The 144,179-nt window shown below is 40.8% G+C and overlaps 1 protein-coding gene across 1 annotated transcript; it reads right to left on the bottom strand.

Annotated features, from left to right (window-relative positions):
* Window positions 1-46,807: 46,807 nt before the first annotated feature.
* Window positions 46,808-137,539, bottom strand: ANTXRL (ANTXR like). Its single transcript, XM_072627754.1, has 18 exons — window positions 137,024-137,539; window positions 115,161-115,232; window positions 114,362-114,433; window positions 111,195-111,276; window positions 111,050-111,083; window positions 109,541-109,620; window positions 109,357-109,425; window positions 106,985-107,065; window positions 106,460-106,520; window positions 90,687-90,785; window positions 84,310-84,379; window positions 82,838-82,916; window positions 79,958-80,053; window positions 77,718-77,756; window positions 76,676-76,774; window positions 75,799-75,966; window positions 73,311-73,391; window positions 46,808-47,371 (listed from the first exon to the last, which is right to left on the bottom strand). The coding sequence occupies exons 1-18, from the start codon at window positions 137,176-137,178 to the stop codon at window positions 47,135-47,137; spliced, it is 1,674 nt and encodes a 557-aa protein (XP_072483855.1). The 5' UTR covers window positions 137,179-137,539; the 3' UTR covers window positions 46,808-47,134.
* Window positions 137,540-144,179: the final 6,640 nt, after the last annotated feature.

The raw sequence follows: 144,179 nt of genomic DNA, 5'->3' as shown, positions 1-144,179 counted from the left end.
ATAAAAACAAAATATAAAGAACCAAAATACAATTCATCTTACTAGATATGTCCCCTTCCCCACCAATTTCCCTTTTATAGTCCTCCCACCCACACAGAAATAATGGAGGAACCACAGAAAAGAATTATTGAATCACTGAGCTTTCTTTGTCAGCCGTTCAATTATTGGGAAGAGGGTGAGCTCTGATATGCAAAAGAAGTCAAATAAGTCAGTTGGCAAGCATGGATGCTGATCAAGTAGCATCTTTTAGAGTGGGCATCACTATTGCTAGACCTTAGACCAAAACATAAGGAGAATCCTAGGGATGAGAGGGGTTCAGGGGCTCTGGTTATGAAGCTAACATGTTCGGGGGTTGGGAATTGTAAAATTGGGGCAGCTAAGGGGCACAGTGGATAGAGTTCCCAGCCTGGAGTCAGGAAGACTCATCTTCCTGAGTTCAAATCTGACCTTAGACACCTATTAGCTCTGTGATCCTGGGTGAGTCACGTAACCCTATTTGTCTTAGTTTCTTCATCTGTATAACGAGAAGGAAATGGCAAACCACTCCAATATCTGCCAAGAAAACCCCAAATGGGGTCATGGAGAGTCAGACAGGACTGAAACAACTGAACAAGAAGTTTTGACATGCAATTTGGGTCTAATCCAGGATCCAGCCAGAGAAGACCTAACGTCTTTAGGATTAGGACATAAAGCTCTTGGAAATCTAAGGAAGGAACTAGTAAGAAATTCAATTGATGTAACTGTGAGTGTAGAGAAGGGAAACCCTGCACCAGATATTGTGAAGGTAGAGGGACTTGATAAGTAGCAGTGCTTAGCACACACAGTAGGGACTTAATCAATGTTTTTGATTGACTAACTGATTAATGGAAGGGGATAGAAAGCAGTGCTGGACTTGGTATCAGAAGGACCAACTTGGAATCCTGGCTCTGCTCCTTACCCTTTGTAAGACACCTGGCTAATCAGTTTTCATCTCCAGGCTTCAGTTTTCTCATTTGCCAAAGGAGGCAGTTGGAGTTGGTAACCTCTCAGGTCCCTGGCAGCCTATGATGCTATTTTTAGAAGATATGTATCTCAGGTCTCTATTCATTCTTCATGGTTTTCTGACAGAACCCAGAGTAATGACTGACCTAGTTTCTTGCCTTCACATTCTGGCTTCCTGCCTCCTCTACCTCCTCTTTCCAGCTGAGCCTATTTCAGTGCTGCTTCTTTTCCTCCTCCTCTTTCTTTTTCTCCATCATCTTCTTCTCCTTCTTCCTCCTCCTTCTCCTTCTTCTTTCTTCTTCTCTACTACCACCTCCTCTCTTTTCCCTCCTTCTTCTCCTACCAATAACCAGTTTTCCAGTCTGTTAATGACTTCATTCTTTGTGCCTTCTTATCAAACCTCTGCTGAAATCAAACGGTGTTTAGACAGCAATATAGGGATTGCTGGTAGCAACCAGCCTCTGGGCAAAATGTAGGTACACAAATTTTTAAATTTAATCTGCATTTAATCTGCACTTTCTTAAGCCTAGACAACTAACAAAGTAATAAATGAAGCCCTGATTTGTAGCAATTGCTAATTTCTGAGGGATAAATAAATGCTTACACTGAAAATTTAATAATGTACTCACACAAGCCCTGGTTCTAGTACATCCCTAGTTATATTCCACCTTTTCCATGATAGCTAGTTGTGTGGTTTATCTCCACACATAACCTTCACCCATAATGGCCCAACACACCCTGACTCCACCCCGTCCACTTTTGATTAAGCTCCCAACCAAAGATATGCTGGTAAAAATTTAACAACCAGCTTTCTGGATTTGGGGGTGGGGGAAATGTACCTGTGAGACACTTTTACATTTAATCTCTACTGTTTATTTATTTATTTTAAGTTTTCAACATTCATTTCCACAAAATTTTGAGTTCCAAAATTTCTCCCCATCTCTCCCCTCCCCTCACAAGCCCAAACACCTTGTATTTTGATTGCCCCTTCTACCAATGTGCCCTTCCTACTAGCACCCCTCCCTTCCCTTATCCCCATCTTCTCTCTTGTCCTGTAGGGTAAGATAAATTTCTATGCCCCATTGCCTGTATTTCTTATTTCCCAGTTGTACACAAAAACAATTCTCAACATTTGTTCCTAAAACTTTGAGTTCCAACTTCTCTTCCTTCCTCCCTCTCCACCCATCCCCACTGAGAAGGCAAACAATTCAATATAGGTTATATATTTGTAGTTTTGCAAATGACTTCCATAATAATCATGTTGTGTAGGACTAACTACATTTCCCTCCATCCTATCCTGCCCCCCATTTCTTCTATTTTCTCTTTTGACCTTGTCCCTTCCCAAGAGTGTTTACTTCTAATTGCTCCCTCCTCTCATTTGCCCTCCCTTCCATCATTCCCCCACCCTGCTTATCCCCTTCTCCCCTACTTTCTTGTAGTGTAAGATAGGTTGTCATACCAAATTGAATGTGCAAATTCCAAATTGAATTCCTTCCTTGAGCCAAATGTGATGAGAGTAAGCTTCACTTTTTCCCTCTCACCTCCTCCTTTTCCCCTCCACTGGAAAAGCTTTTTTCTTGCCTCTTCTATGAGAGATGATTTGCCCCATTCCATTTCTCCCTTCCTCCTCCCAATATATTCCTCTCTCACCCCTTAATTTTATTTTTTTAGATATGATCCCTTCTTATTCAACTTACACTGTGCGCTCTCTCTCTCTCTCTCTCTCTCTCTGTAATCTCTCCAACTACCCAGATCCTAAGAAAGTTGTTAAGAGTTACAAATATTATATTTCCCTGTAGGAATGTAAGTAGTTCAACTTTAGTAAGTCCCTTAAGATTTCTCTTTCCTGTTTATCTTTTCATGCTTCTCTTGATTCTTATGTTTGAAAGTCAAATTTTCTTTTCAGCTCTTGTCTTTTCATAAAGAATGCTTGAAAGTCCTCTATTTCATAAAAAGACCATTTTCCCCCTGAAGTATTATACTCACTTTTTCTGAGTAGGTGATTCTTAGTTTTAATCCTAGTTCCTTTGACTTCTGGAATATTATATTCCAAGTGCTTAGATCCCCTAACATAGAAGATGCTAGATCTTGTGTTATCCTGATTGTACTTCCACAGTACTCGAGTTGTTTCTTTTTATCTGCTTGCAATATTTTCTCCTTGACCTGGAAATTCTGGAATTTGGCTACAATATTCCTAGGAGTTTCTCTTTTTGGATCTCTTTCAAGAGGTGATTGGTGGATTCTTTCAATATTTATTTTGCCCTCTGGTTCTAGAATATCAGGCAATTTTCCTTGATAATTATCATGAAAGATGATGTCTAGGCTCTTTTTTTGATCATGCTTTCAGGTAGTCCCATAATTTTTAAATTGTCTCTCCTGGATCTATTTTCCAGGTCAGTTGTGTTTCCAATGAGATATTTCACATTATCTTCCATTTTTTCATTCCTTTATTTTTGTTTTGTAATTTCTTGGTTTCTCATAAAGTCATTAACTTCCATCTGCTCAATTCTAATTTTTAAAGAACTATTTTCTTCCAGTGAGCTTTTGAACCTCCTTTTCCATTTGGCCCATTCTGCTTTTTAAAGCATTCTTCTTCTCATTGGCTTTTTTGGACCTCTTTTGCCAATTGAGTTAGCCAATTTGTTTTTAATTGAGCTGACACTTTTATGAAATGTTTATTTAACAGGTCAACCTTCCCCCCACCCCAAACTGGAGTTTCTTCTTGTTTTCATACTGTGTGTGGGTAATGACAAGAACAGCTGCTAAGAAAGCTGAACAGAACAAACTATTCCAAGGGAGTATAGCCAACAGCGGCCTTAGCTTTGATTTTTCTTTGTAAAGGCAATATATATATATACTCTACAGATCACAGCAATGGTTTAGATGTACTATGGAAGTTCAAGTGAGATCTGACAACAAGCACACCCAGGAACCAACAAGGTGAGTCTAGCTGCTTCTGGGGCTCTTATTGCCCCATCTTATTGAATCTTGAGGGAGAAACTTGTCTAATGCCAAGGAAAGGGACTGGAAGCACCACAGGGTCATGTTGGAAGGGCTGTGCCCAGGAACCAGCAGGTAGGAAAGTGGTATCCATTACACGTTGCTCAAGGCAGCCATCCTAGGAAGGACTTTGCCCTCCAGTAGCTTCATACTGGCATTATCCTGGTGCTCACATGGCTGACTTTGTCCTCAGTGTTCCATTTGGCACAGCAAGTGGCAGTATCCCCACCACCTATGATAGTGATGCAGTCCCTCTTGAGTTAGCCTATTTTTAAAGGTGCTATTTTCTTCAGCATTCTTTTGGGTCTTAATCTCTATTGTTAACAGTTTCTTAAATCTAGATAGTGAACAAAGCAATAAATCAAGCCCTGATTTGCAGTTTGCCCATTTCTAAGGTGTAAATGGTCATCCAGAAAATTTAAGACTAGCTCCAGTGTATCCTGGCTGGGTATAGGTGCTTCAGGGAAGTTATAATTTAATTCCCTCTAGGGAACCTGCAGTTATGTCAGCACAGATGCCCATTTGGAAAATTCCCAATGCAATACCTCTAAACATATTTATAGAACTTTTGGATTTGCAAAATGATTTATGTTCTGTTATTTGATACTTGTGATGACCCTGAGAAGTAGATTTGTATCAGAGAAACATAAGAAATCTTGTAAGAAATAATACAGCATGGTACAATGGAAAGACCACTTGCTCAAGAATTAGGAGATCTGTGTTGAGATTTCCTTGATGCTTTCTACCTGTTGGACTTTGAGCAAGTCACCTACCAACACTGCCTCCATGTCTTCATCTAGAAAATGGAAGAAAAAAATCACAAGATGTCCTTTCTAACTCTGACTTTGTGATTCCTTATGATAATAGTCTTGATTTCTCATCCCAAATGCAATACTCTCCAATGGCTCCCTATTATCTCTGGGATTAAATATAAATGCTTCCATTTGGCTTTCAAAACCCTTTATCAGTTGGTCTCCACTTACCTGTGTAGCTTTATTGGACATTATTCCTTTTCCCCTACTCTGCAATCTAAATAGACTGGTCTAATTTCTGATTCTCAGACACATACATAAACACAGCTAAACAATTCAAACAGGAATCACAAATTAAGATATTAGATCATCCATTAAACAAAATAAGCTAAAAATAAAAAAAAAGAATGGACGTAGGCTGAAAACTTTCAGTTAAGTTAAAAACAAGAATAACCCACTTCCTTTTCTTCTTTCTTTTTAAGGTAACTAAGTGGCTCAGTGGATAAACACTGGAAACTGAATTTAGGAAGATCAGAGTTAAGCTGTAGCCTCAGACATTTTACAGCTATATGATCTTGGACTTGTGTGACCTCTAAACCCTTGTTTGCCTCTCAGTTTCCTCATCTGGAAAAGAAAAAGCATTTGCCTCCCAGTGTTGTTTTGAGGACCAAATAAGGTATTCATAAAGTACTTTAGAAATTTTTAAGTGCTCTACAAATAAACACTAACTATAATTATTGTCCTGACTACAGTATAGTGGAGATCTATACACAGAGAAACATGACTCCTGTCAAAAAGCCATTAGGGTCACTGACTATAACAACATTTTAGATGATCATTATATATCTTGTGTGTTCAATAAAAATAAATTTGTCAAAATAAAATTCACGTTGTGGCTAGCTACATTGATCAAAGTAAATGAATAATAAATCATCATTTACAAGCTTGCCTTATGCTCCAGGATATGCACAGGAATTTTTAAAATAATGAAAATATAGTCAATCACATTGCTCTTTAGAGAAAAAAGTTTTTTCCATTTTACCACAGATAAAAAATCAATATCATGTTTACTTCATTTTTATCCTATTCTTTTATAATTTATATTTTTATGTTCCATAATTTGTGTAACACATTAGTAAAAGAGTAGATGTATATAATTTATAATTAAATAAATAACTTTACATGTATTGTGGGTACATTCTCCAAAATACTTTATAGATGGAGTGAGATCAAAAAATTTTGAGACTATTGCTACAAGAGCTAGATCTGGAAAGAATCTCAGAATCATGTAGTTGTTTTTGTTCATTTCGTTCATTTTTTGATGTTCATTTTGTTCATATTTTAGACGGGGAAATGGAGGCACTTTGCAACATAGCCTTGATTTCCTGGTTGTCACCTGGGAAAGACAAAGGAAGAGTTAATATTCTCCTAGGAGAATGCCTGTCTGCCACACATGCATTCTGTAGGGATGAAAGCCAAGTCTATGGAAGAATGAGAAGCATGATCTGAACCTGCCCTTGCTGGTTAGGGCAGTAAAAACTTGGAGCTTTTTACTCATTTCTGTTGCATTCAGGTCACATTGTAATGCAGTGCTTATATTTCCATGCCTTTGTTTTTCTTAAAGAAAGAAGAGGAGAAGGAAGAGATGAGGTGGTTGTGTCTTTCTGACCCTTCCTGACTGTCAAAAAAGAAAAGTCATTAAAGAGAGAAGGAGCTGAAACCAGCAAAATCCCCACCCTCAGAGCCATACAGTTTTGATCCTGGAGTGATGGCTCATCATAGTTACCCAGCCTCTTATGCAGCCCTGGGCTTAAGGGTTTGGCAGCATTAAAGATATGACTATGATGCTGCAATAGCTTTCTCAACTTCAACTTCCTCTTCCAAACTCTTGGTCATTGTAACACTATCTCCTATCATTGCCTTACCCTCCAACCCAATTGGACTACTTGAGGTCAGACTCTGGAGGCAGAGGTAGTAGAGTCAAATAACATTTCTTACTCTTGCTACCTGTGTGATCCTGAACAAATCGCTTAGCTTCCTTGGGTCTCAGTTTTCTTTTCTGTAAATTGGGGTGGTTGAGCTAGATGATCTCTAAAGTCCCTCCCAACTCTAGGTCAGTGATCCTTTGATCCTCAGTGGAGGCGGGCAGTTGATAGTCAATAACTGATAAACATTTATTTAGTTCCTACTTTGTGTCAGGCACTGGGTTAAGTGCTTCCAGTTAGGAGGCTGCTACAGTAATCTAGGACCATGCAGTCTGAATTACTGTGGTGACAATGAGAATAGGAAGCAAGAGAGAGAATCAAAGGAGGTCAGGAAGGAAGAATCCATAGGACTTGCTGAAATTTTATATGGTGTGGTTGTATCAGGGGAAGGAGGACTTAAAAAAAGCTCTGTGTTTGAGTTCAAGTGATTGGCCAAATGATTATGTTCCCCGGAGATTCCCTAAAAATTCCTGCCATGGCTTAATACTGTTCCTTCCCCTGACATCTCTATTTGCTTAAATCTGGTCCTCTTTCAAAGCTCAGTTCAAAATTATCTAGGTCCTAATCAGTATGAATAATGAGTCCCATGAAGTAGTTGTATGTAATCAGATTCACATGATTTGAAGTTACAATTATAGATTTGGTTACTGAATGCAGCAAAAGATATGGAATAGATGTAGTGAAAATTTGAATAATACAGCTGCATCATGGGATTCATCACTCGTACTAATCAGGACCTAGCTGTACTATGGGCAAATATAGAAGGACAAAGCCCAACACAATTCTTCCTCTCAAGGAGCTTACTTTTTTCTGGGGGGGGGGGTAGAGGGGGAATATAATATATCATAGATGTAGATCCAGAAAATCCAGCACTGAAATATAATAACTGTTAATTTTTAAAAAATGTTTTATTCTGAACTTAAGAAATAAAACAAGCATTTTTACAACACTGTAGAATAGAAAAAAGGATGATTGTACATGAAACAGCAAATTTATTTTATACAACTTTCTATTCCTTTAAAATATTAAAGTTATCGTGTAACTTTCTTTCCTCTTTTTTTACCTCTCCCCCTGACCTAGCAATGGCTGCCGTTAGACACAAATATAAATATTGTGTGTATGCATACATATATATGCATGAATATATATTTATATGTGTGTGTATATAAAATAATTCTATACATATATTTATTGATCAGTTTTTTCTCTGGATGCAGATAGCATCTTTCTTCATAGGTCCTTTATACTTAATTTGGAAATTAGTCTATTTCCAAAGGTGATTGGGGAAAAAGGAAAAGAACCTCTATGTTCTAAAACATTTATAGCAACTGTCTTTATGGTGACAAAGAACTGGAAATTGAAAGGATACCCATCAATTGGGGAATGGTTAAACAAGTTGTGGTATATTATTGTGATAGAATAGTACTGTATGATGAGTTCAATGATCTTAAAAAAGCTTAGATGAACTTGCATGAGATAATGAAAAGTGAAATGACCACAACCAAGAGAACACTGTATACAGTAACAGCAATATTGTTTTAAGCAAAACTTTGAGCATTATTCAGTATTGTACTGCAAATCCTAGCAATATCAATGAGAGAAGAAAAAGAAATAGAAGGAATCAGAATAGGAATGAGGTAACGAAATTATCTCTTTTTGCAAATGATATTATGATATGTTTGGTGGTGGATAATAGATACTAGAGTAGAGGTGGCAGTGACAGGAGCCTGAATGCTACAATCCTTTGGAATTCTTTCTTCATCATGCCCTTGTGCTGGGCACTTCCTCCTCTCCATCTCTTCCAGCTTCCTTTTGTGTGTTTTCTTTTAGATTATAAACTCCTTGAGGAACTGTCTCTTTCTCATATTCATATCCCCAATGCTTAGAACAGTGTCTGTCACATAGCTGGCATTTAATAAATGTTTGTTGACTGCAGGTAACGTAACTGATTGCAGACAAGAAAAGCAGACATGAGCAGGAGAATCCAAGTGATCCTAGAAATGCATTTATCCCTACACTGAAATCTTCACCCACACAGATTGACATTTAAGAGCACATCAGAGAAAGTCTGAACCCAGGCTTTCATTTTCAGAGTTACAGGTCCTGAAAAAATTGTTCACTATGGAGGGAAACAAGGATGAAGATGCGTTCATTCAAGAATAAGAGTCAGGACAAGTTTTGAAAATTTACTTGGCTCTATAATTATGTGCCAGTGAAATATTTCATTATTTCAAGACATGTTTCTTCTCTGATCCATTATCATGGCAGCAAATTGGAAATCTAAAAGGTCTGGTACCCAAGATAGTTATGGTATGGATTCAGATATATAGAACTATATATAGAACTATATAAGAACTATTCCTCAATAGATAAATAGCTAAAGGATATGAGCAGGAAGTTCTCAAAGAATTTCAAGCTATCAACAGCCATATTAAAGCACCAGAAATTAGAGGAATGCAAATTAAAACAACTTTGAACTTCTCCCTTACACACATTGGATTGACAAAAATAGGGAAAAGAAAGGAAAATGACAATTGTTGGAAGGGTTGCAGGAAACCAGACACACTGATGTACTGTTGTTGGAGCTACAGATTAATTAGTGCAGCTGTTCTGGAATGGCATGTTCTGGAAACCCTAGTGTAACAACTAGGATTATTTACTAAAGATTAAAAAAAGAGGAAAAATACCCATAGAAATGATGATATTAATAGTAGTTCTTACTACAGCAAAGAACTGGAAATGAATGGGGTGACCATCAATTGGAGAATGACCAAACACATTATGGCAAATGAACATAATAGAATATCATTGCACCATAAGATATAGTGAAAGGGATGATTTCAGAGAAACCTAGGAACACATATTAATTGAGTGAGAATCTGGAGAACAATTTATACAATAATATCAACACTATAAGTAAAAATAACTTTAAAAGATCAGTGCAATAACCAATGATGAAGCATGTTACCCACATCCTGGAAAAGAAGTGATGAATTCAAGGTGCAGAATGTGATAAATATTTCTGGATGTGGACAATGTGGTGATTAATTTTGTTTAATTATGTATATTTATTATAAGAATTTTAAAAAATTGTTTCAAGCACAGAAGATCTGGAAAGATAGGGGAATTACTGATTGTGATTAAAAAAGGAAAGAAAAGAGGGTCATTGAGGCATTTAGAAATGGCACAGAAAAGAACAGAAGGAAGGCTAGAAGGAAGCCCAGATACGGGATATAGTTTTAATAGTTGCATGTCTAACTGTGTGTATATCAGGGAAAGGAATATTATATTCTTAAGAGAAAAAATAAGTTGTTCATAATAGAGATTTGAGGTTTCATTTATAATCCTTTTTTCTTCTATTTTGTATACAGCAATACATATTTCTGTGTGTGTTAAGTTCAGAATTTTTTAAAAGGGGAAAAAACTCTGCATATATAGACCTGTTTGACCATAGATTTTCTCAGGTGCAGTAGGGTGGTGAAGTGAATAGAATGCTTGGCCTGGAGTCTGGAAGACTTATCATCCTGAGTTCTAATATGTTCTCGGTGACCCTGGGCAAATCACTTTACCCTGCTTGCCTGAGTTCTTCTGTAAAATGAGCTAGAGAAGAAAATGGTAAACTACTCCAGTATCTTTGTCCAGAAAACCCCATAAATGGGGTCATAAAGAGTCAGATATGACTGAAAATGACTTAACAACAAGTTCCTAATCTCAAGTTGGGATGGGGGTTTGAGCCAGATGACATTATTATCATTATCCAGAAAAGCACTTTCCTAAAGACAGGTGCTTATTATGAAATCCATAGATAAGTGTTACGTGGGCTGCTTTTATACAGAGCTGGCATCATAACAACACTAGGAAGTAAATAGAGCAGGTGTTATAATCCCTGTTTTGTAGATAAGAAAACTGAGTCTCAGAGACTTGGTCACACAAGTATTAAGTTTCAGGCCTAAGATTTGAACCCAGATTTCCTGACTCCAAATCCGGTACTGGGCCACTTAGGTAATTTGACAATAAAAAGATTTGCACTAGCTATGGCCCAGGGTTGTTGTGAAGAATTGTTTTTGTAAAACTTAAAGATATATGAGTTGTTATTCTTTTTTTCCTCTATTTCCCTTATTTATTTGTACAAATGTCATCCATTCATTCAGAATTCTGTGAGACACAGAGCCCCTCTGAGTGGCGTTGGAACAAAATTAAATGACTTCTCTTAATTTAACTGGGTTATTTCCTATGATTGGAGCCCTTTCTAGCCATATCCTTACTCAAAAGTTCAAAAAAGGAAGCTTGCCTTCAGTCCAGAAGATGAATTAGGAGGCATGGTATACCTGGCCTATGACTGCACTGATGAGGCAGGACAGGGGAATCCACACAACAGCCACTGAAATTTGAGGAGACATCGGATTAGACAAATTGTCATTTTTCCCAATAATTCTGGCAGCCTGCCCCCTGATTCTGTGCAAACTGGCCTTGCCTGAATTCACTCTGGGATCTAACTTCTATGTCTGTCTCTGTCCCTTGGACTTTAGAACTCCCCCAAAACCTTATTTCCCAACCTGGTCTGGCCTTTGGTTTACATTTGCTTGCCACCTTGATTCAGACCCTCCTCCTGTTGCTCCTGGCAGGGATTTTCTCTTACTTCAGTCATTATTCTAATCATTAAGTTTTGTTGACTCCTCCATTCTGTGCAAACTTTACATACTTCAGTGACTGGATCTCCTATTACCTCTCTTGACTCAACCACACCAGCAAAGAGAAAAGAGAAAAATAAGATATAGTTCATCCCTTATAAGGAGTTTATAGTCTAGTTGCAGAGACAACATGTATACAACAACAAAAAAAGGTGGTTCAGTGGACAGAGCACTAGACTTGGAACTGACTTCAAATACTTACTAGCTGTGTGACCCTGGGCAAGTCACTTAGCTACTATCTGCCTCAGTTTCCTTATCTGCAAAATGGGGATAATAATAGCACCTACCTCCCAGGTTGTTGTGAGGATCAAACTAGATAACATTCGTGAACCTTAAAATGCAGAACTCAATGTTAGAATAAGAGAAGCCAAGTCAGATACCATTATCCACATTCTCCCCTTCTGAACCTTTGCCAGGAGCAGACCAGAGAAAGAACCTGGAATAAATCATTGATGTCAGGGCTGTCCTGGGTCCTCTTATTACAGACCTTCTGATGCACATTACAGTCCAGTATTCTGGGAATACAGTTTAGCTAAACATATGTGGAATGTGGGACAATATCAAATGAGCAGACTAAATACAGAACGTAGAAATATGAGATCTCTATGTCCTTACTGAAAGCTTAAGTGAGGTTACTAGAGAGGGAGAGAGATGGATTGTGGATAAGGGCTAGATGGGTCAATCAGTGGGGCGATGATCAATTCAATTCAATTCAACAAACATTAATTAAATGCCTATAGATGTTTTAGGCTGTATGAATACAAAACCAAAGCAGCCCCTGGCATACACAGAGTAGGTGCTTTATGAATACTTCCCTCTAATATAATTTTTTTTGTGGTGTATATTATGGCTAGTGGACTTGTACAAAGGGACATGGTATCAATTTACTAAGCTACTGAATATAGAGATTTTCTTCAGATTTCTGTGTGAAGATGAGCTAAAGGCAGTGTGAAAGTTTCCCAAAATGTGATCTGGGACCTCCATTCCAAGGCTTTTCTAACACAAATATAACCAATAGTCCTACCAGTTATGGACCTTCTCAGACTTAAGAACAGATCATGGAAACTTTTGAAGATATCTACCTGTCTAGCTTGATTTTGCCCCTACCCAGTTACAAAACTGTGACCTTTTAAAGGTAACTCAGGTCTAGGTATTAAGTAGCTCAACAGGCTAACAGATACTGGCAAAAAGTAGTATTGAAACAATAAATATTTAATCAAGGCAGAAATGAATAGTCAACAACTGAAATTAATATCGGTGCATATCCCTCCAGTTTAGGATCGCGTTCTCCATCTCCACCCCCACCCCCATCCCCACTGACCACCCCTCTTTCAGAGTAGTTTGGGCTTTGATCATCTCCTTATCAGAGTTGTGAGTTTGGAAGCACTTGAGGACCAGGTATTCACACCAGATAGGCAGATGTGGCTGGAAGAAAGTACAATTAGGTGGATTCTGAAACATCTAAATGAACAGACTCAAAGACTGGTGATTAATAGGATGATGTGTCTATCTTTGGCCCTGTTCTATTCAATACTTGTATTAGGGGATGTAACCAAGGTGGTGGAGTAGAAAGACAAATATACCCTAGCTCTTCCTCCACAGTCCATAAAATACCTGTAAAGAATGACTCTCAACAAATTCTAGAGCAGCAGAAGCCACAAAACGACAGAGTGGAGGAGACTTCCAGTGCAGGGTGACCTGGAAGGCCAGTGGGAAAGGTCTGTCCCACCAGATGCAGAGCAGAGCCCAGTCCAGCCTTGACCACATGGTACAGGGAGGAGGACTGAAGCAAACCTCAGGGCAGAATCCCCAGCGGCAAGAGTGGCAGTTCACAGATCCCTCAACCCACAGGCTCCAAAGTTCAGTGAGAGGGATTTTTCAGCTGTCCAAGAAGAGAGCAGGGACCCCCCTCATAGCTCTGGCCCCAGGCAGTGGCAGCAGAGGCCTCAGCAGGCAGCAGGAGGCTCCCATGGCAGGCAGCAGCCAACATGCATTGTTGGAGGCCTCATGGTAAAGCCCCTCAGGGAACTGAGCAGCTGATCTGAACCTCAGCCCTGAGTATCGTCCTGTTCCTGCCTAAAGCCCCTGGGGGAGTTGAGCAGCTGATCTAAACCTCAGCCTTGAGTGTTGGCATGGGGGAACTGGAGGTGAGACTGTTGTGGAGAAAAAATTCTACTACTTGCAGATTCTGGGCACAAAAGTTTCTGGTTGCTCCCAGATCAGTGTACAGGCTTGATTGTGCCACCTTGGAGGAACTGAGATCTTACAGGTCCCCAGACTACACCCTACTCTTGACAAAGAACCCAAAAGTCAAGTAACTGGCTGCAAAAATGTCCAAAAAAGGGAAAAAAATAAGAATATAGAAGGTTACTTTCTTTTTTTAAAAAATTTATTTTTAACATAGTTTATAACAGATAAAGCAATGCAAACTTTTGGTCAGGTGATACATCTTTTTAAAGCATTTACAATATGAACCACAAAAGAATTTTTTTTTAAACATAAACCAACCAAGACACAGATAATATTCATGTTGCTAACTTCACAAGCTCTTGACCTAATTGTCTCCACAGTATTACTAAGAATTAAAGGACCCTAACTTAATGTTGTTAGTCTAAATTTCTATGCCTAACAGTTTAATTTTAGACAACTTCGGATGTTCCCCTACCGATAATCTATAATTGAATAGATCTGTTATTAAGCTTACAAACGTTTTGACTATAGGAAATTGCCACCAATAGTAAGGACATTGCAGGGATACAATATCTCCCCAACTGCATGTCAACCCCAGGCAGGATTAGACTATCCACTTGCATTCATTCAGGCTTAAAGTCTGCCAGGTGTCAGTGAGGAAATTGAGTCAGGAGAATCCCACCTCAGCCCATGCTGAACAGCCACTCTCCCACCCTTCCCTTGAGATCACTTGTGCAATTCATACCAGCATCTCATTAGCTTACTGGCATCATGTATTGGAGGCTCAGATTGCCTTTCTTGCTTTCCATACCTGGAGTTAGACTCAGAAGAACAGTCACTTAATAGTCCCATAGCATCTAAAAATGGCAAGTTCCAATAATCAGGTTTCAAATCTGATTATAATTTCACTTTGTCTAAGGAACATCTTTTGAGGCAAGTCTTAAGTGGCTTACATGTCTTTCTATACATGTTCTAGTTCCTGATTAAATTGCAATCATAAAACCTAATTTACCATTAAAACCTTGACTTTTCCATCAATGCCAAATTTTACCCGAGGTTACCTTCCTCTTGGAAAGTTAGACTGAAATTCTTTTCTCCAAACTAAAGATGTCATTGATTTATTCTCAGTAATTAATTCAGTCTATTGTTTTAACACTAATTGCTTTTACCTCACTTTGTAACATGTCCAGTTTTTCTCCCCGTCACTCCCTTCCCCCACTTCCTAATACCTTGCATTCTGATTACTCCTTCCCTCAATGTACCCTCCCCTCCATCACACTCCACCCCTCTCCTATCCCATCTTCTCTCTTTTTTTGCAGGGCAAGATGAGTTTCCATACCCCTATCCCTGTAGTTCTTATTTCCCGATTATATGCAATAAAAATTCTCAACATTCGTTTCTAATGCTTTGAATTCCAACTTCTTTCCCTCCCCTCTCCCTCCCCAGCCCCACTGAGAAGGGAAGCAATTCAATACAGACTAAATATGTGTTGTTTTGCAAAAGACTTCCATAGTAATCATGTTGTGTAATACAAATTATATTGCTCTCTGACCTACCCTATCCCCCTTATTTTTCCCCCTACAATTGACCTTGTCCCTTCTTGAAAGTGTTTATTTCTAGTGACTCCCTTCTGCCATTTGCCCTCCCTTCTAACATTCCCCTTGCTCCACTTGTCACCTCCTCTCCTGCTTTCCTGTGGTGTATATAAATTTTCATATCAAATTTTGTGAGCATGTTATTCCCTCCTTCAGCCACATATGGGGAGAGTAGCTTTATTTTTCCCCCTCTTCTCCCTTATCTCCTCCATTGAATAAGCTTTTTATCTCTTTTATGAGTTATAGCCTGCCCCATTCCATTATTCCCTTTCTCTTCCCAGAATTTTCCTCCTTAACCCCTTAATTTTTATTTTATTTTTTGTGTGTGTACGTATGTGGATATCATCTCTTCTGATATAACACACCCTATATTCTCTATCTGTTTGTTTGTGTGTGTGTGTATGTACAATCTCTCCAACTACCCAAATACTGAGAAAAGATTCAAGAGTTAAAAACATTTTCTTTCCATGTAGTAACGTAAACAGTTCAGCTTTAGAGAGTCTTTTATGATTTTTCTTTTCTGTTTACCTTTTCATACTTCTCTTGATTCTTGTCTTGGGAAGTCATATTTTTAAATACAGATCTGGTCTTTTCCTCAACATGAAATCTTGAAAGTCATCTATATCACTGAATGACCATTTTTTCCCTTGAAGTATTATATTCAGATTTCCTGGGTAGGTGATTCTTGGTTGCAATCCCAGTTCCTTTAACTTCTGAAATATCCTACTCCAAGCCCTTTGATTGCTTAATGTTGAAGCTGCCATATCCTGTGTTATCCTGGTTGTATTTCCACAGTACTTAAATTGTCTCTTTCTAGCTGCTTGCAGTATTTTCTCCTTGATCTGGGAACTCTGAAATTTGGCCACAATATTTCTGGGAGTTTCTCTGTTGTTTCTTTCAGGAGGTGAATGATGAATTCTTTCAATATCCATTTTGCCCTCTGATTCTATAACATCAGGGCAGTTTTCCTTGATAATTTCATGGAAGATAATGTCTAGGCTCCTTTTTTGATCATGGCTTTCAGGTAGTTCAATAATTTTTAAATTATTTCTCCTGGATCTATTTTCCATGTCAGTTGTTTTTCCAATGAGTTGTTTCACCTTATCTTCTATTTTTTCAAATTTTTGGTTTTGTTTACTAACTTCTTGGTTTAACTCATAGTCATTCATTTCCCTGGACTCAATTCTCTCTTTCAGTGAATTATTTTGTTCAGTGAGCTTTTGAACCTTCTCCTCCATTTGGGTAATTCTGCTTTTTGAAACCTCCTTCTCCTCGTTGGCTTTTTGGACCTCTTTTTCCAATTGAATTAACCTCTTTTTAAAGCTGTTCTTTTCCTCAGCATTTTTTTGGTTCTCCTTTAGTAAGCTGTTGACTTGTTTTTTAAGGTCTTCTACTGCCTGAACCAAGTTTAAATCCCCTTTGGAGGCAGAGGCCTTGACTTTCTCTGACAGCATGCCTTGTTCTTCCTCATCTGAAAGGATGGGGGGAGACACCTATTCCCCCAGAAAGAAACCTTCTATGGTCTTATTTTTTTTCCCTTTTCTGGGCATTTTCCCACCCAGTTACTTTACTTCTGAGTTTCCTCTCCCCACCCACCTTGCCTCCATTTCCACCCAGCTAGCGCTTGGGGGCTGAGATTCAAATGCTGCTCCCAAACCTCTGGGGCTTTTGGCAGGGGCAGGGCTGCTATTCAGTGTGAGATAAAGTTCCACTGCTCAGGTGGGGGCAGGGCAGCCACATGGGGCTTAGTTCCCTCAGGGGGTTTACGCGGAAACCTTCAATAATGCATCTGGGCTCTTACCTGCTTTGGGAGCCCTTGTCCTCTGCTGCCTCTGCTGCTGCCTCCCGAGGGAGCCTGAGTCATGGGGACACCCCGCTTCCCTCTCAGCCAGCCAAAAAGACTCTCACTGGCTTTTGGCACCTGTGGGTGGAGGGATCTGTGCTGTTGCTGGAGATTCTGTCCCTGAAGCCTGCTCGGATCTGCTCCCCTCAGTGCTGCATGGCCAAGGCAGGGCTGGGCTCTGCTCTGGGTTTGGTGAGTGACAGACTTTTCATGTCAGTTTTTCAGGTCTCTCTGGAACATAAATCTCCTCCACTCTGTTGTTCTATGGCTTCTGCTGCTCTGGAATTTGTTGAGAGTTCTTCTTTACAGGTATTTTACGGGCTGTGGAGTCAAGAGGTAAGCATCTGTGTATCTTTCTACTCCACTATCCAGAAGGTTACTTTCTTGGTGAACAGGTATCTTCTTTCATCCTTTTAGATGAGGAAGAACAATGCTTACCACCAGGAAAAGACAACAAGTCAAGGTTTCTGTATCCCGAATATCCAAAATAAATATTTAATGGTCTCAGGCCATGGAAGAGCTCAAAAAGGATTTTGAAAATCAAGTAAGAGAGGTGGAGGAAACATTGGGAAGAAAAATGACAGAGATGCAAGAAAATCATGAAAAGCAGGTCAACAGCTTGCTAAAGAAGACCCAAAAAATGCTGAAGAAAATAACACCTTTAAAAATAGGCTAACTCAACTGGCAAAAGAGGTTCAAAAAGCCAATGAGGGGAAGAATGCTTTAAAAAGCAGATTGGGCCAAATGGAAAAGGAGGTTAAAAAGCTCACTGAAGAAAACAGTTCTTTGAAAATTAGAATGGAACAAATAGAAGCAAATGACTTTATGAGAAACCAAGAAATCACAAAACAAAACCAAAAGATGAAAAAATGGAAGATAATGTGAAATATCTCGCTGGAAAAATAATTGACTTGGAAAATAGATCCAGAAGAGATAATTTAAAAATTATGGGACTACCTGAAAGCCTTGATCAAAAAAAGAACCTAGACATCACCTTTCATGAAATTATCAAGGAAAACTGCCCTGATATTCTAGAACCAGAGGGCAAAATATATATTGAAAAAATTCACTGATCACCTCCTGAAAGATATCCAAAAAGAGAAACTCCTAGGACCATTGTAGCCAAATTCCAGAGTTCCCAGGTCAAGGAGAAAATATTGCAAGCAGTGAGAAAGAAACAATTCAAGTATTGTGGAAATACAATCAGGATAACACAAAATCTAGCATCTTCTACATTAAGGGATCTAAGGACTTGGAATATAATATTCCAGAAGTCAAAGGAACTAGGATTAAAACCAAGAATCACCTACTCAGCAAAACTGAGTATAATTCTTCAGGGGAAAAATGATCTTTCAATGAAATAGAGGACTTCCAAGCATTCTTGATGAAAAGACCAGAGCTGAAAAGAAAATTTGACTTTCAAACACAAAAATCAAGAGAAGCTTGAAAACGTAAACAGGAAAGATATATCTTAAGGGACTTACTAAAGTTGAACTGTTTACATTCCTACAGGGAAATATAATATTTGTAACTCTTGAAACTTTTCTCAGTATCTGGGTAGTTGGTGGGATTTTACACACACACACACACACACACACACACACACACACACACACACACACACATACACACACACAGCACAGTGTGAGTTGAATAGGAAGGGATCATATCTAAAAAACAAAATTAAGGGGTGAGAAAGGAATATATTGGGAGGAGAAAGGGAGAAATGGAATGGAGCAAATAATCTCTCATAAAAGAGGCAAGAAAAAGCCTTTTCAACGGAGGGGAAAAAGGGGGGAGGTGAGAGGGAAAAGGTGAAGCTTATTCTCGTCACATTTGGCTCAAGGAAGGAATAACATGCACACTCAATTTGGTATGAAAACCTATCTTACAATACAGGAAAGTAGGGGAGAACGGGATAAGCATGTTGGGAGGAATGATGGAAGGGGAGGGCAATGGGAGGAGGGAGCAATTAGAAGTAAACACTTTTGGGGAAGACAAGGTCAAGAGAGAATAGAAGAAATGGGGGGCAGGATAGGATGGAGATAAATACAGTTAGTCTTACACAACATGACTATTATGGAAGTCATTTGCAAAACTACACATATATAGCCTATATTGAATTGCTTACCTTCTCAGTGGGGATGGGTGGGGAGGGAGGAAGGAAGAGAAGTTGGAACTCAAAGTTTTAGGAACAAACGTTTGGAATTGTTTTTGTGTACAACCGAGAAATAAGAAATATAGGTAATGGGGTATAGAAATTTATCTTGCCCTACAGGACAAAAGAGAAGATAGGGTGATAAGAGGAGGGAGGGATGTTAGAAGGGAGAACAGATTGGTGGAAGGTGTAATTATAATGCTCTGCTTCTTGGGGTGGTGGGAGGGGAGAGATGGGGAGAAAATTTGGAATTCAGAATTTTGTGGAAATGAATGTTGAAAACTTAAAATAAATAAATATATTTTAAAAAACTTTTATTACTGACATAGGTCAAGGCATAGAAGGACCACTTATCAGATTGATGGAGGATGCAGAGCTGGGAAGGAGCGGATGTGTTGATCAGAATTAGGACACAAAAAGATCTCATTAAGTGAGAATTCTAGGCCATGTTGAATATGATGAAACTAAATTGATAAAGTCTTACACTTGGACTTAAAACTCTATTGCACAAAATAGACTAGGAGAGGATGCTTATACAGTGGTTCACTTGTAAAAGGACCCATAAAAATCAGCAATTTCACATGACAGTCAACATTTTTTCATATAGCAAGAAAGGGTCTCAGAGATCTTTAATTCTGACCCTTCATTTTGTAAGTCAGGAAATTGAGGGCAAGGGTGGGGAACGATTTGAACTCAAAGTCCTTTGACTATTCTTTTGCACAATGTTATCCACTTGAATTTCTCAGGCACTTTTCATACAGAGCAGCAAACATTAATAATGCAATCATATGTTTCTTTTTGACTTGTTTTTAAGTTATGTTCAACTCTTTGTGACCCCACTTGGGATTTTATTGGTAAAGATATTGGAGTGGTGTGCCATTTCCTTCTCCAGTTCATTTTCCAGATGATGAACTGAGGCAAATGGTGAAGTGACTTGCCCAGGGTCACACAACTAGTAAGTGTCTGAGGCTTGATTTGAACCCATGAAAATGAGATTTCCTGACTCCAGACCCAGCATTCTATCCACTGTGCCACCAGCTGTCCCATATGGTTCTTACTTCCACAGAATTAAAAGTCATTAATTTGTATCTTGTAGTTACTTGTAGCATCAAGAGACTAAGAATATTTGTTGGAGAAGATAGTCTCGCAGTTTCATTATTGGCTTATTAGTGCAGCATTCATTTTAGTTTACTGTAATTATTAAGTTTTACTGCTCACAGTTATTGCTCGTAGGATTAAGTTTGAATTCCTTAGCTTGGCATTCAATATACACCCATAAAACACTATGTGTCAGGCATAGTGCTAAGGACTGGGCATAGAAGTACAAGCAAACAAGACAGTGCCTCGCTCTCAAAGAGCTTATATTCTAATAGAGAAAAGATGATTATTAAAGGGGATCCAGAAAGAGGGAAGGTACTTATATCTGAGAAATGGTGGCCACTTAGCTCACACTTAAGGAAACCTCTTACTGCCAAAGGCTCCAGACAAACTAGTTCACTTCTCAGAAATATTTGCTCAGCCCTTTCTTCCCACTCCATATCCTCCCACTGAAATCCTAACCATCCTTCACGGTCCAGTTCAAATGTTACCATCTCCATGGAAACACCCAGATCATTCCAACAGGAAATATTCTCTCCCTCCCTCGAAATTCCTATAGTCCTTCTTAGATGTACCACTCATATTTGCTATTCAGGCATTGTGGCCTAGATTCCAGCTGGACATTGGTAAGAGGAAACACTTGGCTGAGGATTTTCCTAAGGCCTTTAGCTTCTTCTCAGTCAGTTTAGGACTATTTATTTCGGAAAACAAAAAATAAAACAACAACCAAATCTTTTTGTTTTTCTTCCTCTTTTGACTCAGATGAGAAATCTTGGATTATTTCATGGTACAAATATCCCGGTAACAATAATAGTTAACATTTGTGTAGTTCTTCAAGGTTTACAAAAGACTTTATGAATATCTTGTAATATCAATTTTGTATATACATATTTCATTTAATACTCATAACAACCCTGTGAGAGAGTGCTTTTGTTATACTCAAAAATTATTATTCCCATTTTATAGATGAAGGAACTTTGACTGAGAGATCTTAAGTGATTTGCCTAAGACCACACACAGTATGAACTCAAGTCATGTCTCTAAATCCAGCAATCTACCACATGACCCAGCTTTTCCCAGCCAGTCCTTAGGGGAAGAGATTCTTTTTTCATTAAAAGGATATTAATGAATATATAGCTAGTAACACCATACAGCAAGGACCTGGGTCTCTACAGTTGGAGCTGAAGGGCACCTCAGGGACTGTCTATTCAAATTGTGTTTGAAGAAGAATCTGGAGAGTCCCCATGTCAAGAGCGCTCCTGGTCCAACCTCTGATTGGAAACCTCTAAGGAGGGAGACTCCCTCTCCTCTTCCTGCCTCCCAGAAATTGTTAGGAAGGCCCTCCTGATATCAAACCCAAATTTGCTTCTCTGACTTGCTGGCAGAGAGGCCATGGATAGGACACTGGGCCTGGAAGGAAGAGGACTTGGGTTTAAATCTTGCCTCCCATATTTAAGTGTTGTTGGAGAAAGAGTTAGGGTGGATAGATTTCCACTTTGACAAGACTGTCATCAGGCAGTAGGAAGGGGATCTTCTTTATCACACCAGAACAAGTCTCTGAATCTTATCACTTCCTGGAACTCTAGGTTGAAATGCCCAAGTTAGATCTGATGAGATCTTCCTTCTATGGAAGTGGCATATAGCTGGTGAGTGGGAGAACATGCCTAGGGCAATAAACAGCTGAGAATACCTTACATCTACATCACAATTTCCTCACATAATCCTGTGAAATACAAGGGTTAGGATCTTCTCCATCTTATGCATGAGGGCAACAGGGTTAGAGATTGGCCTATGTAGATGGGCTCTAGGATCCCTAGAAGGGACTCTGTCTTTTGCCCAGAACTGTAAGTTCATCTTGTAGAACACTCCATATATAGAGTATGCAATTTACTGATCTGGAGAGATGCCTGGGGTCACAGAAAGATAATGTGACTTGTGTTGGGTTACATAGTTAGTAGACCTTGAACCCATATCTTCCTGACTCTAAAGATGGAGCTATTTACTACACCACACAATCTCTCTTTTGGACCTTAGCCACAATATAATGAAATGTTCTTTCATTTCCAGATCAGGAAATTAAACGCTGGAGAAGTTAGGTGATTTGTCCAAGATCACAAGGGTAGCAAAGCCCAGATTCATACTCATGTCCACTGACTCATTCCCTTAAAACAGAATGTCTCTCTAATTGTTATGGAGAGACTTGTGTATCTATTTTCCCTGTATCTTTCAGACTTCTCTGGACTCTGGCACTGATTGCAGGGCAAGCTTGGTACATCTAGGTAGCAGTTGGTCAATCAGTTTACAAGCATTTGGTCAACATTATGTGTTGGGCACTGTCCTAGGTGCTGGTGATACAAAGACAAAAAACATCAAACCAACTTCCTTGCTCCCCCAAACCAGTTCCTGCTCTGAAGGCATCTACAATCTAAAACAGGGGAAACCAGTGTTGTCTTCTGCCTAGGGATTTAAGTAGGATTTTTGTACATAGGACAAGTACTATCCCAAACTATCACGAAAAACACCCTGAGATTGGGGATAGAGGGAGGGCACTGTCCAGTGTGGGGACTTACAGAAGTCTGAGCCCTGGCCCTGGAGACCCCGGAGATGGTGCAAGGCTTTACTTCTAGAAGTCTGGTAACTTCATAATTTTATCTAATCTTAGGATATTAACTCCTAGATTTAGAGCATCTAATCTCTCATTTTGTAATGAAGATGAGGAAAAGAAGACCAAGAAAAATTAAATGACTATCCAGAATCCCACAGGTAGCTATTAGCAGGAGTGAGCCTGGAAATCAGCTTCTCTTTCCACAACATCACTGATAACAGGGAACCAGGAGCAGTAGTTTCTTTATGCTCTAAGAAGTCTAATTACTAGAGGCTGGGGGTAATGTGGAAACATTTATAGTGCTTTTGGGGAGGGGGTGGAAAGAGGTCTTGAAGCCACTCTCCTCTCTCCAAAGAGGATCATGTCAGAGCTAAAGGGTACCTTAGGGACCCTCTAACCCCTCTCCTTCATTTTACAGAGGAGGAGAATAAGCAAATATTTGCATAACACCTGCTATGTTCTAGGCACTGTATTAAGAACCTGACAGATAGTATCTCACTTGATCCTCACAGAAACTCTGTGAGATAGATGCCATCATTATCCCCATTTTGCAGTTGAGAAAACTGAGGTAGACCTGCCCTGGCTCTCAGAACTAGTACATGTGTGAGATGGAGCTTGACTTCAGGTTTCCCTGACTCCAGGTCTAGCACCTTATCCACTGTACCACCTAGCTGCCTCAAGCCCCACAGGAAATGATTCAGCCAAAATCACAAAGAACCAATTGCATAGACTCAGACTATTCAATTAGGAAGGGACCTTAGAGACCACTTTGCCCCATGCCTTGTGACTGAGGAGCAAACAGAGGCCTAGAGTTAATATCACAACAGAGACTAGAACTATATTTCCTGACTGCCAGTCCAAAGCCCTTTAAACCAAATTATTGAAATCTGGTGTCACTTGGGGCAGTCCCTGATCTCATAACTTAGGACAAATAATTAGGTAAGGAAGGAGGGCCCTGTTGATACATCCTGGGCCCAAATTCCTTCCCTCCCACCCTAGGCTCCTCTTAAAAGTCAAGTTTCAGAAGCCTGGAAGAGCAAACCTTTGAGGGAGAAAAAGGCCCCCAGTTTGGGGAAGACAGAGGCTTCTGCAGGAAGGCATGGCCTCTCAGCAGAGCTGAAAACATAATCTCTCTTTCCTGACCTTGCCTTACCTGAAGAACCCCTTCTTAATGGCCTGATTATGGGCAAGAGGATGCTTTTCAGTCTATGGCAGGTTCCCGGGCATCCTGGAATTTTCATTTTCCTTTGTCCCCACAGTGAATGTGATGTGAATAAGATTGGTTAAGTCCACTGCTATCGATCCTGAAGGACCTAACTCACTAGCCAAGACCAGGCCTAGGATTGGGCTTCCTTCTTTCTCCCTAGGCTGGACCAGAGCTCAGTCCTTTGACTCTACCTCTCCCCTTTTTTCTGAGGAAACATTGCCAGGTCAAGATGGCTAAATCAAATCCATTTCTATCTTTGCTCTAGTGCCTTCCCTCAGACATAATTTTCCATTTGCCATGTCCATGTTGATCTTATATCTAGATAGTGATTTATATGCTGTTTCCCTCATCAGAATGGCACATCCCGCATGGCAAGGACTGTCTCCCCTCCCAGACCCACCCTACCACCAGGCTCCATCTTACCTTTCTTCCTTAAAGGAATACGAGTGTTATCAGTGGCACTTTGTTTTCTGCCCTGGAGCAAGCCCCATTGGCCATACCCCGGCTAAGGCCTAGTTTTTGTTCACCTCATATCACATCTTGGCTCTTTTTGGTATTTATTCTGGGAAAAAGGTGGAGAGTAGAGAGAGAAGGGTTATTTGTATGTCTCTTTTCAAGACATGATGTCTTGCTGCCTTTCATAAAGAGAAGTAATTTGAACTCATCAATAATGTGTAGTCCACAACATGGTAGTGATCATTTGTCATGTAAGCCATCCTTTAGTAACCTAACCGGATGCACAAAGAAGGTTCCAAAGCAACCAGGCAACAACTGATCGGTGGCCAACCCTCTGCAGCCCAATGACAGATGAGTTACAGAGAAGAGTTTGTGCCCGGCTGGTCAGAGTGACTGAGATATTCTTAGTCACTGAGCACTGCCCTTCCAAACCAAGTGGAAAACAAACAGATTGGCTGGACAACGTGAGAATTTGTTGGGTCTGGCAACCCTCTAGTGGCCAGTGTGGATAATGACAGGAGGTGAAACCGGCTGGAGAAATTCTCTTTGAAGTAAGGCTTGGTTTCAGATCCAAGGTGAGGAGCTTGTCCCTAGAATGATGCTGTAGAATGCTTTCCAAGTCACCTGGACACAGTATCCCCAGACAGACCCCATTGATGATGACTATCTCTTTGCCTTTGAACCCTGAAAGATGCTGGTGATATTATAGACCAACAATCGCCAGCTTTTGTATTAATATAGATGATCAGTACAATGAACTCATGCGGTTGAGGAGAGGTCATCTTGTCTATTATTCGTAGGATCAAATAATGTTGGATCTGAAAGGTTCCTTCTAGATCATCCTGTCCTAATTCCCCATTTTACAGATAGGGAAACTGAGGTCCCCCATTAAAGAGCATGACCAAGCTTACATAAAAACTTAGTGGAAGAGATCAAATCTGAACTTAGTTCTTATTTCTAATCCACAGTGTTTTGAACCAGGACTACCTTAGGCAAGTTCAGCGATTCTAGTTCGAGATTAGAATGCAATGAAATAGTTGTAGACCATCAAAATTTAAGAAAAAGATAAATCATTACTTCCCTCTGCCTCCTTATTCACCATCGCAATAGTCAGCTAGGTTAGAAAGGTGATCTTGAGGGACAGTGGAAATTCTGCTAAAACCTCTGTCACCAACTGTCCATAGGCTGGGCCTTTAATGCTGCAAGTAGCAAGGAAGCCAAGCCAATGATGAAACCAAGAACAGTCTCCCTCATCCCTTAAAGGGAAACTGGCCCAGCCTCCACAAAATAGATACGCTTTTTCCTACTAAACATCAAATCACAGAACTTCAGAGGTTATCTAATTCAATTCATAGCTAAACAACATTCCCCTCTGTAATGATATTTCTGGCAAGTGGTCTTCTAATCCCTGAAAACTTCCAGAGAAGAGAAGCCTACTTCCTCCCAAACAAACATGGGACAAAAATATCTCAAGTCATCAGCTTCTTATAAACTTTTAAGTGCTAAGCATGCTGGGTTTGGGGTTGATTTTTTGTTTTGGTCTATCAAATTCACTTGACCTCAAGTGTAGTATGATTGAGGTTGAGTGCTACATTTTTTTTCTTCTGGGAGAGAAGATCAAGTGATTTCTGAATGAACATGTCAGGAACTCTTTTCCGCCTTGTTATGTTGACTGGTTTGTATCTTTTAAACTTTTCCAAGAACCTGGTTTAGAATGAATGTCTTTATTTTTGTCCTCCTATTTCTACGCAGTTGCCAGCTTGTTAATTTTTTTTGAGGGGGCCTGGATTTGCTCTGATTACATCCAGTGTCTTGCTTTCAGCTTTCTCCTTTCACCTAATTTGTTATTAATCTCTACCACTGTTCTAACTAACTAATGATCTGATTATGAAAAGACTGATTCTAAAATTACTCCTTTATTGGTAACTCGTCTTTTTCTGTCTGTTACCTTATAGTCAAATTTTCATTTTGTGGGACATTGTTCAGAACTGATCACACCTAAGACTCTCTGCGTCTTTTATTTTTTAAAGAAAACATTATAATATACCTGTAGGACTTTGGAATAGTCTATGCACCTTGGGTGGTTTTTCATTTCTTGATTCCCAAGCCATATTTTCCAAAGATTTAAAAAAACTATTCTGTTTTTCTCACCTTTCCGTTAAAATCACTGATTATCAAGATTTATATTGATTTAGTTTAGAGGGTTTTGTAAAAGTCCTTACATTCAACCTACTCAAATGGATTTGGGATCTGACTAATTAAGCAAGAAGTGCCTGATAATATTACAGACTGCAACCTGCCCACCTGATTTGCTGGAGGACTTCCTCATGTTCTCTTAACAGCACTAGGGGCCAAAGGGAGCATTCAGGAGGTGCACCTCTCCTCACTCTCACTGTCTTTTCTTATCTCACAATTCCACGATGGCATCTTTTCTTGATGTTCATCTTCAGCTCCATTTTGCTTACCATATTGTAGCCTATTTCTATCAGCTGGTGCCTCTGCATGACTCTCTGTGTGACATCCATTTTTAATTTTTTTGTTAATAGCTCACTGCCATGTAGCAATTCTACTTGGTATGAGAAGATGGGGCTTTGTTTTCATGGGATACTTGGGGATCATTAAAGGAGTTTTACAGTTTCCCAAAGGCAATCCAGTCTGTTGTTTTCTTCCTGTTAAACTCCAGGCTCAACTCTTTGTCCAACTGTCAATCCTAAGTCTGCATTCTCATGGGTAAACTCTTCAGGTGGTCTATCCAAATGGATGATGTAATCTGGGAAATAGACACTCTTTCCCTTTCCCCAACTCCTTTTATAGTGTCTTTTCTCTCTTATTTATACTCTATTTATCCTGTATATAACTTGTTTGCGCATTTTTGTTTGCTTCTTGTCTTCCCCATTAGATTATAAGCTCCTTGAAGGCAGGGAATATCTTTTCACTCTTTTTTTTCTTTTGTATCCTTAGCATAGTGCCTGGTATACAGTTGGGTTTAACATACATTTACTGAGTGTTTAACTCTTTTTCTACTTGATCTTTTCTGTGTGGATGACTAGACCAAAGTACTTTGAGCAATTACTGATCTTTTCCAGGAGACCCTGCAAAGTTCCAGGGCAATCAATATAACCAGGTTCACACACATAACATCTCCACAAAGGAGCACCTGGAGAACCTCACCATGCACAGGGAATTCCTCTTCACCTTGGATTCTTGATTGGATAGTGGTGGACATCTTTGGTGAGCAATCTGTTCTATCCCTTGTCTGATGTTTATCAGGAAAGGGTTGTTGAATTCATTTCTTGATTCCCAAGCCATATTTTCCAAAGATTTTTAAAAAAACTATTCTGCTTTTCTCACCTTTCTACTAAAATCACTGATTATCAAGATTTATATTGATTTAGTTTAGAGGATTTTGTAAAAGTCCTTACATTCAACCTACTCAAATGGATTTGGGATCTGACTAATTCTATTAGGACTATTTCTATTATGATGTATCTCTTGATGAATCTTGAATAACATTCATGTATGGATGAAGACATCTTGTAAAGGACCTGGTAAGGCAGCATTTGCTTTATGGATTCAAATAAAAATCATGATAAACAGTATGTACAGTGCAACTTCATATTCTTTTCATCTTTCTGGTAATTGTAGAATTGTAAAAATGCAACCCATTGTTGAATGTTGTTGGTAAAAACCTGCTTTTCCCTTTAAATAGCTTTGGCAAGGATGCCTTCTATTAGAACTTTCCAAAAGTAGACCACCTTATGGCTACGAAAGCATGGAAAACCTAGCGACGAAACAGATCCTATGTTTTTATAGAAGCTACACATCTTCCCCCACTCCCATTCACAAAATCACAAAATCCCAGAGTAGATCTGGACACCCAGAGGTTGCCAAGTCTAACCTGGACCTGAAGAGGAATATTCTCTACAGTATTTCTGACAATCCCGGTTCCATTTGAAGACTTCCACTGATGGGGAACTCACTCCTCCAAGACAGCTTATTGCACTTTTGAAAAACCCTAATTGTTAGGAATTTTTCTCTTAGATGGAGGTGAAATCTGCTGGTCTTCAACTTCTACCAATTAGTACTAATTCTACCTAAGGAGAACAAATCTAACTCCTTTTCCACATGCCAACTCACATGGCATCTACCAGGGCACAGCTCTCATGTCTTCTCTATGTCTTTGCTTCTCTAGGCTTCATGTCCCATGTTCTTTCGATTGATCTTCGTGTGATAGAATCTAGCTGTCTTGTCACCCCAGCTGTCTTCTTTTGGGTGTGCTCAGGTCCATCAATGTCCTTCCTAAACGATGGCATCTAGAATTGAATGTAATACTCCATTTGTAGTTTCATTGTGGGACATTTACCTTCTTTGTTCTGGACTTTGTCTCCCAATGCATTTGAAATCTAATGTTTTTTTTTCTTCTTAGTTACCATGTTTCTATGTTGAACTTTGTTGAACTCATCATGATTTCATTCTAACTAAATGAATATTGCAAAATATAATTTAGGGAGTAGTTTAAATAACCTCCAGGTACATAATTACTCTTTTGTTGAACAAGTCTTGGAATATTCACTTATGAATTGCTGGGAGATGATACACTTATTGTGCAGCTCAAAGGTAGGTACATACCAGGTACTCAAATTACTTGTAATAGGCTTGAAATACATTTAAACAATTTTTCCTGGGGAAATATTTATCAAATTATATTCCTTCCCTTCAGTTTTACAGATGAGGAAACTAAGTAAGTGGTAGTCAGGCAGGCAGAACCAGGATACGAGCTCAGTTTGTATCTGGGTCTCAAGTGATCTCTGTGTCATTTAGGGCCAGACACTGGCACTCCCCAGCTGTGTGACCTTGGGCAAGTCACTTAATCCCAGTTGCCTCATCCTGGGTCATCTCCAGTCATCCTGATGAATATCTGGTCACTGGATTCAGATGGCTCTGGAGGAAAAGTGAGGCAGGTGACCTGCACAGCCCTCCCCCATTCAAAACAGTCAAGTGCAAGTCATGTCATTATTTCTCTGATGGCCTGGTCTCCTTCGGCAATGAAGGACAAACACACACACACACACACACACACACACACACACACACACACACACACACACTCCAGTGCTGCTGGAAACTAAGGGGCGCTAGGGAGTGCCAGGCTCATAGCAGGTGATTTTCTTATTGGTGACTGGGTGAAGAAGTAACTTTGTGAGGAGGCGCCCAGTTGCCTAACAAATCATCTAATAAGCCTCTGCTATATGCTAGACACTGTGCCTGGTCCTGGGAACAAAGACAAAAATGAAATAGTCCCTGCCCTCAAGGAGCTTCAATAGCAGGTACACAGATCAGTGAATGTACAAAGTACATTTGGAAGTTGTGTGTATGGGAGAATGGTATCAGGAAAGGCCTCATGTAGGAGACAGAACCTGAGCTAAGCTTTGAAGTGAAACAGGGATTCTAAGAGGAGAAGGAGAGCGAAGAGAACAATTCGGACAAGGGGGAGCAAGGGGAAGGTCCCTCAGTTGAAACTATGAGTGGTTGGGAGGTTATCTGGGAGAACTCTCCTGTTGGGTCAACCAGTTCCCTCCTGAAGATCTGGCCATCAAGAAACTCAAGTAATGAGAGAGAAGTGATTTCCCCCCTCTGTGTGATCTCTCCTGCCCCTGAAGGGGGCAGTTTGATGGGAACCTAGAGTCTCCTTTTCCCCCTACCTTGGCCATTTTAAAGATGGGGCCTACCTTAATGTGGAGAATTTGATATTTTAGGGAGGAGAGAGCCAAGGGGTCGTCTTGAATGAAGACCAAGAGTCCCTTGAGAATGGATCAATTCAATCCTACAAACAATTCAGCAATTCTGCTGAGGAAAAATACTGCCTCCACTCTGGTCTCTACTACAGATCCAGAATCATGTGAATTCAGCTCCTAGAATCCCTAGGATTCTGATAGGTAAGATTTTGCCTTATCTTGCTCTGAGTCAGGTTTCCACCTTACCTCCCATCCATTTCTAAGCCATGTCACCCATGCATCCTACCTTAGCCTCAGCTTGCACAGTTCCCTTTTAGGCATCATCTTCCTCCATAAGGAAGTTCTTTGAAGGCAGGACTAGGCTTGTTTGTTTGTCTGTATTTCCATGCCCAACACTTCATACATTGCCTGGCACAGAGTAAGCACTGGATAAATGCTTTATCATCCTTGCACAATGTGTAGATGTTACATATGTATATGAATTATATTTAAATTAATTAAATTTTAATAAATTAAAGTCATATTAAATGAAAGTAATTAAGTTATACTTTAAATAAATACAAATTCATTTCAGGGCTGAGAAGTGCTAATGAGTGGGGGAAATGAGAAAAGCCTCTGATGGAAACTACAGATTTCAAAAGATGAGGTGAAGGAGAGGGTCCTAGGCACCGAGGGGCAGCCTGTACAAAGGCCCTGAGGCAGGAGATGGAATGTTATATACAAGAATGTCATCAAGGCAGGTCCTGCATTGTGTTCTGAAAAGTTCTAGTCACAGGGCTCCTCTTGGAGGGTCTGATGGTTTTGCCCCCACTTTGCATCCACTCCAAGGTGCACTGCTTGACTTTTCACAGCAGGGGGCGGGCCACTGCCATAAATGACTGCCTGCCTTGCTAGATGCAGGAAATGAATGAAATTAGGAAGTTGGATGATTTGGACTCTATAAATCTGGTCAAGTCTCATTGGGTCAGAAAATTCCTCTGGTGGGTCTCTCAAGCTAGTAGAGTGCCAAGAAGTGTGATCCAGCTGTTGGCAAAGCTAGTGAATTTTGCTTAGGTATTTTCCAAATGTGGAGATGCCCCATTTGGGTCTGGAGCCCAGTGCCTACTTTGCTGCTGTGGGGCAGCCCACCCTCCTTTGGTATAGATCAGGAAAGGTGCTGGGGAGAATGGCAGTCTTCAGACTGAACATCAAGTTGTTGTATGCTAGTTGGGACTGGGCGCAGGGTTTTGGGTGGAGGATGAGGTTATCCACTAGCTCAATTTCAAAGCCAGTCTATTACCAGGAAGAATCATTTAGGATGGGGCAGAGGAGAGGAGCTGATCCATAACTTTTGAAAATGGAAATCCAGAAATGGTCATCTGGGGACTGTAAGGAGAGTCCTAGAGCAGGGAGTCTTAACCCTTTTTGTATCATGGACCCCTTTTGCGCATAGTGAAGCCCATGAAACCTTGCTCAGAATCATATTTTTATAAAATGTATTATTTTAACATTGATTTAAAAATTCTGAATTTTGAATTCTCTCCTTCCTTCCCACCCCCTTCTCCACTCATTGTGAAGGCAAGAAATGGGATATCAATTATACATGTGAAATCATACAAAACATACTTTCTTATTAGCCATGTGGCAAAAAAACCAAACCAAAACGAAAACAACAAGAAAAGTATAGTGAAAAATTATGCTTTAATCTGCATTCAGATTCCATCAGTTCTCTCTCTGGAGGTGGATATCATTTTTTATCTTATGTCCTTTGGAATTGTCTTGGATCATTGTATTGATCAGAATAGCTAAGTCTTTCACAGTTGATCATTCTATAATATTGCTATTACTGTGTACAGAATAATGTTTTAAAATATTTGGAAATACAAAATTTCAGCCACAGGTTGGTGAAAATATAAATGTAATTGTTTTTCCCATCTAAGTTCACAAACTCTTTGAGCTCCATCTGTCGACCTTTTGAGAATTTGGGACCATAGTTCTAGAAATGTAGAGGAATCAGTGAAAAGGGAGAGAACAGGATGTGGGAACTTCTCAGGAGGTCTTCAATAACTATTCCCTCATGAATGATATGTGGGTTGTTATTACAGGTTTATGTCAAACATGCTTACCCAGACTTCTGGGAATGTTCTGTTGGTCTTATAGCCACAGGGTCTGGAGAAATGGGGTCTTTTAACAAAGAAGGAGCTTTTCCCTCCCTGCCTTTTTTTAATTACCCAATTGATCTGTTTCCTAGAATGACAAGAACACCAGCTTAGGAGTAGGAGGTTCTGGGTCCAAACTGTACCTTTGGGACCTTGTGCTTTGTGTCATTCCTAGACTTCTGTTTCCTCACATGTAAATTAAAGAGTTTGAACTAGGTGGCTTGTGAAGTCTCTTCCTGCAAGGTGCGCTAGAAAGAGGACTGTATTTGAACTCTGAAGGACTCTGCGATTTCATAATCAGTGTGACTTTGGGTAATTTGCTTAACCTTTCTGGGCCTCTTTAAAGTGAGGGGATTAGACTAGCTGACCTTGAAGGCCCCTTTCAGCTCTAAATCCATGAGCCTTAATGATAAAGCATCAAAGACCCAATAAAAATATCAGACAACCTGCAGAAGAACTCCATTTGTCCACTCCAAAATGTGCTCTGTTCCATCTTCCAACATTCTCAGTTGGCCCTGGTACTGAAAAAGGCTTCTCTTGACCTCTTTGAACCATCTACATTTTGTTCCATCTCTCTCTTCACCTTCTCTGCTAAACATCCTGAAAAATTTATCTGTGCTGTCTGACTTCATTTCTTTACTACTCCATCTCCCATTAACTAATGGCAGCTGGGCTTCTACTTCCATGATCTGGCTGAGACCACTCCCTCTATGAGCTCACCAGTGTTCTTTGGGGCAACTCCCCTTTTTGTTCTTCATCAGATTGGTTAGCGTTGGTGTGTTCAGAATTTCATTTCTGAGAATTTCTCATCCCTCCTGACTGCCCTCATCCTGTAGAATTTTACACCATGGGATTCTACCTATCTGATGACTTCCCAGCCATTACCAAGTCTCTCTCTCACACTCACACACTCACACGTGGGTATACATATATTTATCAATCCATTGCTCTCCAGTCCCCCTTTGTAACTATCCTGCGTCTTGTTCATGAATCGGGCCCTTCAAGAGTCATGTTTCAGTCATGAGTCCTACTCCACCAAGTCTCAGTGATACTTAGGATGTCAAATTTCCTTCCTTATGTTAAAATTCCCCATTTGCCTTGCTTGTCACCTATACCTTGGGAATTTCTATATTGACATGTGGCCACATGTATATGTATACATGCATATGTAACTAACCTATGTATATATAGATACACGTAGCCCATATACATGTGCCTATGTGTATTTCTATATGTATATAAATATATGTATGCATGTGTGTGTGTTTACATACATTTCTTTCTATATACATGCTCACACATATCTATATCTACAGCTATATCTAAAATCTTTAGGATGTGAGGAAATGAGTATAAGAAGTACCAAGAGTGAGAATGAAGGGTATGCTTTGGGTGGATATGCATTTGAAGAGTAAAATTTTGTTAAAACAAAATTCACTGGTGGGTAACAGTGAGAATCAACCACCTATATATAGTGGGAGAAGCACTATTTGAGGTAATGTCCTAGTTTCCATTTTGTTCATTCAAAATGTTCATTCAATTGGAAGTGATGTGTGGTAGGTATATCTTGACTGGTACAATGGTTCAATGAAGAGTCTAAAAGTTAGAAATGAGCTGGGATGCAATGTCCTAAATGCTGGAAGCTGGGAAGACACTGAAATACAATATTTCTTAAAGTAATAGGTGGATGGTCCCTCCTCTAGTAGGGGCAGGGATCAAGGGTGAAAGTAGACCATTCTAAGGAGGATGTTCATCACCATCATAAGTCAAGCCTAGCCTTGAGATGGGACCAATTAGGAGTGAAATCCAGAGTATGGTTGTCCTGGGTGGTGGATGCTTGGGAAATGTTTCTAGAAATATTGAAGTTTTCTGACCAGCTCCTTTGTTGGGATGCAGAGAGATTGAAGAGTGTAAACAGCGATGGGAAAAGTACTTCCACCCACCCTTTTACTTCCATCTTGTTGGGGCTGTTACAGGTTTCATAAGAATAACAACTTACATTTATACGTAATACTTTAAGGCAAGGTATAATAAAAGACATGTATGCAGCTCTTTAACATTTACAAAGTATCATATGTACATTATTTCATTTGTGAGGTATACGTTCTTTCTCCTTCTCCTTCTCCTCCCCTCCCCCATCTGTCCACCTGGGGAGTGATACCCTCACTTGTGGGTGCTCTGTCCAAAGGAATATAAATTTTGATCACTTGAGGCTTGGAGGCTAAATTTTTTCTTCCCTATTTACTTATTCCATCATTGTTTTTTTTTTAAACTGGGACAATTAACTGTTTTGTCTCATACAGTTTTTATTTTATGATTTCTTGAAATATAGCTCTGAAAAACCAGGCTTTGCTAAAACCCATCAGGATTCAAATGGAGCTACTTGACTATGCCTTTAAACTGAAATCACTGTGGCTCTCACCACTTGGCCAATAATAGGTGTAACCCAAGCTTCCCTTGTTCATTACTTGGGTTCTGATGGCTCAGAGTATGTGTAAATAGCAACTCTTTCTGTTCTGGCCAGCAACTCTGAGGGTCTTCTTTTCTTTTGTGAAGGTAAACTAGGCCATCTTATGCCTCGTTCTTTCCTATCCTTTAACTACTGAATGGCTGTTGCCTCAGACAAACTGAGACCTGGGAAAGACCTTAACTTAAAAAAGGCCAAGGTCTCCCACTACATGTGGGGCCATCACTGGTCATCCTGACCTATGTCTTGTCCCTAGACCCCGATGGCTCTAGAGAAGAGAGTGAGACTTTGCACAACCCTGCCTCACTAAAATCCAATTCAGTTGCAAGTTAATCATTCTCCTGATGTCAGTGGTCCTCTTCAAGAATGAAGGATGAGCAACAACAAAAAGTTATTACTATCCATTCCCCTTTTACATCTGGGGAAACTGATGCTCCGGGAGCTTGTGACTCATTATCACACAGCCTATGTCAAAGGCAGCAGGTTTTGACTCCCCGTCCAGCCTCCTTATCTACCATGCCATTCTGCCTCTGGTGGAAAGAGCACTGGGTTTGGAGCTAGGTTAGACCTGGGTTCAAATGGAGGATCCGATAGGTACTAGTTGTGGGACCCAGGGAAAATTACTTGATTTCTGTGAACCTTAGGACTGCCTCTCTATAATGGAAATGATAATAATGTTTGTACTACTTACCTCACAAGATTATTGTGAGGAAAGTGCTATGAAAACCTTAAAGCCTCCCTCATCTCCCTCCTCTCATGGAAATTTGGACTCTGCCCCTTGCACCACGGGCTCTGATAGGTTTATCTTGCACAGAACCAGGTCCCTCCAGACTTCCCAGGCATTTCTAATCCATGCTGTTCCATGTGGGCACGCCACCTCTTCTAGCTTCCATTGATAAGCTATCTCTTCTGCATTAATATGAAAGATCCTTGAGGGCAAAGGATTGTCTTGCTTGCTTATATTTGTACCCCTAATACTTGGCACAATGTCTGGCATAAAGAAAGTACTTAATAAACACTTTTTCATTCCATCCATCCATTGAATAAATAGGAATTGCTATTTTATTATTCTTATTGTTTGGATACACTGGGTTTTGGGGTGTGTGTGCGTGAGTGTGTGTGTGCGTGCGTGTGTGTCTGTTTTAGAACTAGCTCCATCTGGCAATCCCCTTCCCCAGAGGCTGGCTTTGTGAGTCATGGCCTAGCCTCAAAGCTCAGCCTTCTGGAGTCTCCCAGGGACTGTAGTGACTGAGCCTGAGAATGCAGACTGTAGGCACTTCATTGGCCTCCTAGAATGATAGAAGCCATTTCTTTCTTCCCCTTCCCACTCCCTAGTTCCAGTCAACTCTCCTGTAGGATATTTATCTTAGGGGTGAAGGTAGAGTGAAGGGAAGGAAATGCCTGAATGTTTAGAAGCACGGAGAGGCTGTTCCATCTCTACATACCTTTGGTGTCTGAATTTTCTGGAAAGCAGAACCCAAGCCTGATACTAAAAAGGGAGAGCCAGGTTAAGCTTCAATTCCTACAGGCCCATGGAAAAGCGGTTCCTCTCTCTAGGCATCCACTGGTGTTTCTGTTCTCTGGGTCATCTGCCCTGGAGACTTTTTGTTTAATGTCATAATGTGAACAGTTTCCCTTGTCCTCTTCCCTCCCTTTGCCTGCCCCTGCTCCCCCCTCCCCCAGCCTCCCAACCCAGGCCCTAACACTAGCCAAGGAAAACAAGACTGGTCAGGAAGCGGGGAGTGATGAGTCAGGGAGAGGACCAGAGCCAGAGTGATGCCATTGCTGACAAAGTCATCTCGGGAGGAAGACAGGGGGCTGTCCCAGAGGGTTCTAGAAGAAGGCCCTAGGAGATTGGTTGGGGCTGGATAAATGTATTGGGATTGAAAGGTGGGCAGATGAGAGTAGGATTCCATGAAAGTGGAAAGATCCAATAAGAGAAGAAGTCAGTGTGGTATGGTGGAAAGGGCCTGTCTTCAAATCCAGTTTGTAATACTTACTACCTCTGTGACCTTGTGGCAGGACACGTAAACTCTTTGGGTCTTAGTTTCCTCATCTGTAAAATGACAAGATTGGACTAGGTGGCCTCTGAGGTCCTTTCCATTCTAGATTGATGCTACTTCAATCTTCCCTCGAGGATCCATTGGACTTGATGGTCATCCTTAAGGACTTTCCTAGTTCCTTTTCCCTTTCTGGGTGAAGGTTTGAGCCACTCAGGTGGATGGCTACCTTGGGCATTAGTATATCACCAATACTTATGGTGAGAAGAATGAGAGCACATATTTATTGAAGTGCAGCTGGGTGGCACAGTGGATAGAGCACAGGGCTGAGAATCAGGAAAATGAGGCTTTCTGAGTTCAAATCTGGCCTCAGTTTACTAGCTATGTTCCCCTAGGCAAGTCATTTCACCTTGTTTGTCTCTATTTTCTCATCTGTGAAACGAGCGAGTGAAGGAAATGGGCAAACCACTTCAGTATCTTTGCCAGGAAAACCTCAAATGGAGTCACAAAGAATCAGAAATGACTGAATAAGAGCAGAAAGGTCTGCAAAATGATTTATCATCATGTCATGTGACCGCTGCAATGAGATTGTGTGATGGCAACAGGGTCTGGTGGGAAGAGAGTTGGTCTTGGAGTCCAGAAGAATCTGGGTTCAAATCTTGCCTCCAACTCAGCCAGTAGGTTGTGTGACCCCAGGAAAGACACTTGACTCACTCCAGTGCTCATCAGGTAACTCTTTAAGATTACATGTCGCAGAGCAGATGACAATCTGCAAGGGTAGAGGGAATTTCACCAACAAGAATTCCTTTTAGCAAGGAAAATACAGATTTGGTTTTAAAAAAAGAAGCAGCAGCCAAATTTGACTGTAAAAACTCATCATAATGGCTAATACTTAAGGACTGTTAGATGGCAGCAACTTCCAAGAAAATATGTGGGTTGGCTAAGAAAAGACTAAGACATAGATTGTCTTTGGCATCATAGCAGACAAACAAAGGCATAACCTGAAAGAGTTTACCTACAATTCCAATCTATGCCTGCTGGCAATAAGGTGGCAAAATGAATAGGGGGTTGGACTTGGAGTCAGCAAAACGTGGGTTTGAATCCTGCCTTAGACGTTTACTAGCTGTGTGATCCTGGGCAAGTTGCTAATCTCTCTCAGCCTCAGTTTCTCCATCTGTAAAATGGGGATGATAATAGCACCTACCTCCCAGGGTTATTTGAAGGATCAAATAGGACAACCTGTAAATTGCTTCAAAAACTTTGCAGCACTGTAAAGATGCTTGCTGTAATTATTGCTATGCAGCCCTGGGATAATAAAAGTGTTCTCTTACTGAAATAAATATACATAATTTGGGTTAGACTACAACTATGCCCAGAGGTGTCTACTTATGGAATAAATCACTGATCCAAAAATGGATTGAGATAATCTTGTATGTCACTTCTACACCAATACTCCTAATCTGTAGTTCAGTCTCTATCAGTAAATCTCAAATAGTTATCTGGTAGATTCTCAAATCAAAAATTGACCCGTGTTGATCCTCCCTAACTCCCCACTACTTCAACTGCTGTGACTGGGGAAGATTTTCCAGTCAGGGGACTTTACCATAAGTAGTACTCTCTGCCCTCCAGAGATTTTAGGGTCAATATTGCCCTCCTTCCCTCCCTGAATTTCAGGTAATCTGATAGATAGGAAAAATTAAAAGTAACTCCAGAAAAAAAGATTGAGTGGGCCTCTTCTACATGAATGGAAGAAGGCCTAGAGTGGATCCGGTCACAGAATGGAAAGGACAATTTTAGGCCTAGAAAATAGCACAAGCAGAGAGGGTGAGGTGGGGCAGGATGAGAGAAGTAACACTTATGACAACATTAATCAGAGTGGACAAACTGAATTTCCTATTAGTTAAAATTGCAAAAAGAAGAGAAAAAAGAAAAGGCAGGATGGTATTATGGAAAGGGCTTTGGTTTGGAATGGGAGGAACTGAGTTCAAACTCTCTCTGCTAGGAACTACCTGCATGACAGGTGGATTGTTTCTATTCTCTAGGTCTCAGTTTCCTCATTTTTAGGGTTAATGAGAATAGTGATTAAATGAAATTAAAGGTCCTGTCCTGTTCTGTGATCCTATGCCTAGAATCACTTGCTGGAGCCAAGGCTTCTGGTAGTCTAGCAGGCCGTGAAATCAAAAAATGACAGTGACAGAAACCTGGTCTCCTCTCTTGAAGCTCCCCCTCCCTCTACCTGGGGAGACAGGAAATGCCTTACCAAGGATAGTGTGGGCATGTGGTTGATTGCAAAGCCTGAGGAGCGATTGGTTGTGCTGCTCTGGTCCATAGACTGAGGCAGTGAGGCCAGCAAAATCCCAGGGGCCTACTCTTCCAAGGATACACAAACACAAGATCCATATCTTTGGGTGGCCAACTGAAATGAACCCTGGAAGCCAAAGGAATTCACTCAGTGAGACTATAAATTGGAAATTCCCAATGTTGTTTGTGTTTGCACTTCCAGCCTTGCCCACTTTTCCCCTTTTGCTCAAAAGACCACATCCAACAGCCTCTCTCTGTCTCTCTGTCTCTGTCTCTCTTGGTCTCTCTGTCTGTCTGTCTTTCTGTCTCTCTGTCTGTCTGTCTCTCTCTGCCTCTCTCTCTATCTCTCTCTGTCTCTGTCTGTCTGTCTCTGTCTCTCTCTTTCTGTGTTTCTGTCTCTATCTCTGTTTCTATCTATCTCTGTCTCTCTGTCTCTGTTTCTGTCTCTGTCTCTCTTTCTCTTGATCTGGAGTCATGAAGATCTGAGTTTAAATTTTGCCTCAGACACTTACCAGCCGAGTGACCTTGGATGAGTAATCCAACCTCTGGCTCACATTCCTCATGTGTAAAATTGGGATAGCAATAGCATCCACTTCCCAGAGTAGTTGTGAGGACTAAATAAGATAAATGCGAAAAGAACTTTGCAAACCGTAAAGTGCTAAGTATTAGCCATTATGATGAGTTTTTACAGCCAAATTTGGCTGCTGCTTCTTTTTTTTTTTTTAAACCAAACCTGTATTTTCCTTGCTAAAAGGAATTCCTGTTGATGAAACTCCTTCTGCCCTTACAGATTGTCATCTGCTCTATGACATATAATCTTAAAGAGTCACCTGAGGGGCACTGGAGTGAGCCAAGTGTCTTGCCTGGGGTCACACAATTGGCTGTGTTAGAGGCAGGATTTGAACCCAGATTCTTCCTGACCCCTCCTACAAGTACTATTCCCACTTGGCCACTAATCGGTAGGTACAATTCTATATGTGGATCAACCCTGAGCCTAGTGGGGCACATGAAAGCTACAGACTTGATTGAGGCTTGGGGGAATGCAGGAATTCGAAGATGGCTGTCAGCATGTTGGGCATAACTCAGTGGAGGCTTTTTGGAAAGGTGTAGGTGAGAACTGTGCAGGATGAGAAAGCAAGGCAGGGCTGGCGTCCAGATGGGGGCAGAAAGTCCCAAGCAACACATCAAACATCAAACACGAAGCACGTTGTGTGTGCCAGATACTGTGCCAAGTTCTGAGGATGTACAGAAAGAGCTAAGGCTGCGCTGCCCTCAGTGTCCAGAAGCCACAAGGCTTGGTCTATATTTGGTTATTGTTAAAGCTGATTATGAAATCCTCTATCTTCTATGTTATTCTATAATACATATGGAGGGACACTATGGAGTAGTGCATAGACAGCTATCCTAGGAAGCCAGGAAGATCTGGGTTCAAGGTGCTGCTTCTGGTATAGGCTAGCTATAGGGATGCTGGGTAAGTCACAGCCTCTCTGCTCTAGGCAAAGCTCTAAGCTTTCAAATATCAATATCCATAGCAAAACTGTCAAGGAGAAAAGATCCAGGGGCCACATGGGATTCCTAAAGGGAATTTCCTCACCTGGAAGTTCTCTGTACTTGTCCCTTCTGCGTACACCCTGACTATAAAAATGCATATACATATATATGTATACATATATATACAACACACATTCACAAATATATATGTATATCCATCCATCCATCCATCCATCCATCCATCCATCCATCCATCTATCTATCTATCTATCTATCTGTCTGTCTGTCTGTCTGTCTATCTAATCTATGTAAACATTTATCTAATCTATCTTTGTATCTATCTAATCTGTCTGACATCTAACCTCTCTATTCTATCTTATTTGTCTATCCATCTAATCTATCTAATTTACGTATTTATGTGTATCTGTCTATCTATCTAGCATCTATTGGATCTGTTTATCTATCCATCCCTCCATCCATCCATCCACAAGTATTTATTTAGTGATTACTTTGTGTTAAGCATTGTGATAAGCACTGGAAATGCAAAAAAAGGTAAAAAGCTTCCCCAAAAGCTTGCATTCTAAGGTGAGAGTGGGGAAACATGCAAAGCAAATCACTTCCTGTCTCTCTGATTTACATCCTTCTCAAAGGACTTGAGATAATTTAGATGTTTTTACAAAATGGAATGTCATATCCAAGAGTACATTTGTGCCTTGGAATTGCCAAATAGGTGATTGTGATGATGATTTGCAAAACAAATACACACGTAATCTCATAGGCTTTTGTAGTGGAAGGAACTCTAGAGAGCATTTAGATCCAACCTTTTCATTTTCTGAATGAGAAATCTCAGATTTCTCATGAGAGTTCATGGCATACTTAAACCATAGGCTCATTGGTTTAGATTTGGAAGGGACCTTGAGAGATCATCTTGTCTAAAATTTCACTTTTCGTACAAGACTACTTGATGAGGGGGCAGGGGTGCAGAGAGGGGTGATGTCTTCCTCAAGGTCACAGAGACAACAGATAGCAGATAAAGGGCTGGAATCTAGCCCCCTTCCTTCTTTCTACTATATCTCTGCTTTGTTCTATACCAGTATGTATATGGGGGTGTAAATTATTTTGGAGAAAGCTAGAGAAATGACTTAGTACATCTCACGTTAACCAGACTCTCTGCATTCGATCATATTTCAGGTCCTTGACAAGGCGGACATCTCTTCCTTTGATATTTTCCCACTCAGAAACACGTTTAGCTGACCAGCCTAGCAGACCATGATGCAACTGAATGTTTTTGGAGGTTTCCATAGTGATTGTTAATACTGTGGTTGCTGTGGTCGCAGCACCAGATGTCCCAGATCCCCAAAATGATTACGCAGTTGAACGTTTGTAACATTCCCAGGCTAAGTCTGGGTCTATGATTGAGGACTATGTCTATCCAAAATCCTGCTGAACTGGAAGAAGAGAGAATGAAAATCTCAAGAAGACAGATGCTGGGGGTGGATGGGTATCACATATATTCATTTAATGAATGTTTAGTGAATGTTTACTATGCACAAAACCCTATGGGAAGTGTGCTGGGGGATATGAAGAAGTATAAGAAATGGCCCTTGATTTTAGGGAATTTGTAACCTAGATGAGTGAAAAAAACACACGCAAAAAGTTAAATAGAAATGTTGTGAGTAGCTCAGGCATTGTCTTGGGTCTTATTATCTGTATTGGTGAGGACTTAGTTTAGGCATCTCTTGGATAAGGTAGGAATTCCTTGCCTTGTTTATGGTACCCCATTGACACTACATTGAGGATAATTGATTCCAAGCCAATTCATGCATCTGGTCTATATCCTTTGCACTTATCCTAAAGCAGAAACAAAGGGTCACAGAGAGACAGGGAATCAGAACTAAAAGGTTCAACAGAAGCATGTTGGCTATATTCACTTCTTTGGAGAAAATCTTGTACAGTCATACAGTCAGTCCAGAGAACCACGTACTCCAGAGAACCATTCTACCCCAAGGATGGTAGCTATTGGAGATCCACAGTTGGGACTAATAGCCCAAGGATACTGACCCACCCAGAGAGATGATCAGTGGGTCACCGAAGAAATAACCAGACTATCTGGTCAGTGATGAATGACATATGACACCAAGGGTGAGGGAAAAGGAAATCACTCAAGTAACTAGATGATGACCCTTGGTGGAGGTCATATGATGCATACTTGTAATGAAACCCAAAAGTTGTAGTCTTTTACAAAGAGGTATCTCCCATCTGTACATTAAGATTTTTTTAGGATTTCTAAGAAGATACAACACGTATAGACCTGTTCAATGATCCTCTTATAATAAGAATTTGGCTTTCATCAAACCTGAGTGTAAGTCATTATTTTAGGGATTTGTTTTGCTCTTTTTTTTTTTAACAAGGATGCACTTCCCAAACCAAGTAGAAAAATGGGAGTTTGGTGAAATCTATGAATTTCTTCTTATAAGAAATTTAAAAAAAAACATTATTGAGGGAAATATTTAATTTCAGTTAGAGGTTAGTGAAAATTAAAAATGTGATTTTTTTTCCCTTCCACGTTCCAAGATCCCTTGAAATCTATCCACAGATAGACTCCTGGTTAAGAATCCTGGTTCAGGGAGAGAAAATGGAGGTGAAGTGAGAAATAACCCTGAATCACATCAATAATATTGGTCTACAGTTTCCCTCTACTACTTAACAGTAATATGAGCAGTAAGGACAAGTAAAGATTTGTCACTTTGTTGTCATTTGTAGTCTGGCTTCTTTTGAACTTCTCTGTTAAGGTTTATTTCCTATCTTTATGAGGCCCAGAATGATGAATGTTATATTTTACTCCCACTCCAATGTGATTTAAAATAAAATCCTTATTAAAAAAAAAACAACCTTCCAGGAGTTAATTCTTAAACAGGTTTATTGCTGGCTTTTAATCAGTAAGAATATGTTACGTTGCAATATTGGATTTCAGATACACTTTCCCACATTTTATTGTGGTCCTGTTGCCGCAGAGTTTCACAGAAATGAATGGCAGACACACGTCACATTCAATGGTTATACAATTCTAATGTGGAAACAGTTAACTTCAGAAAGCAGTACATGTAACTTTCTTTTCAGACCAATGACATTACGTAAATCACTTTCTATTCCCTCTCAAAGTCCCAAACTTTAAAACAACAGCTCTTTCTTCTAAGTTCAGCCTGACATCCCACTCTCATTCCTTTTTTATCTTGAGAATTCATACTTCTTTCAACAAACTTTTCACTTTATCCCTAAAAGACCAAGCTTTCCAGCTATCTTTTTCAAGCATTAAATGAATGGATCTTCTGGATTTTCTATTTCTACTGTGCTAGGCATTACTTATAAGCATAGACTGATATAAACTAAAAATACTAGAACATACCATGGTCTTCCCCATCCCCCATGCCTTTCCCATAACTGTGGAGGACCTGGAGCATGCCCGCTTTAGACTATACTGGATTTTTCCTGCATGCATGGTATGCTGAGCCACCTGTAAGCCATCCACCATAAGCCCCTTGTAATAAATTACTCTAACTGTCCAGCAGTAAAGCAAAAATGCTCTGTTCCTCCATGTAAAAAAATTATCAATATTTACAGAAAGGGGGAGGGGCTGCTTTTTATAAAAACCAAAACCAACCCCACCCCAAATTCCAAAGTTAGGGATCACATTCTATGAAGAATAACAGGAAATAAGGCAAAGGGATAATTTTTCTTTTTGAAAGACAGCGTAACTGCCAAGGGAATGGGTTATGTAGATTCCCAACCATTCAGGTGGGGAGATCCCCTCATGAAAAGTACATTCATGCCTCAATACCCACTAACAAATCTCTGCTACAGGGCAAGGGATGCTTTGGAATGTTAAAGCCCACACTGGTCTACCAACTGAATCTTCAAGTGGCAGCTATGGCTCCCTTCCATTTTGAGAAGAAGAAACTGAAGCCCAGAAAAATGCCATGTCAGGATCACAAGGCAAGGTGGGAGGAACCCAGGCCTCCAGGTTCAGAGGCTGGTGCTTTATCTGTTAACTCAGTCCATCTGCCTCTGCGATTGTCATTGGGTGTGGGGTCTGAGGAGAGCATTTGTTTTGATATGTACCTGAAAAATCCAGTCCACTAGATTCTAGAAGAGCTTCAGGGCACATTCAACTTCAGATGTACTTTAAAATAAACAGCTAATTTGTCCAGACAACCTTGAGTGTGGACTAAAAGTCCTGAGCTGGCATTAATTCCATGACTGGTCCCTTGAAGAAACCAAAGGAGATTCTGGCTGCAAAAGTAATGCAAGGTCATAGTTTTAAGAAGCTGGAGTGAAATACCTGTAATTAGGCAAATTCAAAGGCAAAACAGGTGTACAGGGGTGGATAGTTTATAGGAAAACAGATTTAGACTTGGAGGGGATTTCAGAAACCATCTTATTCAACTCACTTATTTTACAGATAAAGGAACTGAGATCCAGAGAGGCTTACTTTCCCAAGGTCACATAGGTAGTAAGTACTGGAGGGGGACTCCCAGAATCAATGTTCATTTTATCTTACCATGAATCATGAAGCCACTACCAAAGTTGTTTTCCATGTAATAACCAAGTTGCTTTGACATTCTGGGGTTCTGAAGGGTGTCTCTCCCCTCTCTTACTTCAGGAATCCAGCAACGTGGAAGGCAATTATGTTTCTGAATCTCACCCCCTCAGTCCCTCAACCCTGTAAAATGATCTATTATTTTGCATTTAGACAGCATCCTTTCTCTAAGGGATCCCATATCCTATACAAGCAGGCTCTCCTCTAAAGGAGAATAATTCTCACGGGACTGGGAGGCAGGTTGGTAGGTAGATTAGACTTACATAACTATGCAGGGGGAGGTGAGGGCAGGGAAGAAGGGAGGCACTAGGAACCCAATCAGTGCAGCTTTAGGTTGAGTATTGAAGCAGGTAGATGGAAAGGGAAAAGGCATTAATTAAGTGCCAACTGTGTGCCAGACACCACACTAAGTGCTTACAAATATTATCTCATTTGAACATAATGGACAAGGAGTCAATCCCACGTAGCCAAGTCTTGCCCTTTGGACGTAGAAGGATGTGGTAGTGGTGACAAGGAGAGAAGAAAGAAAACAAAGAGGAGATAATCTTGAGGCCCATTGAAAGCATGGATTATTGCACTGTAAGTGGGGATTTCCATTGGAAATAATGACTCACAGACATGGTTTCTTGAAGGCATGAAGTCAATTTGTCCTAGATGCCCTTGCCAATAGCACGTGCATGTACATTATATACATACCATACCAGCAAAACATAAAAAAAGAAAAAAATGGGGATATCATTATCATTTCTACAACTACACATCTAATACAAACAATACTGCCTAAAAAGACACACAAAAAAACAAAACCAAACACATTCAGATTTGTACTTTGCCCTGCAGAGAAACTCCTTCTGATATGGTATAAATATAATATACAAGACTAGGAAGTTTAATTTACCAAGATTCATTCGGGATGACAGGATGCAGCTCATCTGTGGTTTTCCCTTCCTGGACCACTCCTGAATTACTGCACGTAACCCCACGTCAGAAAATTTTGGTATATTTGTATGCATGAGGAAACACCAGGCACACTCCCCCTTACACACATGCACACTTATGAGGGTAATATGCTCTGAGATAGAACTATCCTTTCCCAGAAAGCCTGCTTTCTTTGGAGACGGCAAATGACAAAAATCAAGGAAAAGGTTTGCTTCTTTCTTTTTCATTAATCACCACCAATGGATCTGAAAATGATTGAGGATTGAGGCCAGATTGGATCAAAGTAGAAACCTCAGATGTGGTTTAGATCATCTGAATGAATATCTCTGTAAACGGAGAGGGCAGAAGCAATGCCATCCAATTCACCCTACGGGGGGCATACTGTCCTGTATCATATGAAGAATTCTTGATCATGTCAATAGAAACTGGGCATGTGGAATAATGGAGAAGGGTGGGTCAATGGGACTGACTTGAAAAGATTTGGGGAGAGAAGAATTCTCTTTGGGTGAAGGAGAAAATGTTTGTTTTAATAATAGCTCAAGGAACTTTTCTGACCTTTCCAAGGAAAGCAGACCCTGTAATTTCTGAATGCTTTATTCTGGAATTGTGAATAATGAGGAAACAGGAGTGGATGAGGCATCCAGGTATATAAATGACTTACTTGGGTATATATAGGGACGTAGGTACCCACATATACATCAGGGTAGATACCTGGATTTATCTACTCATAAATCCACTCACTGTGTGTGATATATAAAAATATTTCATATAGTAAATTGACACGTGGTAATTTTTTTGCTGACCAGCAACAAATTCCAATATTTTTCAACTGTAAACCAAGACTCAATAAATATGCTGAATTCAGTAAAGAACTTGGTTTTGTCAATCTTGGTTCCTCTGGAGCTTTAAAAGTCAGGCTGAGGGGGTGGGCGAGATGGTGGGGGTCCTGGAGGCAGCCGTGCTGGTGGGGGAACGGGTGGCAGCTGCCTGGAAGGAGGCTGAAGAGATGTTGGAGGAGGAGGAGGGCCCCGGGGGGCATTGTTGAGGGGGACGTTCTCGTGGCTGGGGGGTGGTCTCGGTGGCTGTTTGAAGGAAGTTGGTTTGCCATCAGATTTTACTCGGGTGAAGTTGATGCACCTTCCCTGTTGAGGAGAGAATAAAACCAAAAGTTAATGAAAACTAATCAGAAATTAGTCATTGTTACCATGGGAAGGTGAGTGTTCCCCACTGGAGTGGTTCCCAACCTATGGGTCTTGTTTTCCTGGAGCAAGAGCAGGGAGATTTCAGTTCAAATTCTGTTTCAGACACATGTGACTATGGGCAAATTATTTAACCTAAAAACTATAACTTAGAATTGAGGGGTTGTTCTATACTGGCAGAGGGTTTTCTACATTGAGAAATGAAGAATGGAAATTTCTTGAGGATAGAGATTATTTCATTTTTCTCTTTCTCTGTCATCTAGTTCAGGGTCTGGCATATAATGGGTAATTAATAAATACTTTTTGAAATGAATTGAATTGGGAATTCCCTATATTGATAAAATCAAAATACATCAAACAGATCATCAAGATGTTTTTGAAAAAAATCCTCAGCTTTGGCCATTCCCTCTAGTGCATTTTCAAGAGCTTTGAATCTAGTCCTTTGGCAGATTTCTTATCTATACCAGACCTTGGATCATGACTCCCTGATCCTCCTATTTGGTGTCTAGGAAAAAGGCCTTTCCCTTGTTAGGCCTTCCCTCTCTTTGGGTCCAGAGTTACCTCAGTGGCCTAACTGCCTGACTCTTGGTGACCACTGCTCCTCCTCTCTGTATCAGCCAGGCCTCCATTTTCAGATGAAAGCTCTGAGACTACTGTTGGAAGTCTCAAGAATGACCTGCCTCTGGTCACTAGGGCTAGCTACAGTCTCCTTCAACTTTCCAAAGCCTGCTTCTCTGCTGGCCTCCTCCCATCCCTAACTCCCTTCCTACTGCCTCCATGGCCAGGCCTTGGCAGCTTTGTCCTGTGGCAGGTCCAGACTCTAAACTGAAGATGTGGCATATACCTTGTTGATTCCTCCCGAGGTTTCACAGTAAGTAGCTGTGGTCTAGAGAGTCTGGGTTTCTTCAGCTACAAACTTTCCTCCACAAGCAACTTCTCTTTTTTCTTTTTTTCCTGTTACATCTCTGAAAACTATTCATTATACTAATAAAAAGGGCAGCTAGAGTCCAGTCCAGGGACCCAGCAAAATTAGGCCTTGCCCCAAGCTCAGCCCGACCAGGGACCATTCCCATTTGTACTTTCCACATAGAGAAGAAACCACAATTTTTCTTCTTCCACTTCAGCTCTGGGAAATGGGCCCCATACCTGCTGGGGAGAGAGGCGTACCCTAGCTCCCCAGTCCTTCTATAAATAAAACTTAGGACCCCTGTGCTATGAATGGGGGGGAACCCATCTACTATCAGCAATCAGGAGTGGGAGAAGGGGCCAGTAACAGCAGACCCTCTCCCAATTTTCCAATATAGGATTCATGGGGTGGGGGTAAGGGAAGATAGAGGATACACATAGGAAGGGAAAACATCTCCAGTGGTCTCTGCATTTGACCTCTGGGCTGTGCTACGGGAATCTCTTAGCTCCAGACTGTGGCCAATGTCAGAACAGGGAATAAACAGTTATTACGCCGCTCTATTTCCTCTGTGGTAACAAAACGACTAAGTAGCACATTCTCCATTCAAGTGGCAGACAGTCTCCAGTTCTAACCCAAACCACACTTGGAGGAAAAACCAAAGAAACCACCAACAAAAACTAAACCTATGGCGGTAGTCACTTGAGTTTTCAATCCTGGAGACTAAAGAAGCTGGTCTCTGAGATATGTGCTTCCTTGTGAGGAAGGAATTTGACTGAGGGTCAAATGAGTGTGATCCTCGTGACTCCTCAATGTCCTACGCAGTCAAATGGTTCCAAATGATTATAGCTCAAGAAAATCTTGGTCATTCTGTTGCTCAACAAGCCTCAATGGCTCCCTATTGCTACTTGGATAAAACAGCAGCTCATACAGTTGCTATTTAAAGTCCTTCACAACTTGGCTCCATGCTATTGCAGACGTTTCACATTATTCCCCCTTGATGAACTCTATCTTCTAGACGAAAGGGCCTCCCCAAAAGACACAGTTCTATGTACACATTCCCGCCTTTCCTCCTCCTAGAATTCTCTCCACTTCTGTACAAGAGCCTCCTGGAGGCTCCTGAGTTGAGTCCTAGATCACCAACTACCTTTTGGAAGCCTGGAACTAGATTGTCTCAGAAGCATCTCAAGCCCAGCAGAACTCTTTCCTTTGGTCTCTCAGCACACCGAACTCAAGAATGACTCCCTTCAAGAGACTTTTCCTAATTCTCTCTGTCGTTAGGAACTCCCTCCCCTTGTCCCTTCATTGTGTATTTATAGTACTATATATTTGTGTACGTACTATATATAGTCTTTATTTATTTTTTTGCGAGTGTGTTGTATGACCCTAGTACTGGGGTTCTTAAACTGAGGTCTGTGCACTTGTTTAAAAAAATTTTTAATAACAATTTCAATACATTTATCTTATTAAGATTTATCAAACCCCATTTCTGTGAAAGCAGAGTCGAGAAGACTTGAGTTTGGATTCTCCCTCACATACTTACAAGCTGTGTGACTCTGATAATTAATTTGGCTTCTCTCAGCTCCAATTTCCTCGTCTGTAAAATGGGGATAATAATAGCGCCTAACTCCCGGGACTGTTGTATCCAATGAAATAATATATGTAAGGCACTTTGCAAAATTTAAAATGCTAGCTATTATAAGCTCCTTGGAGTTAGAGACTTTTTTTTCTCTGTATGCTTGGCATCTCTCATAATGCCTGAAATATAGTAAGAATTTACTAAATGCTTATGGAATTAGTGAAATCACAAATGTAGTTGCCTCAGTTTCCTCATCTGGAAAATGACAAGACTGGTTTAGGTGACATCAAAAATTCAATCAAGCTCTAAAAATGTCTATAATTCTGATTCTGTTTAACTCTGTAGAGGTTAGAGGAATTTTGGAGATGGTCCTCTCAATGATTTCACAGTTGCTGCCCAAAATTAGTGCAGGGTAAGGGGCCAGGAGCCAGGCCAATTTTTGTTAGCTCTGGCTTCAACCAAGCTCTTCTGTTCAGATAAATCAACTCAAGGGCATCTTTATCATTTCCTGGCATAAAGAGAAAGGAGCCAAAGGTTCAATGAACTATCACTGAAAAGGAAAGCCTGAAACAAGGTAGGTAAATAAGGAGTGCTGGTGAAAATCTTGGTGGGTGGCCCAGCTTCTGTCAGATGAATGGGTATGGCCTCAGACAAATGGAGATCTGGGAAAGACCTTAACTTAGAAAGGCCAAGGTCACCCACTGCACCCAGGGCCAATGCCAGTCATCTTGACCTATGTCTTGCCACCAGACTCTGATGACTCCTGGAGTTTGCCTCACTCGACTTCAATTCATGTGCAAGTCAAGACATCACCCTCATGGTGTCATTAGTTTTCTTGAAGGACAGCCATCAGCAACAGGTCCCTGGCCAAGACAGAAGCCTCTGGGGTTTGCTTGTTTTTGTTAGTGTCTTACCTATGTCAGTTTTATCTCTTTCTTTTCTTTCTGTTTTCGCATCTAGACTCTGTCTACAATTCTCCTCCTTCTCTTCTCCTGCTCTACTAGCACCTTGGTTATAGCAGGCACTTAATACACATTTGCTGGGTTAGACTGGATCAGATTCTTGTGTAACTTAAGCTACTGGGGGACATCATTCTTTTATGCCTTATCTCTAATGATTGCTGTCTAAGAGACTTTTCCTTGTTAAAGGAATTTCAAGCATGAACCAGCAGGTGGTGGAGGTATGTAAAAGCAAGCACCCTGACACATCCAGGAGGGCCTGCTGTACAGGTTCTTAGACCTATTTCTCTAAAAGGAAAGTAGCTTTTAAAGGGTCAACAATCACTTTAATCAAGCACATGTATCATTCACTTAGTTCAGGGGGAAAAGTCAGCACCATGAACTTCAGAGAAAATACAGAGAAATCAAAATCAACAGACAGGGCTTCCAACTGCCTGACAGTAAGCAATACTATATCACAGATCAACAGACAGATCCAACTGTCTCACCATTACATACATACATAGTTACCAGAGAGAGAAGCACCAGCATCTGGGTTTTCAAAGCTGGGGTGGGGGGGTGGTTCTTTAGTGGCTGCCCAGAGTCTCGTCTGGCCAAACAAACCCTTCCAATGACCAATGCCCAAAGTAAAACCTCACCTCAGAGTATTTATAGATTTTTCAGATCCTGAGGGCATCACACACCCAGAGAACCAGTACATTAGAAATTAACAAAAGGTGTGAACCTTCCAACAGCAAAAAAATCTCCCCTAATCAAACTTTCTTTAATGGGCAGGCCCATTAATGGGTGGGGAAGATCTTTAGTCTCATTACTATTACAAGGTATTGGGGGTAGGGGCTGGAGCTGCCTTCTGGAGTCCCAGCACTTAATAGGGTGCTTGCCACTGAACAGCTGGATGTTACAAGATGTGCTATACCACAGTGAAAGTTTTGTAATAAAGCCTCACTCAACAAAAAAAAAAATACCAACTCCCACATAGTGCCTATTCATTTTCCTACAGTTATTTTTGTCACTGGTAGTTCTTCCAGTAGCAATAAGAGATAAGATGGTTCACAGTTTACATATTATCTTCTTTTAAATTCACAACAACCTAGGGAGGTAGATATCGTTATTATCTCCAATTTACAGCTGAAGAAACTGAGGCTGAGTGGTGAAGTGACTTGTCCAGGGTCAGTCACATAACTAGTGCGGAGGGCAGAATTTGAACTCAGGACTTCCTGTTTCTAAGTATCCCTACTCCTTGCCCCCTTTCGAATCTCTGTATCCCCTAGCTGCAAAGGACCATGATTTTCTGAAGGACACTTAAATAAGTGACAAAGCCAGTTTTAAACCTCACTCCCAGTGCCAACAATCACACACGGCCTCATTGCCTACCTCAAAAACCTCACACTGGTAGAAAGTCACAGCTCATGGTGACCTACCCAAAGACCCCAAACTGAGAGCTTACTATCTCATCTGCCCTGCATTCCTTCTGTGGGGGAGTTCGTATCACCAAGGAACCAACAGATGGATGTGAGTCCTTTCAGCAAAGCTCTGAACCAAGTGAGCTTGGGCAAACCAGGGCAGACCCTGAAATGACTGAGCCCTTGTTAAACCTGGTCCTTGCTCTCTTTGTCCAAAGAGAAGCCTAAGGCAGTCCTAAACTTTGAGGTAAAACCTGCCTCTCCTAGCCACCTGGGAAGCATTTCTTTTGGTGCTTCTGACCACCTCCCATGCTGCCTTTATGTGCCACAAACAAGCATTAAGAATGAGAAAAACGCCTTAGAAAAGGGAGGCCTTTTCTCTTGCCTGACTCCCTGGAGATGAACTTTGGTAGGACGTGATTGGGGGACATCTGGTTGGCATCTTATTTTACACAATAGCATCCTAAATATGTTGCATATCTATCTAATGTTTCCTCCCAGGGTCAGCTTACTATTTAAAGCAATTCTATGATAAGAATGAAAGAACAGTACAACATTTATTTGTTTGGTAAACATAAACTTCCCAGAAGTGGAAAATTGCTGGATTTTAGAATCAAAGGACCTGAGTTTGAATCTGGGCTCTCTTACCTATCCCTGTGTGACCTTGGGCAAGTTGTCTTCAGTTTCCCCATCTGTCAAATGAGGGCGTTGGACTGGATGATCTCCAAGGTCCCTTTCAGCTATGATCTTATGGACAGGTTTACATATCAGATTTGCTTAAAGGGGGATATATTTAGAAATGTACTGACAGCTTTCCCCTCAATAAAGGGAGAAGAAGGGGAAAAGGGAGGGCCATGATTCAAGTATCAATGGATCACAGATTAGAAGGGACCTTTAGGTTTCTAGCACAACATTCTCTCTCTCTTTATAGACAGAACTGAGTCTCAGTGACGTGGACAAAGGCACACTGCACTCACTGCTATGGAATTAGGTTTTCCCTAGGACCTGCCATCTTCTGTTTTTGTTTCTTCTTGCCTTCTGGTATCTCTCACACCTATGTCCTGGATGTATGACAACACAAGCTCCTTGAGGCCCAGTCTATTTCATTTTTGTCTTCGTATTCCTAGCACCCTGTGCCATGCCTGACCTGTAATAGACTCCTAATAAAGGTTTCTTGATTGACAGACTGATGTGGGGCCCAGCCACACCCTACATCTTTGGCTGCCTTGGGATCATACAGGATGCAAACTGGACCCTATCTCCATCTCAGTGATTTGTTTTGCAGTTTCATATCTAGAAGGAGACTTGTTCCTGCTGACCTATTCTATCAGTTCTATAAAACAATCATGGGGCTATGGAGATAGCCCCACATAAAGCAGGGATGATCTCAAAAGCGTTTAGAAGAACTGCAGGTAGCAGTGGCCACCCAAAGATCGGCAAGATACTCAGCCGGACTGGATAGATGTTTGGTGCCAAGAAAAACCACTCTTTCTGAACCATGCCAGGTACAACAGAATCTCTGGGCAGATTTCAAGCTCATTCCTTCTCTGTGCTGGCTGTAGTCCTTCTGCCATCCTCTGTCCTTCTTCTTAATTCTATTTTCTCTTCACCTGTAGAACCCCAAGCTCCATCAATGCTCATGCTCTGTAATCATTTGTTCAAATGACTTCCCCTTTGGTTATAGATTCAGGTCAACCTGAGGCAACTCCTTCTACCATCCTGACTCAGAACAGTGAGGAATTTCGAAGGCTGCACATTGGACTATGTCATCCAGCTTGGTTTCTGAACTTTACATATAAAGCCAAAGCTAAACCCTCAACACCAATAAACCCAATTTATGGATGGAAAAAAGAGAGGCAGCTACTGGATTTTAATCCAAGGAAAGGTCAACTCAGCAAGCATTCATTAACTATTTACTAGTACTCTAACAAAGTACTCTGCTGGATAAAAAAAACAAAAGAAAAGAAAAATGGTCCCTGTCCTCAAAGAGATTACATTCTACTGGGGGAGATAAAGCAAAAACAGGTAAGTAAATATAAGATAACTGGAAGAAGGAGAGTCTTAGCAAATGTGGATTAAGAAAGTGTTCCTATTGGACACCTGAGCTAAACCTCTAAGGAAGCTAAGGATTCTAAAAAGTCAAAGCAAGGAGAAAAAACATTTCAGGCTCTAGAAGCTTCTAGGGCTTTCTACGGTCTCTGAGATAAAGCATGAACTTCTTTGGCTGGAATTTAAAGCCCTTCAGGACCTGTCTCCAGTCTTACTTTCCAGGTTGATTACACATCACTCTCCATTACTCACTTGACCTCCAGCTAAACTGGCCTACTTACCATGGCTCACAGAGAAAATTCCTTCTATTCCCTCCTGTGCCTCAAATGTACCTCCTTATCTCTGCCTCTTGGAACTGCTAACTCCCTTCAAGAGTTAGTTTCAGTGATCTGCCCTTTAACCTTTTGCCCACTCCCAGTCACTTTGTTTTATATATACATACACATACATGTATATATGTACATAGGCATATAAGTATGTGTGTGTATTCATCATTCGTTGCCAAAGAAGGCCATGTCATCAGAGAAATAATGACATGACTTGCACTTGACTTTGTTTTGAGTGAGGGAGGGCTGTGCAGGTCACCAGTCTCACTTCTCCTCCAGAGCCATCTGGATCCAGTGAGCAGATATTCATCAGGATGACTGGAGATGACCCAGGATGAGGCAATTGGAGTTAAGTGACTTGCCCAAGGTCACGCAGCTAGTGAGTATCAAGCGTCGGAGGTGAGATTTGAACTCGGGTCCTCCTGACTCCTGCACAGGTGCTCTATCCACTGCACCACTTAGCTGCCCCATATAAGTATGTATATATAATATGTATATGTGTACATATGTATATATGGATGGATATGTGTATATAGGTATATGTATACACATATATGTATGCATGTATAGGTATTTGTGTATGTATATATGTACACACATATATATATGTTTTGTATTTATTTACTTCTTTCCTCCTAATCATTGTAAGCCCATTGTAGGTAAGGAATACCTCCCTTTTGTATTTGTATATCCTTCACGTAATACCTTCCTTGACATATATCTTAATTAATGCTTATTGATTGATGGTTCAACTCATTTGGAGTATAGAGCACTTAAAGGAGTGTAATGGGAGATATGCTGGAGCCATTTATGAAAGGCTTAAATGACAGGCTACAGAGTTAATATTAAATCCTAGAGGCAATAGCCACTCATTGAACATTCTTGAGCTGAGGAATAACAGTCAGAGCTGTCTCTTAAGAAGATTAGTTTAGCCATGGTGTGGAGGATGGATTAGAGAGGGGAGGGGCTGGGAGCACACAGACTCCTATGGAGGTCACCTCCTAAGTCTAAGCAAGAAATGGTGAGGGCCTAAACGTGGGTGGCAGCAGAGGGAAAGGAGAGAAGGGTTTGTATGAATGAGATGGAACAGGAAGAAAAAGAGAAAGAGAAAGAAAGAGAGAGAGAGAGACAGACGGACAGACAGACAGACAGAGACAGAGAGAGAGACAGAGACAGAGAGACAGAGACAGAGAGAGAGACAGAGGGAGAGAGAGAGAGAGGGAAGGAGGGAGGGAGGGAGGGAGGGAGAGAAGAAGAGAGAGAAAGAGAGAGAGAGAAGGAGGAATCAGGAAGCTGTTCTGTTCAGTTGTTTTTCAGTCCTGTCCTATCTACTTCTCCTTCTCCTTAGGTTCAAAGGCTGCCTCAGACACTTACTCACCGCGTGACCAAGGGCTTGTCACTGAACCTGTCTACCTCAGTTTCCTCATCTGTGAAATGAGCTTGAGGAGAAAATGGCAAACCTTTCCAGTATCTTTGCCAAGAAAACCCCAAATGGGGTCACAGAGTCCGACACCACTGAAAAATGACCGAACAACAGATTCCTCTTCCCCACTCCTTATTTTTTACTGAATCTATGATGTCATTGGTATGAAGAATGCCAGGTAAGGAACATTCCCTCCAAATGCAGGTCAACTCTCCTGTAACTTAGACAGTTGTCTGGAGCTCTCAGGGGTTATGTTGTGGGTCAGGGGTCAGGGGTCATGAAGACGGGGCGGGGCGGGGGGAGCTTGAACACAGGTCTTTCTGCCTCCAATGCCAGTTGCTGAACAAGTTGTTTCTCTTTCCAATAATACCAGAAACAATCATTCATCTTGGATTAATTTCTACAAGTCATTATGAAGGTTGTCATTTGAACCCAGGGTCCTCCTATTCCAAATCCATTGTGTTTTCTACAACATCACAATGTGCTGTCTATATCTGTACACACAGGCACATGCACACACACGCATGTATGTGCCTGCCTGCCCATACATTTATGACATTTGTATTTTTGTGTAGTGTCCCCTCAGGTTGTATGCACTTAGTGGAGAGCATTTTTTCTGTATTTTCTGTGTGGGGAACACCCAACCAAAAACCTAATCTTACCTATTAAATAAGGAAAGGGGAATACCAGGTTTCTTTCTGTTCTCCAAAACTTAAAAATTAATTTTCCTTTCTCTTGGACTTACCTGGAAACTTCCTAAGTTTTGGGATGTTTTCTTGTGGTTAAAATAATCTCTAAAAAGTCCTATTTCCCAAAACATTTTATGTGCTTTCTGTTTAAAATAGCTCATATTGAAAGGACAGCCAGAATTCCCTCAATGAAAAGACAGCAAGCATTTATTAAACACATACTGTATGCCAGGCATTGTGCTAATTGCAAACATTTCAATTGATCATCACAACCACCCTGAGAAATAGGTGTGATTATCATCTCCGTTTTACGATTGGGAAACCTGAGGCAGACAGAGGTTAAGTGACTCGCCCAGAGTCACACTAGCTAGGAAGTGTCTAGGGCTGGATTGGAACTCAGGTCTTTTTGACTCCAGGACTAGGGCTATGGTCTACTGGGTCACTGAACTGCCTCACAGAGAGCACTGCTCTGTCTTTCATACGTTGGATATACATTCAAAACCTCCCTATCAAGAATTTAAACACAAGTGAAAGTGTGAAAGGGTACGTAGATTTCCAGGTGGAAGGGATCTCAGGAGCCATCTATTTCAGCCCCTTTGTTTTCCAGATGAAGAAACTGAGGCCCCAGGGTTAAAGAGCTTACCCAAGGTTGCACAGGCAGTAAATGTCAGAAGCAGGGTTTGAACTCAAGTCCCCTGACTCTAGAGTCCGTTCTCTTCCCCACCCCCCCATTCCAGAGAGAGCAATAGAATCACTCACTGCATCACGCATGCTGCTGATTCTACAGCTAAAGCTGATAACAAGAGCCAGCTGGCTCTGGAAGCTTCCAGTCCAACAACAGCCACTCTGTCCATATCAAATTCTCTTTGGCTTCATTATGACTTCTACTAACAAAGCACTCTACCAGGCAGTCCCAGGCACTCCTGCTATTCACCATCTAACTCAATGGGAGCTGTGCACGCTGCGGAGTTATGCCCTACCCTTTAGTTCATGAGCCGAAGCATGAGCTTTCGTGAGGCATGCTTTTCTTTCTCTATGTTGACTTGCCGCTCTCTGTCATCCCTCATCATATCATTCTTCCAACAGGCTTCATAAACACTAGTGTTGAAAATCCCACCTGTCACCTTGCCCTATCTTGACTTAGACCCTTAGCAACAACTCTAATCTGAGTGCACCAAATCCCAGAGTCTCTGGTTAACACCACAGTCTTGGCCAGGGGTTCTTAACTTGGGGACTAGATTTCAGCAGGGCTGTGAACTTGGATGGGAAAAAAGAAGTACATTTTATAACTGAAATTTAACATTCCCTCAAATTAGGAATGTAGGCAACAAAGCAGTATTCTAAGAAGAGGTACCTAGGTTTTACTAGGCATAGAAGGGATCTATGTCACATAAAAATGTTAAGACCCTTTCCCTAGGCCAGGGGTGTGGAACCTCCAGCCTCAAGGCCATAGGTGACCCTTGAGGTCCTCAAGTTCGGGGCCACAGGTTCCCCACTACTACGCTAGACAGAGGTCTGGGTTCAAGGACTGAGCTAAGAGACTGAAATGGCTTTAAATCTGTTCTCAAGGCTGTGGCCAGCATGCTTTGGTGTTCTTTGTTCCCATCTAGAGGAGTCTGAGTCTGTGTGGACATGCCTCTAGATTAGTTGTGTCTGGATTGAGGCAGGTGGTCAGAGCCCTGGATGTGGAGTCAGGAGAATCCTACCTCCCATACTTACATATTTGGTTAGATGGTTCCTTCCAGTCTATGATTTGTGATTTACATTACTGACTATAGCTCTTATTTCAAAATGTTTTCAGAATATGGAATGGAAAAAAAAACATTAGGAGAGTTGATTTTGAGACAAAGCAATTTCTTACCAATATTTTTTCTGCCTTCTTTTACTGAAGGATATAGCTGGGCAAGTTGCTTAATTTTTCTGTGCCTCAGTTTTCATATCTATAAAATGAGGGATTTGGACTCAATGTCCTCTAAGGTTCTATCCAGTTACCCAGCTCTAAACCTGTGAACCATGACCAATTATTCCCTCTCCCTCAATCTGAGGGGATTTAGTCAAATGAATTATGTAGGGATAGATAGACCACAAAGATTCAGACCGCAATCAGACCAATTTGACTATGCTCTAGTACCTTGTGATCTTGGGTAAATTGATCCCAAGTCTCAGTTTCCTCACCTGAAAAATAGGTATTATTTCTGACAATGTGGTTGTGGGATGCAAATGGGATCACCTCAGGGGAAGTGTTCTGAGAACCATGTGCTGTAAAAATGGAAGATCATATTCTCCTACTGTGTTTGCTGTCCCTATTTCTAATTTGTAGTCAGACTGACTCCTGTAAGATCCTTCAGTAAAAAAAGGCAGAAAAATTAGCAGGAAGTTGCTTTCCTTCAGAATAAAGCTAAACCATCCTAACAATTTTTATGCTATTTCATATACTGAAAACATTTAAAAATAAGAGCTACAGTCAATAATACAGATGAAAAATCATAGATGGGAACTAAATGAGCCTTAGAAACCATCTAATCAAAACTCTCCTCCCATCCCCATTTTATAGATGAAGAAACAGGCACAGCAAGGTTTACTGACTTACATGATGGTCTCCCAACCTAGTAAGTTTCAGAGGTAGGGTTTGAACTCAGATCTTCCTGATGTCAGGCACAACACTTTAATATAATGTCATCCTCTTTCTGCTTTTATTTGTATTGGGGACCCCTTCACATTCCTTAACAATTCCCAGCACCTAACCAAATGCCTGGTACACAGTAAACACTTAATATATGCTTATTGACTTGATGCCCTTTTTTAGGTAAGGAGACTGAGTTTCAGGGGTATTATTTTTTTTTTATACTACCCGTACTGTGTAAATAATATAAACTGAGTTCTGCCTATGTTTATCTTCTCTCTCTTTCTGTGTATATGTGTGCCCTTAAGGCTCTCTAAAGTACAGCTGTCTAGTCTAGTCATTAAATCCTTAATCCTTGGAGAATTTTGTGAGCAATCCTTCACTTTCAATACAGGACTTTAATCCCCTCCTGAAGTGAGGCTGCCTAGTCACCGTCTCTACATAGAAGCCAAACATTGGTTTCCAAATGCAGTTACCCTCCATTCACCAGCCCTTGAATTGGGACCAGAGTGGTTGTGTATCCACATTTGCCAAAAGGCTGCCTGGGCCGCCAAGTTCCACGCTGGCTTCCCCCTCAACACAACATGGCTCGTCCAAGTCATCTCTGCTTTCTCTGGAATGGCCCTCTGTACCCTGCAGCACCAGGGCTGGAAATGCGCAGGTTCCCCCTGGGCTTGACTCCATCTATCCTCCCCCTGGGCTGGGAGGAAGTCTGCACAGATCCCAGGCTGCCCTGCAATGTGCTGTTCAAATCACGCAAAGGGATCAGATGCATGTTTTCTGGGGGCTGGATTTACATTTGTATGTTTCTTAAAGGACTGTGATTGATGGCTGGCTTATCCTCCTTAGAGTTTATATTTTAATCATCCAAGATTTTAAAGACTAGCAGTCTGAAAACAAAAACAAAACCGTATTCCATGATCCTTCCTCTCCATTTAATCTATAATATTCAGTATGTCATAAAATCATAGATTGTGAGTTGTTCCTCACATATTTTTCTGAAATACAGACTGATTTCTCTGAGCCTCAGTTTCCCTATCTGTAAAATGGGGATCAAATATAAACTCCTCTGTTTGGTGTTTAAAGTTCTTCACAAACTGGGTCCATTCTCCCTTTCCAGTCTACCTCGTCCCTCATCTGTAAAATAGGGATCAAATCAAAGTCCTCTGACTGGCATTTAAAACTCTTTATAACCTGACCTTGTCCTGCCTTTGGACTGATCCCCCTCCCTCAAAACAAAGTCAAGTGCAAGTCATGTCATTATTTCTCTGATGGCGTGGTCTTCTTCGGCCACGCAGTATGAACACACACACACGCACACACACACACACACACACACACACACACCCCTATTAATCCCCTTCATAGTCTAGTCAAGCTAGTCTTTTGGCTGATCTTTAAATATCAGTCTATCATCCTTGTGCAGAATGTACTTCCTCCTCAGCTCGGCCTCTTGGGAATTCTAGTCTGTGTTAAGATCCAGTTTAATCCCGACTTTCTGCAGGAGGCCTCTCTGGGTCCTCTCGGGTCAGGGGCCCTCAGTCCTTTTGTGCTGTGGCTCCCTTTGGCAGGCCGATGAAGCTAACAAGCCCTTCTCACAAGCTGTCGATGTTGTTCAGTTGTGTCCGACTGTTTACGACCCCAGGGAACCTAGCAAGCCCCTTCTCAGAATAAGAACTTTAAATATATGAAATAAAAGATAGGATTGCGAAGAAAACCAATTAATTGGAATACAATTATCAAAGTATTTAAAAAATAAGTTTACAGACCCAGGTTAAGAATCCTTGCTATGTGCTAGTGCCTTCTCCCCCCAGGTTACCTTTTATATGCTCTTATATACATATATGTGTATGTTTATATATTATATGAACATACCGTTTGTGAGCAGATATGTATTATACACATACATGTATATGCACACACACATTAGTGTCCATTACATAAGTATATCACATGTGTATATTATAGATGCATATATGCATGTGTGGGGTACATATATATTGTGGGGTAGGTACATGGATTATATTACGTATATATAATGTATACGCATTATGTATTATGTTATATACACACATATATGTTAGGTATATAAAACATACACGCATATGCATATGTGTGTATATATCACATATATGCATATGTATGTATATATCACCTATACACACATGCATAGGTGTGTGTGTATATGCATTCCCTATTAGACAGTAATCACCTTAAGGACAAAGACTTTTTCCACTTCTGTCTTTGTATCCCCAGTGCCTAACACATAGTAGGTGCTTAATGGTTGCTGATCAACGGGGATAATAATAGCATCCACTCTCAGGACTGTTGTGAAAATCAAATGAGATAATATACAGAAAGTGCTCTACAAACCTTAAAATGCTCAATACACATGCGCTGTTATTATCATTGACCTAACTATAACAATTCCCATTTCAACAGGGCTCAAGTCACAAAGTGCTTTACTCAATGGATGCTCACAGCAACCCAAGAGTAAGGGAACTCCAGCATCATTATCCTTGTTTTACAAATGAGGAGCCTGACATGAGCCTGACATGAGCCTCCGAGAGCTCTGTACCACCCAGTGTCCCATACATGGTAACTGAAGGATCCTGAATACTGCAGGTCAGTGGTCTGTCCTTCACAGCTATAGATCCGGAAAATACCTTGGGTTAGGAGAGAATTCAACCACATTGTCCCTACTTTGATACCCCAGATAATAAAATGCAGTGTTAAGCATGTCTACTTGTCCTGTTTATCCTCCAGGGTTTCTCAAGCAGGGAACTTGGCCTCCACAGGAATTTGGGCAGATTTCTGATGGGGTCACAGACACTGATCCATAGAGCTCTGGAGGGTGAGGGGCAGGAACTCAAAACTACAAACTCCAGGAATGGAATGAAATATTATCTTTCACAGCCTTCTCTGTTTTCTTTCTTCCTCCCCTGCCACCCCTTCAGCATTTATGATCTGTTGTAATGCCAAGAGAGAAAACTATGTTCTTTCTCTCTCCTCTTTTCCCTTCCTCTGTCTTTCTCTCCCTCCCCCCTTCTCTTCTTTCTCTTTTTGCCTCTTTCTTTTCTCTCTTCTCTCTTTCTCTCTCCTCCCTTTACCCCTTCCTCCCCTCTTCTCTTTCTCCTTCCTCCTTCACTCCCATGGGGCAGAAGGGTCATGAAAGTTTGGAAAGTGTTGCCATATTTGTTTCACTTTGGCCTTTTCCTCTAAATAGCTTGCATTTTATCAAGTCAAATACCAACTGGCTGACAGCTTGATTAAGATAGGAAGGCTTGGTGCTCACTTCTACTCTGACATTTTCAAGCTGAACAGATTACTTAGGATGAGGCACTAGTATGGTTTAAAATTTATTAGCATTTCCCTCCTTTGGTCTAGCTTTTTTTTTTTTTTCATTTCTACTGCTTCTTCCTCTGCAGGGATTTTTAAAAGGCGTATGATTTTTACTGACAGGTTTATTTTACTGAAGGGAGGGAATTTAATTCCGACCAATTAGGAAAAGTCATTTTATTTGGAAATGATAATTACCCTGGGAGAAGGTATTCTTGTATTTGCAACAATAAGAAAATGGAACAACTTGACATAAAAATTAGATATATACCCTAGAATTTAGTCAGTCTTTCAACAAACATAAAGTTAAAAAAAGTATAGTATTATAGTCAGATACTATAAAAGGTAATGCAGCCCACTAGGAATTAGAGATTCTAAGAAAAATGAAATTCTTGACAATAAAAGCATAGATAATGAAAATGAAAAAAGAAGAAAAGGGAGAGATCTAAAGAAAGGGGTATGACTACACAGGGAACTCTCTGATGAAGTCTTGGAAACTTCAAAAGACATCTATAAATTGTGTATACTATCTGTTTAAATATACTGGCGGGGGCCTCCCTTGAAGGTGGATTTTCCTGGACACTTTCTGGGTATAAATGATCACACCTGCTCCATTCCTCTCTGAAGTTCCATTGGCATTGCCTTTCTCTTCAAGGTGAGAAACATCTTCAAAACCTACTCTGGCTACCATAATCAAAATACTACATTTATATGTCATTCTATTGTAGAGCTAGTCATTGCCCAGATGTTTCTCATTATCAGCACTCTAACCCAGTGAGGCAGTAGAATAGGATTATATTATTATTCATTTTCCATATGGGTAAACTGAGACTTAGAAAAGTTGAGTGATTTGCCCTCATGGCGGAGCAGGAGCTGAACACTGACTCAACAGATATTTATTGAGTCCTTGCTAAATTTCCTTAGATAGGAGGGCTATCAACTGATGTGGACTTTGAGGATTGGGCTGAAGGTTGCAGTGGGTGAAAACAGTATGAGTATAGTCGCCAAGGTGTAGCGGGTGGGTCATGTTTGAGAACTAACAAGGATTGTAGTGTTTATGAAAGGAGGGAAGAGTAGTTGTCCTTTGCTTCTATCTTAATACTTTCTCCAGTAAAAGAAGTTACTGGAAACAAAGTTAGAGGTTATCCAATCCAGCTCCCTTATTTTATGGAGGTTTGGAGAGGTTAAGAGATTTGCCTAAGGTCACGCAGAAAGTAAGTGACTGAGCCAAGACCTGAACTTGGGTCTTTATCTGCAAAGGCAACATTTCCCATCATACCATACTACCTCCAATATCAATGGGTCTAGCCTGGTATGTAGTTCTGTCATAGAGATACTTCCCGGAGGATTTCAGCCATACAGTTAGCAAACAGTAGAGCTAAGATCTGAGCTCAGGTCTTCTGATTTCAAATACAATTATTCTTTTCCTCTACCATAATGCTACAACAGAATCTAAGTTATTCTTCAATGTGGGGCAATACCCCAACTTTGGTGGGAGAATTTGAAAAGAGAACCTAGGTCTAACTGATGCAGTCTTGGTGAACTAATGGCTTCCAGCAGTTGGAGAAGGGAAGGGGGTAAAGGGGAGATTTTCATTTTATAAAAACTTTAAGTAAACAAGACTAGTTCTGCTGAAAAAAAAGTGGTCTTTTTTTAGCTGAGGTTTTTGGTCAGCCAAGCCTTTCAGAATTTCCTGTGATATTATATGCTGAAGTGCAGAAATCAACGGATTTGCTGAAACAAGCAACTAAACAAGCATTCTGGAACCATTGCTTTTCTTGCTCAGCTCAACACCAAAGTTCAAAAATGATTTAACTTTCTGAACTCCTTTTGCACTTCAGACCGTGAACATTCTTGGCCAATAATGAGAAAAAGGAGAAGTTTAGAAACAAATTATCACTGACATGGGAGAAGAAAGGGCAAGGTTAAATTTCCATTTTTTCCCAAGTTACTTATACCTTTTCTGTTTTGGTTTTCCATTCAAAAGAATGAGAAGAACATCCTGTAGGTTAATAAGGTGAAAGCTAATGCAATTGGCAACATTTATGGCATGAAATTTCTTTCAATTCAAAGAACATTTATGAAGTAGGTGTGGACTCCACTGCTGATCCCTAAGGGTGTTCGTTCTTCCAACTGAATATATGTGTATTTGTGTGAGACAGAACTCAAGGTTGGTAGAGGGAATATTCTTATGTTTGGCCGTTGAAATATCATTCTGTGTTTTGCTTTATCCTGTGTATCATCTGGATGACCAGTTAAAGTAAATATGGCATTAAGGCTCTTGAGCAATAGTTTATAGAGGATTTTGACCCTCAAAGTAACTAAAACCTAATGTAGATTTCTGGGAGCCTGTAGGTGAGGAGGGTCCTGGGTGCAACTACTTTCTTGAAAGAATTACTAAATAGGATATTTATTATTAATGGTCCAAAGAGGTGTCAAGAAGGACTTTTATTTCTGAAGAATGGGATGTCCAAAGCTGCACTTATGGTCAGTGCATAAGACAGCTGCTTCAATAGTCTAATGGTTTATAATTTTGTTAGTGTGGATACTCCCTTTACCCCTGATGGAACCTATTTGTCTGATTCTGTTACTGAGTGTTGCTATGGCTAAACAATTCATCAACCTGTAGGCATGCTGGTGATGCACTCCTACAAACTCAGCCAGACTGGTGTTTGGATGGCACACATATCATCCAGCAGCAGGCCCACATTCAAAGTGTTTCCAGGTAGTAGAACCTGCCTGGGCTTATGCTCATCTGACAGTCTTTGAGGATGCTGGGTCACCTCCTTCCATGATAACACATCAGAGTAGGAACTTAGTATAGGTAGCATTAAAAGTGAAGCTGACTCTGTCAGACAAAGAATATTAATCCTGCTGTGGAGCAGCTAGGTGACACAGTGGATAGAGTGCTGGCCCTGGAGTCAGAAGGAACTGAATTCAAATCTGGCCTCAGACACTCTAGCTGTGTGACCCTAAGCAAGCCACTTAACCCTGTTTGTCAGTTTCTCCATCTGTTAAATGAGCTGCAGAAGGAAACGGCAAGCCACTGTAGTATCTCCACCAAGAAAACCCCAAATGGGGTCATGAAGAGTCAGACATGACTGAATAACAATCCTACTGTACCCATTGGGATAGGGGCAAGTTCATGCAAGTCTCCTGAAACCAAAATTTTGTCTTGCTCATATAGAAAAAAACTGACTCATCCTCCCTTCAATTATCCTAACCTTTTCTCATTAAAAATCCTTAAAAACTCTTTCAGAAAGTGCATGAGAATAACTTCATAATTCATTAGATACTTCTTCAGTGTAACTACCTTCTGGCACAGTGTTTCTCTAAGCAATACCAACTGGTAAAACATTGAGATGAAAGAGTTAGCATCATAGGACTATAGATTTAGAGTGGAAAAAGACCTCAGATGTCACCTAGTCTAGCCCCCTCATTTTACAGATGAGGAAACTGAGACCCAGAAACTGAGGGTGAGTGACTGTGATCTGTGTCTGTGATCCAAGTTCTCTGGCTCCACATCCAGCATTCCATTCACTACATCACTTAGTGCTGGCCCCATTCTCTGCCTTTATTGAGGATCTTGTCTTGAATCTGGTCATCCCCACCTCTTCATGGTGAAATTTGAGTTGAAGAATTATGACGAAATTTTTTTCCAACCAAAAAAGGATCTTGCATCTAATACTTAAGATATTACAATGGCTGCTGGCTCATCTCTGTTTAGAGTCTACATGCAAGAGTTGTGACTGCTTCACCCAAGATGTGTGTGCTTTACCTGCCTTTGCTCATGAGCAAGAGGACTCAAGACAAAAGGCTTGTTTATACAGGGACACCTATTTACTGCTCTGCTGGTCAGGAGGTAGGGATAGAATTTCCCCAAATTACTACTTTATTTAAAATGATGGTGGCCTGAGGAGGGTGTCTGCTTCCTCCTCAGAGTCCTCACTGTCTGACCCCCTGAGGCTGGAACTGGGTATAGTTGGTATGCTGACCACAGACCCCTTCAAAGACAAGGCTAATGATCAGTCTTCTCAGAAACCTGATTTAATTAGGGCTTCAGGAAACATTAAGGCCCACATCTTCTCTTAACTCATCAATGCTCTCCACGTTCCATTGGCCCTATCTCTCTTCACACCAATATATTCCATAGTCCTTCTACTGGCAAAAGTCCTTCAAATGGAATAAATGGAAGAGTTCTTGTAGATGGAGCCAATCAACCTTTCTTAAAGAGTCGCTCTGAAACAATCTCTAAAGCTCAAAAACCATTCTGCACAGAGCCTGGGATAGCCCAACCTGCCATTTTGGATTTTCCAATTACAGTAGACAAATAATGCTATTTTCCTACATTTTATGTTTTTGATACATATCTGAGTCTGAAGACCAACTCCTTATCAATGAATTAGATAAGGCATAGTTGTTATCCTTATCTAATTCAAAGACAACTCAAAGCTAAGAGGGACAATTAACATATGGAATGATCAATCAATCAATTAAGAGCCTACTATGTGCCAGGCACTTCACTGGTGATCACTGGGGATGCAAGTAGAAAGAATGAAATAATCCTTACTCACAAGGAGCTTACAGTCTAATTGGGAGGCAATGCGCACAATTTCACAATAGTGTGACATGACAGTCCAAAATGCTAACACAATATTGTGTGTGGTTTGTCCTTCATTCTCGAAGAGGACCGTGACATCAGAGAGATGATGACATGACTTGCAATTGAGTTTGATTTAAGTGAGTCAGGGCTGTGCAAAGTCACCAGCCTTACTTTCTCCTCCAGAACCACCTGGGTCCAGTGGCCAGATAGCGATCTGGAAGACTGGAGACAGCCCAGGATATATCACATTAATGGAAAGCAATATTCAGAACAAAGGATTTGAGAATCCCACTGTACTTTGCCCTGATTAGACCACATCTGGAATACTGTGTTCATTTTAGGGAGGACAATTGGCAGGCTAGCACATCCAAAGTAAGGCAACCAGAATGACAACCTTGGAGGGTAGTGGATAGAATTCTAGACTTGAAGTCAGGAAGACATGAGTTTGGATTCTGTCTCAGATACTTACTAGCTGTGTGGACTAGTCATGCTGTCACTCAGTCTCATTTTCCTCATCTATAAAATGGATCTAATAATAGTACCTACCTCATTGGGTTGTTGTGAGGATCAAATGAGATAATATTTGCAAACTGATCCAACCATTTTGGAAAGTAATCTGCAATTATGCCCAAAGAGTTGTTAAACTATCTTTGAATCAGTAATACCACTTCTGGGTCTATTTTCAAAGATGATTAGGGAAAAAGGGAAAGAACCTATATGTACTAAAATGTTTATAGCAGCAATCTTTGCGGTGGCAAAGAGCTGGAAATTGTAGGGATGCCCATCAATTGGGGAATGGTTGAGCAAGCTGTGTGGTATATGATTGTGACAGAATACCACTGTGTTATATAAGAAGTGATTAGCAGGCTGATTTCAGAAAAACCTGGAAAGAATTGCATGAAATAATGAGGAGCGAAATGAGCAAACCAAGAGAAAATTGTATACAGTAACAACATTGTTTTAAAAACGACTGAGCAAATAAGTTAACTATAAAGTTAACTATGAAGGATATATGAAGAAAGATGCTGTCTGGATCCAGAGAAAAGAGAAAGAGAAGTATGTAGAGAATAATTTTATACACATACACGCATATTTGTGTCTAACGATGGCCATCTCTATGGTGGGGAACAGAAGAAAAAAATAGAAAAAAAAGAAAAAGAAAAAATTTATATGATAACTTTGTTGTATATTTTAAAAGAATAGCAAATTGTATATAAGGGATTTGCAGTTTCATGTGCAATCATCTTTTTTTTTATCATACTATGCTACAGAAATGCTTGTTTTATTCTACAAATTAAAAATAAAATAAATACAAAAACTCTTGGCAAATCTTGAAGTGCTATCTAAATGTGAACTATTATTATCGCCATTGTTATGCTTGAGAGGCTGCTATGGCATACTAGATAGAGAGCTGAATTTGGATGCAGGAAGTCCCCTTTCTGACAGGCAACGGCTGTGTGATCCTGGAGAAGTCGCAATCTCTTACTGTCTAAGGCGGCTTTCTAAGAGTATAAATTGCTTAGAAGGTGCTGACTTTGCTTGATGGAGGAAGTTTCCTCACCAGGAGTTCCCTATATAAATGAAATCATAGGTCTAGTCCATATCGCTGTCATCATTCATCATCATCATCACCTTTATCTTATTTATTATTATAGAATTGCCTGGGGCACTGAGAGGTTAAGTGGCTTACTAGAGTAAGACAGCCAGTATGTTTCAGAGGCAGTACTGGAACTCAGGTCTTCCGGAGTTCTGTCTTCCCAACTGAGGCTGCCATTCTACCCACTACTCCAGGCTGCCTCTAAAATTCATATATCATAACAATATTTTGGGTCTAAAAGTCCAAAGAACTTTCTTCCAAAGAGCTCAACTGCTTGAATAAATATGTTTCCATTTGTCCACCTGCTAATTTGGGATGGATTAGCTGAGACTCAAAGGTCTAATTGATGATCGATACCACAAAACATTTTAGTGGTAGAGCATAGAAACCAGCACCATTGATTCCCAATCCAAGGTCCTGTGCACTGGCCCATATAATTTCCCTCTTTGTAATCTCAGCTTCAAATAATTACTTTGGGGAAAATAGAATGATTTGGGATCATTTATTACTTCCTTTTCAACCTTTGCCAACTCAAGCTAATTTTATTGGCCACAAAGGAGGGCTGGCTTCTAATCCTGCTTGACAATAAGACCTTTTCTGTCCTCTTGCCTTGATGAACATTTGATTCGTTGACTTTGCCCTCTATTTGGCTTGCCCTGTTTTAATTAACCTCAGTCTTGTTCTTTTTTTGTCTTTCCCTTTACCACCCAGGAGCTCTTTACATGTGAGTAACTGAGTATCCTTGTTTGGAAATGTTCTTGGGCTGCCCCGACCACAGTGGTGGCATTGTGTCGTGGGTGACAGAAATCTATCAGCAGCGCCAGGGAAAGGCATGGGATGAAATCAGATTCTATAATGTAACTTCTATCAAAATACAGCTGGGACTGAAAAGTCCATTGAAGGACTCAGAGGCAGATCTAAAAAGCCAATATGAAGCCTGAAGCCCAGCTGTCCCCCATTCAGGGAAATCAACAAAAAGACAGTTTGGTGTCAGTGGTGCTCATCTTTCAGTTTCTGAACTAGAACAGCATGGAAACTTTTGCCATATCCTATGCAGGCTCCAAATGCTTACCTATCCTCCTAGATACTACACAGAATATATGTGATTTATCTCACTAGCTTTGCTAATTTTTAGGGAAATGTGACCAGAGGAAAATAGAGGTTTTATCATAGAATCAGAACAGAGGCAACCTCATGTGATCAATTAATCCAGCTCTCTCTCTCACTAGGCAGAGCAATATCTGATATATTGATCCATAGACTGAACATAGGCTGTTTTTTTTAAAAGAAAAAAGTATACATAGATGCATATGAAAAATAACTGGTTATAATTAGCATTCTGATTTCATAATATTCAGATTTGACAATTAAGGTTTGCCTCTATCCAAATCAACATGATCAGTTCTACCAGAGTAGATGCATACCTAGCTTTTTTCAAATAGCCTGATCACAGTGAAACATACCTAATGATGAGAGGCCAGCTTAAATGGAGAAACTTAGCCTGGTGCCCTTAATTCGATTTAACCAGTGTTTGTTAAGCATCTCCCATGTGCCTGACACTCTAAACGAAGGGGTGGGGAACCTGAGGCCTCAAGGCCACATGTGACCCTCTAAGTCCTCAAGTATGGCCCTTTGACTGAATCCAAACTTCACAGAACAAATCCCTTTAATAAAAGGATTTTTGTTCTGTAAAACTCAGACTCAGTCAAAAGGTCTCACCCAAGGACCTAGAAGGCCACATGTGGCCATGAGGCCTCAGGTTCCCCACCACTGTTCTAAGCTGTTTTTACTTCCAACTTCAAGGCTTGCTATTTAAAGGTGTTCATTTAAGATTACGGTAGTCATCTGAGATCATCTTCTCATCTTCGTATCAGAGTTCACAATGTTTAGCAAGGAGCACATTGCAGAGATCTGATCTTACTCCGGAATTATTAAGAGATAATGGAACAAAGAGATCAAACTACCTTCCAGAGAGAGGTGCTGCTTGCTCACTCAGCTTCCTTTAGTTTCATGGCAAGCTAATTAGGGAAACTGGGGAATGGTTGGCTTGCATTTTAACTTTCCTACTGGATATAATTCTTTAGACAAGCCGCACTGTGGCATTCTAGCTTTGGAGTGATATGTACTTACCTTGGGAAGTAATAGCATAAATGAGTTCTAGCATAATGATTACCATCTAAGACATCAAAACCAAAAAAGAAAGAACTCATTGTTTATTGGTGAAAGGTCCTTATAAGTGGTGATGGAGTAGTTTTCAGAAGTGAAAATCAAATAATTGTAATCAACTCTGTAAACATATCACATACAATAAATTTTGGATTGTCCTCAAGGTAATGATTCTGAGTGCTCATATGGCTGATTTTGGTGTTAATTAAATATTTAAATAGGAAATGTTAAATTTCCCTTCATATTGAAGTCAAATTTTGGTTTAACAGAGAAAAGAGTTTTGGTCCTACATCTCTAACTGCCTCCACTTGGAAATCCCATAGGCATCTCAAACTGAACGTGTCTAAAACAGAACTCATTATCTTTCTCCTTAAAGCCACTCCATCCTTCATATTTCCCTACTTTTGTGGGGGGCATCACCATTCTTCTGGTCAGCCAGGAATTATCCTCATTTCTCAGTCACCAACCACGTCCCATCATTTGCCAAATCTTGTTGAATTTTATCTCTGTAAGAGCTTGGGCATTTATTACCTCGCTACTCTTAATGTCACCACCATAATTCAGGCCGTTGCCCCTCTTCTGGAGGATAGCTTCATAACTGGTTTTCCTGCTTCCAGTCTCTCCTTCCTCCAGTCCATGACAGGTATCAAACTAACCCTTCATGGGGAAGTAGTATCATGCTATACCTCTGATTAAGAAGCTTCACTGGCTCCCTTTTACTTCTAGGTAAAATATAAGTTCCTTCGTTTGGCATTAAAAACTCTTCACAATCTGGATCAAGATTATCTCTGTAGGCTGATCACACTTGGCTTGCCATAATGTACTCTACATCCCAATGCATGACTTGCCATAATGTAAACATTCCATCAAAACACCCACCAGGTGTTGTTCATACATGTCCATACATATTGTCTATACATGTCCTTACATACATCATGTTTGTGTCTTTGTATAAGCTGTTCTCATGCCTGGAATGTTCTCCTTCCTCACCTCCATGCCTTTGAACCCAAACTGCCTCCAAAGCTGAGCTCAACCATTACCTTTCCAAGAATCCTTTCCTAATTCTCACACATCTTATTGCTTCAGTCTCAGCAAACCCTATCACCTGTGCCTAACTTGCGTTTATTTTTTATTTACCTATTTGTAAACAGGGGCAGCTAGGTGGCATGGTAGATAAGGTACTGGACTTGAAATCAGAAAGACTCATTTTCATGTGTTCAAATACAGCCTCAGACACTTACTGTGTGACCCTGGGAAAGTCACTTAACCCTGTTTGTCTCAGTTTCCTCATCTGTAAAATAATCTGGAGAAGAAAATGGCAAACCATTCCAGTGTCTCTGCCAAGAAGACCCCAAATGGGGTCACAAACAATCAGACATGACTGAAAAGACTGAACAACAAAAAATTTGTAAACATTGTTTTCCTATAGTAGAATTTCAACTCATTGAGGGGGGAAACTGATTTTTTTTCGTTGAATTCCCATTGTCTAGAATAGTGCATGGTGCATTTGTGGTTCAATTGTGTCTAAGTCTTCATGACTTGTTCACAGGGTTTTCTTGGCAAAGCTACCAAAGTGATTTGCTATTTCCTCCTCCAGTATGTCCCCATTTTACAGTTGAGAAACTGAGGCCAATGTGGGTTAAGTGACTTCCCCAGGGTCACAGCTAGTAAATGTCTGAGGTCACATTTGAACTCAAGACCCAGTGCTCTATTTATTACACCACCTAGGTGCATGGTGCATAATAATTAATAAATAATTATTAAATTATTTAAATTAAATAAATTGTTAAAATAAAAATTATATTAAAATAATAGAGTAAATTATTATATGAATAAGTAATAAAGGTTTGAATTGGATTAAATCTCTTTCAGCTGTTCTGCAAGTAACAGAAGAATGCTGCTGAACAGTAGTAGCTACAAGATACCAGTGTTGAAATGATTTTAAATCAATGACCTTGTTATTATAGCTTTCCATTATAAATCTTCTATTGGGATTTTCCATAGGCTAAGGCAGAAAATTTTTTTTGTGTGTATTTTTTGGGGGTAGGCAATGAGGATTAAGTGATTTGCCCAGGGTCACACAGGCTGGATTTGAACTCAGATCCTCCTGACTCCAGGACCAGTGCTCTAACCACTGGGCCACTTAGCTGCCCCAAAAGATTCTTAAAGGAATAAAAAAGTATACACAAAAGTGCCATGAGGTCACACTTGTGATGTCTTACCTTTTCTCCTGGCTGGGGTCTCATAAGTGACACTTGGTCATAGCCTTGTCGCACCAATGCCCACAAAGCATCCAGTTTGCCCTAAAAAAAACCAAGCCACAAGATGTTACTTTTTGGCAGTTGCAGATTTAAATCATGACTCAGGTAACTCTCATAATTCTTCTGTGTGGCCCTGATCAAGTTTACAAGTTAAACATTATCCCCTATACCAGTACTCATTCCCCAAAGACCATGACTCATTTCAGATGAGATATATTTTGTGTGTGGGGGCTTGGGATCAGGATCAAGATTTAAAGTCAAAACTGGTGGTGAGGGAGAAAAAATCCTTTAGAGAAAAGGGGTGCCTATGAAGGAAATGGAGAGTTTGAGATCCTAGAGACAATGGAAAGATTAAAGACTATGGGTCATGAGGGGAAAGGAAGTGATCATTTACAACAGGATCAATGATTCTCAGGTGAAAGTAGCATCTGTGGCCATCTACTCTAATGCCTTCATTTTCATATGAGCAAACTGAGGCTCAAAGTCACGGTGAATGATAGGGATAGGATTAAAATTTAGGTCTTCTGACTTCAAACTGAGCATTGTATAGACTGAAGTGGAGTTAGGTCTCCCCAAAATAATCCCTCTGATTGACTGAGGTGCCCATATGCAAGAGGTTTGGGAAGTGATGATAGAGGCCTACTCAGCCTGAATTAGGTACAGCTGTTTGGGAGGCCAAGGGAATCAAACTCTGATCACTCCCAACTCTTAGACACCCTATGCTGATCCATGCAATGAGATTTTAGGATATCACTGCTGCTTCTGCTGTCTCATCAGGACAGTACTGTTTAGATGCTAGAGGGAGGCTATTGCAGGCCAAGTCAAATCAAGAAGCATTTATCCCACCAGAGTTGGTAAAGCTCTTATTTCATTGCAAGATTCTGTCCTGGGACCTTCTCACCAGGAGCATCCCTACCATGCAGGCCACCTTCTCGCATTGGTGAGTTTCTCTGGGGGCCTCCATTTTGGGGATGGCTTTATTCTGCTCTGAGTTGTGTCGTTAACTCTCTGGACATTGTCACTGCGCCCTTTCACAGGTATATTCTCTTCTCACAACCTCCCTGCTCCTTTTGCTTCCCCTTTGTGTGTTGTCTTACCCCCTCACAATGTAAGTTTCTTGAGGGCAGAGGCTCCTGCATCTGTATCCTCACTGCTCAGCACAGGGCTTGGCACAGAGTAAGCACCAGACGTAAATTTGTTGCTTTGCTGTTTTTCCTCCCCCAGTTATACCAGAGACTTTGGAATAGACCATGGTACTTTTCTGAACACAAACTCCATTGTCTCCTATGGGCGGGGAATGGGTGTCCTCCATATATCTTTATCTACTTGTTACAGAAGAAAATGTCTTCTTTCTCCATGTGCAGAGATAAGCAGCAGCCCTGCAGCCACAGCTGTATGCTTTAGGAGTGAGACATCTCTGGTTTTCCTCATCCCTGTGCCTGCCCAGATCAAAACACCCTTTGCTGGCCACCATTCCCTTATACATACATGTTGTCTCTCCCCATTCCTCCTTGATGGCAAGCTTATCTTGTTTTTGTCTATGCAGCCTCAACACTTAGCATAGTATGGGATACAAGATTTCTCAATGTGCCTTTTCATTCATTCATCCACAGCTGGGGTATGAAGTACAGAAGCTGATAGTGAGCACATCTGTTCTTTGGTGTCAATTCTCTGATCTTCTGAATGACTTTGCTTCTACGTATTGTGGACACACAAGAGATTGTGAATTCTTTTTCTGGCTTATGAGCAACTTGAGGGAAAAGACTTTATATCATTACTAATTAGTCAATACAGTCAGTACATAGTACAGTCAGTACATAGTCAATACACAATGAATATTTTAAAATTAGCATTGGCATCCATCTGAATCTGAATAGGAAGATACTTGATACGATTCTTTAGCTGCAACCTTCTGATCCACTGGGGAAGATGAAGTCTTGGAACAAAGACAAAGTTGCTGTTGTTTTTATGGCTAGTGAAAGAACAAGCTAGCTTGATGGGGTCTTGAGTATATTAATGACAAGCTAATGAGGAAACTATAAACTACAGTTCACAATGGAAGTGGAATTGTATAAAGGGAGGAGCATTAGTTCTAAAGTCAGAAGATCTGAGTTTGGGTCCTACCTTTACCTCAGTATGAGGTATGAGTTGGTAAAATAATTTAATTTTTCTGGGCCTTTGATTCCTCATCTGTAAAATGGGGGTCTTGGACTAGCTGACCCCAATGTCTTTTTTAGTTGTATAACTGTGATCTGTGATTAAATTTATAAACTCTTGGACCTATGTGACCCCTCTGAATTTCAATTTCCTCATCTGTAGAATTAAATGCTTGGGTTACATGACCTCTAAGGCCTCTTCCAGCTATGAGCTCTGTAAATGGAGAGTCCAGGGAATACTCTGGGGACCCTCAGTCTCCCTTCCATAATCATGCACCCAACCCATGTCTCACCTTGATGGGAGTGTACCATTTTCTCTGTGAAGGAAGCTCTTTTCTACTGTGCTTCTTTGGTTTAGGCTCCCATGGCTCAAATTCTTGCTCTGGTAATTTAATGACAGCATTTTTGGGCTTTTCCAATTTGGCCCCTTCCTCTGTTGAGCCTTTGTCACCCCATCTCACCTGAGCACAAGGACAAAGAAATCAAAAAGAGAGAGCACACATGAAAACATTGCCAGCCTTGGTTCTCTTTCACACAGTTGCACACAATCTGGGACTTCTCCCCACTCCCTTTGACTGGAAACTTGAGGAACTCCTTGTGTGACTTCTTTGAATTTTGGCAAATCAGTTTTCAAATGGATTAGATAGACTTGGGAGTTTTCCTTTCCATTTTTCAGTCTGAGTGAGGACAGGCCTGGTGTGTTCGTGACTCAGTATTTCCTTATTTGTCAATGTGTTGGTCCAGTGCTTTGAAATCCAAGACATTCCCTAACCTGATGACATCATCTTTATAATCTTTCTCATGAGGAAGGTCTGGGAATTTAATAGATGTGAACCAGCCCCCAACTTTCAGAAATTCCAGGCAGTCTGCTAGAGGTCCTATTGCCTTCACAGAAGAAATCCACTTAAATCACTGAAAACTCTAGTTGAACGTGGGTAAATCTGGAAACCAGGCTCTGAGCTATCTTTTTGATACCACAAGTTAAAGAAACTGAGTGTCCTAAAAATTTGTCTTATGCCCCAGTCTCTGATTAGTGACATTAAAGGATCTAGTACATCTAATTAATTAAAGCAGTAAATAAGACAAATCTTATCTCTCTCATACGACTTCTTTCATTTTCTCTGGTCAAGGTCAGTTATGGTTATTGAATAAATAGCAAACTCCTCTTACCTCCATTCTTTTAATGCCTCCAACTCCTCGGCCACCATAATAAGAGGCATCCACTGTTGGCCACTTTTTCTTGGGCAATCCATCTTCTTCATCTGAGTCCTAGTCAAGTCATCAAGTATTTATTATAGGTGCCTACCAAGTGTCAGGGACTGTGCTATGCCTTGGGGATTTAAAAGATCATCCCCGCTCACAAGGAGCTCTAAATGGGGAGACAACATGTAAATAGAGATGTACAGAAAAGATATATACAAGATAAAATGGAATCCTAGGAAGGCAAATAGTATCTATATACTTGTCAGGGGCTTGTCAGGTGATACAAACTATCTTGGATGATGCCAAGTCCCATAGCGTCTCCAGATTGGTTGGCCTCAGCATGGTGCATTTACATATTAACAGCAAATAAAACCCTATTGTTTTCACAGCTGTGACTCTTGCCTGAGAAGCCTGTAAGCATCATGATGTCCCCTCTTCTCTCTCCAGGCCACCTTTATTTATGTCAACTCTGTATAAAAGATTCATAAGCACAGTTTGTTTGGGAGGGCACAGACGGCCACGCTGTGGGAATGAATTGTGCATGAGACAAGACAAGCTACTGCCTTGTACCACAACAAGTGAGACAGACAGCAAGCTAGCTCAATGAAATCATTGATGAGCTATGAGAGGGAAGGACAGGAACGCTCATTCATGGTGATGTTCTTAGGGCAACTGCGTGCAGTCATTCCAACAGCAGGACATCGCTTATTGGACTTTCCAAGTCCTTCTTCAAATCAGTAGGTGGTTTAGAAGTTGTCCAATATAGGCAATCCAAGAATTAGCAATTTGATGGGAAAGACACAGGACTTGGTTTGGTTTGGGAGGTAAATGGGAAGTATCAGGAAAGTCTTGTTCAATTCTAAATATTGTCAAAGCCCCTAACTCTGTTGACCTTGCCCTTCCATCCCTTACAGACTAAAAAATAATAAAGAAATAAAAAATGAAGGGAATCACTTTTCTTGTAGGCTAAATGTTGTATGCTGCTAAAGTTAAGGTTAATAATACTTACTGCTGGTGGGGGTGGAGGGGGTGGGGGTTCCTTAATCACCTGAAATAGATACAAAAACAGAGTTTAAAGTGGGCTTCATGGGCGCCCTCTTAGTCTGTGGTGGAAGTCAGGAAACAAACAGACTTTTCCCTGATCTGACTCATTGATATTCATTAAAGCAAATATTTCCCGCTTTTCACTTCTGGGTTATTCAATCTCCTTATGTGTTATTCACTGCAAAGTAGTGGAATAACTTGTGGAAACAAATACCATCCTCACTGTTAGCTCAGAGAAGACACTGACACCCTTCCTTTTTGTTGTTCAGTCGGTCAGTTGTGTCTGACTCTGTGACCCCAATCCTTCCCTTTGATCCCCAACCAAGACCAAGACCTTAGACTTTGCCCCTGGGATGCCAGGCTCTGACAAGGGAGATTTTGCTTCATTTTGCCTGGACCTCTGTGTCATCTCCACATCACACATGTCACCCCACTTTTTCCAGATCCTCTGTAAGTATTTTCTTTCCTGATCAGAATGTAAACTCCTTAACGGCATGAACTACCTTGCTTGCATCTCAGATACTTAGCACATAACCTGGAACATAGTGAGTACTTCATCAATGCACTTTTTCTCTGTCTCTGTATCTCTCTTGCTCTCCTACCTACCTTTACTCTTGGGTCTTCCTGAATTTGGAACTGTGCTGCTCCCACTGTTTTATCTTAAGACTTCCCAAAGAACCTGGGACTATTTTGTCCTGAAATATTCAATCATCCCTATGGTCTTCTCAATCTGGAGTATCCCTCTGCAAGGTCTACCCCCTTCTCCCTTTGGTGAGTTCCTCCTGCAGCCTCCATTTTGTGGAGAGGCTCAGATCAACCTTCATTCTGCTTTCAGATCTATTTCTGACTTCTGGACTTAGAAACCAGGTCCCTGTTAACAGTGTCTTTATCTCTGTCTCCTTCTCCCATCAATTCTCTTTTGTTTGCTGTTTTCCCACATTAGAATGTAATCTCCTTGAAGAAAGGCTCTGTCTTTCTTTCATATGGTATTTGTATCCCAAATGCTTTACAGTAAGCACTTAATAAATGCTTGTTTTCTTCCTTCCTTCCCTCCCTCCTTCCCCCTCCTTTAGAGTTGTCAAACTAGCTGAATCTACCAATGAAGTAGGCTATGTCTATGTAAATAAAGGGCAATTTTCTGGTTAATTCAGTCTTTTGAGTTATTCTGATTCATCCAGTTTTCTGGTCTATGCAGAAATTTCCTACTTGCAAACAGGTTGAATTAAAAAAAAAGTTAAGTCAGTGGTTTGGAACTCAGAACAAGTTTTCTTAGATAAATAACACTGTAAATGCTGCTTAGATGCTCAGGCTAGCCCGTTAATGCCTAGGAAACTCATTATATAGCTCACAACTCATGTATTTGCAATGAAAACTAGTGAAATTATTGTATATAACATAACATAACATAACATAACAATATTTTAAGCTCTCCAAAATGCTTTCCTCACAACAATCCAGTAAGGTAGGAAAAACAATCAGTCTTCTACTTATCTTACAGATGAGGAAATAGAGGCTCAGAAAGTTGAAATGACACAGAGTTAGCAAGCTCTGGGGCTAGGCTTTGAATCCAAGTCTCTTAAGATTTACTTTTGGTTAACAACAAGAACAACAACAAAAACCAACTCTGCTCAGAGAAATACTTTTTTAAAAAAAAGATACTCTTCTCCATTAAGTTTACATATCTGGGTTATAAGCTACTTTGCTTGGAAACTTTCTTATCTTATTAATGTTAGAAAAGAGATGGAATTTTGTTATCAAGAAAAATCATAACTACCCCGTATGTGTGTACGTGCATGTTTGTCTATGTCTGTAGCTATATCTGTAATCTTTCCTACATAGTGTTCTATCTGCCTTCTCCCAAATTGTTTCAACATATGGTATAATAGGTACATTACAGGCAAAATGGATTATTGTGGGCTGGCCTAGGACTCTAGTCATCACTTACAATGCCATTTCTATTTATTCTAGAGAGGGTAAATTGAAATGTCAGGGTTATGTCTTAGCAATCCTCCTCTATTAAGCTCATATGTCTGCCCTCATCACTGAGAGGACTAGGAGGATTGCATGGGAGGGGAAGAAGAGGGAGAGAGATGCAGAGGTGGAGATTGGAAACAGTAGAAAAGCTAGGTTCTTGTCCATCACTCATCCTGAATACCAGCATCTATGTATGAATCTAAGAACAACATGGCGACAATGAATACTTACCACTGTACAGCAAAGAGGCCAGAACCACCAGAGAAGGGCCAGGGCCAGTAATAGAAACAGAACCAACAGGGCAATGAAGAGAATTGTTCCACTGAGCTGTGAACAAAGGAAATATCCAGATCACTTCCCTGATTGTCGAAAGGTCCAAGGCAGGAGGTGTCACAGAATGAGACCAAAGTCATAATAAGATAGAATGATGGGGCATCACCGCTTCATTTAATATCATGGCTCATCAATAGGATGCCAGAGATTACCATAATTTCTTCCATCAGAGGGGATGTTAGGAATGCAAAAAGTTAGTTTATGAAGATATTTTTGAGATTGATGTAATATTACGTTGCTGACACACAATGAGAGAATGGCATTATATAAATAATAACAATAATAATAAACAATTCTATAGTGCTTTAGGGTTAATGAAGCAGGTTTGTCTCAGAAACCCTCTAAGATATACATCCTTGTTTTACAAACAAGGAAACAAAGACTTGTCTCAGGTCACTCAGCTATTAATCATTGATAGAGAGATTTAGATCCAGGTCTCTTGTTCATATTCAGTACCTCTTCCACTGAGAAACTAAGTGCCTTGCCCAGGTCTAGCATCTGAGGCAGATTTTGAACCAAAGCCTCCTTGACTCCAAGTCCAGTGTCCTACTTGCTGAACTATGTTGCCTTAACAATTTTAGGGTTTTAGCTGAGAGGCTTTGGAAGCCATTTAGTCCAATTTTCCACTTCATGGAATACCAGCCTCCTTACTTATGGTAAATATCTACATTTTCCAAGAACTGAAAAATAGAAAAAAATATGAGAGAGAACTAAGAAGAGGAGGGGGGAAAACCCACACCTGATGGAGTAAGTGGATCCTGAATATGAAAGCTAGCAGAATGTGGGAAAGGAATCACAAGGTTCACTTTGCTCCAAGTTAAAACAAAAAGAGAGAGGAAGGTTTAGAAATCAGTTGGTTGGATTCACCTTAAGAAAAGTGCAAAATAATTTGTAAAAAGTTATGGGAGGTTAATTTTGCTGATGGACAGGGATGTGCAGGGACAAGTGATCATGGAGTCATGCCCGCATACTTTCCCTTAGATGGAAAGATTAAGTAAATAGTGGTTAAGACTGTGCAAGTTGGTACCAGAATCAACAAAAAAAGCTCAATGAGCAGATGCACTGCTCCCTCCTCAGGCATGCCTCTTTTTCCTTTCCAAATTTCCCTTGAACCAAAAGCACACATAATCCTGATTTTAAGTGTTTGCAGAAAGGGTTGAATCTCTACCAGTTGGCACCTGAGGGATGCCCTTTTCGGTATCAGATTCATGGGAGAACCAATATGGAAAGGGGCTTTAACCCCTATCTGTAAACTGTGAATTTGAGGGGGTAAGAAAATGAGTTTCAGAGAGCATAAGAGAAGAAAGAAAAACTTACTGCAGCTGTCACGAGAGAGATCGGTGAGAGCTAGAGCTGAGGGAGCCAAAGAGAAGAAAACAGGAGAAGAAAAGGAAACTGCAGAAATCTGCAAAATGAGAAGGCAAGGGCTTAATGCAACAAGACTGAACAGGCTTGGAACACACCTGGATTCACATGAGCCCTGGTCTGATCCTCTTATTGAATGAGTTGATTAAGTGCTGAACTGACAGCTAAAGACCAGGGCATTAGGTACCAAGTGGGTGGGGCCAGTGTGCTCAATTTCACCCCACCTCCAGGACATACTGCACTAAGCCTCTATCTGTCTTGTGTCCCATCACTCATTCTCCAGGAAGAAGCTATATCACTGGTCCTTCCTTGCTGAGAGTAATTTATAAAAGTTCTCTCATGGTCATGGCTTCATAGAACCTCAGTTCTACATCTCTCACAATCAATACCATTCATCCCTACTAGGAACCTAATCAAAAATCATTATATTTTGCACAAATGACCTATTGTCTAATCATTAATTAAAAAATAATTCCTGTGTATCTCTTTTTTTCCTTTTTTTGGCAATCAGGGTTAAGTGACTTGCTCAGGGTCACACAGCTAGTATCTGAGGAGATTTGAACTCAGGTCCTCCTGACTCCATGCTTAGTACTCTATCTACTGTGCCACCTAGATGCCCTATGTAAATTGCTTTTGCAACTGAAAGCAACTTAGCCCAGTACCAAAACATCTTCCCTTTGTTGCCTATCCTCATGTCAACCTTACTTCTTCTAGGATAGCACTTTTCAGTATGGAGAGGTGGAAGGCTGGGAAAGGAAAGAACTTGACCATGTTCAGATAGGTTCATTTGCATATATTCATTCCACTTCAAAGAGCTTTCATCAGATGTAACACTATGATGGAAGGAGGCTTGTGGCTTTAACCATGGGGTTCACTCTAAAGATAGTACCTTGGGATACTGTCCTAGCTTAAGAAGGAAGGTGAGACAGTTATTAGAAAGTGTATTGGAAGAGTTTGTCATACTTTTGCTGGCTCCAGCATGGCCTCCCTAGTGACTGCTACAGGATTGTAGATTATCAATTTAGTCACCATATGGAATGGGTATTAGATTTAGAGACCTAGATGTGAGAGCTGCAAGGGACCTCAGAAGCCATTGAGCACACCCCTCATTTTCTGACTGAGGAAATGGATGAGTTAAGTGACTTTTCAAAGTCATAAAAATAATAAGTGACAGAATTAGGATTTGAACACAGGTCCCAAGACTGTAAGTCTTGCTTCCAGTTTGTTGGTTTGTTTGGTTTTTTTTTGCTGTGTCTTAGTTTCTACACTTCATTTCCTTCTTTTGTCTGGGGTGGTGGTGGTAATACTCTTTACAACTAAGAAAGAATTCTCTAAAATGATAAATGAAGCTGTCTCGATGGCATTTCTGGATTGATTTACTCTGGCCCACAGGATCATATCCTTAATACTTACACATTTGGTGCTGGTGATACTGACTGAGCTGGAGATGAAGGTGAGTCCCTTGTTCATGCTGACTTGGAGAAAAACCACCCTAGAGTACAAAGAGAGAGTCAACATAAATGGCGGCCTCTGCATACTCCCTTGGTTCCCATGACACCACTATCTTGCCAGGATATTATATCCAGCTTTTTTAAAGGCTGAGCTGCGGTTGCAGGTGTTCTTCTGGGTGTTGGATTCACCGCAAGTTGGCTGACTCTACAGAACTAAAGGACTTCTTTATTATTATTATTAATTTATAAAACAGTTTTGGCTACCTGCTAGTAGACCACACCTGAACAATGGGAAAGTAGACCTCTGGCATCACAGGAAGGGCATTCAGGGAAGGCGCATAGACTACCCTACCAAACACTACCTTTGCCTTCTGTATTGTTCTGTACCTCCAGGGCACTGATTAGGACGAGTTCATATTTCAAAAGGCATTACTGATGTTCAGAGGAGACAGAGCACAGGATAGTGGAGAAAGTGCTGACCTGAGAGTCAGGAAGAACTATGTTTGAGGCCTGATTCACACATACTGGCCATATGACTGTGGGCAAGTTATTTAACCTCCCAGTGATCCCAGGACTATAGGAGATAGAGGAACTGTTGACCTGCATTAGTGGAGAACATTTCTACTGTGGGAGTATATCAAAGTCTGGATTTTAAAAATAAACAAACAAAAAAATCCCATATGTTTCCACAGAATTATACCAAACCAATGGTGGTATAAACATGAGTTTTCATCTATGAAATAGGAGAAAATGGAGGAAGAACAAAACAGAGTTTAATGTTTTTCTAGACTCATCTTTCAGAGATATTTTAAGGACTAATAAATTAGTCTTTCTAATTTAGGCTTCTAAGGAGAAGGACACAAATTTAGAACATTATTCTCAGTGAGGTAATTATGAGTTGGCTCTGTATCCTAAATTCTATGTACTTAAGCATAGCAGAGATTAACCTTACTGTTTGTATACGTTCAACAAATTAAAACTTGACAAAGATTTCTTAAGCATCTACTATGCGCAGATCACTGAGGATCAGATGGAATTGGTCTTTAAGGAACAAACAATTTAGTAGGGGAGATAAAACAGTTACATGAAGAACTATCCCATTAGCAGAGAAGTATAAAGGAAATATCCACCTAAAATGCTATGAGAAATCTGTGGAGGCAGTAATCATTTCTGGCAACGAGAATCAGGGAAGCCTTCAAGAAGGAAGTGGTAGCTGAACTGTTGAGTTAGTACTTAACTGTTTTTCATTTTCAGTGTAGATTTCTGATAGAAAGAAGTCAGCGATAAGAGTATGGGAGGGAGATGCCCCAAAGATGGCCTATCAAAAAAGGGAAGGGCAGAAAAGAACGAGACAGTAAGTAGAGGGGTTGGGACTTAGAATGGGCAAGGGGAAATCATGCAAAATGAGGTTGAGAAGGTTCCATCGTTACTTACTGTCCAATCTCATCTAGCTTTGGAGCAGGACAAAATAAGTATGTATCTTGTACAACCGTTGGTTTCTCATCTAAAACAAAACCACAGAGAAAAAAAGTAAAAAATATAAGAATCCTGCTGAGGACAATACTAGGGAAGGCAACACAGTTGAAAGGTCAAAGTGGAGGAGCAGGTTTTTCATTCTATTCCCAGCTTCCTAATGGGATCATTGGATAACTTTAAATAAATCTTGCCCACCTGCAACTTCAATTCAGTGTTTACATGTGAATAAATGTGATTCCTGTAAGGCTTACAAACAAAGTAGAGAAAGTGAGTTAGAAGAGGCAATGGCAAAGCAATGAAACAAATCAGGAGACCTGGATTCTAACTCATTTCTGCCACCAATTAGTTGGGTTGCCTTGAGCAGGTTACTTGGCCTCCATGGATCTCAGTTTCTTCATCTATAAAATGAACAGCTGGAATATAGTCCCTTCTAGATTTAAAAGTCTACTTGGTCCATTAGAATTTCACAGATTTTGTCCCTTAACTATTATGAAAATATTACAGAATTGTTGAGTTGGAAACCATCTAATCCAACTCATATCCAAACAATTATCCCATCTGAAACATCTCTGACAAATGGGTGTTGAAGACTTCCGGTGAGAGGAAAACTGCCATCTCCTAAAGCAGTGCATTTTACTTTTAGGTATCTCTATATATGAGGAAGTTCCTCTTTCTTATTTTATTAAATTTTTTTCATTTTATTTGTATTTTCAGTTTCAAATTCTCTCCCTCCTTCTACTTCTCCTCCACCCATTGAGAAGGCAAGAAATATGATATCCATTATATTTAAGTAGTGCAAAAAGTATTTCTTCATTAGCCATGTTCCAACATTAAAGGGAAAAAAAGCAACAAAAATAAAGAGGAAAACTGTTTTAATCTGCACTCCAAGTCCATTGGTTCTCTATCTGGAGATAGATATCATTTTATATCATGAGTCCTTTGGAATTGTGGTAGATCACTATATTGATCAGAGTAGCTAAGTCATTCACGTTTGATCATGTACAATATTACTCTTATTGTGTACATGTTCTCCTGGTTCTGCTCACTTCACTTTGTACCAGTTCATACAAATCTTCCCAGGATTTTCTGAAATCATCCTCTTCATCATTTCTTATATTACAATAGTAGCCTACCATATTCATATACCACTTGTTCAGCCATTCCCCGATGGATGGGCATCCTCTAAGTTTTCAATACTTTAACACCACAAAAAGAGTTGCTACAAATATCTTCTAATGCATAGGTCATTTTCCTTTTTTCCTTAATCTCTTTTGAATACATACATAGCTATAGTATAGCTGGGTCAAAGGGCATACATAGTTTATAGCCCTTTGGGAATTGTTCTAAATAATTCTCCAGAATGCTTGGACCAGTTCACTACTCTACCAACAGTACATCAGCGTTCTTATTTTCCCATGTTCTCTTCAGCATTTGTTGTTTTCCGTTTTTTTGTCATTTTTGCCAATCTGATAGGTGTGGGGTGGCACCCAAGAGTTGTTTTAATTTGCATTTATCTAATTATTAGTGAGGTGGGGCATTTTTTCATATGACTACCAATAGCTTTGATTTCTTCCTCTGAAAACTGTCTGTTCATATCCTTTGACCATTTAGGAATTGCCCTTTTTCATAAAAAAGTTTTATTAATATGTTTAATTTGTACATTACCAACATTTACCTCTATCCCAGGAGAGCTCTCTCGCAACAAATGAAAAAATTGAAAAAAACTAACAATGTGGGGATCTCATCTGAAACTGCATACAATATTCCACAGGTACAGTCCTTGCCTCTCTATTGTAAAGTAATTTTTAACTGAACTGAATTTTTAACATCCCATTGAAAAAAACATAAAAGAAAAATAAATTACTTGTCACAAATATGGGCAGTCCAGTAAAAGAAATTCCCTCATTACCAATGTTCAAACTGTCTCATTCTGAACTCTAAATCCATCACCTTTCTGTCAGGAGATGGTTCATCACCAGTCTTCTGGAATCATGGTTGATCAGAGTTCTTATAGGCTTCAAAGTGATTTTTTTTTACAGTGTTGTTATTTTTGTAGAAGTGGCTCTTCTGGTTCTGCCAATTTTATTTTACATCAGTTTACAAAAGTTCAGAATTCTTCATTTTTCCCATATTGGTGTTATAGAAGTTCCTCCTTCTAACAAGTACATGGAGCCAGACTGATATACTGCAAGAAGGTTGGGTTTAGAATCTGAGGCTCTAGGTCTGAATCCTGACTCTAGTAGGAGCCAGCCTAAAATTAGGGTATTTGACTAGATGGTCTTTGAATTCCTTTCCTAGTGTGGATCTACGCTACCTTGATAAGCACTGCTCCTAGATTGCCTTTGGGGGCCAAGAAGACAAAAGATTCTGTCTATATGTATAGCCCTTCAAATATGTGAATCCAGCTATTATATCCTCCCTCAGTTTTCTCTTCTCAGGGTAAACAACCCCATTTCCTTAAAGTAATCCACATATGGGATAATCTTGAGGCTCTTTGCCATCCTGTATACTCTCCTTTGGATGCTATCCAGCTTATCGGTCGGTGTCTTTGCTATTTTTATGAACGGCAATATTCTAAGAATTAGCACTAGATTCTTTCCTTCAGGACTAGAAAAGAAGTATGATGTTCTTGGAAGGTGAAACATTTGACTTATTCTGAAATACAAGATATAAAATAATACCTAGCATTGATACGGTATTTTTGAGGGCTACAACATGCTTTAAAAATATTATCTCATTTGATCCTCATAACCATCCTGGGCACTGGGGACTATTATTATCCCCATTTTACAGGAGATGAAATTGAGGATAAGTGACTTGCCCAGGGTCATGCACCTAGTAATTGTCTAAGGCCAAATTTGAACTTGGGTCTTCCTGACTCTAGGCCTAGAGCTCTATCCACTGTGCCACTTGACTGTCTCAGCAGCTGAATGCTTCAAAGAGAATAAACACAAAGTACTCTGAATCACTGGCTGACAGTCAAGAGAATCAGCAAACCTAGATTCAGGGTCCACCTTATCTGTTGTAACTACTCTGTTCCTCCATTTCCATTTTGTAAAACAGGGATGACGACTTCCTCTTACCTGCATCATGGAGATGTTTCAAGAAAGAAAATAATCAAAATGAAACCTATGCAAAAAACCGAAAATGAAGCTGCTCTCTGCAAAGTACTTTAGTTCATTAGAAGGTGCCATATGCATAGGTGTAACACTGCCCCAGTTAATCCAGATGTGCTCCCTCTAACACCTGATCTTACTGGTGAACATGGTAAAATGTCAGCCCTTTAACAATAAAAGGATGTCAATGACAGAGCCACTTTGAGTTTGTGAAGTTTATTTTCCTGAAGCTAAAGAATGTTCAAGAATGTTCTTGGTTCTCGGTCTGGGTTCTATTCAATATGCCACCTTATCTTAAAGCTTGTTCTGTGGTCCACATGGGGAACAAACCTTGGCATTATTGATAGCATGCTTTGATCAGCTAACCCAAAAGTCTTCAGTAAAGTAGTCAGTCCTTGGAGGCTCAGTGACAGTGATTACTATTGGAGATCTTTGCACTAAGGAAGAGGCTGGACCAGATGACCCTGAAAGTTTCTTTCAACTCTGACAGACTATGATTCCGTGGCTGGACAAGAAAGCTAGTGGAAGATGCCTCCAGAAGTGACCAGTGTAGATGACCAAAATATACTTGGTTACATTGGCTACATAACTTCCAAATATGTTCTTCTGTTGGTGTACTTCAGACCTAGCTGGGGATGGGGTGACTTACATACTGTCTCCCCTCTCTTGATGTCTAGTTCTGCTTCTGGAAGTAATATTTGAAAAGGAAACTCTGCCTTATAGCATGAGAAACACAGGGTAAAATAGCAAGTCATGACAGTTGAGTGGTGTAATGGATCAAGTCCTGGACACGGAGTCAGAAAAACACGGGTTTAAATCCTGCCTCAAGCACTAATAATGTCAAGTTGGACAAGTCACTTCATCTTCTCATCTGTAAAAGGAAGGGGTCGAGACTGATGACTTTTAAGGTCAAATCAAGGCACATCCTCCGGCAGTAAAAATCAAATAGTACTACTTTCAGAGAAATAAGAAACAACTTTTAAACTAAGAGCAACAGGATCTTAGGGAAGAGACAAAACAAAAGGGAAATGCTAGATAATTGAAATTGATTCTAAAAAAAACACAATGTTCTGGACACTATTCTGGACCAAGCTGGCCTCAGCCAATAGGAAGTTTGGGCAGGCATTCAAAGAACAAAGTATTGTCCATGTTGTGTATATGAGGGGATGCTTTTCCCCAAACACACCCTGGTATGTAGGAAATGCAATTGGACAGAAGAATGTTGACATGCAGATAGAGTCCAGGCCTGGCAGCCGATGCCATCCCCTCCTCCAAGATAAACACACTTTTCTGGGAAATGTACAGATGAAATTGGAATAGACTCAGGCCCCCGATGGCAACTAATGATTTATAGATATTTAAAGCAGCCAGACCTGGGACAGAAGTAATGACTCAGAACACAGTCTTATTTTCTGTCTGTGGTGAAGTCTGTGATGGAGAAAGGGGTCAGAGTGACTGCTCTGAAAATGGACCCTCTTGTTTAGTACTAAAGCAGAGATGAACTCAAAAGCAGAGATCCATCATTCCCTTGCCAAGTGGGTAACACTTCTTTTAGAAGCAGATCCTGCCTGGGGACAGAAAAAGCTAGGTCTCTGTGACTGATGCCACTCTTGGCTTCTCAGCTTGGATTCCAGAGGGACCAATTCATGCTTTTTGCTGTAGTGCCTCCTTTGATGAATTCCTGGGAACTGGCTGGAAACCAGACCCTTGTTTCACAGCCCATCGACTGGGCCGCCAGCTTAGAACAGAGCTTTGGGACTGCCCCTGTCCTGAGCTGAACCTAGATAGTCAGAGCAATAGCTGTGACCTCTGCTCTGTGGAATCATTAGGCCCTAAAGTCCAAAGTGGTGTGAAATCAGCAGGCTTGGAGAAAGGGGAGAGAAGCAGCTTTATGAACTTAAAAATCCCTGTGGGGAATCTTCTAGAGAGAGTACTATATCAATTCAATGCAATGAGTACTTCTGTGTGCCAGGGACTCACTCTACTACGAGACAAAAAGGAAACAGTCCTTGCCCTCTGGGAGCTTACAAGTGAGTGAGACAACTGAGGATGTGGAATAAAAGAAAAGGGTATGTTCTAAACCAGAGGTTCCCAGCCTGGGGTACTCATGTCCCCAGGGGGTTACAAGAAACTCATCAAGGGGTACTGGGAATATCTGGCATTATCCAAACAAAATAAATTTATTTTATATCTTAATGTACATGCATATTAACTACAGAAGTTGTTGACTTTCATATTGAACAGAGGGTGCAGAAATGTTTCCCGAGAGCCAAGGGATACAGGTTGAAAATCCTGTTCTGCATTGATTTGTTGCTTAGTTCTTCAAGTATCATGACTGTACTAGTCTCTAAAGTTCAGAAAGAAACAACTGGGCACCAATGAGTCCTAGAAGATTGTTTATTTTAGTGATCCAAAGCCATCCACAAGATTTATAAGTAGGACAGTTGAACCAGGGCCCACCAGAGGATATGGGGAATTAACTAAGTAATATATTCTCTGATTAGAGGTCATGAGGCATAGTGGAGAGAGAGCTGGCGTTGGAGTCAGAAAGACCTGAGCTCAACAAGCCTAGCCTCTGATACGTACTAGCTATGTGATCAATGTAGATATCACTTAACCCTCTCAGTTTCAGGTAGCGCTCTCCTACTGAAAGTTTCTGTAAAGTACTCTGCATTGGTAGAGGGAGCATTCCATACAGTGATGAACATTCCAGACAGGGTGGAGGAGGAACTGAGTCTTATACAGGGATGAAATCACAGATCTGTCCCAGAGTCTCTAAGATGATTAGAGAGTAACCGTTTGAGGATGTCCAAAGTTGAGCACCTTTTTACAGGACTCACAACTCTCTCCAATGTAGTGCAATTTTTCTATCTGAAAATGGTGCTAGACAATCTCATTCTTCTACATATCTCTGTGGGATATAGTATGAATGAGTGAGTTCATATTTCCTAAATGGTTAGACTCATAGACTCTTAGAGAGGAGAATGAATTTAAGAGATCCTCTAACCCAGGGGTTGGTGAACTATGACTTGAGAGCCCATCTCTGTTTGTTTTTCTATTTTTAAGTGACCCTTGAGCTCAGAATGGTTAGTTTCATGGAAGTACAAGAACAGGCAGCAAGATGCAATGCAAGAACACCAGGTGTCCTGACTCACATTCAGTGCTCTTTCTATGGCATTTGTGGAGACGTGACTTAGAGGCAGCTAAACATCTACTTACTAATGGTAACGGTGTCATTGATTTTAAAGCTGCACAGAACTTGGTCGATATTCCGCGCATGATAGAAGCCATTGCCTCGTACCACCACTTGGAAGGACTCTGCAAAGACAAAAATTCAAAGGACGCATGAGAAATGGTTTGGCTCTGTTCTCCATCTGACCCTGCCTTTCAAGTGGCTTCTCCCCTCAAACAAGCCCCCAGGACTTCTACCTAACAGCTGCTTTTCTTGAGTCAGTATCTTCACACTGGGCCAAATCCTCATCCGGTGTAACTGTGGGAATCTTGGACTGAAATCTGGTCCCAGTGCCATTACCAAAAGGCATTTTTTAAAAAGTGTTTGTTTCAATGAGGGTCCAGGCTAGGCAACATACACTATTTGGATGGAATATCGTGAACAGTGAGCCCTCTTGTTCTGCTGCTGCCAGTTTTATCAGTAATGATCTCTGGTTTCTATGGGGCTCATGGGAGCTGTGTTTTATTCTGTTGCCTAACTTTATCTCCTTTATTTTTGTTGAGAAGTGTAGGCAAGGATAAGGTTCTAATACTTTGAATCCCACATACATTCTTAAGAGCAAAGGGGTAAATGAAGCAGGAAGTGGTTTTTTCAATTGAGAGTTTCTTGGCTTAAGGAATTTGAACCTCTAATCCTGAAATTCAGTCTAGGGTGGATTATTTTCTTCTTTTTAGTGAGCTGAAAAGCAATATAAATACCTTCCCTGACCAGTTATATCACTCACTTGATCAGAGGAGAGAGGTTTTTCCTATCATGTTTATTTATGACTAAGGTGATCGACCCAAGATTCTTGACAGTATCATTAAATCAATTGCCCTGAATGGCTGAAGAATCTGTGGCATATCAGAGTAACAGATGACTACAGTACTGTTAAGAAACAATGAATGAGGACTTCAGAGACATGTAGAAAGACTTGTACAAACTGATGCAAAGTGAAGCAAACACTCAGGAAACCAATATACACGATGACTACAATAATGTAAGCAAAGAGAACACTAAGAACACTAAGAGCAAAACTGAACACTATATATGTAACTATATAAATCTTGAAGCCAGAAAAGAGCTAACAAAATGTGCCTCCTTCCTTTTCTTGGAGAAGTAGGGATCTACGGGTGCAGAATGTACATATACTATCTGATTGGGTTTCTATTTTGGTTGGCTTTACTTGATGGTTTTATTTGTTAGAAGAGAAGGCTCAATGATGTGCTGGGGACGTATAAAAATGACTCACAAAAATAAAAGGTATCAGTAAAACTTAAGTGAAGGTCATTGGAGAAATATTCCACAGTGATGGTACACTGCTTCATTGAATGGATGGCTAAGTGGCTCAGTGCATAGAATGCTGTGTCTGAATTCAGTGTCTTCCTGAGTTTGTCTTGTCTGTGTCATTGTATAAGCTATTTCTGTGCCTGGAATGTTCTCCCTACTCACCTCCACTCCTTTGAACCCAAGCTTCCTCCAAGGCTGAGTTTAAATGTCGTCTTCCTAAGAATCCTCTCCTAATTCTCACATGTCTTATTGCTTCAGTCCCAGCAAACCCTATCCCCTGTGATTAACCTGTGTTTACTTTGTATTTACCTATTTGTAAACAGGGAAAGCTAGGTGGCACAATGGATCCAGTAATGGACTTGAAATCAGGAAGACTTAATTCCCTGAGTTCAAATCTGGTCTCAGACACTCACTAGCTGTGTGACCCTGGGCAAGTCACTTAATCCTATTTGCCCCAGCTCCTCATCTGTAAAATGAGCTGGAGAAGAAAATGGTAAACCACTACAATACTTTTGCCAAGAAAACCCTAAATGGGGTCACTAAGAACTGGGCACAGCTGAAATGACTGAACACAACTTCATTACACATCTTTGCTTTGAACATGTGTATATGTATATATACATGTGTATATTTATGTGTATGTATGTATGCATGTTCATACCAAGAAGAATGTTATGTAGTCACAACATGGACTTCAGCCTGCCAATTCTACGCCCAAGTTCTCTAGGGATTTGTGAGGAATTGTTTTCTTCTTTAGTTAGGAGTCTTGAATATAGGATAAGGGGAAACACATTATTATACCAAGGTTTACTTACCCCAGATTGGGATGGGGCTGGGGGTATGTGTGATATGATAAGGATTAAGAACTAAAATGGACTTCTAACTTCAACTCAGATGAGAGTTGAACTTTAGGAGTCAGAAAAAGTGGTATCAGAGGGAACACTTCAAAGAGCATGTGCAATCTTAACATGACTATCCATTACCTTTTCTGGTACAGAAGGGCAGAGGGGAAATAGTTTGTAGCTGTGGGCAGAAAGAGCTGTAGTCCTGCATTGTAGGGTAGAGGTTTAATAACCACAGCATCTTGAGTGGATGGTGAACAAAATGTTAGGTGACATTAAAGACAGTAAGATAGCTGAAGACCAGTTAGAATGAAGATGTGATACCCCTTGGGGGACAGCCAAGAGATACCCAACAGAAAGCATGCTCAGTAGAGAACTGTCATGATAACATCACCAGAAAACTCAGGCAGCTCTTCAACACTGCAAGTACAAGTTGTATCTGTATGTGATTATTGATTGTTCTACGCACGTTCCCAATGTGTGTATGCCTCATGAGTGATCCCTCTGAACATTCATTCATTCACCTGAGGATATGTATATTTATGAGAAAAGTTTGTGGGAGTTAAGAGAAGGATCTTGTTGTTATGCTATACTACTTCATTCAATGCCTTTGCTTCCCACTAAGTGTATCCTGTGCCTCACTAGTGAACACAAACATACTGCAAGCTTATATGAGCTATGGTTTGGAGAGGATTCTTAACTATAATGGTGCCTAGAATCTGGGGTAGCTACTGTAGGGGGCTCATATATGAGGAAGTTGCTATACATTCACAAGCTTGTAGCCTGCTTCATTTCAGCCTCTTTCTCCACCTGAAGGTATCATGGAGAGTTCAAGCTGGTCTGTGACATTTTGCCCACACCCCAAACTGGGCAAGAGACCTTGGGTAGAAGGAAAATGTACTTACACAAGGTAATCTGCTGAGGCTGTGACTAGCTACATGTACAGATTCCCATAGCAACCCCAGAAATTCACCAAGTACTGTCTCCAAGCTATGCCCATATTCTGTTTTCTCTTGACAGAAGAGCTCATATAATTTACAAAATATGATCAATGTCATCTATTGTGATGGCTTTCTCCTTCCCTTCCCACCTTAAAACCTTTCTGTGTATTCCCCCATTTTTTATTCCTTCTCTCCTATTTCAGAAGATGAAGATGTCTTGCTAAGGCTTTGTTCCTATTCCTTCTCCTAGATCTTGCTCTATTTTGACTATGTTTTCTTTTTCATTTCCAAGCTCTCCTTTAATTAGTTCAGTTCTAGACATGCTGAATTTAAGATGAGTATGGGACACATAATTCAAAATGTCCAATAAGTAGTTGGAGATGTGAACCTGGAGGGCAAGTAGATCTGACTTGTTAATGCATGCCTGCAGTATATGGAGGAAGACTGTTTGGAATGTAGGTGTGTGATCGGCATATGGAGAATTTTAAAGACATTATCTGAAAGAGATATAGTTGCAGATTTTCTAATACTTTTGTCCCTTAAGACCACTTTTAAGCTTACAGGATTATATTTAGTGTAGAAAGAACCCTCAGGATCCATCCAGTCCAACCCATGTCCAATTTAATAGATGAGAAAACTGAGGTCATAGAAGTTAAGGTGCATATCCAAACGCACATAGATAGTAAGTTGCAGAGCTGGGGATTAACCCCAAGTCTGGTTCCAAATACAGCTTTCTTTCCCCTTCATCATACTGACTCATACAAGTACTCTGTTGCTAACACTGACTTACATAGAATACATGTGCTGCTTCTGAGCAGTTCAATTCCTCTTCTGTATATACTAATGTAACTAACTCTGAGATCTACCTTGTGTAAGTAATAGACTTTTAAATAACAATAATATTGCAACATTAAAAAATGAATGAAATCTTTTGTGAGTCAGTGAAAATCAGAGTTTGGGAGTGGTCAAGTTAAGTTGCTGGTGAAGGAGCCCCTATAAAATGACAGATCCCAAATTGTTCCCTTATTTTTACAAATAGAGAACCCAGTATCATGTTGATGAATTCCATTGTTAAGACTGGACAATCAGGACATTGTGTGTATAGTCCTGCAAGGCCAGATTGTGAAACACTGCCTGTCATTGGCAGGAACATAGTCTTTTCAGGCATTTTACTGCGGAAATGGTGCTGGGCTAATGCAATTATGTTATTGACAATGTCGTGTTCACCTCAAATGTATCCTTGTACCAAATGTATCCTTGTGCAATTCTGCTGGCTTTGTAACTGACTTCTCTCTCTTGTTCAAAGCTTTTCTTATACGGAGGGTGTGGCTGCTATAAGGTTGAAAGGGACTGGGAAAATAATTACTGCCCAAATCTGTTAGTAGGTCAAGCTCTTCATGTTATTTAAAAAACTCCAGATAACCGAGGATGACATTATTGCTTTGGAAATAATCTACAGTCTACCCTCAGCTTGCCACTCCACTTTGTAAGAAGAGACCTGGGTTCCAGGATTCCAAATTGGAAGCTACTGTGGATCACTGGAGTAAGAAATGACCTTCTTTCCAGGCTGAGTTTACTTGAGTTTCAAGTGTATTTCCTGGGTAATAGTAAAAAAAAGTCTACCTTAAGTCTTGTGCTACAACAGGACACTCTTATTAAGATCTATTTTGAACTTGTCAGGGAAGATACAGGATGATGGTACAAAAGACCACAGAGGCTCCTGGAAGGGAACAGAGGAGAGACTTTGAGCATAAAGGAAAGGTATGAGAACCATAGGAAGTATGAAGGTCTTCAAAGCTGGTCAGTATGAATGTCATTTCATTTACAAAGCCTGGTGAAACTGTGATGTGGTTGCAGAGCATACGTGCAGGGACTGGTTTATTTTTGTCATTGTATCCCTAATGACATAGTAGGCTCGATAAATGATGGCTGATTTATTGATTGAAGTGTGGGATAAGACTGAATTATCCAAGTTGATGTTCAATTTGTGTTAATAAGGGGGCAACATGGTGTAGTGGAAGGAGTGGTGCCTGGGTTTAAATTTTGCCTCAGGCACTTACTAGCTGTGTGACGCTTGGCTAGTCACTGAACTTTTCAGAACCTCAGTTTCTCTATCTGCAAAATGGAGATAATAATAGCACCTATCTCACAGAATTATTATGAGAACCAAATTAGATAATATATTGTAAAACACTTTGCAAACCTTACAGCAGTAAATAAATGATTGCTATCACTTTTTTTTAAAGGTACAGTTTGAACTAGATAACCATTGAGGTTCCTTCTAACTGAAATTTGGTGATTCTATGATTCACAAAAAATTAGGCCAAATTAATTTTTTAAATTAATTAATAGTAATTTCATTACTTCTGTAGCCAAACAATATCATATTATATGTGGAAAGTATATTTGTCCCCATCATGTTATAATAATCTAGAGGACATATAATGAAATGAATTAAGAGAACCCATACAAAGATGTTCATGTAAGAACTTGTTTAATGAGGAGTTTATTCATATTAGAGCATTAAATAAAAATGTGATGCCATAATATAGTGCCCTTAATAGCAAATGGAAGACTAACCTGGATGGGAGAAAGAATGGTAAGGACAAAGACTCAGAGGCAGAACACGTAGGCCAGGATGATGACTGAATCTTTAATTGAATTTCAGGCATAGTGCCTGGCACATAGTAGGCTCTTTAGCAAATGTGTGTGTGTGTTCATCCTTCATTGCCAAAGAAGACCATGCCATCAGAGAAATAATGACATGACTTGCACTTGACTTTGTTTTGAGTGACAGAGAGCTGTGCAGGTCACCAACCTCACTTCTCTAGAGCCATCTGAATCCAGTGATCAGATATTCATCAGGATGACTGGAGATGATGCAGGATGAGGCAGTTGGGGTTAAAGTGACTTGTCCAAGGTCACACAGCTAGTGAGTGTCAAGTGTCTGAGGTAAGATTTGAACTCCTGACTCCTGCACTGGTGCTCTATCTACTGCACCACCTAGCTGCCCCTTCTTTAGAAAACATTTGATCAACTGAATGAATTGAAAATCTCCTGGAGAATCAGGGAGAATCTGAATCCATCAATCATACTTTTTCCACTCCCTTGGTGTTTTCCCATTCAGTTTTAGTTCTGGGGGTGTATTACCTAGTGTGGCCTTTGACTTCCTCCCTTAGAGTCTTCATTTCTCACTCATCTGGCCTTCTGCAGGCAGCCCTGAGCTGGGCAAAGTTTTCTTCTTTTAAGTATCATCTTCTCCCGTTAGATTATGAGCTCCTCAAGGAAAGGAATTGTCTTTGGTCTTTTTTTTTTTGGTATTCTAAGGGGTTAGCACAGGACCTAGCACATAGTAAGTGCTTGAAAAATGTTTATTGACTTAAGTAACTGACTCCATCAGGCATGGAAGCCAGCAGCGGCAGCTGGGCATGACTGACTGCAAACAAAAGTCATGTAAAAATCCGACCTTAAGACCTTTCCTTTCTTGATATGAGAATAATAAAGATATTTTTACTGTCAAATAAATATTTATTGAGCATCTTTCATAGAGAGGGCACTATGCTGGGGGGGAAATCTACCTCTTTCTGACTTTACTTTCCCCCCAATGCTGTCACCATTCAGCCAGTCTCCAATAATCAAAACCTACTTTTGCTACCTTTGCTGCTTTCCCCTCATTAGCTGTTCATAGCCAATCAGTTACTAAACCTTACCAATTCCACTTCCATAACACTAATAGTTAACATTTATATTGGGCAGCTAGGTGATGCAGTGGATAGAACACTGGACCTGGATTCAGGAAGGTCTGAGTTTAGATCCAACTTCAGATACTAACTACCTGTGTGACCCGGGGCACATCACTTAACCCTACTTTTCTCAGTTTCCTCATCTGTCAAATGAGCTAGAGAAGGAAATGGCAAACCACACCAGTATCTCTGCCAAGGAAACCCCAAATGGGGTCACAAAGAGTTGGACTGGACTGAAACAACTGAACAACAGTAATGGCATTCCCTTCCCCTACCTGGTAAGCTTTTGAGGGGGAAGCTAGGGGTACAGTGGATAGAGTGCTCAGCCTACAGTCAGGAAAGCATCTTTCTGAGTACAAATCTGGCCTCAGAAACTTACCAGCTATGTAACTCTGGGAAAGTCACTCAACCCTGTTTGCCTCTATAAAGGGAGCTGGAGAGGGAAATGGCAAACCCCTCTAATATCTTTGCCAAGAAAACCCCAAATGGGGTCACAAAGAGTAGGACGGGACTGAAATGACTGAACAGCAACATTTATATAGCACTTTAAATTTGTTGAAACACTGTGTGTGATCTCATTTAATGTTCACAACAGCCCTATCATACGCTGCTGCTATTATCCACATTTTACAGTTGAGGAAACTGAGGATCAGAGAAGGGCAATGATTAGCCCAAGGTCACACAGTCAGAGCATGACTGAGATGGTATTACCTCAATGTTATGGCCTGTGGTGGTCCCAGGTGTCTATGAGTGAAGGCTGCAATGGGCTGCTTCTCGTCCTGATAAATAACGCCATTCTCTTTTCTCTTTTACTTATAGTTTCCCCTTCTTTACTCTATCCTTTAACCCCTCTCTAATCTCCCATTCAGTAAGCTGATCTCATTCAGTTATCGTTTTGATTAAACCAAGGGACATGAATGGTGTGGATAACCAAAAGGCTCATCCCTTTCAGGGGGTAGAATCTGAATGAATTCACAATTGGTTGAAAGTGTGGATGGAGTTTTGGAGCAGGGGGACTCTTGCCATGGAACTGTCTACTCCATTTCACTTCTTCCACCTCTTCACTGCTCCCTAAGTCCCAGAATAAAAAAATGTGGAAGGCATAATAAGACTCAGAAAAGAAGTCATCCACCAGGGAGTAAAATAACACATGGAGGAAGCACTTTTCGAGTTGGAGTGGCTTTCTGATCTGCCTTACCATACAACACATCTTGTCTTTAACCTCACAAGTGGCTCTGCTCCCTATAGGGCTTAAAAAAACCCAATGAGTTATCATCAATGAACTTGTTGCCCCTTACAGTGTTCATTCAAAGAAGAAATTTGGCTGGACATTAATGGGAATCAGGCAATGAGGCTAGTATGAAAATGTGAGCATTTGGAAGCCAACCAATAGAACTTTCAGTTAATTTAATAACAGAGTCCAGCCATGGATGAGTAATTCTAGAAAATCTATATTCTTGTGTTGCCAAAACACAGAACTACAAACCACCATACACTGCTATAATATAAGTATGTATGTATATTATATGTATATGCATATGTATGTATACATATATATGTAAATAAAACCAAAGAGTAACCACACCTCAATCTGGTGAACAGCTAATAAGTAGGGAGGAGAAAAAAATTTTCCATGAGGAGTTTTTGTATCACAAAATCATAGAATCAGATGGGATTTCAAGGACCATCTAATCTATTACACAGTCTCTGGGCAGTATACCTTATGTATATCCTTGATGGTAAGATTTTTTTCTCAATTCAATTCAACAAAAAATTATTAAGCACCTACTATGTGCAATTAATAAGCTTCTACCAAGTGCCTACTATGTGTTGGTCATGGTGCTAGCTGCTAGGGGTACAAAGGCACAAATGAAATAATTAAGAAGTTTACAATCCATTGAAAGGGATGACATGTAAACTGTAAGAAACTATATACAAAGCCAATACCAGCTAATTGGGGTTAGCAGGGAAGAAGGGTATTAGGAGTTGGCAGCAAGTAGGGAACCAAGGAAGGCTTCATGTAGAAGGTGGTCCTTGAGATGAGTTTCTAAAGAAAGCTGGGAGCTGAGAGAATGCATTCCAGGCAGGGAGCAAAGCCAATGCACAACCAATGCAGTATCTTTGCCAAGAAAATCCCAAATGGAGTCATGAAGAGTCAGGCGCAACTGAAAAGGACTGAACAACAGAGCTGTCTGATATCGTCAGAGTTTTCTGAATTTCAGAATTGTCTTGGAGTACAATCAGCTGCTTTTGGAAGAATTATGGTCACCATGACTGGAAGTCATCAAACTGAGGTTGGATTATCACTTGTCTAGGATATTGCTGAGGAGATTCTGGTTCAGATATTGACTGGCCTCGTGTATCTCTAAAGTTTTTTTCAACTCTGAGATTCTGCCTCCCTGCACATAGTAGGTAGTGAAGAATTATTTACTGAATAAAGGGATGAATTTAAATAACAGACAGCAACTGGATTACATTTTCTCCATACTCCTCTTTTAGGAGCAAAAAGGCTAGCCACAAATCAGAGGCTGAGTCATTAAACAAACTTAGAGGGGATGTTCTGAGGTCAATATAAATTCAGCCCAAACTCCTCCAACTATAATTATCTCCAGTCATGGACAACAATCGCTCATGTTCACAATAATGACCCATAGAAGATTTGTAGCCTCTCTGGTCATCAAAGAAAGGAATACCCATTAGGCTGAGGACCTTGACCAGTCCTGGATTTCAGTGTCCCAGATCCACCACTAACTCACTGGGTGACTGGATGGTCACTTTATTTCTCTGCCTCATTTTTCCCATCTATAAAATGAAGAGGAAGTTAACTAGATGATGTCGGATCCTTTCTAGCCCTAAACTCATATCAGTGTGGGAATTCTATTGCATTTTGGACAGAATTGCAAAGAGAGGTAGAATCAAAAGCTATTTCTCTACCATTCCCAAGTAACAGCAAATTGCTCATCATTCTGATGAATCAAGATTTTACTGTAATAAAATGTGGGGAAATTCTATCAATACACAAACAATAGAGAGTAGCTAGTTATTGGGTCTATGAATATTTTCCCCCACACTCTCTTCCTCCCTTCCCCCTTACACACATCATTCTCCTTCTTTCTCTGCTTCCCCCCACTCCAGCCCACCCTGCATCATCAGATGTTCTTGCCCATTAATTTATCCTAGCTGATGGATGCTTGAAATGGCTAATTCTATCTAATTTGGGGTCCTGGCTCTGGCCTCCTTCTTTTCTTCCTGAGTTACTGTCAGACTGTACGTTGCAGCTTTTTGACAAGCCAGCAAAGGGAAAAAGGTCAGCAGTGAAATCGTTGGGCAGAGCTGGCAGCGAGATGACGGGTTGGAGCTGGTGCGCCCAAGTTCTGCTGTCGGCTCCGCTTGTGTGACTCTGATGAGAAGCTGACAGCTTGCATCCTCACCTGGGATTTGACGTGGCTGCTTGGATGCTACATCCCAGCAAAACCTTTCAATTACATCTGTGTCCCATGAGCCTAATCAAAGCAATGATTCTGTCAAAGAGGAAGCCTCACCCTCTGCCTCACCCCCATAGCCTACTTCCAGGCAGCATGTCTTGGTCACTTTAAATCACCAGAAGCAGATGAAGCCTCCAACCTTTTCTCCCCTCCCACTACCAAGCACTACAGATTTATAGGGTTAGAAAACATGAGGTGTCAGATAGCTCTCATCAGCCATCAACCCACTGGCTCAGTCAGCTGAAGCTTTTGTAAGTGACTTCCTATAAAAACCCCAAATCCAAGTCTGAGGTCGAATAGATGGTAACAGAAATGCCACTCACGACAAGGGGAAGAATTTACCCAGTGATTTTAATCACAGTGGTAGGAAGAGTAGTGAAATAATAGTGGGAGGGTTAGTGATCAGTGTTAATAAAATAGTGGCAAGAAGGAGATTGCACCCACAAGAAATAGGGGAAAAAGTAGAGGGGGTAATAAAGACAATAAATAGAAAAAAATGATACCTAGTGTGGAGTGGAACCTAACAAAAGTCTATACTTTTAACTTCAGTAGTAATCTATAGGGGCAGCTTGATGGTGTAGTGGATAGAATACTGGGTTCAGGGTCAGGAAGACCTGAGTTCGAATGCAGTCCTAGATATTTACTAGCTGTGTGATGCTGGGCAAGTCACTTAACCCCTATTTGCCTCAGTTTCTTCATCAGTAAAATGAGCTGGGGAGGAAAATGGCAAACCACTCCAGTATCTTTGCCAAGAAAACTCCATGGACAGTATTGGCATGCTGAGGTTCATAGCGGGGGTCGGGGGATGGTGGTCCACAAAGAGTCAGACACAACTGAATGACTGAATAACAAGTAGTCTATAATTAACAAATAAGTATGTGACTTCTAACATAGAGTGCAGCACAAACTCATAAAAAGACCTTATCTCTTCCCTAACCTGGGATCTGAGAACATGTTTAAAAAAATTAGTAAATGTATTTCAATGTCATTGGTTGCCTTTATAATCTTATATAAGTATCTAAGGCTGGATCTGAACTCAGATCTTCCTGACTCCAGGCCTGGGGCTCTATTTACTGTGCCACCTAGGTACGTGTCAGAGAAACAAAACTGAAAAAAAAGGACCAGTCCCTGCTCTTATGGAGCTTGCCGGACCTGGAAAGGAGAGAGATGTTAAGTCATATTTAGGGCATAGGCAGTTCTTTTGTCTTTTCATCAAGTTACAAGAACTTTTTCTCTTCCACTCCATCTTCTTCAGAGTCTCTTATCTAAAGTTTGTTCCACTAAAGACACTTAATAAATGATCCAAAATTGGAAAAGTTGCACACAATGACCTGGGGACTCTGTTTTCACAGCATTCCATTGTGGGGCACTCTTCTCTCTCCTCGTCTCTCCTCACTTCTGCCAATTTCCAAGATTCAGCTCAAGTATGACTTTCTGCATAAGGCCTTTCCCACTCCCTTCAAGCTCCTGTCTCTTCTACCCCATGACTATAACACACACACACACACACACACACACACATTTTAATTATATAATTTAATTTATATTTGAGTATGTTGTCTTCCCTGATATAATGTAGTCTCCTTGATGAAAGAGACCATATCCTTTCTGTCTGTGTGTCTTGTGTCGTTCAGTTGTGTCCAACTTTTCATGATCCCGTTTGTGGTTTGCACATTGTCTCCTTTGTTAGAACATAATCTCCTTGAGGAGAAGGTTTACTTTTTGCCACTTTTTGTATCTCCAAAGTTCAGAACATTGCCTGACATACAGTAGGTGCTTAGTAAATGTTTACTAATGGACTGACTGAATAACTAATGCCCTGGTCAAGTCAGTCCAACTTAGGCAAATAAAAGGCATTATATAGAAAATGCCTAGGAACTATTCTCTGTTTGGAAGACCAAACTAGATAAAATGGTCCTGAATTAGAACAGAAGAGATATTGAGATTCTGTAAGGCAAAATATCTTCATTATCTGGAGTGGTGGTGGAGGGGAGGGGTATGCATCATACACTGGCAAACACTTTTTATTAAGGTAGAAGAAAGTGACCTCAGAGTGCTCAGCTCTCTGGGCCTACAAAACAGAATAAGCCAAAGAAAGAACAGTGCACATAGTACATGCTTAATAAAAGTTTGACAAATTAAACTGAATTGAATAAAGGTTAAAAAGCTTCTTTTTAGAGCAGGAATGGGGAACCTTAATAAAAGAATTTGTTCTGTGAAGTTTGGATTCATCAAAGGACCACACTTGAGGACCTAGAAGGCCACATGTGGCCTCAAGGCCATGGGTTCCCTACTTGTGTCTTAGAGTTTCTTCTTCTATTTTAATTATTTGATCATTTCTAGTCAACTCAAAGTAGTAGCAACCACCTGTCTGGGGACCCAACCAAACACTAAAATTTCTTACAAATATCATGTTGACTTCTTATTTTTTAGGAATAGGAACCAGACCTGTGACTTCGTTAGAGGAGGAAACTTCAAGGCAAAGGAAACTCTCTTAACCAATGAAACTTCTCAACAACTTAGAATGTTAGAGACTTATTGTCCAAGGTCACCCAGCCAGCATGTATCAGAAGCAGGGCTCTACTCACTGTGTCAAACTGTCTCTTTCTTTTATAAATATCTTCTTTCTGTAATAGCATAGGACCTAGAGATTTCCCAGATGCAACCTTTTCCCCGGGAAAGTGATAAGAAGGAATCAGGCCATGAGAACAGTACTAAGTTTAGCCCAAAATTGCTAGAACCCAGTACAATTCTGAATGATACAACTGATCCTTCCTGGATCCTTCCTGTTTTCTTCCTAACACACCCTCTCCCTGTTTTTTTCCCTTGAGTTTATTCCCTGGATCCTCCTACCTCTTTCCCAAATCCATGAACTAGACACAACAATTAGTTAAGCAGATTTTTGTGGCAAGAATTAATCACAGAATGTTAGAAAGCAACTAGTCCAAGCCCCGCATTCTACATATGAAGAAACTGGAAACTAAAAAGAAAGAAATCTTTTGTAGTGATTACAACATTGTCCATACTAAATATGCCTCCCCTTTCAAACATTCTCAATAACAATTCAACAAAACTTCTTTCCCAGCATGCTCCTTCAAAACATCTTGAATAAAAGACCAATGTTTCTGCCCCACACTTACTGGCCCATCCTCACCAAAATGGAACAAAATATTGTTGTCAGGTCATGGTCATATCACCAGGGGACAGTTTGCAAGCTGGGTTCAGAATACCTATCACAGATCACATAAATCCCCCCTTGGCATGCTTTAATAAACTGATTATGAATTTTCTAACACACCAGTTCCACTGAAGAGAGATTTTCTAAATGTCTGGTCTGTTCAGATCTTCTTCATTTGGAAATACTCTTTTTACTGTTCCAGAGCCATAGCCAAGTTCAGCAAGAAAATTGCTTGGTCTTACACATTTGAAGAATATGCCAATTCAAAACAACTCTAAACAGGCTGATTCTGAGCCCACACCACTTTAGAGCAAACTGCTAAAGGTGCTAACATTTCTGTACCATCCTGATAGACCCAAAGGAAGAGGCTGGTGAATCCAAAGGAATTGAAGGAATCCAAAACAAGCATGTTAAGTGAACCCAACATAAATGGCATTTAATAACCATGGATACCTCAGGAGGCACATTTTTTACCAAGTTAAGGGAATGTCCTTTTGGTCTGACATGCAAAAGGTCAGTGCAAAAGGGAGAGAATGGATACCACTCTTGCCAGTTATTGACTTGAACTATGACACTCTTCTACAATCAGAAGCTTTGTGTAGCTTTCCTCTATCAAATTTTTGACATTTGGGAAGCCCCAAATCTTAAATAATGATATAACACCATAAGGTTCACAAAGTGCTTTCTAAATGTAATGGGGACATTAACTGATGAAGGCCCAGTCCCTAAGCCAAGCATTCCCTGCTTACCACCCATCCAACCTGTGGAGCCTTGATGAGCCTTGTTCTGGCCACAAATGACTAGGGAGTTAATGTGGTGTGGAGAAGAGTTTTCTAATTAGCTTCAGAGCTAGAAAAGGTTTTAGAGGTATTGTCTCTCCCTTCCTTGGAAGCTCTCAAGTAATGGAAATTGCTGTGTACTGCTGGGGATAAGGGGAGGGGAAGAGAAAGACCTATCTCTCATCAGGCTGCCAGGTGTTCATGAATGCATGGCACCTTTGTTTCATCTTTCCTGATCTTAGGCAATTGAGTAGTGCTGGGTCAAAGGGTAAAGGTAGTTTCATAACTGGGCATAATTTCATATTGCCCTCCAAAATGGTTAGATTAGTTCACAATTCCACCAACAATGAATCAATGTTCCAATTTTTCCCCATCCCCTCCAACATTTGTCAATCTCCCTTTCTATCATTTTAGCCAATCTGGTAGGTATAAAATGATATCTCAAGGTTGTTTTAATTTGTATTTCTCTAATGGGAGATGTTTTTTGTAACTTCTGTTCTTGCTATAGCTTCCCAGGAAATTTCTTTTTGTAAGAGCCAATTGAAAAGTAATTGGTTAATCAGTACTGACACTGAAGATGGGTACTCATGAATAATACTAATACTAATATATAATAGTCATAATAATATTAGAATATTGCAGTTATTTGCACTCGCCCAATGATAGAAACCTGAGAAAAGAAATAGTCAATTGAAGACCCAATTGATCAATGGAAGTGGGAGCAGAAATGGGAAGAGTGAGCCCAGAGAAATTGCTACAGATATATCATCTCATCTGATCCTTGCAACAACCCTATGAGATGGATACTACAGGTCTTATTATCCCCATTTACATTTGAAGCGACTGAGGCTCAGAGGTGAAAGGACATGCTAGGAATCATAAAACTATAGCAGGGCAGAATTTGAATCCAAGTTTCTCCTGACTTCCACACAGATTATATTCCCATTACAATGCTCTGTAATTGATATCCTGAGAGGTGGAAACAGGGTTGGAAAGAGGAGGGTCAATTCTCTTAACTCCTAAACGTATGCAATTATTGTTACCTTATCATGAAGTAGATGAAGAAATCACAACAGCACTCAGGCTCTTTCATGATACACAGGGCAACAACATTAATCTTAGCTCCCCAAGCACCTTTTCACACCTCTTTCATCAGATCAGCAGTAGAGTAGGTGATAAAGGGCACCAGACAGCCAGAGAAGACTTCCTCTCCCTTTACTATCTGTGTGACCTTAGTCAATTTCCTTACCCTCTCCCAGTCTCAGTTTCATCTATAAAATGAAGATAATTATATTTATACTATATATCCTACAGGATGGATATAAGGACCAAATGGGATAATGGGCATTAAAAATTTTATAATCATCAAGTACTTTACTTATTATTAGTTATTATTATAATAACAATTAGGTGTTGTTATTATATTACTACCAATCACCCACAAAATTAACACATATTATGTGCCTTGATCTATGGTCTTTTTGCTTTATAGGAATTTAATAGCCCCACTGACACCAACTCACCTCCTGCACACACACTAGAAGGCTCCACTGCTAAGATTTCAATGCAGGATTTCTTCAGGATCTAGAAAGCAAATAGTTGGAAGCGCAAAACAGTCAGAGCCATAACTAGGAACTGTTGGGTCCAGGGCAGGTACCTAAACCAGACCCAGAGTAAGCAGCAAGAAGCAAATCATTAGCTATGAGAGGTTGAGGCACTGCCCAGCACCCGCTGGAGGGGAGAAAGAAGTCCTAAGATACGGATGAAAGGTTGCTGAATGTTGAAGGGAGGAGAAGGACAGCATGGAGGAAGCTCTCTCATCTCATCATCTTGTAACTTCCAATTTTAAGGAATTTTTTTGCTAACTAGTTCCTAGGCTCTCATTTTTCTTTTGCTAAAGGACTGCAGAGCTGGTAGGACTTTTCAAATGCAATATCCTGGGGTAAAGGCTGCTAACCTTACCGTAGTTATGCCTCTGAAAATGGGGATTCCTTTTTTTTTTAAAAAGTAAGGAAATAGCCCCCCATCTTCACTCCTCTCATACTCACAGAGTCAATGACACCTCGAAGGGCATGAAATCCACCCGTAACAGGGAACACATGGTCAATGCTATCAGCAATTGTTGACAGCTGCAAAGAAACGAACAATGAGTCAACAGAAAAATTAGAGGACGAATGTCTAAGTGTTGGTGGAGATTCACATTTCTCAGTATTAATTACTCAAAGCTATGTCTTTTTTTCCTATCAACACCCAATAGATCACGCTTAGGGATATTGTTTATTTTAACCTCACCCCCAATAGTAAGGTTTTAAAAAAATTACTCAGATTTTTATTTACTCAACAAATTCCCTTCCTCAAAATCCTTATGGATTTGGGGATTGCCTAGCTTGGCCAAAGTCAAAGAAAGTGAAGTATAAATGGATGACTAGTATGCTACTATTCTAGGTGATGGTTATTTGAGAAGAAATCAAGGCCTGCAGATGGGCCTCCCTAAAAGAACCATGGAGATCCTTGATGGGAATATAGTAAGAACTGTAAAAATTAAAGAGTGTTTTCCAAGTCCTGAGGGTTCAGGAAGGAAAGAGATCTAATACAAGATCAAGAGACATGAGCAAAGGTGGTTAGTATCAAGAATCATGTGGGAAAAGCTAGTCAGGGAATTTTAGAGAGCAGAGCCCTGAAAAAACCAGCTGAATTAGTGAGTTAGTTAGTACAGGACCTTGATTCACTAGTAACTTCAGAGAGTCTTCCAAAGTCTCCCTCTCCTTCTCCCACAGCATGTCTTGGAAGGAGAAGGGAGCTGAGTTATAATGACTCCAGGGACAGCCTAGAAAAGGCTACTTCTTTGTTTAAATCTCTGTCAAAACAGAGTTGCATAAGGCTGCATCCCTATACATGATCACAACTGTTTACCATTTGCAAGTAAGCAATGCTTACTTGAATTGAATTCTTACTATATTGAGTGCTTACTATAAGCTAGGCAGTATGCTAAATATTAGAGATTCAATGACAAAATAAAAAAAGGCCCATCTTCAAGAAGCTTATACTGTAATGGGAGACCACACACACATACACACACACACACACACACACGTATTTACAAAATACATACAAGGCCACTATGGAAAGGTACTAACCATTAGGACACCCAGTCAAGGCTTATTTGTGTGAGCCTCTCTGAGCCTTGGTTTCCTCCTCTGTAAGGTAGCTATCATAATAGCACCTACCTCACAGGGTTGTTGTGAGGATAAAATAAAATAATGTATGCAAGATGCTTGACAAACCTCAAATCACTACATGAATTAACTGCTTTTGTTACTGTCATCATTTCTATTATTTCAGTTGTGTTGACTTTAGGGCAGCTGGGTTTCTGAAAAGCTGGGAAATAAAAGAATGTAACAGATAGAACCCAACATGGCTAGATGATAATGTTTTGGTCGGATATGTTTTAAAAGGGATTCCTATGCAAGTTAGGGTTGAACGAACAGACCACTGAGGTACCTTGTAACCAGGAGTGTGTTGGTAGATGTTTAACAACTACCAATTTACAAAAAATGTACATATAGTATACTTTTAATTTTAATTTGTATTATTAACGTTTTCTCCAAGACTTTGTTACATTTAGACCAGCACTTCTTAAACTGTGGGTCACGATTCCATGTGGGGTTGTGAAAAATTTGGCAACAATAAAAGGTTTCTGAATGCAGAATGACCAAAAATTAATTAAAAAGCAAACATGTAATGAATCTGAGGGGTTTCTGGCAGTGTCTGCCCATGCTGCATCTTCCAGCTTCACTGCAGCTTTGGTTCTGAACACAAAGCATGTGCACTTTGCACTGCACACATCCTCAGGCCATGCAGCACCGACAAACACTGACAAAAGCCAAAAAGTGGTTGCAAGTGGAAAAAGTTTAGGAAGGCCTGGTTTAGACAATCAATAAATGATAATCAAGCCCTGATAATGAATTATATGATTTCTTATATGTATATGTGTATGCATATATATATAATATGAATTTGCTGATTTCCAAGATGCAAATGTTCACACTGAAAATATAACAATAATTAAATTTAATAATATAAAATTTAATAATAATATCAAAGTTTAATAATAATAATTGAGCTAGCTCTAGCCCAGTCCTGACTACAGCTCTGAGACTTTGAGACTTATTGAAGCATCTACTTGATTTCATGTTTCCTGAGAAAGAGTTAATGCAGTTTCCAAAAGTTCCCAACTTACTCACAAGGAATTATGGATCACCCTTTTGTACTTCAAGGTCTCACTGACTTTCTTAAAGAAATCTAGAATTTTTAAATGTACTGGCAAGAGTATGAATGCTACAATGAAGTAACCGTTGGTTCTGCCGCCTGAGCATCTGGACCCACAGTGGAGGACTCAAGGACTTTTGTTCCTTGTTACCTGTGTCTCATTGAAATCTTTTACTCCCACGCAGTAGACAATAGCCCCAAAGGCTCTGGCTCTGTCTGCCTGAATGAAAGAAACAATTGAGTTTGTAGCTCAAGAAGGACGTTTAAACAATATTTGAAGTTCAAAAATTGTAATGAATTGGATGGAAATGCTGTTGGTGGTAAGTAAGACTTACTTCTTTCTCTGCAATATAAAATTGTTCCTCCTGCAGCTCTCCGTCGGTCAGGGCAATGATGACACTAGCAGTATGGAGACCTGTGAAGGATGCAATGGCCCGGGTTACATCAGCTTCCTATTTTAACTAATTATTTCTGGTGCTAAATTCTGCTGTTTTAGGTTTAGTGTTTTAGGTTTCGTGTTAAGGTGCTAAATTTTGTTGGTTTTTTGCTGCTGAAGGACTGAGAGCATTTTTAGCAACTTCTAAATATGGTATCCTCAGAAACAGCCCTATTCACTCCACCCTAGTTCTGGTTCTGGTCACACAGGAGCATAAGAAGTGCGCTAGCCTCGTGGCCTTGAGGCCGAGGATTCGCCACCTGATACACCAATCTTCTGCTAGCAGTTAAGAAACATTCTGTCTACAGAGACTCCATCATCCTTCTAGGCACAAAACATTGGTGATGCCATTTAAGGTAAATGAAATGGAGTCTTAGCTTCTTTTTTTCAAATGAAATTTTGGTTTACTTGGTGAGACAATCTGATCCTTTGTCACAAAATGTTATGAACTAGAGACTTAACGATGGGAGCAAAACCTTATGTGTAAACCAGGTTGTTACCATTTATTGCTGTTAAATCTGTCCTGGGAAGGGAATATGAAATCCTGTCAGTTGTAAAGAATTAGAGTTTAGGATCACAGACCTAGAAGGGACCCCTAGGAGCAACCTAGCTTGAGCTTCTCATTTTATAGAGAAAGCACTTGAACTCAGGGAAGTTAATTCATTTGCTCAAGCTTACATAGCTAGAAAGCTTCTAGAACCAGTATTAGAACCCCGGTTCTCTTACTTCAGAGTCAATGTTTTTCTTTTTCTCCAAAGTACCCCACTTGCCAAGTTGCATTGTAAAATACTTCATTCAAATTTCCACAAAGTGCCTGGTTCTATTTATGTAATTCTTCCCCAGTACTTCCTTGAGAATTAAAATCTGTTTCCTGTATTTAAGGATGACATATTCTTTTGAGCTGTTCAAGGAAATCAGGAAAAAAAGCCAAATACAATCTTGTATGGAACCATTTACTTAGTTAAGTTATCTAGGACATTGAAGGGACTTCCAGACTTCAATATTAATCAAGTCACCTTGCCTACTCCCCATCTCAACCTTTTTTAATCTTTCAAATACTGTTACTAGTACAGTCGAAAATTAATGGGGCAATTGATTCTGACGGTTTTCTTCGAATATGACCCTGCTCCTTACATCTTGTGGATGGTACAGCCATAAACACTCAAGGTCAGCAGAATTCAAAAGATGGAAATGCTTTAAGAATGGAGAGATAGGAATGCATGTTGCAGCTGGGAACAAATAAAAAAAATCAAAACTGGCTATTGTCAACTGAATTCCTGTGTTTAATTAGTTTCCCCAGACACCCTGATTTTTTTCCTTTGACGCTGTTTAACCAGAGCACTAAGGCAAGGAAAGAATATCTTCCAGGAAATGAGAACAGTGGCAAGGACACACATAGGTATCCTACCTCCATAGTTTTCATGGTAAATCTGCTCATTCGCCTACAAAAAAAGAAGGAAGAAATATTTTAGGTCTTCAATTAAATCCAACAAAGGGAATAAAAGCAGAATTTGTGACCCATGATGAAATCCCCCAGGTCCTGCAATCTCTACCCTTTCAAATCCTTTATGCATGAATGTGTCTCCTCCGGGCACTTCATATCGCAGGACCTCTAGACCCCGACGTATTGCTTCTCTGAAATAAAGAAATAAAATTTGAAGTTTTTAAAAAATGTTTCTCTTCTGATCCTGTAGTATTCCAAAATGAATGTGTTGCCCCAAACCATTTGGACAGGAAAGAACACTATCAAATGGTCCTGGTCTACTAGGCTTCTTTCTAACTGGCTGCATTGTTTTCAAAGACGGGTTTGGTTCTTGGCCTCTAGTCAGTCCATGACTGCCACTACACGAAAGGGGGATGGAGGGAGGAAGCAAGGAGGAAGGACAGAGAGGAGCTTTAAATTCAGAACCTAATTTGATTTTTCTCCCGTATACAGACGGGTTATTTTGTTCTATGAAGACATCTTTGAGAGTCCACCAAGACCATACTGGATCCAGTCTAGGGGCTGCAGACCTTCAAAGAGAAGTACTTCATTTCCTGCCCTATGGCCATAAATAATGATCAAGTACATTCGTTCTATGTTATTGTTTCTAGAAGCAGCTGGTGGTACTGTGGTTAGAGCCCTGGGTCAGGCATCTGGAAGACCTGAGTTCAAATGTAACCCCTGATACATACTGGCTTTGTGTCTCTGGGCAGGTCACTCATTCTCTGCCTCAATTTCCTCAGCTGGAAAATGGGGATAATAATAGCACCTACGTCCCAGGGGTGTGAAAATTCAACGAGGGATTTGTAAATGTGCTTAGTACAGGGCCTACCATGTAGAAGATACTATTATAAATGCTAATTATTTTTTTCATCATTATCATTATGCTTATAAATGCTTATTCCTACTTCCCTTCTTAATGTTGTATTTTGTGATTGTGACTCACTGAAAGGACTAGTTTTGAAAAAACATTTTTTTAATTTAGCATGCATCTGCTATGTGCCAGGAGCTGTGTTTTAGGCAATGAGTAAACAAAGAAAAAAACCCCATGAGTCCCTGCCCTCAAGGAGCTTATATTCTGTGTTCTTTTCTTGTTTCTCTCTTCTCGTTCCACTGTTCTCCTCCCATCCTTACCCCACAACCATCCATTTCACTTATTTTATCCAGAAACCTGACGTTCTTCAGCATTGTGCCCTCCCTCACTCAGATTTGTGCTATAAAGCCTTACAAATCTCCAGTCAAGGTGTTTTTAGCTCTCTAGATCAAAAATAATCTTTTTTAAAAAGTCACCAAAAGTTGGAGAAACAGAACTTTCTTGTAAAACATAAGTACCATTTAGCAACAATTCTTGGGTTGTTAGCTGCAACATAAACTTAGTCAGGAGCTATTAAAAGCATATGGCCTGTAAAGGCCAGTGATGATCCGGGCCAACACAGTTGGCATATATGAAGAATACTCAATGAACAGATTGAGACAAACGCTAGGGCTGTCTGCCAGCCAAGGCTAAGGAGAGGCGTGTGTAGTTAGTTATCTAGGGAAAAGGCAAAATCCTCCAGTGGAAAGTCCACTGGATTTGAAGTCAGAGGACTTCGAGTACTTACTATTTGTGTATCTTGGAGCCCACGCTGCCCCTCTGTCAATGAAAGGGGTGGGATCAGATGATGTTTAACATCTATGGCTTTTAATCTATGATTCTAAAATTCCTCCCATTTCTTAGTGCTTTGGGTCTATGAATTTAGGTCAATATAGATGGATAATATGGACCATCCTGGCTCTCAGGGCTGACTGGCTTACCTTTAGGTACAGTAGAAAGACTGTAAAGTGGGGGGTCACTCCTTTTAGATTTTCTCTTTCTGTAGAGGGCACCACCATGTAGCCAGTCTCTGAAGATGCCAGTCTCCTTGGCATCCTCAACTTCTTTCCTCTGCCTCACATCTCACATCCAATCAGTGATCAAGTATCATCAATTCTTGACTCCATGAAGTATCTCCCATTTTGTCCCTCCACTCGCCACCCTTGTGTAGCGTCTCATCACCTGTAGCCTCTTACTTTGCCTCCATGCCTCCAGTCTCCCTTTCTCTCTAATGTATCTCCCTCTCCCCCCACAGCTGCCAAAGTGATCTTCCTAAATCATAGATCTGACATGTCACTCCTCTGCTCAGGCAACTGCACTGGCTGCCTCTTACCTCTAGGATAAATACAAATTCCTCCATTTGACTTTAAAAGGCCTTTACAATCTGACTTCAGCCTGTCTTTCCCAGCTTATTCTAAAGGTCAGTGATGATCCAGGCCAACACAGTTGGCATATGCAAAAAATACTCAATGAACAGCATGTTACTCTCTTTCATATCTGACATTCCAATTGACTGTCCCCTGCACACAATATCACATCTCCAATCACTAAATCTTTGCATAGGCTGTGTCTCAGCATAGAATGCACTCTTTCCTCACTGTACTTGATAGAATCCTTTATATATTTCAAAGCTCAGTCCAAGTACTACCTCCTCTAGGAAGCATCAGTAGGTAGCATAATTTGCCAGAAATTACTTCATATATATTTTGTATTTAAGTATCTACATATGTATTTTCTACATTCTCCACCTATGGAATATCAGATCCTTAAAGGCAAGAAGTTTTCTGTTTTTATCTTCGTATTACTAAGGCCTAGCACAGTGCCTAGTATGTAGTAAATAATTAAAAATGTTTCTTGAATTTAGTTTAATATATAGTTGAGGGGGAAAGTCCCTCAAAGAAAAACTAAACAAACAAACACTGGTTGTGCTTTTGGGATCCAGATGTGGACTTTATCTCAAAGGGGTAAGGCCATTATCAGTCATGAACACCTTGCCTAGGATGAGTTTACCTTCTACCTGTCAAAGAGAAAGGTCTATGGAGATGGAACCTAGGAATAGGAAGTTTTGATTAGTTATGGAGGGAAGAAGTAGGGAAAAACTTGGATCACTGCTCAACGTGATAGAGACACTGACAGTTTAGAGGAATATAAAATAGGAGATGAGAGGTACTGAAGACAAATTTTATCTATTTCTCAACTCTGCCCAGAGCTAAGTCAACCCTATAGTTGCTCTTCTGCCTTCTCATTAATATCTAGATACTACTTTTCATCAGTTGTAGACTTTTTATCCCTAGATATGTGAATAATTATCTCAATTCTCCAGCTGAATCTTCCCCACATAGATATGGCCAAGGACATCATCAACCTGGGAGGGGAATACTTGCCTATCTTCTGTCAGCTTCATGATGGTGGTACCCTTGGAAGAGAAGACAATGAAAGACATCCGCAACATTGGGCTGGAAAGGGAATAAAATATTTTGTGTAATAAAATTATGTTTGGTACATTTTCAGAAAAAGAAAATTAATACCACTTCTACCTCTGATATCCACCTCTTTGACATGATCAATAATAGGAAATATAAAAAGGGTGTGACTCATTTTTTTCTTGACTCCCTTCCATTCTGGTTCCAGATAAATGAGAAGGGCCCTACAAAGTCACTCTCCCCTACACCTACCTTTCCACCCTCTACATACCCCCACCCCCCAACTAACTTTGGCAATGAGAACAGAGACTGTCCTGGGTCTTAGTACACTAAACACAGTCAGTGTGAATTGGGCTCAGAAAAGAGGCAGGATGCCATTTTTCTCTGATGCTATCTTTTCTACCATTACCACCACCACCACCACCGCCACCGCCACTGCCATCACCGCCACTACCACCACCATCACCGCCACTGCCACCGCCATCACCGCCACCACCACCTTTGCAAGCAATAATACTCAGGTGCTTTCTAATAGTCATGGAAATTTAAATGAATTCTCTAAGGGATGAATCTAGTTCATTTTGCTACCTACCCCTCTTTCTGGCCTTCTTCCCCCACTCTCCATCCCCATCTTGCCTTAAGAGCTCTCTTCTAGGCTCAGTCCCACCTAAAGGGCAAGTCTGTCTATGTAATATAATGAGGAAATACATATCAGCTCCAAAGAGATGGAAAATCTGATTTCAACTTTGCAAAGCTGTACCTTATGAACTTTTCAGCCAGACTTTCAACAAAGGAGTAAATTTCTGTCCAGTGATGTCTCACGCTGCCTGACCTAAACAAAAACAATGGTGAGTTGGATGATGAGGTTAATTAGAAGACTCAGAAATCATTGATTTAATAGGTTCCATGCCATTTTACTCCTTTGCCATGGCAATATCCTTAACTTTGATAACTTTCTAGGAGGAGAAATGAATCATAGGATTATTTGAATTTTAGTTGAAATGAGCCTTAGAGATCATTTAGTTCAACCCTCTTGAGTTATTGATGAGGAAACTGATGCATAGAGAGATGACATCATTTGCTTAAGGGCACAAAAGTAACATATATTGAACCCAGGTCCTCTGACCAAGTGATCTTTCTACTCAATGATGCTGCAATCCCTTAAGAACCTTGCTTCTAAAAGGCCAAAAGAGATTGCTCCCTTCCTCAGAAACTTCAGTGGTATTTACTCAGTGATGTTCTTAATGAATGGTTTCTGTGAGTATACCTATTACCAGAGTTGGGATAATAAAGAAAGTAGCCTGAACCAGTTGGCTCCATAGTCTTTCCTGGGAAGTACTGTTAATGGGCTGTGGATTGAGGATGGAGCTTCTCTGTCACCATTCACCTCTTTCCTCCTTCAACAGCCAGTACAACACCACCCTAGCCCTTTCACATCTCCATTGATAGATTCTTCATCCCATTTGGAAAATACATAGACTATATGCTGTGCTCATATATGTATTGTGATGTCTGAGAAGCATTGTAAAAATAAAGTATTGTATAATCTTTCCTGCTCATGTTAATAATCCTGTTGGTATACAGATAGTGCTTCTAGATAGTTATCATGTTTTCCAATCCATGATGTCATCTCACTCTCAAGTCATTACTGAGATGATGGCAATTATCCCCATTTTAAAGATGAGGAAACTGAAGCAGAGAGGTTAAGACACTTGTCCAAAATCACATAGCTACAACTAGAACTCAGTCTCCTGAATACCAGCTCAGTGAGTCAATAAACAAATATCTTCCAACCCTTTTCAGTAGGTGACAAGCATGCAAACTTGCCAGGATCTAACGTGGGGATATTACTTTGATCTTTCTATATTGACAATCACTCATTTTCTCTCAGAGATTATAAGTTCCTTGAGGAATGTGACTATGTTATATTCATCCGTGTTATTCTCCCCTCCCCTGAGCCCAAAGCAGTGCATTACACATAGTAGGGCCTTAATAAATATTTTTAAAATGAATAAATGGATACTTTAGAAAAGCTCCAACCATGCTTCCTTTCATTTTCCCCCTCTCCACATATTTCTTCCACAACCTCCTCACTAACCCTTTCCTTACCCTCTCCCCTCTCCAATTCTGGAACCATGAACTATGATCAAATTAACTCCACCATTATACCTGGATGGGATTTCTCAGGTTATACTTGTATCGCCACTGACCATCTCAGTAACTTTCTAGACAGAAGTGTTCCCACCTGGTCACTACTGCCTTATATGTATATTGCGTTTACAACTGAAACAGAAGCTCCTTGTGGTTTAAGGACAATCTTTGGTTCCCCATGTTTCAACACAGTGCTTGGCACATAGTAAGCTATTAATAAATGCTTTTAAATTCATTTCATTCATTAAACTGTATCTTTGTAAATACAAAGTATATGAACACATTTATTTGGAACAGTTAGGTAATGAAGTGAATAGAACACTGGACTTAGTGTCAGAAAGACCAGAGTTCAAATGTGACCTTGGACATTTACTAACTGTGTGGCCCTGGGTAAGTCCCTTAACCCCGCCTAGGTAAAAATGGAAAAGAAAATGGCAAACCACTCCGGTATCTTTGCCAAGAAAATCCCATGGGATTTGGACAGTTGGTCCATGGGGTCCTGAACAGTTGGACACGACTGAATAACAACACACATATACACACAAGTAAATACATGTATTTGTATTTTGGGGACCCATGATTTCATTCATGTAAGAACTACTAGTAATACAACATACAATCTTGCTCTTACTGTGTACAATGCTTAACTGGTTCTGCCCACTTCACTTTGCATCAATTCATGTAAGTCTTTAAAAGTTTTTCTGACAGTACACTGCTCATCATTTCTTATTGTACAATAGTATTCCTTCATAATCCTAGTGTGAAAACTCCCTCCACTGGAGTAGACTGTCAACTTTTTAGAGAGTTGCCTTGGGCAGTAAGCAATTGAGCTACTTCTCTTTGATCGCATAGCTAGTATGTATCAGAGGCAAGACTTGAACTCAGGTCTTCTTAACTGCAAGGCCAGCTTTCTATATATTATCCCACAGTGCTTTGCATTAATATCTAATACTTTATATACACTCTTCATAGTGCTTTACACTAATGTATAGTACTTTACATACATTATCCCATAGTGCTTTGCGCTGATATATAATTGTATTTAATTAATATATATAATTATATATACGTATATAAGTATGTAATATATAATATAATATACAGTACTTTATATACATTTGACCCTAATAACAACCCTGTACTTTACAGGGATTATTAATCTCATCATGCAAATGGGAAAAACTATGGCTTTGTTGTCATGTAGTCATTTCAGTCATGTCTGACTCTGTGACCCCATTTTGGGTTTTCTTGGCAAAGATACTCCACCGGTTTGCCATTTCCTTCTCCAGCTCATTGTTCAGATGAGGAAACTGAGGCAAACAGGGCTAAGTGACCTTTCCAGGGTCACATTGAGAGTAAGCACCTGAGGCCACATTTGAACTCAGGTCCTCCTGATTCCAGGGTCAGTACTCTACCCACCAGGCCACCTAGCTGCCCCAAACTAAGGGTAATAGAAACTTCAGTAATTTGCCCATGGTCACCCAGCTAATAAATGTCTGAGTCAGAATGACATTATGACTCTATGCCCAGCATTCTATCCACTAGGTCACAGAGTCTTTACACACGATAGCCAACTTTGCTTCTTTCTTTGTCATAATTACTCTTTAAAATTTTCCAGCCTAAAATTGGCAGATCGTAGGAATGGAACCCAGGATATCTCAGTTTGTTATGGACTTTCCAACAAAGACATCTTAAAAAAGTGGTCGGCAAAGTTTCCTATTTCCTTTGTTTAATATGTCCCGGATGTCTATCGGTGGATTTAAATTCAGTTCAATAAACATTCACTAAGAGCTTAGCAAAACAAAAGCTGACATTTATATATCATTTTCTAAAGTCATAGGATCACAGATTTAGATCTGGAAAGAACCTTAGAAGATCATCAAGTCCAACCCCTTTATTTTACAAATGAGGAAACTGAATCATAGATCAGTTAGGTGACTTGCCCAGGGTCATACAGCTAGCAAGTATCTGAAGCAGGATGTAATGAGTCAAGTTTTACTGACACCAAGTCCAAAGCCCTACCCACTACCTATACTGCCTTTCATCAGTAGCACCTCACAACAGCCTTCTAAGGTAGATGGTACAAATATTATTGTCCCCATTTTCTAGATGAAGAAATTGAGGTAATTCACCTAAGGTCATTCATGTAAGGAACGGTGCTAGCTGCTGATTCTGCATAAAGCAACATGATTCTATCCCTTCAAGAGCTTGCGTTTCAAAGTCCACAAAACACCCATTAATAGATGGTGCTTCATATTAGTTCCTTTGAACATAATTTATTTTTCTTTTCTGCTCTCCTCCCTTCTCCGACTGCCCTATAAAAGACCTGAAGTGGAACCACACAGAGGAAAATAAACATCAAATACAGGTGACAGGAAAAGCCAAGATCTTCATCCCTTTCATCCTAACCTAATACCCTAGGAAAGTAGGACAAGTATTGGAGGAGTTCTTGCATGCACGTATGCTGGATATAGTCAATATGGCAGAACTGGGGATGGTGAATGTGTGAGTGGAGGAGGGTCAACTGGGGATAGTACCAAGTCTTGACTGGAAGAAGGGTACCCAAATTGGCCACAGTGCTGAAGAATAAAGAGGTATGGGAATATGACGGAGCACAGTGAAAGGAACTGGGGATGTTTAAGCCCAGAAGAGAGAAGACCCAGTAGGGACAAGATGATCTTGCCTTGAAAGTGTCATAATGTGAACAAGAAACTAGACTCATTTTGCAAAACAACAAAGGGACATTAGGTCCGATGTGGAGACATTATAGGAAGGCCATGATGGACTTCCTACCAGCTGGAGTTAGCTGCAGATAGAATGGGCCTTATCATGGAGCAGTGACCTCCCCATTCCTGGAACTGTCCCAGCAGAAGGAGAATATCCATCAGGGTTCTTATAAGGTGAATTCTGGCACTGAGTGGCGGGTTGCACTAAATGACCTTGTTTCTTCTAGCCCTAAGATCTTGTTAAAAGGGGTATCAAATACAATCCTCTTTCTGTTCCTTGTATATGGAAATGTTTGTGCTTACTAAAGTTCATGAGAATTTTTTTAATCCTAAAAATAAAAGATTTCATGAAATGATGACTCTGGCAATGAGCCTTTTAATCCCTCCAAGATAACTGTGGGCCTAAAACAAGACAAAAGGTCCAGAGAAGATGAGGCAGGGCAAACACTAAGCAAGACCATCCTTGGGCAGTAAGTTTAATTTTTTCTTTTTCAGGAACAAACCACACAAGTTTGGTGCCAGATCCTTTCTTCTTCTGCATTCATCTAGAATGAGTTTGGAAGTTGGAGTCTTGTATGCCTTAACATGACTTTCAACTACGTCATTTTTGATATCACCACCATGTACAGGGAAAAGCCCAAAACTGGGAGTCAGAGGATTTGGGAGGGGGGGTAGTCTAATCTTAGCTCTGTACTAGCTAGCTGTGGGCAAGTCATTTTCTTTTTTGAGCCTCTCTTTCCTCATCTGTAAAACGGAGAAATTGAAATAGATGACTCATCCAGCATGAAAAGTTTTGATTCCTTGAATCACAAACAGTAATCCTCTCCAATCTTGGTTCCAGTCTTATTACTCAACTGAAACTGCTCTCTTCAAAGTCACCACCAATATTTTAACTACCAAATCTAATAGATTTTTCTTCATCCTCCTCCTCCTTAACTGAGAGGGGGAGACAAAGAGACACAAAGACACAGAGACAGAAATAGAGAAAAATAGAGACACTGAGACAGAGAGAAAGAAAGAGAAGGAGAGAGAAAGAAAGAGAGATGGTGAGAGACAGAGAAAAACAAAGGGAGGGAGCAGTGAGGGAGGGAGAGAGACAGAGACAGAGAAACAGAGAGAGAAAGAGGGAGATAGAGAGACATGGGGAGAGGGAGAGAGAGAGAGAGAGAAAAAGAGAGGGGGGAGGGGGAAAGGGAGGAGAGGAGATACAAGAAACTAAAATACTGGTTAAGAAATTTGTTTATAGACAAAAGGGATACTTAGAGCAGACCTTCCAGGGTAAGGAGAAACCTCAAAGTTCTGGAAGATCTGCTCCAAGTGCTCACTCTAATAAATGGGCCTGGGTTTCCTTATTCCAGCAGCCCAGTGTGATTACCTAAGTGGTAAGTTAGGGTTAGAGCTTCCCGATCACCATTCACCACTTTCCTCCTTCAATAGCCAGAACAACAATGTCCTAGCCCCTCCACATCTCTATCGATAGATTCTTCATCCCACTTGGCTCATCCACTCAGGCTGATGATGGAGACAGGATGAGCGCACATGTGAACAGCTAGGCAATGAGAAATGCCCAATTGCTTAAAAGCAAAACCAGAATAGTCTTGTGTTGTTATTATAGACCTAGGATTTCAATGGTGTGTGGACTCTAGTGTGGATTCTTCCTTCACCAAGGCAGGTAGCCAACTAGTGTGTAGTTTTTTGGCTTAGAGAGTTGCCTGGTGGCACTGAGAGGTTAAATCACTTGCCTGTGGTCACACAGCTAGCTTGTGTCAAAGGCAGGATCTGAACCGTGGTCTTCCTGTATACAAGTTCTCTGTCTACTCTCTTGGTGAGTAATACAGATAATAATTCACTTCTATATAGCCCTTTTAGATATATAAAAAAAGGTTTTCCTTACAACAGCCCTGTGAGGCAGGTAGTACAATATTATCGTCTTCATTTTGTCAATGAAGCAAAAATGGTTGCCAAGAGTCACCCAGCTGGTTATAATAATAGTTGACGTTTATATGGTGTTTGAAAGTTTAATAATAATAACAGCCGGCATTTATATACCACTTCAATGTTTCCAAAGCACTTTACATATATCGCCTCATTTGATCCTCACAACAACTCTGTGAGGGAAGTCCTATTTCTATTCCCATTTTACAAATAAGGAAACTGAGGCACAGTGAAGTTAAGTGACTTGCCCAGAGGCATACAGCTAGTAAGTATTTGAAGCAGGATTTGAGTTGGGTATGCCTGACTCCCAGGCCAGTGCCGCATCCACATTGCCCCTTTGCATACATAATCTCATTTTGATCTCACAGTAAATCTGGGAGGTACCTGTTGAAGCTGGGAACCAAACTCAGGTCTCCTGACTCTGTGAGTGGTAGTCTTAATCGCAGAGCAACATGGACCCTCCCTGAGTGCCATTCACTACTTGCCTCATGAGTCTGGGGCCGCAAAAGTAGCATTACACTTGATATGTACATATTGACTCCTCCACTAGTACTACTTCCAAGTTACGGCCTGAGTATGGGTAAGTCTAAGCTTTGAGGATAGAAACTGAGCCTGAATTTATAACAGCATCTCATGGGGGAGGATTCACCACATGACCCACTTTCTTGGACTGGCTGTGAAATGCCAAACTTTTTCTCTGAACATCTGGATTGCTTTCTCCCCCACCCCCAAAGGCTCATGTAGTACCAAATAAGATCCTGGCATGAATCACGAGCCAACGAAGTATATACCACATGAAGGAGGGCAAACACACAAACAGAAAAGCCGGCAGTGGTTAGAATCCAGCAGAGTAAGTGTTTCTACAACTGAGTGATTGCCTTGGCTGATTCACACAACAAAGACCTGAAAGGAGGCTGGACTCTCGCTTCCATACCCATGAGTTGGTAACAAGAAGTCCAATTCTAGCTCCAAATTCTCTGAAACAATGACATGACTCTTCCACAGGAGTTTTCCCTACCATGAAACCACCAGGCAAACCCAAAGCATTCAAGACCCGTCATTTTGTATGCAATGGAAAATCCACTGATGTATAAGATTTTGGGCAGAGATGGTCAGGGGCCTGTACTCTGGCATTCTTCCAAGGGGAGAATGCAGCATCAGGGGATGGATTCTGACGCTGGATTGCCTTGGATTCCCTGGCTAGCTTTCCTCACCCAGTAAGACACTTTGGGTCCATTTCTGCTCATCAACCTTTATTGAGCTTCTACTAAGTTGAAGACATTGTGCTAGGCATTATAGGTAAAAAGAGGCAGCTAGAACGTCCAGAGGATATAGCACTGGACTTGGGTCAGGGAGATCTGAATTCAAATCTACTCTCAGACAATTGCTAGCTGTATGGCCCTTGGCAAGTCACTTAACCTCCCTTAAAATTTAGTTTCTTAATGTGTAAAATGGAGATAAATAATAGTACCTATCTCTCAGACTGATTTTGAGAATAAAATGAGATAATTGTATAAAAGTGCTTTCCCATCCTTGAAGTACTCCATAAATGCTTTTGTTTTTGCTCAGTTGTTTCAGGCTCTTTGGGACCCCATATGGAGTTTTCTTGGCAAAGATAGTAGAGTGGTTTGCTATTTCCTTCTCCAGCTCATTTTACAGATGAGGAAACTAAGTCAAACAGGGTTAAGTGACTTGCCCAGGGTCACACAGCTAGGAAGAGTCTGAGGCTCTGTTTGACCTCAGGAAGATGAGTCTTCCTGACTCCAGGTCTGGTGCTCTGTCCACTGTGTCACTTAGCTGCCCATGAGAATGCCAGCTATTATTATTACAAAGATGATGGGGAAAAGGAAAAGAATAGACCATATCCTTAAGAAACTTAAATATTCTGTGGGGGATTATAGCAACCAAGGGAGATCAGAGAAGGCAGCTGAGCTGAACCTTAAAGGTAGGCCAGAATTCTTAGAGACAGAGGAGAGGAGGAAGTACATTTTGGACAAAAGAGACAGTCTGTGCAAAGATAAGAAAAAAGGAGATGAAATATCAAGTTCAGGGAACAGTTAGTTGGTCAGTTTGGCTGCAATGTAGAGTGTGCAAAGGGGAGTCATGTGAAGTAAGACTGGCAAAGTAGGCTGGTGCCAGTTTGTGGGTGTCCTTCAATGCCATGAAGAGGAATTTCTATCTTCTCCTAGATGTAATGGGGGAGCCACTGAAGGGGAGTGCCATGGTCAAATCAATCCTTTAGAAAGATTATTTTGCCAGTTGTGTGGACAACGGATTAGAGGAGAAAGAAGCCTGGATCAGGGAGGAAGTAGAGTATAGATTGGTTCTGAAGTCAAGAGTTCATGGGTTCAGATTCCACCAATGAGGACCAACCATTTAACCTCACTAGGACTCAATCTCCTCATCTTACAAATGAGGGGGTTGGACTAGGTGGCCCGAGGTCCCTTCTAGCTAGACAGCTCCTAGCCATATACTATTATGGTCCAGGTAAGAAGTGACAAAAGTGATGTGAGTGGATGAGAAGCAGGTGAATCCAAAAGATGTGGGAAAAGGCTAAAAAGGACAGACAGCTGAAGAGATATGGAGGAAGAGAGGGAAATGTCAGGGATGACTGAGAAGATGGGGGCTCAGAAAGGGCTACCTGGAGGGGTGGTGGAGTTAGCGAGGAAGATAATCGCTTCCATTTTTGACAGTTGGAGTTTGAGATGCCTAAAGGATGTATAGGCAGAGAACTAGAGTTTAGAAGAGATATAAGTTTGAGAGTTGCCTGCATAGGGAGAATATTTAGATTTAAGGGAGAATGAGTAGAGAGAGAAGATCCATGACAGGACACTGGGGGCAAATAATTAAGGAGTGAGAGATAGATAAAGGGAGATTGAAGAAGGCACAGAAGAAAGAACCAGGCAGGAACAACACCACAGAAATCAGGATTCAATTCAATCCAACTCAGTTCTAATCACTTGAATTCAACAAATATGCAAATAACTACTATGCATAAGACGCTGTGCTGCTTATTGGGGATGAAAGATAAGACAGAGGCAGTCCCTGCCTTCAAGGAGCTTATGCTCTTCAGAGAGGACGCAGTATATTGGAAAACTAAAGAGAGAGAAAGCACTAACTAATCCTGCTGGGGTGGGGGTAGTAGGCACCAAGGAAGGCTTCCTGTAGGAGGAGGCATTAGAATTAAGCCTTGAGACAGGTGAAGAAGCAACGCATTCTGGACATGGCAAATGGCTTGTGTAAAGGGACAGAAATAAGAGCTGGAACGTCAAGTCTAGGCAAGAGACAGTATTCCAGTTTGTCTGCAATTCAGAATTTATAAAAGGGAAATTGTATGAAATATGGTTTTAAAAGGAGGCTAGAGCTAGATTGTGTGAGTGTGTGAATGAGAAACCACTTAGTAAGTACTGACTATGTGCCAGGTACAATAGGTATGCTAAGTATGGTAAGTATGGGAATACAAATATAAACAAGTAAGACGTTCTAATAGGGGAATATAACATCAAGGGGAGCTGGGTAAGGAGAGAGATGGGAAAAGGATGGTACAAGTGTAACAGCATGGTCTGGAAGTGTCTGGCAAGTGTATATAGGAAATATCTCGTTCCAGGGAAGAAAAAAGGAAAACTCAGAGGTCACAGGGGTTGAGTCCAGTTTCCAGGGGCAGGGGAGAGAGGATGATGGCTAGAATACCAGAAGCATGATTTGGAAATGGACAAGAAAATTATGTTGGATTTTAAGTGCTGTGAGATGAGGAGTCTGTAGCTTTCTACTATAGACAATAGGTAGTAACTGAGAATTTGAGAAAGAGAGGGACATGGTCAGACTTATGTTTTAGGAGGACTTAGGTGGCTATGTGAAGCATGAATCAGAGAGTAAAGAAACTGGAATCAGGAGGTCAGTTAGGAGATTTTAGAAGTTATCTAAGACAAGAAATAATGAGGGCTAGAAGTAAAATGGTGACTGGATGAACAGGAAACAAAGGGAATAAATATGAAAGACATTTTGAAGGTAGAATCAATGTCTTGTTAACTGATTGGCTAGTTAGTCAAGGACTGTCCCCCATAATGGGTTACAAACCTACTTTACAATGGGAGGAATGTTGATACTCTCAAAGGATATGGGAAATTTGGGGATATACAAGTTTTGGTGGAAGATGATTTTTTGATTTGCTAAGTTTGAGATACCCATAGGACATCAAAAAGGAGATGTCTAGCAGACAAGTGATGATGTGGGACTGAAGTTCAGGAGAGAGACAGGGGACATTTTGATTGGGGAGTCATCATCTATCTCTCTGCTCAGCATCCACTGCCTTGTGAATCACTGATAACAAGGGTTCTCATTTTCTCTCATTAGAACTGTCAACACCTTGAACAGTTTCTTCTTTCAGAGGTATTCCAAAAAAATGGGGCATGGTGTGGGGTGGGACATATATGATGGAAACCCACAGATCCTTTGAAAGAGACGCTTGTTTCCTTTTTTAAAAAGTTTTTATGACTGTTTCTTTTTGAGGAAGAAAAAGAGTGAAAACAAATGGGCAGGAAGACTTCAGTGTAGCTCCAGTTGGGAGATGAAGATGATGGATGGAAGTTCCCATCTTTTAGAGGAATCCCCAAGGTTCCAAACAGGTATTCCCCTATATCCAGAGTAGCTGTCATCCTAGCTGACATGACCCATACACCACATAAATTAGCCTATATGTGGAACAACTTAAAGTCTAGTGTTCATGGTGGGTGAATTCTTGCCCTGCAAACAAGGATTTCCAGGTCCTGAACAGAAATTTCCACTCTTCTTTTTAATGTTGTCTTTAATCTTCTCTTATAATGGAGCAATTAGCTTTACCACAGCTAGCAGGGAATCTCCTTGCCTTAATGAGCTAAGGCCACTTGTCTGCAGAACAGTCTCAAATTATTTTGTTACAGAATCACCTGGCACAATACAATAGCCCTGCATAAGAATACTAAAAATTTATCCCAAATTCCACATTGTTTTTGCCATAACCACTTAAGTGGTTAAACAGAAAGGAAATAAATTAAATCTGGCTCTTTTGTTGGAGCAAATGTATTATTCCTTCCCCAAATTCCCGTTAGTATCTTTGAGACACTATTTCCTAACCAGTGCTTAGAATGACTCTGATATGGTCCCTATGGGTTTCTCTACTACCCTTCACTATTTGTATATGAAGTCTTTCATATACAGTGCCATGATTAGAGCATTGGGCTTGGGAATCAGGAAGACTGGGTTTAAATCTAGCCTCTGACACTTCCAAGTTATATGGTCATGGGCAACTCTCAAAGGCAGTACGTGAACCAGTTTCCCTACCTATGAAATCACAAGTCCTGGTTGTTTATGTGTTTTCTGAGGGTGGAAGATGCAGATGGAGAGATGACTGAATAACCAACCAACCAGAAACTAAGGAAAACAATTATGAAAAACCAGCAGGTATATGAGAGAAGTATGGGGTCTAGGGAGAAAAAGGAATAGATTTTTGACTGGGCATAGAGGGGGAAAATGCTCCCCAACCTTCAGGGAAAAGGGGGAAAACCCAATCCCTACTGGAAGGTCCTATGTTGCAAACAGAAAAAGAATGGGAAGTACAACTAATGATTTCTCTGACACCAAAGTCAAAGACTCTGAGCTAGTAGGGATCACAATTTCCATCTAGTCTAAAGCATAACTGAGCAAACATGCCCTCTCCAACACACTCTACAAATGATCAAACAGCCTTGTTTTGAAGACCTTTACTGGGAGGACAGGAGACTCCATTTTTTTCTCAAGGCAACCCATTCAACATTTTTTTTTGTGGTTGTTGTTGCACAGTTGTGTCCTGTATGGGGTTTTCTTGGCAAGACAGTGGAGTGGCTTGCCATTTCCTTCTCCAGCTCATTTTACAGACAAGAAAACTGAGACAAACAGGGTTAAATAACTTGGCCAAGGTCACATAGTTGAGGACAGATTTGAACTCAGGTCTGCATGACTCCAGATCCAACACTCTATCTGCTGAGCCATCTAGCTGCCTCTTAGATAAGGTTAATGGTCAGGCAGTTTTTCTTGATGTCAAATCTAAACTTGTTTTTCTACAACATCTATTCACTGTTCCTATTTCTACCCTCTCAGGCCAAGTGGAATAAGCCTAATCCCTTTTCTGTTACATGATAGCTCTTCATGGACTTGAAGCAGCCATCATATTTCCCATATAAGGCTTCTCTTTCTCCAAGCTAAACATCCCCAGCTTTTTCAGCTGAACACTGAATGGCAAGGTTCCCTAGACCCTTCAGCATGCTGGTAGCCTTTCTTTAGACAGTTTCCAGCTGATCAGAATGTGGTGCTAAATACAGAAGTTTAGATGTGATCTAAGCCAGGCTACGTACAAGGGAGCTATCATAACCCCAGAAATTAGATCAATACCCTTCCAGTTTAGAAAAGAAGAAATGGAGATGTGGTGAGGTGCTTTTCATGGGTCAGGGCCCTCCATTCTAAGAGCAATCCCACAGAATTAACATACCAGTGGTTTGTGCTCATTCCTCCCTTCCAAAGCCTAAGGAGGGAGTAGGAACAAAAGTTACCAGGGAAAAGGATGGGATACACATCTATCCTTCCTTCATTATTTCTTCGTTCTGACTTTGGAGCCCAGAGGAGGAATGTGGCAAAGGGCATGCCTTAAAGAAATGAAAAAAAAAACCCACTAGGGAAGAAAAGACAGAGAAATGAAACAAATTTTGTTTTGTTTTTGTAAGTTAAGAGACTAAGTCAAGATCACAGGAAAGACTCCTGCAAAGAGCAGTTTCATACAATGAAAAATGCTGGCTCTGGAGTCAGAGAATGGGGTCCAATCTCAGCTCTGCCACGTGCTGCCAGGACGATGTGGGTAAGTTCACTTTTCTCGACCTCAATTTCCTCTTCTGTAAAGTGAGGGGCAGGGGGGAGGGCAGTGGACTGGAAGTCTTCATTGGTACTTTCCAGTTCGACATCTTTGATCTTTATGAGCCTAAGGCTCTAGTCTATGAGGTATGCTATTACCCAACTAGGCCATCCTTTACCACATTTTTCAATCTGAGACCTCGGATGCATCTTTATTATTGTTATTTGGGGATTAGTCAGTATATGGGCTTTTAAAACATTCTTGGGAAATGGACCATATTGAAGTAATAGGCAACTAAATTCAGAGCAGAACTTACTCTGACAAAAGGATAACAGGAAGGGAGATGACAAACAGCTAAAGGATTTTAAACTACATTTGCTATGTTATTAAACAAAAGTTGCCTTATTTAACTCTTTGGTTTTCTTTTCCAGGAAGAAAGGAGCTAATTCATTTGCGCAAATTCATTCTGAATCATTTGCCTTCAAAAAGATGGAAAGCAGTTATTTTTTTAAAATAAGGAATATAATATCACCACTATAGTGCTGTGGAAAGAGCACTGGGTTTGGGGTAAAAGGTAAAAGAATAGGAGTTTCAATTTTGGTTCTGTCACTCAAGATCTGAATGACTTTGACCAAGTTGCTAATTGTCTTTGGGACTCAGTTTCCTCATCTGCAAAATGAGTGAGTTGGACTAGTTCCCATTTCAGCTTTAAATCAATGATTCTAAGATCCTGTACTTCCAAAGACTTTATTTTCTCTATCCCTGTTTAATGAATAGGAAAAATTAGTCAAAGAGAGAGGCAGTATCCAGGAAAGTCAGTGGAGAGCATGGATATGTTTAGCCATTCATAAGACCAGTATATCTCTGCCAAAAAACATCCCAAGGGTCCCTGCTATTCACTTAGCTTGCTATGTTCATATTCTTATAGCTCAACTCTCTCTCTAAACATGGACCCTCCCATTGGTTCCCATGGTCTTAATACATGAAGCATAACTGGGCCAACTGTTACTGTATGAGAGAAATTTTAATAGGAGTTTTTTCCTATTACAGGCTCCATTTATGGAAGGACAAGCTATTTTGAGATGAGAAGTATATCTAGTCCTAAAGTTAGAGATCTCAATTTTCTTCCCATCTTCTCTCGTAAACTTGGATGGTAACAGATATATTAAGGCTTAAAATATGGAGTTAAATGTTAATAATAGCTGACAGCATAATGTAGTAGATGGAGTGCTTAAGTTGGATTCAGGAAGACCTCGGTTCAAATCCCACCTCTGAGATTTCCTTCTTGTTAATTCTGGACAAGTGGCTACACCTCTCAGAAAATCTTTTTCCTTAGTTGTAAAAAGAAAAGGTTTGTATAGATAACACTTGAGTTCCTTTCTAGCTCTAAATCTTTGATTTCATTTAGCATTTGAAGTTTGCAAAGCACTTTATATATATTATCTTAACTGAGTCTTATAAACACACCATGAGGCATCATGAAAATATTATGCCCATTTTATAGCTGAATAAGCAAAGGTCAATAGAGGTTAAATATCTTGTTCATAGTTACATTGTTAGGATCAGATCTGAAGTCAGGTCTTCCTAACTCCAAGTTCAGCACTCCAACTACCAGACTAGGCTCCCTCTTTAGTGCTACCTCTATCATCTTCTCTTTTTTGCAGAATGGGGGCAATGAAGAGATATGAAAATCAAGGATTATTATTATTAGGGGGCTGATACATGAAACATAACCCCCCCCCCCCAAATTCTAGACCAATTTTTAGTAAATGACATTTTCTGGTTATAGCTTGGAAAGTCTTCCATTTTTCTATGTGGTACAGTAGAAAGAACACATTGTGAGTTCAGGGTACTTGAGTTCAGATACTGCTGACCTATGTGATCTTGGTCAAGTTGCTTAATTGTGCTGGTCTATAGTCTACTTATAATCTATTTAATGGATTCTGAGGTCCCTTCCAACTTAGATCTACAATCCTGCAAACATTTTTCTCCCATATCCATAGCCTAGTGAGATTCAGGCAGTTGGGCTGTTTTATCAAGGAAGGTAGTATTACTGCTTAAGACCCTCACTGCTGGGGAGATTTTTTCTAAAGCTCTCATTTTCCCCAGGTGACATCATTTTTAGATTAGGTTTCAGGTTCAAGGCACTCTTGGGGCCCTACCTAGGCTTTGACTACCTTGAGAGGTCTTCCACTGATTGGGTGGCCTCATTCTAAGAACCTCTTTTGTTTCTTTAACCTAGTTGACTTCAGCAGAACAGGACTCTGCAAAGCTTCTGTGACTTATACAAAATAGAACCAAAAAGGTGTTCAGAAAGATAACCAAGATTGGGGTCCATCCATTGGACACATCTAGCTCTAGAGAAATCTTTCAAAGATGGCCCCAAGAGAACCATGAAATGGCCATGTTATTGCAGGTGTGGCCCTGAAAAGCCTTTGTGCCAAGTAGGTATTGATGAATTACAGCAATCTTGTGTCTTCTAGTTCCTGCCTCCCAGAAGAAAAGACCCTATATTTATTGTGGGCATGCTTACATGATTACACATCTCCCTGGGTAGAATGTAAGCTTCTTGAAGCTAGGGACTGTTTTCTTTTTGTTTTTGTATCTCTAGCACCTAACCAGAGCCTGGCACCTAACCTAGCAAGAGTTTAACACATGTTGATTGACCGATGAAGAGAGCACTAATCTCAGGAGAGAGTAGACTTGGCCCCTCCCACTTTCCCTGTGTGACCATGGACAAATATTTAACTTTCATAAAATAGACATACACCTGGAAGGTATACTTCCTAAGGTCATTTTGAAGATCATAGGACATAGTGTGTATACTTTGTGAAAACTTTAAGTGTTCCAATAGGAATGTCAGCTCTTATTATTAACATCCCAATAGCCTCCAGATTCTTCACCCTTGAGGCAGTCCAAAAATATTTCCATGGCAACAAAGGTTTGCTTGTTTTCATGCCCCGGTCACTCCTGGCCCTTCCTTGCCCAAGTAGTCTTATGTTCTTTCAAAATCGCTCCAAAATGGCATTGAGTCAGAGAGCATCCATTAATAACTAGGTACCTAAGGGAGGATGTCATCTTAGCCTATCAAGTCACTTCCTAATGGCCTATTTTCCCTCAAAGTGAATAGATCTGCCCTCAGTAACAGAGGGCTCATCAACCCCTAATCCCCTGCCTTTTAGCTGTCCCCCTGCAGCCCGCCTTTTCCTTCACCCCTGTTGAGTTTATTAGATTATTGCCAGCCCTTCTGGAATGCTGGGAAAGATGTTTCCTTTTGGATGTATTCCTTTCAGGTCTTTTACACCCACAAGTGTGGACTCAGCACTAAAGGTAACTGTGAAATTATAGTTCCATAGTCATGTTATTTTCCTGGGGCAGTGAATTTTGATTTAGCTGTTGACAAGCCCATTCTTGCAGTCCTGAGCTGCAAGACTCTCTGCCAACTCCTCGCTGAATGCCTGAGGAGGCAGAAAGATGGACAGGATCCCCGAAACATGGCCCTGTCATTGTGGCAGGCCACTGTCAAATGCAATTCCTTTGATATACCTTGTGTATGTGTGTCTTTTCTTGGTAATTTATCTGAATATCAAATAAAGAGCAAAGACATAAAATCTTGGTTTTTCTTTCCATTGGAGGGTCTCTAGCTCAAGTTATGTATCCAGATAGGTGACAAATCACAGATCACACAACTTCTGTAAAGAAGCCCCACTATATCATACTCAGCAAGTGGTTAGCCAGACTTTGACTGAACTCTTCTAAGAAAAGGGAAAGCAAGCTATTTCACTTTTGGTTACATCTAGTTGTTAGGAAGATTTTCCTTTCAAGAAGTCTCTCTTCACTTCCCCTCAAATATTCTCTAGTGTGTCTGGAATTGTCTAAACATCCCAGTGAACAGATTGGCCATAGCTCACTGAGAAATGAGTAGAAGCAGCTATGTGCCCTCAATGTTAAATATTCAACCAGTGAACATGATGAGCTCATACATACCCTACAGGAAGTAGAGGTACAAACCAGAGGCTACACCGGAGGATATGGCAGTACCCTGATCTCTGGCTCTATCTCCATGTCACTTCCATCCTCATTTCCTTTTTGAGAATGGCTAAATGTAAAGGCAGCATGGGGAAATTTCCAAATCAGCACAACATAGCAGAAAGAATATTGGATTTGGAATCAAGAGGGTCTAGGTTCAGATCCAAACTCTGACATTTACTACTCTGCTTCCTCATCTGTTAAATAAGAGGTCTGAACAAGAGGATTTCTAAATTCCCCTACTTTCCTCTCCTCCCCTTAAACTCACACTGGTTAAATAAGCAGCCATTTGCATAAAACAACTTTCTCTTCTTTGGAGAAGCCTTGGGAAGTACATGGGATGAAAAGTGTGGGTATGAACAAGAATGGTGTTGGACATGGATCTTTCTTGACAAAGGGAAATAGAAGGAAATAATATGGCATTGGGGCAAAGAAATATGTTGCCAGAATCGTTCTGGCACAGAGATCCTCCCTGAAGCAAAGAGCATGAGAGGTATTTTGTTTTGTTTTTTTTTTGGTAGTTGTTCAGTTATATCTGATTCTCTGTGACCCCATTTGGAGTTTTCTTGGCAAAGATACTGGAGTCATTTGCCATTTCCACCTCCAGCTCATTTTACCAATGAGGAAACTAAGGGAAGCGGTATTAAGTGACATGCCCGGGGTCAAACAGCTAGTAAGTGTCTGAGGCTGTGCTTTGCCATTGGCTTGTTATTGAGTTGATCACTTAGGTGATAGTTTCTCCACCAGTAATAAGCCAGAGTCACAGGGCCTGAGTGTCTAGAAGAGGTCTACAAAGATGAAGGGCATCAAGTCCATATCACAGGAGCATCTGCTGGAGCAATTGAAGATGTTTAGCATGGAGAATGGAAGACTCAAGGGGACATGACAACTGTCCCCCAACATTTGATGGGGCTGTCACATGAAGGAGAGTTTGGACTTGTGTTTTAGCCCAGAAGGCAGGAGACTTAAGTGGAAGTTGCAAAGAGGAAAATTTATGCTTGACATCAGGAAAAACTTCCTGAAGTAATCCCAAAGCTCATTCCCTTTTAGGCATGGGCCACTTCCACTACCAGAGGTGGTAGCTTCCTTTTCTTTGAAGGACCAGCTGCTGGCCAGGTTATAGTGGGGGTTCCTTTGGAGTGTATGATAGCCTGTCTAGCCACTGAGATCCTTTCAACTCTCACATTCTGTGATTCTGTGATACAGTCTCATCTAGTGCAAAAAAGCATTGAGCTAGGCGTCAGAAGACCAAGTTCCAGCCCTTATAGCTGTCTGACCTCAGTTAAGTCATTGTAACCTTCTTAAACTTCTGTTTCCTCATCTGCAAGGTGGGAATAAAAATATCTGCTCTGCCTGCCACCCAGGGTGAGGGTCTGAGGCTTAACACAGTACCCGGCACATAGCAGATGGTTAATAAGTTTGATTGATTTATTGAAATGAGATGAAAATATTCTCAAAATTATAAAGAATTTGACAAATATAAAGTATTATAGATATTGCTGCACTGAAATTAGCAGTAATTAATTATCAATATAAATGATTAACATTATTAAATATTATTTCACATTACAACATTATAATTATTATTATTAATCATTAATAATAGCTTCCCTATTCAGGGAAACTTTATTCTTCCATTCCAGATGTATTCTCTTCTTACACTGTGCTCTCTGGAATTCCTGCTCCATAATTAACAAATCTGATCTGATCTTAAACCTTTCTCCTTTTTTTACTCCTATCTTCTGGCTTTCTCTGAGAAAGAGGATAGAGTCTAATGATGAGGTCTTCCCTCCTAATGACCCAGCATCTTTGACCACCCTTTATAGTACAGGTGGAACTTTCACACCTTCTCCACCCCTGCCTGACTCCCTGGTTAAGATGAAGGTAGAATACTCTTTGCTCCTACCACCACATCCAGCCTCTCCTTTTATCACCATCAATCAACAATCACTCCTGCTTTATGGTTCAAAGTATTTAAGTTTTCATCCAGTATAGATTTTGACCATTATTTATCAATCCCCAGGGCATTCTCCTTTCCTCAATGAGGTCAGTGACTGGTTCCCATTGCTCTTTGGGCTTCCTATGGGTACCGTTTCCCCAATCCTCTCAGCTGAAGACCTTGCCTCATATTTCACCTAAGTAACAGAACTCATTATCTTCCTCTCTCAAACCCAAACCTATTCCCAACTTTTCCTATTATACTTGAGGGTACTATTGTCCTCCCAAGTAGACTCCCAACCTGATCACCCTTGGATTCCACTTGCACTCACTATACCTATTTAATGTTACTAATTGTTGTTATGTCTGCCTTCAGGACACCTGTATCCATCCCCTTCTCTCCACTCATATAGCTGCCATGCAGTGCTGGCCTTCATCACTTGACACCAGTAATAGCCTAACAGGTCTCCCTGAATCCAGTCTTTTCCAGCTCTGATCCATTCTCTACCCAGCTGCCAAAGTGATCTTCTTAAAGTGTACATCTCACCACATTAACCCCTTCTCTCCACCTCAATAAACTCCAATGCCTCCCTATTGCCTGCAGGGAAAAATAGAAAATCCTTTCTTTGGAATTTGATACTCTTCATGAATTCAGCCCTTCTTATCTTTCCAGTTTTCTTACACTTTCCACAAACTCCACAAACAAAAATCCAATTCCACTGACCTACTTGCAGGCCAGTTCTCCATAGTTCTCCATGTAGTTCTCCATACATAGCCCTCCATCTTGCTTCTCCATTGCCCTTCCACTGGCTATCTCCCATGCCTGGAATGCCGTCTTCTGATTTCCTTCAAGACTTGACTCAAATTTCATTTTCTACAAGAGGCCAACTGTGTTTTTTCCTTTCTTTGCAATCCTGAGTGCTTGGCACTGTGTCTGGCACAGATCAAATACTTAATAAATGTTTGCTGATTGACTAACCAAAGACAGTCTAATGAAGAGGTCTTTAAGGGCTAACCCTAAAAATAACCAGTGTATACCTTTCTATATCTGCATCTCGATGACCTAAATAATTTTTGCAAAAGCACATCGAAGAGTGAAATTTGGCCTTGGGAGTTAAAAGAAAAATCTCAAGCCATTATCTTTTTTATGTTATGAAAATAGCAGAATATAGTGAACTGACTAGTCTTGGAGGCAGGAAGGCCTGGATTCAGATTCTCTCTCTGACACATAAAGACTGTATGACTTGGGTAAATTGATTAATTTCTCTGTGCCCTGAGTCTGTACTCTAAAACTATATATTACAGAAAAGTTGCTAAACTTTATCTGTAGCAGGGATTCCTTACACAGATGAAATCATAGGTCTGGACAAAATAATGATAATGATAATAATCCCAGTTATTATTATTGTAATAAGCAAGAGTGAAAAACCCACAAGAAAATCTGGCTATGGTGTTTTTTTTTAAGTCACATAAATTTCAACACACACGCACACACAAAAGTTCAAGAGCTTATGGAGAGATAAGTTCCAAGGATCTAACATGTATAAATTCTTTTTATGAGGTAATACAGGTTATGGATGTAGTAGTACCAAGTTGATAGAAAGGAGTAAAACAATTTGTGTGCCCTAGGCAAGGTTTAAAAAGTGTGTCTCCAGCATTCTGAAGACTTCAGGGAAGTGGGAGGAAGAGAACCTAGGTTACCAGACACTGGAGAATCTAAACCTGTACTATAACACATACATGTTGTTTTTTTACCCTCTATACATACAGAGTATAATTTTCTGGCATTAAAAATATTTGCATTTTCTTTTTAAAGGAATCAGTATTTTTAAAAGATCCTGTGAGTCATCCTACGCTTTGCATTAACTGTGCTCTGGGAAGTGGCCCACTTTGCCTACCCTTAGTCCCAGCTCTGGTAAAAGGCATAAAGAAAACTTCCCTGGGCTGAGTTTTTCTTTTTTCTAAAAATTAAGAAAAAAAGAGTTATCGGGATCAGAGGGTTTAAAGCTGGAAGGGACAAGCTGACAAATGCGTTAAGGGTTCTTTCTGCCTTTTGCAGACAAAGAAGTTTCAGTAGCCTAATCTCTTAGTGCCTGTTTGAATTAATGGTACCAGTTTTTCTTCTGAAAGTTTTTGTAACTACTGGCCTTTTTTTTTGGCCTAGCATCTGGTCCGGCCCCACCCCCTGTAGGCAGCCTTTCACCCCGTCTACCCCCGAGCAGAGCAGCTCAAAGCAGCTGCTGAGGGCCAAAGATCCAAAGATGCGGGACAAACTCTGCTCCTTGTGTGCGCGCCTCTGGTTGACAAATACCCTACGCAGACAAAAGTTAGGTGCCAGCGGAAGATCCTTATGGCCCTTGCTCCCAAGGAGGGAGGCTCTCCCATCTCTGGGACTTGGGAAAAGCTGGGCCTCAATTCCGATAGTCTGTACTTTCCAACTTAACAGCACGTCTCCCATCCCGGAGCCTTAGACCTCGCTGGCCTTTAAGGCCTGGATTGGTCTTTGAAATAACTCCCGTCAGGTCATGCCACAGACAGCCAAATTAATTGCTTTTCCTGACCCCATGTGCTTGAGTGTCAATGAGTTCATGTCCGTGTGTCTGGGCCTTCAGGCATTTGTCTGTGTCTGTGTCACAGTGTGTGTGAGTGCGCGTGTGTGTGTGTGTGTGTGTGTGTGTGCATTCTCGTCTTCATTTGCGTGGGTGTGTCCGTCCTTCAGCCTAGGCGCCCTGGTGCCCGGGGGTGGGTGGTCAGGCTACCTTCCTTGCTCCGTTTGAGGGTTGTACAGGACCTGGCGTGACTTCCTTCCAAAGGAATGCATGCCTGGCTTATTCTTTACCTTTCACAGGGCTCTTTGTGTCTACCGGGAGCTCAGGAGCTGGACTGCCCTGGCGATCAGCCCCAGGTGGCTACACTAAGCAGCAGCCCTGCCCCCTCTGTAAAAGTCCAGCCGCGAGCCGAGCCAAGAACTGGGATGCCACTTACTTGTCCAAGATGAAATAGAGATCGAAGGCGCCGTGGCAGGAGCGCTGTTCCTCCTTCTCCTCCTCGGCTTGCGCACAGCCACAACTCCAAGTGAGGAACAGCAGGACCAAGTAGAGGAGAGCTGAGCCCGGCACTTTAGCTCCACGACTCGCCATTTTCTTTGCCTTTCCTCCCCCCCCCCCCCCTCCCGCCACCCCAAATCTCCCACCCGCCCCCTTCCAGTAACTTTGCGGAGGTCGGCTGGCGTTTGGCTCCGGCAGACAGACCGCTAGGAGAGACGAAGTTGAGACTATCCTGCAGGAAAGTCTGGGCTGCGAGCGCGGAGCCAGTCCACCCCGTTAGCGGTGCCTAAGCTTTCCTCTGAGCTGCCGCCGGGATGGGCCACTTCGGCGGCTTCACCTCAACCCGCCCTCACCCCCTCACCCCCTCCCATCTCCTCCCCTCCTCCATCCCTGCTTCTCCAGAGGAGGCTGGCTTTGGTGATACGAGCCCAGCCCCGACTGCCTTCCTCCTCCCTCCCGTCCAATGCGCGTGGGGATGGATAGCTCCGAAGAGGGGGGATCCGGAGCTCCGCTTTTCCTGTTCCGGGAGGAGCACAGGGGGCTCAGGAGACTCGGGGACAGCGGCGATCCCCGCAAGCTGAGCGCCTCCAGCTTCTAGACTAATGCCAGCCTACCCTTCCTGGAGGCAGTCTGAGAGATGCTGGATGTGTTGAAGGGAAAAGTTTGAGAATTAAACAGGGATGGCTTGGAGGCAGGGAAAGTTCTTTGACTGCGCCTTTGCAAAACATTGACCTCCTCAGTGTGCTTGGCAGAGGGGGAGGGGGTTTGCGGATTGTAGGGCTCCGGGAAATCGCCTGCCAGAACAGCATCTGCAGGCCAAATGAGTTTCCCGACCTCTCGTTCTACACTTCTCGCCTTCTTTCTGTTCTTTCTGTTTGCTTCGAAGTAATAAAGGAAACAATAGTTGTTCATGAGTCTAAATTTCTGCAGGCCAGTGAGGCTCAAAGCCTGCAGAAAACAGGGGGAGTCTGGGTATAGAGGCCCGACTTTCCAAGAGCTCTTCTCACTAGTCTTGGAGACTCCGGGGATCACCAGCCGTCTGACTTCCTTTGAGCATTCTCCCAAGTGTGCTGCACAACTAATGCCTGCCTGTGTGTCAGATCAGATACTTGGTTTGTAAAGATCTAGTAACGACTGGATGATGATGACAACGTCGGAGGTGATAGTAATCTGGACCCTGAGCACCCACATTCCAATCTCAGCTCTGCTTCTGTATGTGACTTTGAGCAAGTCACTCCTGCCTTTTAAGCATCAATTTCCTCATCTGTAAGATGAGTTGCTTGGACTAAGTCATCTTTAGAGTTCCTTCCAGCTTTGAACCCTATGGTCCAATAATGATGGAAGAAAAGAGGGTAATTTGGAGGGTAAGGAAGAAAAGAATTATGATGTCTAATTTAGACATCAGCTTAGAGGGGCAGAGAAATGATCTTTTTTTGGGGGAATAAATCCCTCACCAATATCACCACACATTTCCTAGGGCAATAATATCCTGGAAGCGATATTCTGGAAGATAAATTAATAGTATAACAGTTGGATTATTGCTTCCTACCCTCCCTGGCAATCCCTTGGAAAGCCTGGAGATGCAGCTTCATGAATTTCCACACTTGGGTTTTGTATAGATTCCTGTGAGAGGACAAAGACGGGCAAGAAAGGAGTTCCTTTTAATAAACAGATAACTACCAACATTTGTCTAAGTATGGAAACCATTCATAAGCATAACAAAACAAAACAAACTCTGTCCCATGATCCCAGTCATGATTCACAACAGCAGCGACAGCAGCTAATGCTTAGTGAGGGCCAGATGAGTGTGGTGTTGTTTGTACATGGAATGGAACCACTGAGTAGAACACAGGATACTAGAGAGAGGTCACCTACCTGTCTAGACATATGAGGAATCCTACACTGGAAATGAACTTGAGGTACTAGAAAGAGGATTGGGCTGGGAGTCTCAGGACCTTGAGTCTGAGCAAGTGACCCTGGGCAAGTCATTGAATTAACTTCTCCTGGCCTTGGTTTACCTTTTTGTCAACTGCATGACCTCTACATTTAAAATTTTTCAGGTTCATTATGTCCTTGTCCTCTTTTTGCCACTGCTAATTATGACCACTACCACATGGATATAGTTTTTCTTTGAATTGTAAGTTGTATCTATTTTTAGACAGATGTCTTTATTATGTGAACTCTCTCCTTCCTCCTTTCTCAGGCTTAAGTCTATTACACAGTCCTAGAGCCGTTAATATAGAAGGCCAGTAAGCACACAGTTAAAATTATGCCTAATGTGGTTCTTGCTTTGGGAGACAGGAATTTTATTGCAAGCACCTATGAATCTGGATTTCATTTGGGTAACCTTGGGCCCAATGATTACACCAGATATTTCTTCTCTCAGAGGTATTTAGGGGGCAAAACAATGAGTCAGGAAGACCTGGGTTCAAATCCATCACCTGATATTTACTGTGTTTCCCTGAGTTTCCCATTTAACCTTTGGCTGCTTCAGTTTCCTCATCTATAAAATGGGAATATTAATAACATCTGCTTCCCAGAGTGGTTGTGAAGATCAAATGAAGTAATATTTGTTAAGCACTTTAAAAACCTTAAAACTTACTATATAAGTGCTAGCTACTATTCTTGTCAAGGGAACTCCTCAATACCTACCTATGTAACTATGCTGTGGCTTCTGTGTATTACTTTATAGAAAAGAATCTATTGCTTAGAAGAACTTTTCCAGAATGGAAGGAAAAGAGATTTTATTTCCTAGAGATGTGCCCATCCATCTGAGTATATACCATCGATATAAGCACATGAATGAAAAAGCACTTATCAATAGCTTTCTATGTTCAAAGTGCTAGAGAGATAAATAGAAAAGCAAGTCAGTTCCTGTTCCCAGGAGTTCCCATTCCTAATAGGGGAGGTTACCATATATTGGAGGTTTCAGCTGCAAATAAAATGAAAAGGTCTTGAAGACTTTAGAGTGTAGTAGCTAGGCAGTTGGTAGTTCCTCTTTAATGTCATATCCAGTGACAAAACCATATTTCTGATGGTAAACCATTTATGTTGCCAAGGACTTTGGTGGCAAGAACACTCATTTCTGAGCTTCAGTAGATGTGATAGGTGAGAAGGCAGAGGCTGAAGCACCTCCTAGACAGCTGCCAGATGGCAACACGAATTGCTTCCCTGGCTGATAACTGTGAGATCCAGGCTGGAAGCAACATTGGTGGGGACAGGGTAAAGAAGAGGAAAGGGGGTGGTTATCTCTTAACTATATGAACTCTGGATGATCTAAAAGAAGAATGTACATAGGTCTATTGATATGACTTTCCCTGGGCTCCTACAAGGTGCTGAATAAATGTCAGCTGCCCATAACTATTCTTTGGTATGAGGTATACAAAGGGAGGAAAATGTGAATCACAGGAATCATAATAAATTACTATTGCATTAGATTTTGTCTAGTTTCAGCTTGCTCTAAGGAGATGCCTTAAGAAGAACAGCTGCACTTTGTTTTGGTTTTTCAATGGGAGAGAGGAGGAGGAGGGAGAACCCATGTAGAATAACTTTGAAAGAAGATTCATTTCCTGGGTGGCAGAAGAGATGTGTCAAAACATGCAAAGTAGCCTTCGCTCTTACTTTTCTTGCAAGAGTCTGGGGACTGGAGTGTAGTGCCAGAAGATCAGGTAGGAGAAATCTCCTGAAGTGCTGGTCTCCAAAGAACAGCTGTACCTGAGGCCAAACTCTGATTTCATCTAGTGAGGGACCAAGGATGAATTTTAGATACAAATGTGTTTGTGTATGATACTTTTCCTTTCATATACACCATAGCGTGCTTCCTGGTGTGCTGTTTTTGATAGTTCTGACATTAATAGAGACATTACAGGACAAGAGTGATTCTGATGATTTCCCCTCCTTTTTCCTTAGCTTCCCTCTTCTGCTTTGCTATACAATTCCTCTCTCCCTCCTGTTCTGTTTACCCTTTTCTTTTCTGCTCCCATGATATTCTTTTTTCCTCCTTTTCTCTCCTCCCTCCTCTGGTCTCAATTGTTCTTTCCTCCCTTCACCTCCTCTTCTTTCGTTTCCTTTCCTCCTTTTCATAATGTTTTCTGCCTTTTCTTTTTTATCTGTTCTCTTCCCATCTCCATTTCCCACTCTACCCTGCTCCTTCTCTCCTGCCCATTTTACTATCCTCTTCTCCCTTCCTCTCAGTCTTTCTCCCCTCTCCTTCCCTCTCTTCTTCTTTCCCCCTTCCTTTCATCTCTCCCATAATGCCCTCTCCCTCTCTTTTTCTTCTGCTCCCTTCTCCTCTCCTCCCACTCTCCTCTGCCTCTTTCTCCTTTCTTTATTAACCCTTTTCTTCTCTCCAGTTCTCTTTCATGTTAGTCTCTCTTTTCCTTCTCTTCCCACCTCTTTCCCCTTCTTCCATCTTCTCCTCCTCTCCTGTCCCCTCTCCTCCTCCAGTGACTTCTCCTCACTTCTATCTCCTCCCATCTTCTGTTTCTTTCTTGTCTCTTCATTCCCTGTCCAAGCTTCCAGGGACTAATCGCATAGCCTCTCGGGAGATGTAGTTCTCAAGGGGAGGGGGTGGTAGTGGCAGTGCTCACACTAGTCTCACTCCTAGCCTCCTCTCCCCTCCCAGCCTCCAGTTGCCTGGAGATTTGGGGTTGAAAGTTAAGGCAGCAGCACTTTCCTCCTCTGCCAGAGACTAGTCTTCGATCTAGATCCAGGGTGACCTCACCCAGCGAAGGGCTATAAACAGAATGAGAGACCTCCTCTAGCTGGAGCTAGTGGTTTGTCTGGAGCTAAAGAGTGGGAAAAACCGAATTCCTGAGCTTTGGGACACAGAGAGGAAAATGAGTCTGGGCAGTGATCAGCTGCAAAGGATCACAGCCCTGAATACTTCATTGCCAAGCTCCTCAACTCCTCTTAAAATGTTACCTCTCCCCAGTCCCAATTTCCATCCCTGCCAGCCCTCTTTCAACTCCTTCAAGCTGAGGCCTCAGGGATTTCTCTAAACTTCTGGTCAGATCAAGCTAAAGAACACAGAACTCTGTGAGAACGTGAGCTCACTGGCTCTAGGCTGACCATCCCAGCAGCCCCCAAAGACCATTTTTCCCTGGCCAGAGCAGTCCATTCTCCTTTCCGCTTTGTCTGGCGCCTCTCTCTTCCCAGCCTCGCCCCCTCCCTGCTGGAACATCTGGAGACTGGACTGGTCCTAAGAGAGAACTAGGCTCCACTGCCAAAGTGAGAGCCTGAGAAGGGCAGGGACTCAAGTCTAGGCAGCCTGGGAAGAGAGCGGAGGGGATGGGGCAAAGAGGGTGGAGGCGTGGAAGGAAGAAAAGGAGAAACCTCAGGAATTCATCTGGGCAAGGGTTCTTCACTTCTCCTTTGTCGGTTAAGAAAAATAGTCTTCAAATAGATGCTGTTAAAACTTTTTTCTGCTCTGGTCAGCCTGAAGAGCTCTCCATTGTGGATGCAATTGTGAGCTGTCTACAAGACCAACTTGAAGTGGGGGGCAATTATCTGCACTTTTTTTAAGCCCACAAAATAAATCCATTTATCTCGATCTGGAAGTGAATTTATCGGGAGGGGTAGCGTGGTGTTGGATTTGTGATCCCAAGACCTGGATTCCTTCCTTGACTCCAGGATCTGCTGTATACCACTGGCCTGCCTTGGCAACTTACAGAATTTTGAACTGGTAGGGACCTTAGAAATGGTGCCTGATTTGAAGTCAGAAAAATGAAAGCAAAGGTTCAATCAATGTCTGCCTCTGGGGCACTGGCTGTGTGATCAGGGACCATTTAACCTGAGTTCTGTTTTACTAATTTGTAAAATGGGGATAATAATACCATTAGAACGAGAGTTCCTGGGGAACAGACACTGTGATTGGGCCTTTCTTCATATCTCCAGGGCTTCCCACAGTTCATGGCACATAAGTACTTTAAAAATGCTTGTCAACTGACTGCAGAAGCCACCTCAAATGGATGTGGTAGGCTTCAAATGAGGGACATACGTAGTGCTCCAACTTGCCACTCTAAGGTTTGTAGGCTGGGCCACCTGAGGGGTGATTATTCTCACATGTTTCAGGAGGCACAGCTTCTCTCCCTTCCACCTTCTCCCCTTCCTAGATACATTTTCCCCCTTCCTCCTCCTTTACCTTTCTTTTTATGTGACATCTTCCTCATTAGAATTGGAGTTCTTTGAAGGCAAGAACTATTTTTGTTTGCTTGTATTTGCATTCCCACAATTTCCTCAATACCCAGTGTTTAGCACAATTCCTGGCACATACTGAACACTTTGATAAGATGCTGCTGATTGACTCAATGACACTATGCTTCTAAACCAGGGGTGGGAAAGCTGTGGCCTTCTAGGTCCTTGGGTGTAGCCTTTTCTTTTACAGAGCAAATCCTTTTATTAAGGGCATTTGTTCTGTGAAGTTTGGATTCAATCAAAGGGCTGCACTTGAGGACCTAGAGGACCATGTGTGGCCTGAGGCTAAAGGTTCCTCACTCCTGTGACCCAAATTATCACTCATGAACCCCTGCTGGTGAGCTTCCCTTTAACAGGCAGCCAGCAGACACAATTAGCTCAAAGAAGAGGCATGTACTAAAATGACATAATCAGAATGGTTGCTTACAAACATTCTCTCCCATGGGGTTTACTTTCTTACATACTTACACAACACCCATATACAAAGTGGAAATAAACTTACAGTACCCTGATAGTGAGGCACACTTTAAGAAATCCATGTGCCCAAACAACTTATGTCCTTAGTATTCCAGGCCCTATTACTTATTTTCTGATCTTCCCTGAGTATGGTGCCCCTGACAGATGTGTTCTTCAGCTGGACTGGGAAGGAACAAATGTTTATTAAGGCCTTACTGTGTACCAGGTACTGTGCTAAGAGTTTTACAAAGCCCTAGTCAGCTCTCTTCTCTTCTGCCAGATGTCACAGTACTTGTGGCTCCTTCCTGCTTTGAATTATGCATTTCTGTGTGTCTCTCTGGAGAGTCTGGAGAGTGTGTGTTTTTGTTCCCAGCCATAAATTACTCAACTCTCCACATTATTCCCTACTGGATGATCTGCCTCCTACTGCATGAGTACCACAG

Source organism: Notamacropus eugenii, chromosome 1 (genome assembly GCF_028372415.1).
Source record: "Notamacropus eugenii isolate mMacEug1 chromosome 1, mMacEug1.pri_v2, whole genome shotgun sequence".
NCBI classification, from domain to species: domain Eukaryota; kingdom Metazoa; phylum Chordata; class Mammalia; order Diprotodontia; family Macropodidae; genus Notamacropus; species Notamacropus eugenii.
Note: the sequence above shows the minus strand (reverse complement) of the source record. Positions and strands in the feature narration are given on the sequence as shown.

Coding starts and splice junctions, on each gene's coding strand:
- ANTXRL (XM_072627754.1), bottom strand. CDS start 137,178: ATGGCGAGTCGTGGAGCTAAAGTGCCGGGCTCAGCTCTCCTCTACTTG. Junction 90,786..106,459: donor TTCTAGTGTGTGTGCAGGAG/GTGAGTTGGTGT, acceptor TTGTCTTTGCAG/AGTCCTTCCAAGTGGTGGTA. Junction 84,380..90,686: donor CAATGACACCGTTACCATTA/GTAAGTAGATGT, acceptor GTTTTGTTTTAG/ATGAGAAACCAACGGTTGTA.